The 135,999-nt window shown below is 43.7% G+C and overlaps 6 protein-coding genes and 1 long non-coding RNA gene across 9 annotated transcripts in view; 4 read left to right on the top strand and 3 right to left on the bottom strand.

Moving 5' to 3' along the window:
* Nucleotides 1-21,335: 21,335 nt before the first annotated feature.
* Nucleotides 21,336-22,356, top strand: atp5if1a (ATP synthase inhibitory factor subunit 1a). Its single transcript, XM_056298760.1, has 3 exons — nt 21,336-21,434; nt 21,823-21,935; nt 22,034-22,356. The coding sequence occupies exons 1-3, from the start codon at nt 21,363-21,365 to the stop codon at nt 22,173-22,175; spliced, it is 327 nt and encodes a 108-aa protein (XP_056154735.1). The 5' UTR covers nt 21,336-21,362; the 3' UTR covers nt 22,176-22,356.
* A 396-nt stretch (nt 22,357-22,752) lies between these two features.
* LOC130128196 (heterogeneous nuclear ribonucleoprotein R) lies at nt 22,753-37,964 on the top strand. Of its 3 annotated transcripts, XM_056297818.1 has the most exons (15): nt 22,753-22,926; nt 23,702-23,862; nt 23,983-24,101; nt 24,185-24,292; nt 30,277-30,390; nt 30,573-30,749; nt 31,178-31,313; nt 31,596-31,801; nt 31,910-32,059; nt 32,148-32,269; nt 32,375-32,913; nt 34,454-34,514; nt 36,017-36,085; nt 36,510-36,593; nt 37,229-37,964. In XM_056297818.1, the coding sequence occupies exons 2-12, from the start codon at nt 23,706-23,708 to the stop codon at nt 34,486-34,488; spliced, it is 1,863 nt and encodes a 620-aa protein (XP_056153793.1). In that variant the 5' UTR covers nt 22,753-22,926; nt 23,702-23,705; the 3' UTR covers nt 34,489-34,514; nt 36,017-36,085; nt 36,510-36,593; nt 37,229-37,964. The 3 variants fall into 3 exon arrangements, with proteins under 3 accessions (XP_056153793.1, XP_056153794.1, XP_056153792.1); XM_056297819.1 differs by lacking the exons at nt 34,454-34,514; nt 36,017-36,085; nt 36,510-36,593; XM_056297817.1 differs by lacking the exons at nt 34,454-34,514; nt 36,017-36,085; nt 36,510-36,593; nt 37,229-37,964 and having other exon boundaries at nt 32,375-33,800.
* Nucleotides 37,965-38,833: 869 nt separating this feature from the next.
* On the top strand, nt 38,834-42,161 carry dnajc8 (DnaJ (Hsp40) homolog, subfamily C, member 8). The gene is made up of 9 exons (XM_056298528.1): nt 38,834-38,905; nt 39,506-39,607; nt 39,792-39,848; nt 39,994-40,060; nt 40,294-40,388; nt 40,532-40,603; nt 41,010-41,101; nt 41,486-41,561; nt 41,648-42,161. The coding sequence occupies exons 1-9, from the start codon at nt 38,834-38,836 to the stop codon at nt 41,768-41,770; spliced, it is 756 nt and encodes a 251-aa protein (XP_056154503.1). The 3' UTR covers nt 41,771-42,161.
* Nucleotides 42,162-45,158: 2,997 nt separating this feature from the next.
* Nucleotides 45,159-53,495, top strand: LOC130128256 (uncharacterized). The gene is made up of 4 exons (XR_008811903.1): nt 45,159-45,188; nt 51,170-51,244; nt 52,472-52,607; nt 53,468-53,495. It is a non-coding gene; the product is annotated as an uncharacterized LOC130128256 (long non-coding RNA).
* clk2a (CDC-like kinase 2a) lies at nt 45,286-63,303 on the bottom strand. Its single transcript, XM_056297890.1, has 15 exons — nt 63,168-63,303; nt 60,064-60,263; nt 58,949-59,234; nt 57,682-57,772; nt 56,705-56,771; nt 55,715-55,831; nt 55,316-55,482; nt 52,243-52,337; nt 51,630-51,759; nt 49,812-49,894; nt 49,311-49,390; nt 49,127-49,217; nt 46,840-48,883; nt 45,568-45,740; nt 45,286-45,413 (listed from the first exon to the last, which is right to left on the bottom strand). Exons 2-13 carry the CDS (start codon nt 60,261-60,263, stop codon nt 48,695-48,697), a joined length of 1,596 nt encoding a protein of 531 aa, XP_056153865.1. The 5' UTR covers nt 63,168-63,303; the 3' UTR covers nt 45,286-45,413; nt 45,568-45,740; nt 46,840-48,694.
* A 488-nt stretch (nt 63,304-63,791) lies between these two features.
* Nucleotides 63,792-96,825, bottom strand: setdb1a (SET domain bifurcated histone lysine methyltransferase 1a). The gene is made up of 17 exons (XM_056298014.1): nt 96,660-96,825; nt 95,906-96,487; nt 95,388-95,564; nt 93,221-93,428; nt 92,907-92,980; nt 92,097-92,287; nt 91,864-91,960; nt 91,460-91,577; nt 90,642-90,837; nt 90,046-90,404; nt 89,443-89,559; nt 78,343-78,512; nt 76,860-76,988; nt 76,393-76,452; nt 73,902-74,080; nt 73,695-73,783; nt 63,792-63,994 (listed from the first exon to the last, which is right to left on the bottom strand). The coding sequence occupies exons 1-17, from the start codon at nt 96,823-96,825 to the stop codon at nt 63,835-63,837; spliced, it is 3,072 nt and encodes a 1,023-aa protein (XP_056153989.1). The 3' UTR covers nt 63,792-63,834.
* A 12,620-nt stretch (nt 96,826-109,445) lies between these two features.
* LOC130128396 (histone-lysine N-methyltransferase SETDB1-A-like) overlaps nt 109,446-135,999 on the bottom strand; it is a 34,941-nt gene continuing 8,387 nt past the window's right edge. Inside the window, exons 3-19 of the mRNA XM_056298013.1 lie at nt 135,649-135,803; nt 134,527-135,078; nt 133,998-134,174; nt 132,221-132,428; nt 131,925-131,998; nt 131,469-131,659; nt 131,204-131,333; nt 130,838-130,949; nt 130,334-130,529; nt 129,747-130,105; nt 129,149-129,265; nt 128,091-128,260; nt 125,889-126,017; nt 125,468-125,536; nt 111,165-111,343; nt 110,958-111,046; nt 109,446-110,250 (exon numbers count right to left, since the gene is read on the bottom strand). Of these exons, the coding sequence (XP_056153988.1) occupies nt 110,148-110,250; nt 110,958-111,046; nt 111,165-111,343; nt 125,468-125,536; nt 125,889-126,017; nt 128,091-128,260; nt 129,149-129,265; nt 129,747-130,105; nt 130,334-130,529; nt 130,838-130,949; nt 131,204-131,333; nt 131,469-131,659; nt 131,925-131,998; nt 132,221-132,428; nt 133,998-134,174; nt 134,527-135,078; nt 135,649-135,803 (3,010 nt within the window). The 3' untranslated portion in view covers nt 109,446-110,147. The remainder of the gene's footprint in view (nt 110,251-110,957; nt 111,047-111,164; nt 111,344-125,467; nt 125,537-125,888; nt 126,018-128,090; nt 128,261-129,148; nt 129,266-129,746; nt 130,106-130,333; nt 130,530-130,837; nt 130,950-131,203; nt 131,334-131,468; nt 131,660-131,924; nt 131,999-132,220; nt 132,429-133,997; nt 134,175-134,526; nt 135,079-135,648; nt 135,804-135,999) is intronic.

Genomic DNA, 135,999 nt, shown 5'->3' with positions numbered 1-135,999 from the left:
TGAACTGCAGCAGATCGTCTTGACCATGTCTACATGCCTAAATGCATTGAGTTGCTGCCATGTGATTGGCTGATTAGAAATTTGCATTAATGAGCAGTTGGACAGGTGTGCCTAATAAAGTGGCCGGTGAGTGTATGTGGTGATTGTCAGTGTTTGGGATTTTAGCAAAAACGTTTGCAAAAAAATTGGTCATCATCCCAGGTGGGTGCATAAATGGAGGCCAAAATTACTGGTGTGTTCTGTAACATGCCCAAAATTATGATATAAGAACCTTAGTATCTAGTTGAATATTTGTCGGTTCGAACATGACATTCTTACGAATGATCATTTATTTATTTATTTTTGATTTTGAGATACTTTATTGATCCCCATGGGGAAATTACGCTCTGCATTTAACCCATCCTAGCTGTGTAGCAAGGAGCAGTGGGCAGCCGCTGTGCAGCACCCGGGTACCAACTCCAGTTTATCTTGCCATGCCTCGGTCAAGGGCACAGACAGGAGTATTAACCCTAACATGCATGTCTTTTTTTTTATGGTGGGGGAAACCAGAGCACCCGGAGAAAACCCACTGCAGACATAGGGAGAACATGCAAACTCCACACAGAGGACAACTTGGGATGACCCTCAAAGGTGGACAACACCGGGTTCGAACCCAGGACCTTCTTGCTGTGCTAACCACTCCGCCAGCGCTAACCACTCCGCCACCGTGCCGGCCAACAATGACAGCCCCTCTAGCTTTATCAGGAAATTTCAAGTGGAATAAGCAGCTCATCCATGCCCTCTTAATACGAAGGTTGTCAGATGTTTTGAGATGCGTTTCCTGCAGCAATACCCTTTAAGATGTTGCAGCCGTGTCAAGACCTTACCAATTTTAATGGCTTTGCTCATTCCATTACTTTTCCAGGAAATCAGACGCACTCCTCTACCTGTTGACGTCACGACATTAACCATCTAGGAAGTCCCATGATGTTGAGTTGACCTGAAACAGCATAGCACCTTGTGCACTGAGGAGGGGGAAAGGGGGTAGAGAAAGAAGACAAAGGAAAGAAGCCAAGGGAGAGAAATTTTAAAAAAAAACGATCCCAATTGTGACCAAACCTAGAGTCACACCCAAAATACAAACAATGACTGAGCACTATAGCTCAAAGTTTTACAGCTAAACTTGTCTTCCAGGGTCTCGATCAACCCCGTCAATGAACAATGAACAAGGGAACAAAGGGTCATGAGATTTAACTAGATCAAACCATATGGATAGACTGAAAGAGACGAGAACAAAAAAGAAAGCGAAAAAAATACTTAAAAAGAAATGCACCCACAAGCCAATGTCCCTGTAGAGAAAAGAGTGCAAACAAGATGTTACAGATGTTTAAAACATGAACAGCCAATAGTGAGGTAGAACAGTCAAATAAAATAAACCAAATGAATATGAAAGCCCAAACATAAGTGGGTAAACGTGTGGTGAGAAAAAAACTGATGATAATAATAATAATTACATTAATGATAATAATGATGATGATGATAATAATAATTAAATAAAATAATGACCCCCAAATGTAAATGTAGCCTAGAGACTTTCAGAGGTTGTCTATTGAGGTAGAGGAACAAAACGAAGATATTAAATACAAACTCAACTTTTGCAGTAGCATCAAATTAGGATGTCCTCTGACTGTGTAATTAGCCAGTAAAAAAAAAAGAAAGAAGTGTATCTAGAAAGAAAACTGTCCGTTCAGCACTACAGAATAATATGTGGCAAGCAAAATCGAGAATGGCACAGTGTCTCTGTAGACTTAAGTGATAGGGTACAAAGAGAAAATGGATGCTGTATTCGTTGTTTTTTTCATAACACCTGTCACATTAAGGCCTCTAGCACCATTTTGCACACTAAATATAGAAGTAATTTGCGGGTAAAAAAAACGGTCTTTTAAGATGATGAAAATACAGTGTCTGTCTGTTCTATTTTCAGGCTTTGCAACAAGCCAATCAAACCATTTCAGAGTGAAGGCAGTCCCTTAGGCCCATTGTAAATATATGAAACTGAGTACTGAGAAACAAACAAAAGTAAGAAAGGCTAGACTATCTTTGCAACCTCCTTAGTAATATATACCCTTAACAACATACGTTTACTTATAGCTACTTGATATAAAGTAACTTCACTCTTATTTGCCTCCTTTCTAATATCACACTTCCTCTTCTCATTGAATTTTAATTAAACCTATGTATTGCAATTCAGCACAGCAAGGCACGAGAGAGAAAAGATTTGCATTATCTGTCTGTGGAGCACTTCTCATTTTCTGAGGTCATTTGGAGAGCAAACCAGCTTGCAGAGGGGCTAAGCTCTAGGGCCACATATTCACTGATCAAACTGAGAGGAATAATGTGATGGGTTTCGATCAAAATGATATGACTTGAGCTGATGACCTTGAGTAAGACCAGGGCTGTAACCAATATTAGGGACCAGCACACTATATGTGCAGTTTCTGATATGGCTCACAGACTGGTTTCCCAGAAATGATTGTGGGACAGTTTGTGTTTAACCAACAAAAGTAGCATATGCAAATCAAATAAAGAAATTTTTGATTTTGATATACTATATAAATCCCCATGAGGAAATTCCTCTCTACACTTAACCCATCCTAGCTGTGTAGCCAGGAGCAGTGGGCAGCCACCATGCAGTGCCCGGGGACCATCTCCAGTTTGTCTTACCATGCCTTGGTCAGAGGCACAGACAGGAGTACTAACCCTAACATGCATGTCTTTTTTGGGGGGAACCGGAGCACCCGGAGAAAAGCCCCGCAGACATGGGGAGAGCATACAAACTCCAAACAGAGAATGACCTGGGATGACCCCCAAGGTTGGACAACGCTGGGTTCGAACCCAGGACCTTCTTGCTAAGAAGTGACAGCGCTCACCACTGGGCCACCGTGCCGCCCAAATCAAGAAAAATCTTAGAAGAAGAAGAAGAAAAAAATCTAGCTATCTAGAAAACATTAACGTTAGGACCAGTTGTAAAGCATTTGAACATTTGATGATCAAAAACAGTTTATGAGCAGTGTGTCAGATTTCATTCCACGATCTTCAGATAGTTCCAAACTCAATGATCTATAGATAAGGACATATACATGTGTATAGTGCTTATATATATGCAATACACACATTCATGTATTCATGCACGTGCACACACACATTTACACTCACACATGCACATTTATAAGCACTGCTGGCTTTTGGCTTACCTATCTACTCCAATAGTTATTAACAGGTCAATGATAGGAGGAAGGGGTATGTTTTGATTTGTTGCTCGTTGATTAATGATAATATTCTATGGTATCTGTAAGCTACAGTACTGCCTCTCTCTTTCTTACATCTCAGCTGCGTTAGCCATATTTGCCAGTAGCAACAATATCAAATCAAAATCACAATAACAAGACATGAGGTTGGTATAAGAGTGTGTTCGTATTCATGTAAGCAGTGTGATAAAGATGAAATACAAAGCCCTGATGCTAACAGTCTAAACCCCTTGAATAACTCCACCCCCCCAACCACGACACCTTTACCCCCTCCAGATTCTCATCTCAGCACCCTCCACGTGAAAACCCGTCTCAATTAGCACCTCGCTGGCAATGACGACGAGGCTCTGACTTTCGCTTAATTGAACGCTGTTACCATAGAAACAACAGATGATAATCGTCGAGGTGGGCGAGGGAGAGAAGATCTTCAGACTCCTAGAGGGACCGGCCTTTGTAGATAGAGAGGGGATACTGGTGCTTTCTTCAGGCAATCATTGTTCTCGCCAGTGATTGTCAGCAGCAATAATGTGATGAAATTGTCGAGTGAGAAGTAGCAGCGATGTCAACTACATAAGGCTAAATTGCGTTTTGCTCCATGTGGGTACCCACACATTGGAGTTAGTCACTTTAGTGGGCTTGAGAAAAAGAGAGCACAAGAGGAGAGCTCAATTTTGATTAACCCTGACTGACCGCTGGGTTATAATCAGGGATGTAATGAAGGGTAGACTCAGCAGGGGACTCAGGTTACTCACACTGCATGCAACGCAGTTAATTCCTCAATTTAAACAAATATGAGTTCAGACAACATAAATGTATTGTTTTATTGATATATTAATTGATATAACTTTTAGTCACAGACATCGAATGGGGATCTTTTCAAGCAAATCAGACACAAACTAAGCAGCAGTCAGTTGATTAGAAGGACCATCTTTCAACGAGAGGAGAATTCCACTGCAGGAATCAATATCACAAAACATAAAATATAAAACATGCTAAAAAAAATACGATTGGTTTCAATTTACAAGGGTGGTTATCCATGTAATGACATTAACTGATTGGGGTTTGTAGCCTAGTCCATTTTTTTATCCATCACTAGGTTGTTAGCTACAGCCCTGCATCCTATGGTTAAGGTCATCAGGATGATGGATTGGCTCACATCCTTCGACAAAGAGCTCTCACAGAGCAGCGAGTGCGATGTTATACAGCAGTGAGAGGGCAAAGGGGACAGCAGAGAGGGGAAACTGAGGGAGGATCTGAAAATGACTAAAGAAGTTGTTTTTGTTTCTATTCATGCATCTATGGGTTATGCAATGTTATTTTGACAACATATAAGTGCGCTATACTGGTAGAGGTTTGGTTGAAAGGTTAGTGGGGACCCTTTTTTTAACGACTCAAATTGGACAGGCGTATGGCATGCACGTATGTGTGCTAATCCTTACAGGTGCAAATCTTTGTTGTAAACATATACATTATATTTTCACACTTTTATAACAAATGAGTAATTACAACATCCACAATGATGGCTCTTCTTTTATTGGAGATGCATTTTCACGGTATTCACAGTGCCAGCACTTTTTTAATTGTCTTTTATTCTAAGTATTTACATAATATTTCCAGTAAAGTCTTTCTTGTCCTTAAGAAATAGAAAAGCAGGCATCCGGGTGGCGTGGTGGTTTATTCTGCTACCTACCAACATGGGGATCGGCAGTTCGAATCCCTGTGTTACCACCGGCTTGGTCAGGCGTCCCTACAGACACAATTGGCCGTGTCTGCAGGTGGGAAGCCAGATGTGGGTATGTGTCCTGGTGGCACTAGCCCCTCCTCTGGTCGGTCGGGACGCCTGTTCGGGGGGGGGGGGGGAACTGGGGGGAATAGCGTGATCCTCCCATGCGCTACGACCTCTTGGCAAAACTCACTGTCAGGTGAAAAGAAGCAGCTGGCGACTCCACGTGTATCGGAGGAGGCATGTGGTGGTCTGCAGCCCTCCCCGGATCGATGGATAGGGTGGAGCAGCAACTGGGATGGCTCGGAAGAGTCGGGTAGTTGACCGGATACAATTGGGGAGAAAATCCACACAAAAAAAAAGAAAAGAAAAGCATTGATATCTGTTTTCTAAGATTCAGCTCAGCAAACGGGCTTTGACTTGTAAGCTTGTCATGACTTGTCATTTGACTTGTAATAATTTTCAGTTATTTTCTGTAGGAAGTAATCTTTACAAGTCTTAACTCACCACTGGGGTGGATGGGTTCTTTACCTGTCAATAGAAATATTATGTTTTAATGGTTATCATAAATCCCCTTTTTTTTGGCTGTGAATGGCCGTGCCATCTGCTGAGAGGAAGCCCTTCCTAACGGTGTTTCCAGTGATAAAATTTCCATTCTGTTGAATATCAAGACATACTTAGAGCAATCACAGACCACTTATTGAAACAGCACAGGGGGAGAGGTGGAACGAGGAGGTGTGTGGTCAACAATAGGGGGGAAAGGAGCATTGGCACACACCTACACCACAACAATTTGTCCATCTCTCGCTCGCCACCCCCCCCCTTAAGTTGTATTGAAAAAAAGAAAATATACAGTGGCTTAAGAAAGTATTCAGATCCCTTCATTTTTTGCACATTTTATTGTGTTGTAGGTGTAATTTTAAATGGATAAAATTGCCATTTTTGCCCATCAATCTACACTCAAGAACCGATAATGACAAAGTGAAAACATGTTTTTAGAAATTTTTGCAAATTTATTAAAAATCAAAATCTGAAATCTCTCATTTGCACAAGTATTCAGTCTTTTGCTGTGGTCAGGTGCATCCTGTTTGCTTTAATTGTCATTGAGATGTGTCTAGAACTTGACTGGAGTCCACCTGTGGCAATTTGAATTAATTTGACATAGTTTAGAAAGGCACACTATTACTATTTTACTATTTTTATTTTACCATTTTTATTTTATATTACTATGCTGAATATGGAGCTGCCAGGGAAGAGGAAAAGAGGAAGGCCAAAGAGGAGGTGAGGAGGTTTATGGATGTGGTCAGAGAGGACGTGCAGGTGGCTGGTGTGACAGAGGAAGATGTAGAGGACAGGAAGAAATGGAAACAGATGATCCGCTGTGGCGAACCCTAACGGGAGCAGCCAAAATTAGTAGTAGTAGTAGTAGTTTAGAAAGGCAAATACCAAGAAAAGGAAAACGAACTCGATCGAAACGAAAGTGGAAATAATTCAGAGAGAGGGGAAATGCTCTTATCATTTTTTCACTTACCCGGTGAGGCGGGGAGTTTCTGGCGTCAAACGGCCGGAGGCAGGTGGGGAGTTTGAGATGTAAGAAATGTTTCTTTAAAGTTTTTATACCTTGTCGTGGCAATTATTGAATTCCACTCTGACAAAAATGAGGAATGAGACAAAAATCTCTTATAGTATTGTCACACGATTTTAATATATGTTCATGAACAGACGCATCCAAGCCCAGGTGCCTGAATGCACCCCGATCAATACAGTACAGTCTCTCTTACAGTGCAGTTGTCTGTTCTTCCCCTCCTTATCTCATGTCTTCCAGCTCTCATCCACCAAGGCCATTTCTCCAATTACTGTGTACAGGCTTGCTACACTCAGTGAATCTCGCATACATTCCTCTGCTATCAACCAACAGTTAACAATAGGCCTTTATTTGTGCACCCGGAGAAGACACTTTATAAGACCACCTTTGTTCTCTTACACATGGATTTCAAGCATCTATCTAAGCAATGTAAGGTCATGGTGAAAGATTAAAAGTAAGCAAACATCAAATATGAATTGCCCTCACATACAATGCATCCGGAAAGTATTCACACCCCTTCACTTTCCCCACGTTTTGTTATGTTACAGCCTTATTCCAAAATGGATTAAATTCCCTTTTTTTCTCATCAATCTACACACAATACCCCATAATGACAAAGTGAAAAAGGTTTTGTAGAAATTTTTGCAAATTTATTAAAAATAAAAAACTAAAATATTGCATGTACATAAATATTCACACCCTTTACTCAGTACTTGGTTGAGGCACCCTTGGCAGCAATTACAGCCTCAAGTCTTCTTGGGTATGAAGCTACAAGCTTGGCACACCTATATTTGGGGTATTTCTCCCATTCTTCTATGCAGATCCTCTTGAGCTCTGTAAGGTTAGATGGGGGAGCGTCGCTGCACAGCTATTTTCAGGTCTTTCCAGAGATGTTCAATGGGGTTCAAGTCTGGGCTCTGGCTGGGCCACTCAAGGACATTCACAGACTTGTCCCGAAGCCACTCCTTCGTTGTCTTGGCTGTGTGCTTAGGGTCATTGTTGTGTTGCAAGGTAAACCTTCGCCCCAGTCTGAGGTGCTGAGCACTCTGGAGCAGGTTTTCATCAAGGATCTCTCTGTACTTTGCTCCATTCATCTTTCCCTCAATCCTGACTAGTCTCCCAGTTCCTGCCGCTGAAGAACATCCCCACAGCATGATGCTGCCACCACCATGCTTCACTATAGGGATGGTATTACCAAGGTGATGAGAGGTGCCTGGTTTCCTCCAGACGTGACGTTTGGCATTCAGGCCAAAGAGTTCAATCTTGGTTTCATCAGACCAGAGAATCTTGTTTCTCATGGTCTGAGAGTCCTTTAGGTGCTTTCTGGCAAACTCCAAGCGGGCTGTCATGTGCCTTTTACTGAGCAGAGGCTTCCGTCTGGCCACTATACCCTAAAGGCCTGATTGGTGGAGTGCTGCAGAGATGGTTGTCCTTCTGGAAGGTTCTCCCATCTCCACAGAGGAATGCTGGAGCTCTGTCAGAGTGACCATCGGGTTCTTGGTCACCTCCCTGACCAAGGCCCTTCTCCCCCGATTGCTCAGTTTGGCTGGGGGGCCAGCTCTAGGAAGAGTACTGGTGGATCCAAACTTCTTCCATTTACGAATGATGGAGACTACTGTGCTCTTCGGGACCTTCAAAGCTGTAGACATTTTTTGTACCCTTCCCTAGATCTGTGCCTCGATACAATCCTGTCTCGGAGGTCCACAGACAATTCCTTTGACTTCATGGCTTGGTTTCTGCTCTGACATGCACTGTCAACAGTGGGACCTTATATAGACAGGTGTGTGCCTTTCCAAATCATGTCCAATCAATTGAATTTACTAGAGGTGGACTCCAATCCAGATGTAGAAACATCTCAAGGATGGTCAGTGGAAACAGGATGAACCTGAGCTCAATTTTGAGTGCCATAGCAAAAGGTGTGAATACTTATGTACATGCAATATTTCAGTTTTTTATTTTTAATAAATTTGCAACAATTTCTACAAAACCTTTTCACTTTGTCATTATGGGGTATTGTGTGTAGATTGATGGGAAAAAAAGGAATTTAATCCATTTTGGAATAAGGCTATAACATAAAAAATGTGGGGAAAGTGAAGGGGTGTGAATACTTTGCGGATGCACTGTACCTATACACACATTCTCTCTCTCTCTCTCTCTCTCTCTCTCTCTCTCTCTCTCTCTCTCACGCTCTCTCTCTCTCAATTTTTTTCAATTCAATTCACTTGTGCTTTATTGGCATGACTGCATTAATTACAATGTTGCCAAAGCAAAACAGGTCAATACAGTACTAAAAAAAAAAAAACACAAAAAAAAAAAAGGAATACATAGATCTGGCAGAAACATAAAACAGCACTTGAACAGCAACTGACAGTAATTGACAGTGTTTTGGTCACTCACTGACCTTTAGGCTATGGTATTCTGACACATATTGTGCCGCAAGGTGTGCACTTTGGCCCTCTCCAAAAATAAGTGGCCATTGTTCTATCACATCCAGGCATAGAAAATTTGGAATCTGATTTTCAAATGTCTCCTGGTATTTTTCTCTTATGTTCTGGAATTTCTCACAATTTAGGAGGAAGTGCATCTCTGTCTCGACCTCACCTGCTGTACAGTGACCACATATTCTTTGCTTTTTTGGTAGCCAAGATTTTTTTGTATCTGCCCTTTTCAATGGCTAGTGTAACCCAGGGTTGAGATTATATAATAAATAGCCATAGAGTAATAAATAAATAAAAATTGATACATACATAAATAATTGATAGTAATAAATATTGTACCTAAAAATAACTGAAATCCATACCATTTGGTTTATATTAATTTCATGTGAGGTTGAAAATGTTTTGACAATTCCTTTAATCCAACCCTCACTGCCCCTCTAGATATGAACTGTACGTATAACTGTTCCGACTTACATACAAATTCGACATAAGAACAGACTTGAAAACAGAACTCGTTCTTAACCCAGGGACTGCTTGTATTGTACTGATTGTAAAGCTCTTCGGAATTACTTTGTGAATTTGAGATGCACAAACTTGACTACAGCTGTGTTTATGCGTGAGAAACAAATGCTAGCAGTCTCTTGAGAATGATTTTCCTGGAGGGTATGACCACTCACCTCTCCTCCAGACCATGTGTCAGCCCCAAGGGTTGTCTGGATTCAGGGAGACTAATAAGCAGCCTTGGTACTGATGGGATGTGAAGGGTCTTTATTTTGAATTGAACTGAACAGAACTTTATGTGCACCGAATTTGCTGAAAATGAGAGGGTAGGAAAATTGAGGTAGATTAAAGAAAAAAAAGCCAGTAAATCAATGGTGCGGCGATACAATCAGCCACCAACTCTGGTAGAGTTTATGAAATAAAAAATTGAGTACATACTTAGAAAAGGATATGTATATTACTTTGGTAATTTCTTGTTTGCAATGGTGATGGACAGGTTGACGGATGAGATCAGGCAGTAGTCTCCATGGACTATGATGTTTGCGGATGACACTGTGATCTGTATTGAGAATAGGGTGCAGGTTGAGCAGAGCCTGGAGAGGTGGAGGTATGCACTTGAGAGAATCAGGAAATCAAGAACACTTTATTTGTCATTTCACTTCATGCACTTGAAACTAAATGCTGTTTCCCCCAGCCCACAGCAGTACAACACAAAGACAAAAACACATCCAAAGAGGAAGAGAAGAGGAATGAAAGTGAGTAGGAGTAAGACGGAATACATATGCATGAATGAGAGGGAGGACAGCAAAATGGTGAGGATGCAAGGAGTAGAGGTGACAAAGGCGTATGAGTTTAAATACTTGGGGTCAACTGTTGAAAGTAACGGGAAGGGCGGAAGAGAGGTGAAAAAGAGAGTTCAGGCAGGATGGAGTGGGTGGAGAAGAGTGTCAGGAGTGATTTGTGACAGCCTTAGAGATAGAGTGAGGAGCTCAGACATCCAGGGGAGCTTGGATTAGAGCCGCTGCTCTACCAAGGAGCTTTTTAACTACCTCAGGAGCTTCTCAAAGTGTTCTTTCCACCGCTTGACAAAATCCCCAGTCCGGATCAACAGTTCCCCTGCCCGGCTAAACACAACCTGAGTCAAGCCCTGCTTCCCCTTCCTGAGTCTTTGGATGGTTTGCCAGAACTTCCTTGAGGCCAACCGAAAGTCCTCCTCCATAGCCTTGCCAAACTCCTCCCACACCCAAGATTTTGCTCCCATGACCGCCTAAGCGGCAGCCCTTCTAGCCTCCCAGTTCCTGTCTGCTGCTTCAGGAGACCCCTGGGCCAACCAAGTCCGAAAGGCCTCCTTCTTCAGCCTGACGGCTCCCCTCACCGCCGGTGTCCACCAGCAAGTTCCTAGGTTGCCACCTCAACAGGCACTGATGACCTTATGACCACAGCTCCTGCCTGCTACATCTACAGTAGAGGCTTTGAACATGGCCCACTCAGACTCCATGTCCCCAGCCCCCCTCGGGATACACAAGAACTTCCGGAGGTGGGAGTTGAAGACCTCACGGACAGAAGCCTCCATCAGACATTCCCAGTTCACCCTCACTAAATGTTTGGGTTTGCCAGGTCTGTCCGGCAGTCTTCCCTGCCATCTGATCCAACTCACCACCAGGTGGTGATCAGTTGACAGCTCTGCTCCTCTCTTCACCCGAATGTCCAAAACATACGGTCGCAGATCTGATGATACGACCACAAAGTCTATCATCGATCTTTGGCCTAAGGTGTTCTGGTACCAAGTACACTTATGAACTACCTTATGTTCGAACATGGTGTTTGTTATTGCCAATCCATGACTCTCACACAAGTCCAATAACAAGGCACTGCTCGGGTTCAGATCGGGGAGGCCGTTCCTCCCAATCACGACCCTCCAGGTTTCTCCATCGTTGCCCACGTGAGCGTTGAAGTCCCCCAGCAGAACTATAGAGTCCTGAGGCGGAGCCCTATCCAGGACACCACCCAGAGACTCCAAGAAGGCCAGATACTCCGAACTGCTATTCAGTGCATAAGCACATGCAACAGTCAGAGCCTTTCCCCCAGCAACTCGCAGTCATATAGAGGCCAACCCTCTCATTCCCCGGGGAGAACTCCCAACACGGCGCCACTCAACCGGGGACTTGTGAGTATCCCCCCACCTGCCCGGCGCCTGTCACCTTGGCCAACTCTGGAAAAGTAATGAGTCCAGCCCTTCTCAAGGTGTTTGGTACCAGAGCCCATGCTATGTGTGGAGGTGAGCCCAACTACTATATCTAGTTGGTACCGCTCCACCTCCCGCACCAGCTCAGGCTCCTTCCCTGCCAGAGAGGTGACATTCCACGTCCATGGTTTATAGTCCATTGAGTGGTTTGGTTGTCACTGGTCACACAAGCCGTTGTTCGTTTTACGACAGGAAAATATACACTGAAATCCAAAGATAAATAAATGTTTTTTTCAATTTATTGTCTGATTTTTAACATGTTCTTATGGTTTCATGGACAAATACAAAGGAAGAACATTGGTGTATGAGTTATATTTGCATACCGCAAAATATGAATTGATATTATTAATGAATTTTACCTTTATTTACATTCAGTTCCTGTCTCCCAACTCACTGCCAGCCAGGCAGCATCTCTCTTGTAGGGCAGTTTGTAGTTTTCACGGGAAATGTTGTACAATACCGAATGGTTAGACAGCAACAATAAAAGTCCTGGCTCACTAAGAAAACCACAGCCAAGTGGAGTCAACCACACACATCTTTGCTATTGGTTAAGGCTGCGGATTCGCTGGTTAAAGTTCACCAAAGGTGAACTCCGCGCTAAATGAAGACCCAATTTTCTTTCACCACCGGAAGCAAATGTTTTTTGCTTTTTGAAAGAAAGAAACTCGACCAATTTGATGTAGTGTCACTGCATACAAAGTTCGTTTTCAGTCACTTTGCTTTCAAATGACTGAATTCACTGTCAACCATTGCCAAGCTGCCTGTGAATTTAGTCAATAAAATTTAGCACTATTTCTTGACTGATGGTCCTCCCTTGTACAAACCATAAGGAATCTCAGCATCATAACAAATCCTGGCTATCACCATGGCAACAACATACAAACAGCTCATCAGGACCATTAGCAAAGATGAGTTACTGCCACAGCAGACAAACTCTAAGTACTAAACAAGCGGAATGTGGCTTTATATTTCAATATGTTATCCTCAAATGCCGTGGTGTTACTATTGCTATTACTGCTGCAATGTGTGCTCGGGGTTACAGCCCTTTTAGTACAGTACATCCACATACCTCTCTCCAGAAACAGGAATGTGTGTGGTGGAAGAGCGATTGCATACATGTTACCTGCAGTCAAGTGAGCAAGGTCAATGATGGGCAAATCATGAGGTTGATTGTAAGCAAAGCAGCATGAACATATGAAGGATAGTACCACCAAGGCTTATGAATGGCCACACACAAACAAGGTGCATAAAAGAGCCTTAACATTCAATTCCATACAAACGCAAGATTGTAGGAAATGTCGAAGAACATTATGACAGCGTTGTGACAAAAGTTTGCTCAAGCAGAGGTTATGAAAGTAACTTGCTCACACGGGGGACATCGTGGCACATTCTGTAAGCTCTGTGTGACCTTACTTTGTCTTTGCCCCGGTTGGTGCTGTTGCCAGGATACCATTTCCTATGGCAACACTTGAGCTGGCGAGGTGAGCAGCACTGAAAACATGCAGGCGACTGGCTGCTCCATATCCTGTGCACCGGAAGTCCATATATAACTATGCACTTACGCACATGAATACACACACACACACACACATTCAAAGAGCCTCAAAGTACATGAATGTAGAATAACAGTTTTGCCCCATAATAATAGAATTAATTTCTGCTTGGTATAGTACAAGCATAATTTACTATTTCCTTTGATGTATTGGTTTATTGGAATCTGTCGATATAAATTTATATATAAATAGATTTATCAATAGCAAAAAGCAAAATCCTTGGTTTGTTTGTGTACAGCTGAGAGACATAAGTGGGATGGAGAGTGCATCAGTATCAACTATCTCAAAACCAGTGGTTCTCTTCCGTAACCAACATTCAATTGCTTCTGTATTGAAATATTTTTCATGTCTTTTTCCATGCTCCTCATTAAACGCAAGTCCATATAGAGCAGTGCTTGCTTTTGTCCATTCCACAGAGGGTAAGAGTGTTTTCTATCATATTAGGTGTGACATGATGGATGGCCTATGTCTGTATGAGAACATACTGCCACCATTTGTTCCAAGTGTGTTATTGCTTTAATCTTGCTGCGCTCTTATTGTATGCATGTGGAGAAAGGACCCAAGCCAGTCCAAAAAGTGCCACTAGAAACTGATTTCACAGCTTCTATATGTTCAAGTGTTGGCTTGCAAAGCTTGCAAAAGGTTTTAGGTTATAGCAGAGCAAGATCCATCATAGCAAATTGCCCATGCTACTATTACGACTACTACTACTACTGATAGTGACACTGAAAAAGTAGTCTGGGGCCGGCAACACAGAAAGCCCTGTCATCAAAGGTCGGTTCTTTAAATGATGAGAACGATACCAACCTCGGGACTGAGTTGAAAAACCGAGTGGAAATGTACATGTGTCAAAAATCAGCTATGTATGGTTGGGGCAGGGCCATTTAGAACTGTGAAGGTCAGTGGCAAGATTGTATTCTATAATTTATTCTAGACTTGATGGAGAGCCAAAAGAGGTTGGAGAAATGCACTGTCAAGGATTGGCATGTGTTAGGACCCAGATAGCTGAGTTTTAAACCTATTGCAGCTCGCTGATGAGGGGAGACAGCAGATCATAGAAGAGTTCATTGCAATAGTCCAATATGGAAGTACCAAAAGCATTTATGAGACAAGTGGTGTCCGAGAGAGAAATTGGCTTCTGAATACAGTCAGTGTTTCATAGCTGAAATTTATTTTATTTTTTTATTACATCATTGATATGGAGTTAAAGTTACAAGGAAGAATTAAAGTACATCCAAGGGTCATGAAAATCTGCGGAGGCATGGACAGGGAAACTGTTAATTTACACTGTGTAGTCAAACCAACTGAAGTTGAGATTTAAAGGTATGCATTTATGAGATATATTTTCTCATAAACTTTGGCGCTCTCCTTGGACTCACTTTGCCATATTTCTAAAGTACAGGGATAGCATGAACGGCCTTACATACTTACAGCTGTCATGTGTTTTCTTTCTGTATTTTAGCAGGCCAAGGCTCTTTGAATAGATCATGGGCCAACAAGCTTTCAAGAGTATTCGCTATTCAGTTGCTTGTGTATTGTTTTCTTTTTACAAGAGAGCCCAGAACATCACATCCATTGTTGTACTTCCGGCAAAGGCTGAAAGGCCGCATCATCACAGCGGAAACAAGCCTCTGCATTCTCATTGACACTCAACACGGCTAGGTTCAGGTTGATGAAAAGGGAGCATCAGGGACAGAGAGCTTATTCAACAACACATTGAGGTAGATGTTGTCTGCAAGGCAAAGGGTGTTCATCTCTGGCTGTCTGTTGTGGTTCCTCCTTGCTCAACGCCCACCAGCTGTGTTAATGGGAACGTCTTTCCTTTGTAATGCAGAGTGTGTCCCTTACAGCACTTGAGAGATGAGTGTTATGTCTCACTCAGAAATTCCTTCATATGCGCTTCAGACTGGTATAAGTAACAAAGAGAGGGAATAGTGTGATCCTCCCACATGCTACATGCCCCTGGCGAAACTCCTCACTGTCAGGTGAAAAGAAGTGCCTGGTGACTCCATGTATTGGAGTAGGCATGTTGTAGTCTGGAGCCCTCCCCGACTCGACAGAGGAAGTAGAGTAGCAAACAGGACAGCTCGAAAAAGTGGTGTAATTGGCCGGATACAACTGGGGAGAAAAAGAGGGGGAAAAGTCCACAAAAAAAAAAAAGTAGACTCTGTAATGGTGTGACACAGCGGCCTCTTTTCCTCAAGGAAAAGAAGCCGCACACACCTTTTCTCCATTGCCTTCTCGTGCCCCCCCCCCCCCCCCCCGTCCGCTCAGCCACCCCTGGTCTGGGGCAGGCTGGGGACTGAGTGCTCGACCTGCCCCCTCCCTCAACTCCCTCCCCAAGTGCACCGGACACTGCTGCAGGCTGCCCACATTCAGGTCATTGGTCAGGACTCACCTCTTCAGACTTCATCTGTGATTTATGTGATTTATGATGTGATGTTTGTTTTTCTTTCCTTTTTGTATCTGTCCAAGTTGGAGAGTACTGCTGGCGTTGTGTGTGGCTGCCTCTTCTCCCTCTTGTAGCCCCCCTTCCCATCCACCCCTGTATGTCTGTGTTATGTTTATCTGTCGTCTTGTTTCACCCCATTTATTGTAAAGTGACTTTGAGTATTAGAAAAGCGCTATATAAGATTGATTTATTATTATTATTATTATTATTAAATCCACAAAGACACAATGTAACTCCTTCTGACCTTCTCTATTCTTTTCCATCAACATTCTTAAACCAAACATCGCATCTGTAGTGCTTTCCTGGCATGAAACCATACTGCATCTCACTAATTGTCACCTCGCCTCTTAACCTAGCTTCCATTACTCTTTCCCATATCTTCATGCTGTGGCTGATCAACCTTATACGTAGTTACTACAGATCTGCACATCACCCTTATTCTTGAAAATCGGTACCAGTATACTCCTCAGGCTTCCTCTCTTTCCAAGATTGTGTTAAACAATCAAGTTAAAAACTCCACTGCCAACTCTCCTAAACATCTCCATGCCTCCACATGTATGTCATCTGGACCAACCAGCTTTCCACTCTTCATCCTCTTCATAGCTGCCTTCACTTCATCCTTGCTAATCCACTGCATTTCCTGATTCACTATCCCCACATCTTCCAACCTTCTCTCTCTTGCATTTTCTTCATTCATCAGCCCCTCAAAAAACTCCTTCCACCTTCTCAACACACTTTCCTCTCTTGTCAGCACATTTCCATCTCTATCCTTCATCATCCTAACCTGCTGCACATCCTTTTCAGCTCGGCCCCTCTGTCTAGCCAATCGGTACACGTCTTTTTCTCCTAACTTAATGTTCAACCTCTCATGCAACTCGTCATATGCCTTTTCCTTTGCCCTCGCCACCTCTCTCCACTTTACGCTGCATCTCCTTGTCCTTCTGTCAACTTTCTTCATCTCTCTGACTACCCCACTTCTTCTTTGCCAATCTCTTTCACTCTATACTTTTCTGTACATCCTCATTCCACCACCAAGTCTCTGTCTTCCTTCCTCTGTCCAGATGACACACCAAGTACCTTCCTAGCTGTCTCCTTCACTATTCTTGCAGTAGTTGCCCAAGTCAATTTTTATAGCCCAACATCACAAATTACAAATTTCCCTTAAGGGGTTTTAGAGATACACAACATCCTGTCCTTAGACCCTCATACTGGATAAGGAACAACTCCCTAAAAAAGAAAAAAAAAATTTAACAGAGAAAAAATAGAAAGCAACCTCAGGGAGAGCAATAGAGCCCAGCCATCTGACAATACTTCACTACCACCCAATGCCTGTCTTGACTCCTCCCTGAACCCCACATAACAGTCTTCCTTCTTCTACTTCTACCATTTGAGCCTTGGCTCTGCCTTCATTCACTCTTTTCCTCTTGTTGATCTCCAAAGTCACCCTACAGACCACCATCCGATGCTGCCTAGCTACATACTCCCCTGTCACCACCTTGCAGTCTCCAATCTTTTTGAGATCGCACCTCTTGCATAAGATATAGTCTACCTGTGTGTACCTTCCTCCACTCTTACATACATCTTCTTGAAATATGTGTTCACCGCAACCATTTCCATCCTTTCTGCAAATCCACCACCATCTGTGCTTCTATGTTGCTCTCCTCCTTGACACCATACCTACTCATCACCTGTTTCCTTCACCGACGTGCCCATTGAAGTCCACTCCAGTCACCACTCTCTCCTCCTTGGGTACACTCCCCACCACTTTATCCAACTCACTCCAGAATTATTCTTTCTCTTTCATCTCACACCCAAGTGTATGCGCTGATAATAAAGAAGGTTTGGTATGAGGAACATGAATGCATGTTTCACGTGCCTCTTTCAATCACAGAGAACCAGCATTTCCGACACTGATGTGTGTGTGTGTGTGTGTGTGTGTGTGTGTGTGTGTGTGTGTGTGTGTGTGTGTGTGTGTGTGTGTGTGTGTGTGTGTGTGCGTGTGTGTGTGTGTGTGTGTGTGTGCGTGTGCGTGCATGTGAATTAATTAATTGTGGCTGTTGCAGCTATAAAAGCGCTATAAAAATGCAACTTGATTGATTGATTGATTGTTTGATTGATTGATAACATTTGTCCTCACACCTTTGATTCCCAGCTTCATACTCATCACTCTGTCTGACATTCTCTTTACCTCCAACACACTCTTGACATACACACTTCCTTCAGAATTACCCCTGCCCCATTTCTCCTTCCATTCACACCATGGTAGAATAGTTTGAACCCATCTCTGATGCTCCTGGCCTTATTCCCCTTCCACCTGGTCTCTTGCCAGTATATCTACCTTCTGTCTCTCCATCATATCAGCTAGCTCTCTCCCTTTATCACTCATAGTGCCAACATTTAAAGTTCCTTCCCATTTATCCGGGCTTGGGACCGGCACTAAGAATGCACTGGCTTGTGCATCCACAGTGGCTGGGTTGGAAAGATTCTGGAGATAGTGGACCTCTGAGTTGTATGAAATGCAGAGGGCAAAAATCTTGTAAAATATTTTTAAAGCTAATATCTTGGAAAGATTCTGAAGATAGTAGTTTACAAGAATTTTGCCCTCTGCATGTCATACAACTCAGAGGTCCACTAATAATGACAATTCATCTCAAACCGACTTGGTTTCTTTGTGGCCAGAACACCAGTAAGTATCACCAAATGACCCACGTTCTGTTTTATGTAGTATTTTACTGTGGCAGCCAGGAGAATTTTTAATCCTGCAAATGTATCATCTACCACCAGAACCATAACCTACCCAGGAGACCCACTTTATGGATGAAACAGAATAAACCTCTTCCATAAATTGATGCCTTTGTTTTGTAGAATTAGATACATATGTCTTATTTGGCTAAGTTTGATTGGGCTAGTATTACAAGCTAGATAGCAAAAGCAACTAGCTGGCTCTATTCCCAGTAAGTTTCTTATAATGGAGCTTGTGTTCATAAGTGTTAACTTGTAAAATGACTGTGTGAAATAACTTTTATATCCCGACTATATGTAGTAATTTTGTGGAAACTACTGAGATCTTTCATCCTGTATTCTGGATAAAGAATCATCTAGAATTACAAATATAGTACTTGAAGGTCACATTACAAGACCTTTAGTGTTGACGTTTGACCCCTGATGAAACAGTCACCAGTACTGTTGTGTCGGCATCTTCTTTACTGCTGAACAACGTTTCAATTGAACCTGAGTTCAAGTCATTGATATAATGGCTGATAAAGATCAACAAGCTTGGTCTGCAGAATCTGCTTGTTAGTCACGACAGCTTTACTTCTTCAAACTCCCAGCTATACCTGCTATGATCTTCCACATTTGGCTTCTACGGTTAAGATATAAAAGGTTACGTGCTGTATACTTTTTTTCCCAGAAAAGTCCTACTCAGCAATAACCATTCCAGTGAGCAGCTGCAAAAATGTAAATTATTTGAATATTTTCTGATTGGCAATAGTCTTACATGCACTAGCAAGAGAAGGTATTGGAACGGAAATTTATTTGCATTTAAACCTTCCATGATTGTAGCTTTAAATCACGTCAAGGCTAGTTTACAATAAATAACTTGCTCCCCGTGCTGAATTAAGTCAAGTGAAATACATACACTACTACTGTATTGTAGCTTTAAGCAGCAAATATTGAAGCCATTCTGTCATATAATTGATATGATATACTATAATATACCATGATGTTTGCAGATGACATTGTGATCTGTAGCGAGAGTAGGTTGCAGGTGGAGGAGAGCCTGGAGAGGTGGAGGTATGCACTGGAGAGAAGAGAAATGAAAGTCAGTAGGAGCAAGATGGAATACCTATGTGTGAATGAGAGGGAGGATAGTGGAATGGTGAGGATGCAAAGAGTAGAGGTGACGAAGGCGTATGAGTTTAAATACTTGGGGTCAACTGTACAAAGTAGCGGGGAGTGCAGGAGAGAGGTGAAGAAGAGAGCGCAGGCGGGGTGGAGAAGAGTATCAGGAGTGAATTGTGACAGAAGGGTACCAGCAAGAGTTAAAGGGGAGGTTTACAAAATGGTTGTGAGACCAGCTATGTTAGTATATGGTTTGGAGACGGTGGCACTGACAAAAAGACAGGAGGTGGAGCTGGAGGTGTCAGAGTTGAAGATGCTAAGATTTTCATCAGGAGTGACGAAGAAGGACAGGATTAGGAACGAGTATATTAGAGAGACAACTCAGGTTAGACGGTTTGGAGACAAAGCAAGAGAGGCAAGATTGAGATGGTTTGGACATGTGTGGAGGAGAAATGCTGGGTATATTGGGAGAAGGATACTGAATATGGAGCTGCCAGGGAAGAGGAAAAGAGGAAGGCCAAAGAGGACGTTTATGGATGTGGTGAATGAGAACATGCAGGTGGCTGGTGTGACAGAGGAAGATGCAGAGGACAGGAAGAGATGGAAACTGATGATCCACTGTGGCGACCCCTAACGGGAACAGCCGAAAGTAGTAGTAGTAGTCTGTCATTTAACTGATACCTTGAATAAAGGCTTGCAGTGGTCGTCTATTTAAAAAGAGCGAATTCTCTGTGGGATGGAGAACTTTAATGAATATGACAGTCTTTAAAAAAAGGTATTGAAAAAGGGCTGTCACCGTAACCTTTTGTCAGTTAGCGTACCAAGATGAATTTGATGGAGTACCGAGAGTCTCAACAGCTGCATACAGAAACCATTCTACACGTGAGCTATTTGTGGGGATGCAGAAGCCTATCTTGTTAATGTCAAACACAACCTAGGAGATCAGGGCAAAGGCTGAGGTCTTACAAATCTTTAAAATTAAGAGATCCCTAAACAGCTTTTGTGTCAACATGTGAGGCTGCTAAATAGCAAAGAACAGATAACAATGCAAACTTTTACTGCTTTCCTATTTTTAAGGAATATATACATAACATACATACATACATACATACATACATACATACATACATACATACATACATATATATATATATATATATGTCAATATTTTTCTGTATTTTTACATAGTATTCGTAAATTAGTATAATAGTATCGTGTAATAGTAATAGTAAAATATATCAGTATAGTATATTAATATCAGCATATTACTGTAACGTTTAACAATACAATTACAATAGTATTGTGGCAGGATGAGGAAAAACACAGGAGACGAAGGCGAGTTTGAACTTTATTCCTCAGCTCCAAAACCAAACTGAAACAGGAACAACCTTGCACCAGAGAGCCCGGGAACGTAAACCACGCCCCCAGCTCACAGCCCTGATGGGTGAGAGGCATAGCCCCTAGTGTCCGCCACAGTATTTGTATATTATTGTATTTATTGTTATGACTATAATTTACATGGTCATGCAGTTTATTAGAATGTTTTGTTCCCCTTGGAAAAATTGTTCTAGTGTAGTTCTGTTCTGTTCTAGTCTATTCTATTCTATTCTGCGCCACAAGGTGGCAGCATAAACTCGCTCACAGTTGTGTTTTTCTCCACGCCCCTTGCTATCTGCATACTCAAATTTCCGCATTTTTGGGTGCAATAGCGTACTGTTGTTGTTGCAGCTTGACCATGGCGAGGTTCATCGCCAGAGTTAACTTTAGGGGCTACATTGCTTCCCAGATTAGAATGGCATCCGACCAGGTAAACTTGTGTCAAGCTGTGAGAAATTACGCTTTGAATGCAACTTTTGATTGCTAGCATTGCTAAATGTAGGTAAACTAGCGAGCTCAATGAGGGCAGGTCGACGTGTTGGACTTGCAATCAACAGTATTGAAGAAATGTGCTGACAGCTTTTGGTAAAGCTACATATTCACCGATAACGGCCTTTGTGTCACTGTTAATAAACATGTACTCATGTATAGTTGTACCGAAATAGCGCTGATGCCTTCCCAGTATCAGTAATTTCAAACTACAATGCTCCCACATGTAAAGATCTTTTCTGTGATCGTCCCTATAGCCACCGGCCAGTATTAATAATGCAATTTGGTTCAATGTCAGTGGCCAATCTGTATTACATTATGTATTACAGCTTGGTGAGCTGGGCAAAGGTGCGGGGAAAGGAGGAGGTGGAGGTGGTTCCGTGAGAGAGGCGGGTGGGGCTTTTGGGAAGCGAGAAGCAGCCGAAGAGGAACGATATTTTCGGTGAGATGCATCGTTTTTCAAATCATCCCTTGTCCTTAAATCACAGACGTCTCCCGTTTTTCTCACTTAATCCCCACTCTTTCTTTCGACATGTGCAGGCAGAAGGAGAAGGAGCAGCTGGCAGCGTTGAGGAAGCATCACGAAGAAGAGATTGATCACCACAAGAAAGAGATAGAGCGCCTTCAGAAGGAGATCGACCGCCATAAGGGCAAAATCAGAAAGTTAAAACATGACGACTGAGTCCTGGATCTGATTTACTCATTCCTCTTCATCACACTCCGACATTCAAACAGTCATATCGCCAAGCCAGTGACTGTTAGATTGTGTTTGATAGTCAAAGCAGCTTCTGTATGATATTGTATATGATACAATTCATGTTAAAATATAAATTAAAGGTAAAATAAAGCATAATTTCAATTTACAGTGTCTTTTTGTAAAAAAAAAATCTTTCATAAGCGTCTATGACCTCTCAGTACAATAGGTCTATATGCGTCTTTGATTGTCTTTTCGAGTTGTGTAAAATCAGATGTGCTGACGTGCCACCTGAACTTACGTTGGTGTGGTTGGCTTTTTTTTTTTAAGTAGAGCGCTCGATTTATAACGTTGTTACAGCGACCATTTTGGCTCTGTTACCGAGGTCCGTTGAAAGAAAAAACAGACCTTAACATCGTGGCACACAATTATTGAAAGTTGGTGTTGATTTTTTTATTAATATTATTTATTTATTTATTTTTCTTTAAACACGTCAGGGCAGACCGCTGTCCGTCCTTTGTCCCGCCGTAACGGACGAACCTCTCGCTTGTTCTCCCTCGGAATCTCGCGATGATTTGCTGAGCGGCGAGGTTATTTAAGCGACGTCGGGGCCGTCTGGAAGTACGTCTCTTGTGCTAGACCCAAACGTTTTATTGCCAGTAGCTGTTTTCCGTACGTCCTAAACGTTGACTGTCGCATAGTATAACTCGCTCAACACCCATCTTCCCGCAACAGATAGGTAAGTTGCCGCTAACTATTTATTTGAACCTCTTGCGTGTTTGGCCCGACAAGGCCTCCGCAAAAGCCGCACCGACGAGCGCTGTGGCTAACTTTAGCTGACGAGCTAACAGTACTCTGATCTTGCTCACGTCGAGAAACGATCCGTTAGACCACGACATAGCGGATTCGTAACGCTGCCCCAGTGACCATCTGGCTTTTTTTTTTAAATTACTTTAACGCATTCAGACTGCCAGCCCTTGAGAAATGCAACATAATATTGAGAGTAAGTTGGTTTGCCAGCGAAGACCATGCGAAGGGGGCGGGACGGTGGCACCTTTCTGTTTTCTACGAGAAAGGAATTGTAAGCCAAGGTCTCTTGACGTTGCCGTGTAATACTTCGCCAGTAATAACTGATATACGTGTATGGGAGATCAGATGGACGTTATTTAATCAGCCTGATCTCTTCCATAAATTAACCTGATTTACTTTGTTGTATCGGTTGTCCCCTGTTTATATTCTCCAAATGGTCTTGCACCAAGTCACAAAACTTCTGAGCATCACGCTGAACAGAAAACGTCTACAATCTTGATACCAAAGTCACAATACCCAGCTATTGGTGATAGACGTGTTATGGTGCGTCTGTTCGCGGCAACGTTGAGTAGTAAACGTGACAGTCTACAAATTGTGGCTACAGAGTTGCTTTTCACAATTTCAAGACATTTTAAAGCAAGATTGGTTGAACGTTATTTTGATCATTTTTTCTCTTTGTTTTCTGTTTTTCCTTTATTCTCCAGGAGAATGGCTGCTGCTGAGGTGAACGGTAGTTCTGCCCCAGCAAAGGAGGAAGAAGAACCTATGGATGTGTCAACAACACACACAGAGAACTACCAGACACTTATCGATGCAGGGCTGCCTCAGAAAGTGGCTGAAAGCCTGGATAACATTTTCCAGACAGGTGGGCTGTGGGTCTCGTGATATAGGTCACTTAGACATTTTAAATTTACCCGGTGTGTTGAAGTATTTTATATATTTAGTTGCACATTTATTTGAAAGTGGCTGTGACTCATAACTGCAGGCTTGGTGGCATATGACGACCTGGATGAGAGGGCCATTGATGCACTGCGGGAGTTCAATGAGGAGGGAGCACTGAATGTCCTGCTGCAGTTCAAAGAGAGTGACCTGTCCCATGTCCAAGTAAGCACATGATTTGAATACCAAAGCATCTGTTCCTCCTTCCTGACATTCCCACATGAAATCCTAATGCATTTTGCCCTCAGAATAAAAGTGCTTTCCTTTGTGGAGTCATGAAGACATACAGGCAGCGGGAAAAGCAAGGAAACAAAGTACAGGAATCTTCAAAGGGCCCAGATGAGACCAAGATAAAGGTAAGGCTAGAGCTTTTGGGTCAAGGCCCTCCCTGAAGGAGACAGGTGCATCAGCTTTGAAACTGTACATGCAGTGCCTTGCAAAAGTATTCAACCCTCTTGAGAGTCATCACTAATTTCTGGATTATAAAATATACTCAACACTATAAAATATACTCACAATAATATTGTTCCTGAACAATATTTTTTTTGTGAACCCATAAGCTCTTACATCATGTTCCCAAAGCCAAAATAAGTTATGTTTTGCTGACTTTTGTAAATGCATTAAAAGCTAAGATATAGTGCTTGCATAAGTATTCAACCCCCACATATCAATACTTTGTGGACTACCCTTTTGCTGCAATAACAGCCATGATTCTCTTGGGGTAAGTATGTACAAGCGTTGCACATTCTTCTGGAGTAATGTTTGCCCATTCTTCTTTGGCAGAATTTGTAAAGGTCTTGGAGGTTGGTGGGATGGCACCTCAGGACTGCGATTTTCAATGGGGTTGAAGTCCAGACTTTGACTTGGTCACTCTTAAAACGTTCACCTTTTTGTTGCTGAGCCATGCTATTGTTGCTTTTGCCTTGCGCTTAGGATCATTGTCCTGCTGGAAGGTGAACCTTCTCCCAAGCTTTAGTTTTATGGCAGACTGCAACAGGTTTTCTTCCAATATTTCCCTGTATTTAGCTGTATCCATTCTTCCCTCAATTTGAACAAGATTCCCAGTGCCTACAAATGAAAAGCAACCCCCTAGAGTTATGCTGCTGCCGCTGCCGCCATGCTTCACTGTAGGGGGGAGTGTTTTTTACGGCATGAGCAGTGTTAGGTTTGCGCCACACATAACACTGAGTTTTGGCCAAAAAGCTCAACTTTCATCTCATCTGACCACAAAACCTTTACCCACATCCTAACTGGTCTCGCTCATGCTTGGTAGCCAACTCCAAGCGTGCTTTTATATGCATAGTTTTGAGCAACGGCTTCTTTCTTGCCACCCTCCCATACAGGCCAGATTTAGAGAGCCCGTGCTATGGTTGACTCATGCACATTTACTCCAGTTTCAGCCACTGACCTCTGGAGCTCCTTCAAAGATTGCAGATCATCTGTGGCTTTCCTCACAAGCCCATGTCTTGCTTGGACACTTAGCTTTGAGGGACAGGAATCAGGAACAATTTGTCATTTCTATCATGTACTTACATGCACAAAAGAAACGAAATTTTGTTTCACCCAGCCCACAGCAGTGCAACACAAAAGATAAAAACATCTATCCAAAATTTCCCAAAAACGACACCACCAAAAACATACAAAAACGGAGAACAAAAAAAAACACAGTCCATTCAGTGCAACACAGTCCAAAAATTCCACTGTCCAGAGAGTGAAAGCCAGCCAGGATGACTGTTGGAACTGCCGGTCTGCATAGGCTAGCAGTTAGCTTAGCCTGCTCCGCTTCCACGTCCTGTCAGACCGTGCTCGGGCACAGCTCCAGTCAGGGCCATGGTCCTTGGGCCCACCGGATGCAGCAAACCAGGCTCCCTCAGCTGATCCAACGCTAGCTCTCCCAGCCAGACACCTTCAATACACCTCCCCCGCACTCCACACGATGACAGATGCAGACAAAACACTGCACAGTCGACGCTAGGCAAGGCTGCCGCGAGACCGCCTCGGTGTTTCCTCTCGGGCACAGCTCCGAGCAGGGCCGTGGTCGCTGGGCCCACGGGATGCAGCAGACCAAGCTCTCTCAGCCGATCCAACACCAGTTCTCCCAGCCATCAAGTGGAAGAAAAAAATCGGAGCGCAAAATAAAAACTTTGCACAATGACACAAACTTAGACGTAGACATGGACAAAGACACTGCATAGTCGGTAATGGGTGAAGCCGCTGTAAATGTGAGTTCACGGTGCCATCTTCAACAAAATGAGCCTGTCCTACAAAGCATCTAAGTAAGGGGTGGCCAGTCTTATCCAGAAAGAGCCAGTGTGGGTGAAGGTTTTTGTTCCACCCAAGCAGTTACACACCTGATCCCACTAATCGACCAGTAGAGACTTTGCTGAGGAACTTGATAAGGAGACACAGGTGTGCAATTGCTTGGTTGGAACAAAAACCTGTACCCACACCGGCCCTTTCTGGATATGATTACCCAACCCTGGTCTAGGTGGTGTGATACAGCTTCCACTTTCTGACAATGCATCCAAAAGTGTCTGAGACATCCAAACACATATTGTTTTGTATCCCTTTCCCGCCTTATGCATTTTAATCACTTTGTCTGTTACTTCAGTATTATGCTCCTTTGTCTTCATTTTCTGATGGCGTTCACGCCCAGCTAATGAACTTTACACAGAGTGCTTTTTATACCCATAAAAGAGACCATTACTTTAATATATTACAGGTGCACACTAATTATGTCCAATTGTGTTAACCTGGGTTTGTTTTGGAATAATTTGTCATTTGCATAAACTTGGAACTTTCAGAGCAGGTTGAATATTTATGCAAGCACTATATTTTAGTTTTTAATTTATTAATAAAAAGTCAGTGAAACATAACTTATTTGGCTGTGGGAACATGGTGTTAAGAGGTTATGGGTTCACAAAAATAATATTGTTCAGGAACAGATATTTGAGTATCTTTTATAGGGGTTGACTGATATGTTTTTGTTTTTCCAAGGCCGATACCGATGTCGATTATCAGTACGTGATGACGGCTGGTGACCGATAATTGGGGCCGATATTCAGTTGCAGAAAATGTAAAAAAAAAAAAATTGTGCCAAAATTTACAACAATACAACCCCTGACACAAGGCTGCCTTTAAATGAACATATGTTTAATAGAAAATATTTGAAAAAGATAAAAATGAAGTGCATGATGTTCAAGGCACTATCTGACAACAATCTAATGTAACAATCAGTGGAATTCTTCAGAACAAATTTAAAGAAAAGATGAAATTGCATGCAACTAAATCGAAGACCAAAAAAAATCAACTTTAAACTATTAAGACTTCTAGTTTATAAAAATAAACAATTAAACCAGCAGCACGCTCCCTCTCTATTCTGCCCCACACTGTGTGGCGATTATGAGCTCTCCAGTAGCTAGCATAAAAACACATGGAATTTGGCTAATGGTGCATGTGTTAAACGATGCTGTAAGACATGCTAAACAAAAACACGTGGAATTCGGCTAATGATTCATGTGTTAACGATGCAGTGATTAGCCGAATTCCATGTGTTTTTGTGTGTGTTCTAGTTTAGAAATTACCGTGCAGTAAGTAAGACGTGTTATTGCACAGTAATTTCTAAACTAGAAGACATATTTCATGCACATCACCGAACTTATAAAGTATAACCATTGCTTACTTGATACATTCACAAGAACGGTGGCATAGCAAGAATAATTACCTTTATAAAGGAAAATTGAAGCCAAAGAGATGGACATGTTTTCTTTTGGTTCAATGTACTGAATGAGGAAAAGTCAGCGCATGCTCCCCTCTGTGGCAATCCTAGGCATTACCAATCAAGTGATGAACCGTTCACCCAAAACAAGTTGATCTCAGATACAGTGCATCCGGAAAGTATTCACACCCCTTCACTTTCCCCACATTTTGTTATGTTACAGCCTTATTCCAAAATGGATTAAATTCTTTTTTTCCTCATCAATCTACATACAATGCCCCATAATGACAAAGCGAAAAAGGTTTTGTAGAAATTTTTGCAAATTTATTAAAAATAAAAAACTGAAATATTGCATGTACATAAGTATTCACACCCTTTACTCAGTACTTGGTTGAGGCACCCTTGGCAGCGATTACAGCCTCAAGTCTTCTTGGGTATGAAGCTACAAGCTTGGCACACCTATATTTGGGGTATTTCTCCCATTCTTCTCTGCAGATCCTCTTGAGCTCTGTAAGGTTAGATGGGGAGCGTCACTGCACAGCTATTTTCAGGTCTTTCCAGAGATGTTCAATGGGGTTCAAGTCTGGACTCTGGCTGGGCCACTCAAGGACATTCACAGACTTGTCCCAAAGCCACTCCTTCGTTGTCTTGGCTGTGTGCTTAGGGTCGTTGTCGTGTTGAAAGGTAAACCTTCACCCCAGTCTGAGGTCCTGAGCGCTCTGGGGCAGGTTTTCATCAAAGATCTCTCTGTACTTTGCTCCATTCATCTTTCCCTCGATCCTGACTAGTCTCCCAGTTCCTGCCGCTGAAAAACATCCCCACAGCATGATGCTGCCACCACCATGCTTCACTGTAGGGATGGTATTAGCAAGGTGATGAGAGGTGCCTGTTTTCCTCCAGACGTGACGTTTGGCATTCAGGCCAAAGAGTTTAATCTTGGTTTCATTAGGCCAGAGAATCTTGTTTCTCATGGTCTGAGAGTCCTTTAGGTGCTTTCTGGCAAACTCCAAGCGGGCTGTCATGTGCCTTTTACTGAGCAGAGGCTTCTGTCTGGCCACTCTACCATAAAGGCCTGATTGGTGGAGTGCTGCAGAGAGGGTTGTCCTTCTAGATGGTTCTCCCATCTCCACAGAGGAACGCTGGAGCTCTGTAAGAGTGACCATCGGGTTCTTGGTCACCTCCCTGACCAAGGCCGTTCTCCCCCGATTGCTCAGTTTGGCTGGGGGGCCAGCTCTAGGAAGAGTCCTGGTGGATCCAAACTTCTTCCATTTATGAATGATGGAGACCACTGTGTTCTTCGGGAACTTCAAAGCTGTAGAATTTTTTTTGTACCCTTCTCCATATCTGTGCCTCGATACAATCCTGTCTTGGAGGTCCACAGACAATTCCTTTGACTTCATGGCTTGGTTTCTGCTCTGACATGCAATGTCAACAGTGGGACCTTATATAGACAGGTGTGTGCCTTTCCAAATCATGTCCAATCAATTGAATTTACTAGAGGTGGACTCCAATCAAGATGTAGAAACATCTCAAAGATGAACAGTGGAAACAGGATGAACCTGAGCTCAATTTTGAGTGTCATAGCAAAGGGTGTGAATACCTATGTACATGCAATATTTCAGTTTTTTATTTTTAATAAATTTGCAAAAATTTCTACAAAACCTTTTTCACTTTGTCATTATGGGGTATTGTGTGTAGACTGATGAGAAAAAAAGGAATTTAATCCATTTTGGAATAAGGCTGTAACATAAAATGTGGGGAAAGTGAAGGGGTGTGAATACTTTGCGGATGCACTGTAAATTTAAAGTACTGTCATATATGACAACAAAATATGTTGTACATGAGACCGTGTTTAATGACCACTGCTCTTATAGCAACGTGTTACCACCCAACCTCTCGGACTAACAATGTTGTATATGACAAGAAAATATGTTGTACATGATACCACGTTTAATGACTGCCGCTCTTATAGCGTGTTCATGCACAACACTGACAATAACACCCTGTATGTAGCTAAAATATTACATACCAGCTTTTTTCTTTTAGACTAGTTACAGTTGAAGGTTAAGCACAGCAGTGGAAAGTATTCTTGGTTTGAATTGACAACCTGCTGTCGATTCATGTCAGACCGACGTTATGCTCTATAGTGTGTGTGTGTGAGAGGGGGAGAGAGACGGGGAAATTAATGTTAGTAACAAAACTCACTTCATAACGTTATGGCATGCTTTTCTTACCAACCGAGTGGGTTTTATGGCATCTGGCATGCTCCTCTTACCTTAGAAAAGTGGTCTGACTCCTCGATGCATCTCTTCTGTGTTAGTGTTGTTGGAGTGAGTGTCGTGCTGTGCTTCAGGAGAGTGAAGGCTGCGTCGCAAGCATGCATGTTGCGCAGCAGACTTTTTTTAATCGGCTGGCCAATAAAAAATATGTCTAACGATAATATGAAAAATGACAAATATCTAAGCCAATAATCGGTCGATCCCTAATCTTTTATAATCCAAAAATTAGTGATGACTGTCAAGGGGGTTGAATACTTTTGCAAAGCGCTGTACCAACATTCAGCTGTTAATATGTTGCCGAACTTCTTTGCACCATGGCAGTGTTTTTATTGTTGTTTTTCAGGCTCTGTTGGATCGAACAGGGTACACTTTAGATGTCACCACAGGTCAGAGGAAATATGGAGGGCCCCCGCCTGAGGAGGTGTTTACAGGATCACAGCCTGGGATCGGAACTGAGGTGAATAATAATTCTGGAAATGTTGCAGGGTGCTACACTTTACTAAGCGCCTCCTTATTTAAGTCAGGTGGTATCAAACTTCTGCCCTGGCCATGTATTAAAAAAAAACATCTTCAGAGCCAGTTGTATTGTATGGTTTAGATTTCTTATTCCTTCTTTGCTGTTGCATCCCTGCTTTTCAGGTGTTTGTGGGAAAAATCCCCAGGGATCTGTACGAAGACGAGCTGGTGCCCCTGTTTGAGAAGGCAGGTCCTATTTGGGACCTTAGGCTAATGATGGATCCCCTTTCTGGCCAGAACCGAGGTTATGCTTTCATCACCTACTGCAACAAGGAGGATGCACAAGAGGCTGTGAAACTCGTAAGTTAGTGTAGATATTGGAAACCCATACTTTTTTCTTTTTTTTCTTCTTTTTTTTTCTTTTTTTTTTTGCATATCAATGGTTGGCATCTGTATTGAATGTTAAGTTTAAATGTTCAAAAGAACATCTCAAATCAAACATGATCCAATGAAACATTCTTTTATTATAAATAGAATACTAATGAAAACTGTTGAGTCTCTAAGAAATTATTGAAACCTAAAGTTGTCATACTGGTTTTGTCCTGTCTCAAATCATTTTTACATGAAAATTATGTTGTGACTTTCAATGGAGCTGAGATGTTTTCAGTGTTCAGATGCTTTTTGAATGACTCAGCTGTGATGTGTTTCTCATGACCCCTTTTCATTCATAAATGACATCGCTAGAGAATTGTTGATCTCATTTTTGTTTTATGTTTTTTTATTCACAGTGTGATAACTATGAAATACGGTCTGGGAAGTACTTGGGGGTTTGCATATCTGTTGCAAACAATCGCCTGTTTGTTGGATCAATCCCAAAGAACAAGACCAGAGAGAGTATATTGGAGGACTTTGGCAAAGTTACAGGTTAGTCTTAGTTTAAATCACTGCTTGCATTTCTTGCTCTAATTCTTTTTATACTTAGATTCTCTTTGTTACACAGGGTTATTCAATACCCCTCCTGGCATGAAAAATACAACAGTGGGTTTTTCTAAGAGTGCACATTTAAACAAACCTTTAGACTTGGAGGATAACAATAAAATAAATAAATAACAATGATTTTTTTTTTTTAAGAAAAATAGTAAGAAATTTAAGTTTGAGTTTATGCTGGTTAACAGTAGTAATTTTTTTTATTCTGCCACCTTCCAGAGGGTCTGCAGGAAGTGATCCTCTATCACCAGCCAGATGACAAGAAAAAGAACCGTGGCTTCTGTTTCCTGGAATATGAGGATCACAAGTCTGCAGCACAGGCCCGCCGCCGTCTCATGAGCGGCAAGGTGAAAGTGTGGGGGAACCCAGTCACTGTGGAATGGGCTGACCCTGTTGCCGAGCCAGACCCAGAGGTCATGGCCAAGGTGAGAGAGTCTGATGTCTCGCTGTCTCTCACTCTCTTTTGATCAAGACAGCCACTTTCCTATATAAATTAAACGGTTTTATATATGTATATAATTATTTTTACATAGGTAAAGGTACTCTTTGTGAGGAAGCTAGCCACACCAGTAACAGAAGAGCTCTTGGAAAAGACATTCTCTCAGTTTGGAAAGCTAGAGCGAGTGAAGAAGCTGAAAGACTATGCCTTTGTCCATTTTGAGGAAAGGGATGCAGCTGTAAAGGTCAGTTGTCCACACGTTTGAAAATATGTCTACCTTTTCAAATGTACAGGATTCATTGAGACGAACTTGTCCTTTTTGCTGTTGATAGGCGATGGAGGAAATGAATGGAAAGGAACTAGGCGGAGAGGAAATTGAAATTGTCCTGGCAAAGCCCCCGGACAAGAAGAGGAAAGAGCGCCAGGCAGCTCGTCAGACAACCAGGAACACAGGGTGAGGCAGGACTAGGGAGAGACCTCATTGGTCTGCTGTTGGATTTCAGTTAACCTGCATAAGGAATTTGCTAAAAAGTGGTTAACATTATTCTCTTCTTGGCAGGTATGATGACTATTACTACTACCCACCTCCACGTATGCCCCCACCGGGCAGGGGCAGGGGCCGCGGTGGTAGAGGGGGTTATGCTTATCCACCTGACTACTATGGATATGAAGACTACTATGATGACTACTATGGCTACGACTATCATGACTATCGTGGTGGCTATGAAGATCCCTACTACGGCTATGAAGATATCTACAGCATGAGGGGCCGTGGTGCCCGGCCCAGTAGGGGGGGGCCTCCTCCACCAAGGGCCCGTGGTGCACCACCGACACGTGGCCGCGGGGGCTATGCCCAAAGAGGGCCCCCCATCGGTGGGCCAAGGGGCGGCAGAGGAGGCCGGGGTGCCCCTTTCCAGCCACCGAGGGGGCGGGGTCCCCGAGGGGCCAGGGGAAATCGTGGGGGCAACGTTGGCGGGAAGAGGAAGGCAGACGTGTTTAACCAGCCTGATTCCAAGCGCCGGCAGACCAACAACCAGCAGAACTGGGGGTCCCAGCCCATCGCCCAGCAGCCCCTGCAGCAAGGGGCCGACTATTCCGGTAACTATGGTTACAGTAATGACACCCTGGAGTTTTCACAGGATTCTTATGGGCAGCAGTGGAAGTAGATGCACCAAAAGGTATTTGGCAAAGTAAGCGACAACAAAAAAGAGAAAAAGAACAATAAAAGGAAAAAAAAGATTGGCCCCAATTTTTGATTGACTTTTTATTCTTCATCCCTCGTGTAAAAAATGTATAATTCACAGAAATAAATGGACAGACCCCAGAATTGGCTCAAGTTGATTGGCTGCAAAGCGTTTGGCTGAAGAAGTGAGCGTAACTGTTTGGCTGAATCAGGTCTTACCCCCATGGTTACATTGGGACATGTCTTAGAACAACCAAACCACTTTTACTGTTACTTTTTGTTTCTGATTCTTTTAAAAGCCAACAATGAACATTAAAAAAAAAAAAGAAAAAGAAAAAAGGACATTCATTTTGAAAGTCTGAAAGGACATTAAATCATGACATTGCCTTGCAGGAAGTCTGTGTCCATGCCCCTCCCGCTTCCCTCCCTACTTGTACTCCCTCTATTTGTGGTTTCTTATAGTGGCTTAGGGACTTGCTTGTAAAAAATGCATATGGTTAGAGCTTCATATTCACTTTTTTTGCATTGGTGGAGAAAAGAATCCACGGGAAGAAAGGAAGGAAAAAACGTTTTGTAACATTAAGTGTATGCCTAGCATTTCTAGAATTAGAGAAATTGTGTTTTTTTTTAAAGTGATATAACTTCCTATGTTTTCTTTGACCTTGCCCGATAAAATTTGGCTTGGCTTACCTTAAGAGCCATAGCAGTTTGTTCTCTGATGTTCTTTGTATTTATAACTTTTACGTTTGTTCCGTTTCAATAAAACTCAGTTGAGCATCAGTCAATTGTCAGATACCTCAAATTCAATGGTGTCATGCTATACTTGATTTGATTTTTACCTCAATTTTCACATTTGAATGAATATTATCTTTGACAAGTCAAATTGTTTTTGCCTGAAAGGATAAGCAAAGACTCACCAAAATTGTGTAATCCGTACAACTGGATGGCAGAACTCTGATGGTGTTTGGGTGATAGAATGATTAAAAAGAGGATTTTAACCCTTTATTTTCCAGTGCATGCGATATTAGCCTACAATTACTCCTTGCATTCTCATATTTCATGTAGTGAACATTACAGGAAAACCAAGACCTCATGTCACGTCATGTCTAAAATACTGTTGGATTCTGATAAAGAGCAACTATGACTGCTGAATGGATCTGTACCGATGGCCTAAATCACCACCACTCAAACGGCAGAAGAGCCATTGAACATTTCTAATTCCTAAATCTGAGTAACAGCTCATCTCCTGTTTCTTTCCTCTTGTGAAGACAAGGATTTGACCATCCAAAGGGTTAAAATTCTTTTACGTTCGCGTCTGTGCTTTTGCTGTAGTGATTGCTCATTCCTCTGATTTTTTTTTCTCCATAGCAACATGCTTTCAGCCTCTGCCTTTTGGTACCATGATATCACTGTCCTTTGTTTGATGTCTCTGTCCTCTTATTCCAACCTGCCTAGGTGGAGAAGCATTGAGAGCGGCACCGCTAGAGTGAGGAACTCACCTGAACAGTACTCAAGGGTGAGCTAGCCTTGCACAGAGTACTGTCCCCCTCACCTGCAGCTAATTTTAATTAGTGGAGAAAATCTAGTGATCAGCCTATTGTTTTATTTTTTTTTTAAACTAAATTGCTGTACCGTTAAGTTTTTATGCAGTGGGCACTCTTCTTAGGTTGTACAGAATGCCGATCATTTCAGTTCTCATGGAAGCATCAGACAGATTTAAAGGCTTTATTTTTAAGTGAGAGGAGGCAAGAGAAACAATCACAATGGCCATTATTTCTGTGTATGTGTTGTCAAGCTAACCCTCCATTAGCTGCCATAATACTGAACAGTCTTCTGTGTCTGTGAAATGCTACCGAAATTGTGCAGAAAAGTGTCGGCCAGTGATGTCACTGACGGGGCAATCCATGACTGAACAATTCTGGTGTGCTGATAGCCTGCATTGTATAACAAAATGGGAATAACATGGTAACATACAACTGTTTAAGAAAATGTGTACATCAATGCTACATACAACTATATAAGAATGCCAATAACAATGCTACATACAGCTGTATAATGTAGCGTTATTTGCATTTTTTTGATGCAGCTGTATGTAACATTGATACTTGCATTTTCTTAAACAACGCAGCCTATCGGAAATTGTCCACCAGTGATGTCACTGGCGGATTCTTATCTGTACAGTGTTTCAGAGATATCAGAAGAGATACACAGAAGACTGCTCAGTGTGTGTGTGTGTGTGTGTGTGTATGTGTGTGTGTGTGTGTGTTGAAAATCATGTTTGTTTTGATTTAAGTGATAGATGGTAATTTCCTTCATAGGTCATTTGACCAGTCCTGCGCATTACTAATCAGCTGGTGTGTTTTATATTAGGTTGCCAAAAGGTTGGCAGTAAAGTACGTGGTAAGAGCAGCAAACAGCTGTCACTGCTGTAAGCCCACTGTGCCATAATCATCTCAGCCATCTCCAGGTCACACTCCACGATAAGGGGATAGATAAAAAAAACAATTTCCCTTTCTGTACCAATAGAGGTCACAATTTCATACATGCAGGACTAAGAGGCTTTTGTTCTCTTAACTGACATTTTCTGTTAAAACCTAGAGTTTGAGAGTGATTGGCTCAATGATAGCTTAAGGCTAGATACAGTTTACTTATATATGTATATATATAGAGAGAGAGAGAGAGCGAGAGATCGCCTGCAGCAGGATTGCTATATTAAATCTACAATCATATTTTATTGTGGGGAAAAAAAGGATGCGCATTGAAACTGTTTTTACTTGTTAAGACCACAAGATGTCAGTAGGTGGCCTACAGTCGTAATATTTGGTTTATTGAGGTAAGACTCCATTCAAAGGACTGCCGTCTTGCGTGTCTGTGCTGGAATCTGATTCTGTTAGATTCAACAGAATAGATTAAGCTTTTTATTTGGAAAAAAAAGTATTTAAAATGACATCGAAAATGTGGTCATTGAACAGCTTCTCAATTAGAATTATTTCTTTACCTGTTGCCTCTTGTTACCAGGCAGTAGGGGGGTGCCCTCAGTCCATCTGAATGAGTCAAAGATTACAACAGAATGGAAAACGTGCATTGGTAAGATCTTGAATTACTCAGCTAATGCTTAGGAAACACGTCTTCATTGATTATGTCAGTGTAGATGCGGTATCACAATCTTTATGACATCTTCACTTCTCACTGGATATATTTCTGTAAGTCGGTTTTTCAGGCAACATGATCCAGAAAGGTCCGGTGTGGGTGCAGGTCTTTGTTCCAACCAAGCAGTTACACACCTGAGTCTACAAATCAAGGTCCTTAGCAAAGACTATTGGTTGACTAATAGAATCAGGTGTGAAACTGCTTGGTTGGAACAAATACCCGCACCCACGCTGGACCTTTCTGACTCGTGTTGCCCATCCCTGAGGTCAGTAAATCAAAAAAGAAGCTTAGAAGAAGCCAGATTTAAGGGAAATTTCCGAGATTGGTTAACATGTCCCTTCTCTGTGTGGCCTCTCTCTAGTTCTCTGAGTAAGGGGAGTGTTTTCCACTAGGCGCCAACCTGGGTCACCACGGGGGTTGACATTCCTCAGGATGAACTGTTAAAGTATGTAAAAGCTCCAAATCAGAAGGAAAGCACAGGACTATACAGTCCAGAGTTCTCGTCCTCATCTTTTAAGCTCTCATTTGTGTACTTGTGACTGCTGATTTACTTCTTAACTGTGCAAAGCAGAGTGAAAAGGTGAGAAATATTTGACTTAGTGCAAGGGGATAATGTAAAATTAGTTGTGAGAGATACCATCTATTGTAATGTTCCTTTTGGTTTAATTTATCAGTTTTGGTTTTTTACATTTATATCTTTAGGGAATTTCACTTTTCTTTTACCTCACTGACCTTAACGTTGGTCACCTGTATGCATGCATACATACATACGTACATGCACTCTATGGTGCATATGAATGTTTGGTGTGCTGAGCTCAGCAAAGGAGAAAATAAAGGTGTAATTTGAATTTTCAAGTAAGGGTTAAAGGGAAGACCATTGTCAAAACAACTCTTCAGATGTGAAAGTTTACATTTCTCACCAAGTACTCGAGGACAGTCACTGTGACATGGTTTGTTCTACAAATCTAAACTTGATTAATTTTCCAGAAATTTGCAGCTTTTAGAATTCATTTTTTTACTCATTCTGAGTGTACTTACTGTAATCATATTACAGGTATATTTTTTTTCTCTCCATTACAGAAGTGAAAGGGTGAGATGTAGTCTTGCCAGTTCAGCTGCAGAAAGCCTTCGCTCAGAGAGAGAGCCTCTCAGGCCGGCTGATGGAGGTGATGCAGAGGCTGCAGTCTGTAAAAGAGGCCCAGACTTCCACACAGACGGGGTTCACCAAGTGTGAAGGCCGGTATGGCTCTGCAACTTCCCTGACAGCCCTCATGCTTGACAAGCTGTGACAGGGCAATCTTTAGGATGACAAGCACTGAAGAACGATTACTGTCACCAAACACACCAGTACAACTTGATGCTGTTTGCTGTTCCGATAAAGACATTTTTCCAAGTGAAACCATGTGTGTACATGATTTTTAAACGGATAAATATTTGAGTCAGTTTGTTTTAAATTTAGTTCCTCAAAGTATTATTTGGTAAGTCTAAAAATTGAATACTATGTAAATAATGTTTGGGATTATCATAAAAGGTTGGCTGACCTATTGGGCTCGTTTCTTAATGACAGCCAAGCATGTTCAATTTCAGGCTTCATGGAAGGTGCAAATCTAACACATTTGGAGCAAATGGTGTTGGTTTTGAGCATCATGTAGAAGTCATTCAAAATTAAGGTATCTGAAATCACAATTGGTAGTAATTTTTACCAAGTGGGTTCTCACTGTGAATAAGACACTGGAGAGGAGTTGGAAATGGGGATGTGTGCATGGGTTCTGTACATCATCACAGAAACTTGGAGACGGTGGTTTCGTTGCTTTGAATTTAGGAGGACTGCATTTTAAATAAAACGTTAGTACATTTAAACCGATCATTTTTGTAGCTTGCAACATGAACTTTTATGACATTTATTTTGTAAGCTGTTTAATGGAGCGTCTGAAGACTCAAAGGCACCGTACAAAAATAATGAAAGCCAAACGTTTGCAACAGACCACGGGAGGAGCTGACGGTAGTTGGATGTGTTGAGTGAATTTGATAAAACGCACTGCAACTGCATGCAGCCAGATCCTATTGAGGATGTACGGGGCTGCACCCATTCATATAGACCAGGGATAGGCAACATGGTCCAGAAAGGTCCCGTGTGGGTGCAGGTCTTTGTTCCAACCAAGCAGTTACACACCTGATTCTATTAGTCAACCAATAGTCTTTGCTAAGAACCTTGATTTGTAGACTCAGGTGTGTAACTGCTTGGTTGGAACAAAGACCTGCACCCACACCGGACCTTTCTGGACCATATTGCCTATCCCCGAGCTAGACTGTTACGGGCTAATTTTAATAAATTACAACCCCCTATAAAAATTAAGAAATGGTGATCGGTCAGAAAAACGACACATTAATTGGGTCTGTTCCTACGAGGGAAGATTGCGTCAAAACAGTTTCATATCGCGATAAAACGACCCACAAAAGTAAATATGTCTGCCCAGCACTGTCAACAGTCATCGTGTGCCTGAACAGGTAACTAGTTTTCCCCCTTTAAGCTTTTGTTAAACGAAACCATTTTAAACTGTCTTAAAGTTAGATGACGTGACCGGCGTCGTATCAAATTGTTCATAAAGCGGCGAGGCTCTGGTTCCGGAAACCCAGGCAAGGACGTGACGACACAGGATGCGTCAGACGTAAACCTCAGCCAAGATGGCGGCCGTCGGGGGAGAAGCTTCTTCTCACAGCGGTTCAGATGAATTATTTCAAAGCTTCTACACGGAGGTTAGGATTACACTTCAAGATATTTTACACGCAAGCGCGATTATTTGCCGTATATCGACCGGGCTTCATCGAGTGGTGGCGCCTATAGTGTTTCATGAGGCCTTGGCTGAAATGAGCATAAACAAACGTCAAATGGCTAATCCCATTTAACTGTGGTTTTGGTGGTGTTTTCTGGCCAGTGTTGGTTAAATTAGTCCTCTCTGGGCATTGTTATTAAAGTGAAGCCAGTGCACCTGTATGAAGTACGTCGGTTTACCTCAAACTAATTTGGCTCGTACCGTTTTATCCCCTGCTATTTTGCCGCTAGTTCCATGTGAGGTTGGTATGCAGCGTGTTGTTTGTTGACTCACCAGACATTGTTATATTTATCAACAACCGGCCAGCAAGGTAAACCTCCCAGTAATTATAAGGCGATCTCGATGAAGCAAGCAATGGGGGGCTGTTCTAGCCCGCATCCAAAAATCACTCAGTCCACTAATGGCCTCATATATAAATTGACTTAAGAAAATAAATTCTAAACTGCAGTCTTAACTGTACTGAGCCGTTTGATTTACCAGGCTTTTGAAGGTTATTCTTACCTGGCTGTTTTGTGGCAAACAGGTGAAGCAAATTGAGAAGCGGGACTCTGTATTGACCTCAAAGCAGCAGATCGACAGGCTGCTTCGGCCTGGGGCATCCTATTTCAATCTGAACCCCTTCGAGGTAACACAGACGACACTAGTCTCAAGTCTACACTACCTATACAAGATATGTGTTGTTCCTCACAAGTGTTGATACAGCTGTCAAGTTTCAAAATATTACGAACATTTTTGTTGCCGTATCGCTTGTGTTACTCATGTCAGATAATCTTTCACCAAATTGATTCCATGAATTATTCTGCCTTTAGGTGTTGCAGATTGATCCAGAGGCAACAGACGATGAATTGAAAAAAAGATTTCGGGCAGTAAGCACAACTTGTTAAATCTCACTCCATGTATGGAAGAAAATAACCTTGTCACTAGTAATGTTTCAGTGAATGCATGTCTTCATTTTGCAGATATGGATGTCATGTTTTTTTATTTCTTAATACCTGGTCTTTCTTTGGTCAGCTGTCCATCTTGGTCCATCCAGACAAAAACCAAGATGACCCAGAGAGAGCTCAGCAAGCATTTGAAGGTAGAATAGCTTGTATCCAAGTCAAGATTTCCTTGACGGGATCTAAATACATCACCTTACACAGTTGTATGTTAATATACAAACTTCAAATAGAGGTATTACTATACCCAGATAATTTGTTTTGGTTTAAATAACAATCAAGCATGTATGTAGCCACTACTCTTGCAGCTGCAATTGGAAGATAAATTAGTTTTTTTTCACACCATCTGAACATTACATGTATTGTCCTCTAGCTGTAGACAAGGCATACAAGCTCCTACTGGATGCGGAACAGAAAAAAAGGGCCTTAGATGTGATCCATGCTGGGAAGGAATATGTTGAGCATATGGTGAGTGGAAACTTAAGATATGTGCCGTATGTACATCTCAGGCATTTAGTCAATGTTCCTCTGCTATTGTGTTCATTTGTTTTTTGGGTTTTTTTTGGTTTTTTTTTTAAACAAATACCTTTTGTTGCTCTTGGCACTAATAGATGAAAGAGAAAAGAAAACAGCTTAAGAAGGAAGGGAAGCCATTGTATGTGGAGGAGGAGGATCCTGAGGCGGTAAGATTTGGGGTCTTTTTTCAAATCTCAAAATTAATCATCATTATTCAAGCATTTTTTCAAAAGCAAGATCTAAAGATACTTTGTCTGTACCATTAATAATTTGAGTAATTGATTTAAAAAGAAATGCCAAATTAACTTTTCATATTTCACAGAAAATTATAAAAATAAGAGACAATTTCAACACAGATTGCTTCAAAATCAAAGCTCTTTGGTGTTAAGCATAACCTTTTGAGTGTAACATTTTCTTCCTGAATGACGCCCCTTGCTCCTGTGTACTAGATATGCACCCTGCATCTGACAATATCCACATTTTCAGGTTATGAACGTGAAACATATACTATCAATGGCACAGTCAAATGTGTTCAAAAAGCCATATGTACTCTGCTGTACTTTTGTTTTGCAGTTCAGACAAGCAGTGTACAAGCAGACTATGAAGCTTTTTGCAGAGCTTGAAATTAAGAGGAAGGAAAGGGAAGCAAAGGACATGCATGAAAGGTAAACTCCATTAAATGATTCATCACACTGCATTTCCCCTTCATCTCCCATTTTCTATTCACTGGTTGAGATATTGACGTTAAACAGGATTTAACTGGTGAAATCTCTGAGATCATAGCTGTTGCATGGGAATACTTGATGAGTCTATTTTCATGGAAGGAGCAGGTTTCCTGCATCTTTATTGAATTCATTGCAAGACTGTTGCTTAGCAGGGAATAAAGGACACAAGTACTTCAAACACGTAATTTATCATGTATTTTGTGTAGCTTAATTGTAAGTGTAATGACCAACAAACACATGAGGCAAGCACAACATAGAAATGCTGCAAAGTTAAGTGGGTAATTGCTCTGAAAGAAGAGAATTATTTTTCACCTTTATTTACAGGAAAAGGGCAAGAGAAGAAGAAATTGAAACGGCAGAGAAAGCAAAGCGGGAAAGAGAATGGCAGAAAAACTTTGAGGTTTGTTCCATCATGATTCTTCTGATCCATGTAAAAAAAAAAGTCAGTTTTTGCAGTTCATTTAAACCCCCCCACCCCACCCCCAGGAAACTAGAGATGGGCGTGTGGATAGTTGGAGGAATTTCCAGGCTAAAGGCAAGACCAAAAAGGAGAAGAAAAACCGGTCCTTCCTGAAGCCCCCTAAAGTCAAGATGGAACAAAGAGAGTAGTGCTCTTGTGTTATACAAAATCCCACCTCGCCATTTTCAAACCACCTCTACAGAGGCATCTCCACCCATCACCCTGGTCTGGAGTCAGCTCTTTAGTGTCTACACAACCATCAGACCATTTGTCACAGGACAGTACCACCCATCCTCCCCTGGGAAATGATTTATGTTCATTTTTCTATTGTACATATGTGTGTGATCTGGAACCTTTTTAATGAGATCAGTATTGATGCCTCAAAGAAAATGTTTCTTCCATTTCCTGTACCTGGCAGTAGTTTGTCATGTTAGTTTTACTTTTCTTTTTTTTTTTAAATTAATAAATCTTGTTCCTAACAAGTCTACTTTGCTGTGGCCTACTGGGAGTGAGTCTTGCATTTGAATTAAAAGTTGTGGATAGTTGGGTTTTTTTTGTTTTGTTGGTGTACTATCTTCCTCAGTTGTCCCACAGCAGATGAGCTGCAGCATGGGTGTAGGTATCACAATCAGTGCCACAATGTGCCCATTGTGTGTATGTGTGTGTGTGTGTGTGTGTGTGTATATATATATATATATATACACACACACCTCAGATGTTCCTGGACTGGAATCTGCTGGAGCCACTCTCCCAGTTTGGGGGTCACAACCCCTAGTGCTCCTATTACCACTCGGACTACTGTGGATTTTACCTTCCACATCCGATCTAGTTCTTCCTTCAGCCCTTGGTATTTCTCTAGTATCTCATGCTCTTTCTTCCTGATGTTGCCATTGCTACATTGATCCCTACTGCTGTCTAATGTTCCATTTATATATATAGTATATATAGATAGATAGACATAGATATATATATATATATAGAGAGAGAGAGGTAGATGGATATATATAGATAAAATCCAGTGAGTCAAGTAAATTCTTTATGAGACAGTACAAGCCTGTTTCATGCCATAAGCAATCATCAGCTGTAAATAGCTGTTGACAGCCGATGATTGCTTATGGCATGAAACAGGTCTGCACTGACCACCAAAGAATCCACTTGAATCACCGCACCACCTTGCTCATTTGCTGAGGACCCCACCACCACCGAGTGCCCCATCCAACAAAGCTTTATATATATATAACTTTGTTAAATGAAACACTCAACGGTAGGGAAAGTGCTCAACAAACAAGTAGCAAAACAATTCAGTGAGTCAAGCAAATTCCCTATGAGACGGCACAAGCCTGTCTCACACCACAAGCAACCATCAGCTGTCAATAAAGCTACTCGGGAAAGAACATACCAGTTACTGCCTTGTCATGCACATCAATGGGGAAGGGAGAGGTGCGACATGCAAAAATTCAAAAACGCGTGATCGCTAACACTCCCATGGGTGGGGGGTATTTGTCTATTAGCATGATTTATCATGATTTATTTATAATTACAAAATAGGTGCTTATATCTATGTCGGCAACTGCTGGTCAATTCATTCCTGTTATTCAATGTGGACATTTCTGTTTGCAAATGATAAAATAGAAAATAACGTCACAAAATCATCAGCTGTCATTGCTTATGGCATGAAACAGGCTTGTACTGTCTCAAAGAATTTACTTGACTCACTGGATTGTTTTGCTCATTTGTTGAGCACTTTCCCTACCGTTGACTGTTTCATTGAACAGTTATATATATATATATATATATATATATATATATCAATACAGATGCAGGAGCAAAAGGTTTAATACATAATAGCAGTATGTATTAAACCTTTTTTTCCTGCATCTGTATTGATATTCCGCTCTTCATTAGTTGAGCACTTCTAACAACACCACTGACGGTTTCGGAAAAATATGTATGTATATATATATATACATACATACACACACACACACGCACAAACACACAAAGATATTTTTTTTAAGTGCTATAAGCTAAAAGTCTTAAGCTTTTTATTTTTTCTCCAATAAATAAACCCAGCTCAAAATGTTCAGTTTCCCATTTTATTTTTGCCCTTGGGTCTCAAACAGGTTTTCAAAGGAACAGTATTGAACTGGGGTACACACCCATGAGTGAAATTTGGGTATAACTTCCACCATTTTGGGACAACTACTTTCAATTGATCATTCTAGATTCCTTAAACATTCAATAACAATACAGCATTGCTCATTTGGCAGAAATAAATTGTGCAAAGTTTAGTGTACAAATGACAAAACTAACAGTTCTGTGAAAGCTACAGTACACTGATATCAGATGTTACTCAAATATAAAATGCAGTTAAATAAGGATTTACGTATGAACTTAAGCACTAGAAGACATTGAGCAAATAAGTCAAATACGCCTTTTCACCTCTCGTATCACAAACGTGAAATTCAGCACAGATCCCCTTTCCACCTTGAGTCCTTACTCTTGCAAGTCCAATAACTTGCAAATGTAACCTTGTTTGAGGAAATTCTTCAGTAGCAGCAAGTCTGTTACTTTCCTTATGTGTTGGATGTTACATTACTTTGCACTCGTCTCCTCCACCTCCAGTAGGGGCGGCAATGACTGGAGATCCCCGAGTGCCTCCCATCAGCCCATCGAGACTGAGGCCCTGGAAGGCCCCGAAAAAGGAATCATCCTTGGCAGCTGACTTCCTGGCAGGTGTAGTGTGCTGCATAGGAGGGAAAGGAATATCTGATGAAACACCCAAATTTTAAAAAAAAATGTTTTGGATATTAACATAAATGGGATTGTTAACCTTTGTCAATCATACTTTGATATATATATATATATATATATCTCAAATTTACCCGCGGAAGGCAGTGCTGGCTCCTAAAGTGGGTTCTTCTGACCGACCTGTCAGCGTTTTTCTTGGCCAACATGGCTTGCTGTCGTTTCCTGTGGCAAACATCACATGGAGAATCATGAGGTACTGTAGACACTGAAGTCTACGTGGCACATGGTCAAGCGGCTTATTCATTTGAAGTCAACGCTTATCCTGAGTAACTTAAGTTACAAGGACAAAGATTATCAACCAAGCCACCACCCATCTGGATGAGAGTCAGTTGCATAGACAATGATTCAATTTTTTTTCCAGGGTTAAATTTGAGTCCATAACTTTTGCACCTGCTCATGCAAAAACGATGAATAGCTCATTTACAACCTAAAAACAACAAACTGGGCTGGGTAGTTTAAGTTCTTAGTTAGAAGAAAAAAAAACTTCTGCCTTCTATGTTTAAAACATATAAAACAAACGACTTTTTTTCAGAACAGAACATTGTGTTTTGAAAAAACACTTTTAAATATATAAAATCTGTCTTTGTAAACCATGCTTGCTACCTTTCTCTCTGCAGTTCGGCCTGGTACACTCGCAACCAGGAGTCCGGCACTTTCTGGCTGCTGCAGGGAAGAGACTTCCTTCGTCCGATACTCTTCCTCCGGGTAAAGCTGTTTCTGCGGGTGGACTGGCTCTTCTTGGCACTTCTCTTGGCGGTGGGGTTTGTTCCAGACACGCAGCTGGTGAACTGTTTGAGGGGCGCACCCAGGCACTTCACCGAATCCATTTTCAGAGTTGTTTGGGCGTGTGTGTGTGTGCGTGTGATTGTCCTTCCCAGATTTTGTGGCTGTGATGAAATCACTTTATCCTACAGGGCCCCTTTTCAATTCATAGGACTACTAATACTTTATGTTCTTCCCTTGGTGAGTTGTGTTTTAGATCTGCAGAGAGAAGTAATCGTGCAAACTTCAGGTCATAGTTTCATAATATTAATTGTAGAATCAGCACTGTAAACACACAATAACTTGCTTTTTGCTGTTTAAAAATGCACAAGTTAACACCAAATGAGTGTCATAAAGAAACCACAATACACACCTGCTGATGATAGCTCCTGCACTCGTGTTCAGCTGCTTGAACGATTCCTCCAAGTTGTGAAGTGCAGCATCCAGTCACAGCATTGTGTCAAGTACATCAGTTAGTGCAGTTCCGTTTACTCCTCCTCTGTCTGTCTCTTCTTATGGGGACTGACTGTTGACCTCTCCGGTGCTCTAAAACAGATTAGCTGAAGACGTAAGTATCGTTAATCTTATTATAGAGTTAGTTACAAACAAGCAAGCACAGGACATCAGTTTCTTACAAGTTGGCTATGATCACTCATATTCATCCCGTCAGTCGTTGGTTAGACTTGAAGGGACGGGTTGTACACTTTTCAATAATCACTCATCTACTCATAATCTTATGGTAAAAACTGACAGTTGATGAGGGAACTTGGCCATATGTTGGAGAGGTAGAGAAACAGGTGGGGGTAGACAGACAGATGGACAGACAGACCTCGGTCACTCTTTTCCTTCCAATGGCATGAGAGGATTTCTCCAACCCCCAAAAAAGCCAGGAAGGCTGCTCAATTGACTGGACAGGTTAAGTACTTGTGTCACAGTTGAATCACTCATTCATTCATTCATTCATTATCAGGTGAGAATTGAATCCAGGTCTGCGGGAGAGAAGAGGCATTCGTCTCTGTCTATAACACCAAGTTATTTGGCATTGATTTGGTCAAAATTACACATTGAATCGATTTAGTGCGATTGTTTAATAGCTCAAGATTGCAATAATGACATTTAAGATTACTAAATAACAATGTATTGATTCCAAATACTCATTAAAAACACTTGTGAATTTTATACTGTGAATTCTAATAATACAACGGTATTTTGAAATGAGCCATTCATAAACTCACATGAGAAACAATGGGTCATTTACAACTGACCCTAAAAGGTCAACATTTCTGAATTGACATTACCAAGGCAGAACAGAACTCAACTTCGTGCAGGCCACAGTAGCAACATCATGCCTGCCTCTCAAAGAGGTTTGAATCAGTTCATCTGGATACATTCGTTGTCAACAAATGTATCCAGATGAACTGATTCAAATTTCTTTGATTTCCTTACCTAAATTATTGAGCATGCATCAAGACAGCATGCCTGCCTGCTTGATAATCAAACATCTCTTTTTAGCTCATATGCCAGTTTTGAGAAGCAGATAGGTTGGGAAAGAAAGGACGGAATGAGACACCAGACACATGAAAGCAAGAGACAAGTGACGAATTGCCAACAGATGGAGGGACTCCTGTGACAGTGTACTACATACCTGCTGCGACTGATCCGATTGGTCTTTACTGCTGGTCCCAGCAGGGCTGCAGGTTGGCTTCTCTATTTCCACCTCAAGTCAACAGTCAAGCGAAGGGGTTCACAGGGTGTAAAGCAGAGGAGCTGAATGTCCAAACTGTGCCTCTAATTACTAGCTTAGAAACAGAAAGAACGCTGAGCTTGTCTGACTGCTAAGAGGCAAGGCAAGGGCTTCGAGAGTAAATCAAAAGTGGGCTATCCATAATATTTCTCCTGTTTCCGTATCATCTCATTTTGGCAATGTGGTATTATTCAGTAAGGTAAGAGATGGCACTTGAGATACACTGGTACAAAACACCTCCCTTTAACTCTGCCAGGGGCCAAAACTGACACAGAGCACCATAGGCTTTTGGCGAGGGACTTAACTTTAATTCTACACAATCGTACATATATACAGGTTTATACGCTTTAATTTTCATACAAAAAGAAGTCAAACAGGTGACAAGTGGGGGATGGGGTGGGGTCATGACCTGCTGCAACTCAAATAAATACTGTAAACAGATGTAATGTGTGGCTCGTTTGCTACCAGCAAATGTGCTTAACTTCATTAGAGAGACCAAAAGTCTGATCAAGCCACATCATGGAAAAAGGGCAGTTTGTGTGGCATCTGTCTTTGGAAGAAGTGAAAATGTATGTGACTAACTACCAGGAAGAAATAATAAGAGAAAACCTGATGGAGAAAATCAATAACATGGAAGTGTCAATCCTGTGCCCCAAACCCCATCCATTCAAACATACACCCAAAAAGCATTGCATAATGTAACAGAAACAGATATATTTATAGGCCATGGAGGCATGTATGTCTGGAGTGTCCATAACCATTCTCCCATTGCCCAACACCAGGCAAAATGGCTGGGGTGCATGGGCAAAAGCCTCCACATAAGAGATACCCCTTTGTACACAGAAAGAAATAGAACATGTATGAATAATAATTTGCCATGAAGGTGCACGTGTCACAAAACATGAACTAAAATGTGACACTTGTCGCTGTTGCAGGTTTCTTCGAAACCACCAATGGTAGCGAAACAAGTTTGCTCTCCAATGTAATCGCAGCAACAGATTTAAGTTTTACCCCTCATTGCCACTGCTTTATGTAAACAAGGTAATGTGAGAAACTAGATCATAATGATTTGATGGCCAGCGTAACAGAATGTCACACATCTTTGCTGATGACATGAATGACTCCAAAATGGGTTGAGAGATATGATTATGCTGACTTGTGTCCCGTATACAGCTCTCTCTCTCATCTCTCCTTAAACCGGGCAAAGTCGGAAGACATATTTTTCCTCAAAACAGTTTTTCTGATTCTGACTAGAGTAGTGCTCATTTGCTGAGAGCATCAGTTATTTCCTTTACATACTGATGGAAGGTAAGAAGGAAGGGAGGGATAAAGGAAGGAAAAGAGGAAACAGTGGGAGGAAGACTGCAACTGCATAGAGGGCTACAGTTTGGATATTTAAAAAAAAAAATCTTCTTTTAGGCATGTGTTTGTTGGGGACTGAGAGAGAAGAAACAGGAAATTCATTTTGACTGCTGGTCTTTTCTAGACTTTCAGCCATTCTTGGTTTTCTTTTGGTCCCTCTGCTGCTCCAAAGACTAGAGGTGGATGTCAGTTGGGCAGGGAGGCGGAGGGACCAAGGAGAAAGATGTCCATTCTTTAATGAGGAGTGAGTGACATATTAACATCCCAGACCATTTAGCCACTGGGAAGTCCCTATCAGTTCCGAAGTCCTTTAAGTCACCGCATCTCTCTGCTTCACATGTACAGAAAAAAACCCAATCTCCTCTGTCATTCAGAGTCTATGGGGGTTTGTGGGTCACCGGCTGATGTCCCGATTGCCCTCCCAACTCTTGCCGGCCACGTTTTCAGCAATCCCTCCATTCTCAAAGAAAGGATGTTTGAGCGAGTCGGCCAGCACCAGCCTCTTGGAGGGCTCATACTCCAACATGCTTTCTATCAGGTCAAACAACTGGTGGTGCTCCTCGGCCTCTGACAGCAAGTACCGCTGAGAGGAAGAGAGTTAAAAAAGAGGGGGAGAGGGGCAGTAGAAGAGATGGAGATGGTGAGACAAAGAAAGACCATTTGGATTACGAAAAAAAGATAATATAAAAGAGAAACAAAACAGGTGTTGCAGCTCAGAACAAAAGATCTTCACTCTTTAAAAATAAGGAACTGGTTTTGGACAGCTTTTTGAACACTGCTAATTGTGACACCGTGTATTGTATCATAACCCATCCACTGCGCTTACCCGCAAGGGTTTGCAGTTCTCTCTGACGTATTTCCCGGCAGATGAGCTCTCATCCCAGTCCAGACGGCCACGGTAGAAGTACTTCTGCTTCCTGAGGGGACAGAGAGAGATAGGTGTGAGAAGGTGTTTCCATGAACACACATCCACTCACAAGAAATGAGAAACTGTGTGCGCTTCTTCTGACCGTGTCTTGCGAATCATCCTGGAGGGCACTGGTCCCAGGATTCTCTCCATCATAGCCAGATGCTCCCTGTTGTCATGAGTCTGGAGGAGAAAAGAATTAAACGTGACTTGGACAAAACTTATTTTGAGAGATGATATCCAGCATGACCGTGGTCAGGGTTTAGAGATAAATGCTCCGCTGCCACATATGGTGACAGAACATGCAGCCAGAGCTTCCATGGCACAGCTCAAACCACAACTACAGTTTATCCTGTTGAGATTAACAGATGGGTTTGCCTCATACCCACACAATGCTAGGCATGCATGTTTGTGTGTGTGTGTACAGGATTTTCTTGGAGTAGCTCTGTGTTGGAAAATTACATGTGTAAATCTTTCACTATCGGGCCAGACCAGACACTTCATCAGACAACCCATTCTCAAACCCTCCTCCTGTCGTAATAAGCCCTGAATGAGGCCATAGTGCTTTCTGCAACCAGCTGACAGCAGCAGGGTACATTTGTACCTGGAACAAGGTGAAGCCCAGGTAGTACTCAAACAGGATACAGCCGATGCTCCACACATCACAAGGCTGACTCCATCCAAGCTCTGAAGGTCAAAAACACACAATGAACAATATGAACAATGAACAATATGTCTCTAATATTAGGAAACGCTCAAGTGAATCATTGGACTTAGTCATCATCATGAGAGATGAAATTAACAACAATCCTGGTCCTATCAACAGAGCAAAGGTTACACTGATCCATGGAAAACTTAAAATGGTGCTGTACTTGATTACCATGGACTTGCAAACATAATCATCCCAACCATCTCAAACTCATTCCCTGATAAACAATGCTGGAACTTTTCTTGAACAATCTTTGAGTCATGGACAACTTTCATCTAGGCTGACAGACAGCAGAGATCCACCAAACAGGAGGAACCGCAAGCCTTGATTTGTCCCATTAAGCAGGGTGAAATGCTGAACGCTGTGGGTGTGGACGGCAATTTACAACTCAAGAGTTTTTAGGCATAAGAGACTGTGCTATCAGTCAGAAGCTCACATCTTAATTCAAATAAAAACATAATTCTTTTTTGTGTCTTATACAAACACCCAAGGGTCACAGCCACAAAACTTATTGAATCCCATTAAATCTGATCGTATCCTCACAACTTTAACACGTAAAGCCCACATAGCTGCACATGATCCTAAGCACCCACTTCTTTAGCATTTAACTCTACTCCCCTCTGGCACTCGTGCAGATGGTCCCGCTTTGGTAAAAGCTGTGTCCATACACTCAACAAGCACTCCCCCTCAGAATAACTAACCAACACAGCCTTAACATCTCTGTAATGTCAATATGTCTTTGTCATGTGTATACTGTGTTATGTATGATTTATTGAGTCATGCCCGTTTGTTCGTATGTATTACTGTGGTACATCCTAATGTCTGACTTACTGGGTTTTATATGTCTGTCAATTTGTATGTATTGTTGTGGTACTTGCACAGTACATGGCTGCAAACAAAACACAACACATCATAAACATATCTACACTGCTGTGAAGCACACCTAACTCGCAAGACAACTAAGAAATCTTGTGTTTTAAAGAGTAAGCAGGTACCAATTATTAGGCTGTCTATGTATACTCATTTTTGAAAAAGTGAAAAGAGAGGTGTAGCTGAAGAGGACAGTGATAGCGGTGTGGGTTAGACTCAAGATGTCATTTAATAAACATAGGGCAATCTTTGTTTGCCATAAAATTTTTATTGAATGAATACTTTGTGATTAACCTGACCCACTGGAGCTCAGACATACTAACTTTCTTACTAAAGTTGAAGAACAGTGCCTTTACTCACTATGCTTCCTTGCTGACCCTTAGATCAACTTCATCAAAATGGATTTCTACACTGTGGGATCAGACTGACACTTCTTGACACTATTTTGGTTAGGCAAGGTAAGGCAAGGCAAATTTATTTGTATAGCACCTTTCAGCAACAAGGCAATTCAAAGTGCTTTACAGAAAACAGAAAAGGCATCAAGAGAAAATGTAAAAGACACATAAGGCTATAAAAAGACATCTAAAAACAAGAAGAGAGTAATAAGAGTTACAGTGCAGTGTAAAATGATAACCAAAAGCTTCAAATTTGATTTGATAAAAGGCAGCGGCAAACAGGAAAGTCTTGTATCTTGTATCTTGTATCTGTAGGGTACAATGTGTCCTGGACCTAGTCAAGGTGCTGTCTTTTTCCTTACACGGCTCTGAGGTTAAATCACCACCCTACAATGTCCATTTTTCTGCTAATACCCATAACAAAATTGATGTCTATTGCCCCACTCACCTAGTATAACCTCGGGTGCACGGTAGTGCCGTGTGGACACAATGGTGCTGTGGTGTTCATGGTCAAAGGTAGCGCTGCCAAAATCAACCACTCGTACAGCCGTGCTCTTCACAGTCCTTTCATCTCGTTTCTGTTAAGAGAAATGCACACAAGTGGCTTTTAAAAAAAAAGGGGGGTAGGCATTTCCTGAGCTATTCCCACAAAATATGATGTAAATGAGGGCACAAACTAGTAGGGTTTTCATGGAAAATCTGTCTAGCTTTAATAAAGTGTTGTTTGTGACAACATTTTTCCAGCCACTCTCAATTGCAAGTTTGACGTGTTTATTCATTAGTTGTTCAGGCAGAAAAGAAAAATCATTCTGAATGAAACTGAATATTAAAAACTAGTTCTGCAAATCTATTATCCCTGAGGGCTCACTTGTCCTTTTCGCCGATGGTTCCTTCCTTCTGTAGGATGGGAAATTAACATCAGCTAAAATGCTGATGTTTGGCTGGCAAGTGGGTCTCATTTACAACTCATTTCAGCTGAACCTACTATGATAGGTTAGTGACAGAGCACAAATAAATTATTTAGGTTGTTATTTTTCCACCATTGTGTCATTCACTCTCACCTTTTCTACATTGTACGTCATCGTGAAGTCTGAGTTGACAAACAGGATGTTTTCAGGCTTCAAGTCTGTGTGTGTCAGCTTGTTGTCATGGAGAACTACACAGAGAAAAAAAAAAGATGCTACAACAAGTGGTTTGACAAAAATTTCATGTCTAACAATCAATGACCAAGGCTAGTTTTAAAATCAAGCTTCTCAATGTGATCATCTCAAATCACCTTATGCCTTGCAGGACATTTAAATTTGGAACTGACTGACCAAAAGTCAATGATTCCAGATGGACACAACATCCCAGTAATGTCCTCATGTGGCTGCATACAGTCTACCACAAACAAAGGAGGCTTTCAATCCAACCGCTTCACGTGAAGGTGAGTTATTTAGAGTGGTGAGATGAAAAGGAATGGATGAAGGAGGGTGTGTTTGTTGGTAGTTGGACTAGTACAGATGATTTAGGACCACATTCTTGGGCTCATAACCAAGACCATTTTTGCAAGAGCAAAGAAGTAAACACGGTAGAATGGACATGGGCCCAACAAACAATGTTTTATCTGAAGATTTTAATATATAATCCTGAGCATTTGGTTTTGTTAATTTTTACACTCAAAATGTTTAGTGTAGTGTACGTTTTTTATGTTCTTCTATATGTTCTGTTCTGTTATATTAATTGATTTAAATCACTCTTTGTATTGTCTAGTGTCGTTAAATGCCCTCATTATTATTAACAATAAAACGACCACGATTTCACACCAGCTACTAGACCACTAACTAGAACTAGCCGTAGGTCGCATATTACCCCCTATTCTTGCATCCCTCAACTGGCTTCCCGTAAAATTCTGATAATCTATAAGATCTTACTGATTACATTTAAAGCACTGCATGATCTTGCCCCCAGTTACATTTCTGATCTTCTCATTCCTCATTCCACTTCCCGACCAATCTGATCCTCAAACCTCGGTCTTTTATCCATCCCTTGCTCCAACTGCAAAACAAATGGTGACCGTGCCTTTACAGTTTCAGCCCCACGCCTCTGGAATAATCTTCCCCAAACCATTAGATTCGCTGAATCTTTAAACAGTTTTAAGCGGCTTCTAAAAACTCATAATTTCAGGCAAGCCTTTTTATAGATTCCCACCCCTGACTTCTGTTTTGTTTTGTTTATAGCTTGGTCTGTTATTCCCTATGCCATGTCTTTATATTAATTCAATTTATTTTATGTATTTATTCGTAGGTTGGACGATTTGGAGACAAAGCAAGAGAGGCAAGATTGAGATGGCTTGGACATGTGTGGGGGAGAGATGCTGGGTATATTGGGAGAAGGATGCTGAATATGGAGCTGCCAGGGAAGAGGAAAAGAAGAAGGCCAAAGAGGAGGTTTATGGATGTGGTGAGGGAGGACATGCAGGTGGCTAGTGTGACAGAGGAAGATGCAGAGGACAGGAAGAGATGGAAACAGATGATCCGCTGTAGCGACCCCTAACGGGAATAGCCGAAAGTAGTAGTAGTAATATTTTGTGTATAACGTGTAAAGCACTTTGTAACTGTATGTTTTTAAAAGTGCTATATAAATAAAATTTTGCTTGCTTTCTTGTAAAATGCTCGTTAAAATGACCATGGGCGGTCAAAATGACCGCTGGTTTTTAAACTCTATATTCTGTCAAGATAAATACCAAGTTGAGATATTAATGCACTGCATATGTCTGTTAGGAAACGACTGATACCAAAGTTAACATTTTAATAATACTATTTTTAAACAATTTAAACTTCAAAGACATGGTTGAACTTGAATACCAAAATTGAAAAAGTGAAAATATTACCTGAAAAACAAAATGGAAAACACATATTGCTAATTTAACAAACTTAACAAGGCCTATAACACGAGAAATGTAAAAAAAAGAACTGAAAATATCCATTGAAACAGTTCCAAACAACGACCGGAACTTACGACCATGGGCGGACGGTTTTTAAACTCTATATTCTCTCAAGATAAATACCCAATTGGGATATTAATGCATTACATATGTTCGTATGTCTGTTAAGAAACTAACTTGACATCAAAATTAACATCTTAACAACTTCAATACTATTTTTCAAACAACTTAAAATCGCCGCTGTCCAACACCTGGAAATACTGCAATGCTCGGTGGTAGTCATGGTGCGTCTGAAACGACGGCTGTACCCAGACATGTTGGAAATAATCAAAAATCAAGTTTAGCCTATTACTCTGTACTGGAGAACACTAATGTGTTTCTAGGATGGAGCAATGAACTTAGCGAAGGAAATGATGCAACCAACACACGTCATAGTGACATGACGTGCACGATGACGCGCAATTTACGCGCCGTCATTTTGACCGTTCATGGTCATTTAGGTAGATCTTATCATAACTTTTTTTGTGCATTAAAACTCATTTTAATGCAAATAAATGCAATTTTAAGAACATTCAGGGAGCAGCAAGTCTGTAGCTTTTCTATTTTTTCCCCCACAAAGATATTAAACTTTGAAAATCCAAAACTGCCAAATTGACGGCCTTGGTCACTCTAGTGTTAAATTATAATTCATCACTGATGGTGGTCATTTGAACAGAGTAGCAACTGATGATGAAGAGTAAACCAATATGACTGGCTGTAGTGAATATCCTTTGGAAAAAAAGGTTTTTTTTGGATTGGAAGACTTGAGCTCATTGCCCCATTTGTCTCAAAAAATGCAGAAATGTAAGCCAAGCCATACACAATTTATTTTCAAATGCAGATTCAAAACTGTGAATACAAAGTAAAATACTGTTTGGAGAACAATTCATTTTAATTTAGGAATATGTTTGTGGAATGAATTTGACAGGGGATGTGTCTATGTCAAGGAAAAGACATTTATGGCTTACCGTACCTGTTTGCAAGACATGATTGATGTGTAAATAAGTTCTCTACATGCATTGAATGGTCCCATAGTTTAGTGCTTCAGTGGTTAAAATTAGCTTATCTAATTCTCATGTACTAAAAATGGAGCAAAGTTTATAAAAAAAGAGACTAGCGATAAGTAGAAAAATAAATGATACGGTCTGAATAATTCACCCTATACTTACACTTGACAGCGAGGCAGATCTGGTAGGCCATGTGCCTAACCTGGCTGATAGAGTAAGGGAGATAGTTGTTCTCCTTTAGGAAGTCAAAGGTGCTGAGGGCTAAAAGCTCAAAGGAGATACACATGTGGCCATGGTAGTCGAACCAGTCATACATCTGAACACACAGGCTGGAGAGAAAAGAGAATGGCACACAGTCAATAGTGAATACACACACTGACTAAACAGCCTAACAAAACCTAAAACAATCTCAAAGACTTGCTTGCCATTTAGGCCAGCATGGAAAGATTGTGGATTGTTCTTGCCAAACAAATTTAATGAGCAAATGTACTGTGGTATACTTTTCTGACAAATGGCAGGTGTAACTGCAAGTAGCACAGTTCAGTCTCAGGCAGAACTCACTATTTGTTCTCAGGGTCTTTCTCATTGATCTTTTCCAGCACATTGATCTCCAGGCGAGCCGCCTCCTTATACTTCTCCACGTTCTTGATGATCTTCAGAGCCACATGAGTTCCCCCCCTGTCCAAGACAAAATGGTGTGAACCAAAATATATGTAAGTAAACACCAGCCTAGATTATACTCATAAATACACCATACACAAAGTAATAAACACAGCCCCACCCAGAGAGGGACTGGAATGCTGGCTGAGATCCAGTCATTGACTACAAAGGTGTTTTAGCCTGAATTCACTAAACTAGAATACTGACAATTGGACTTGGACTAATAAAGCCTTTCTGAACCATGAGTTACAAAAAATAAAATAAAAAATTGAGAACTATGGTAGAGTTGCTATCTATTGGGTCTAAAAGGCAAACAAGCATCTGATTCAGACCCCTTAGTATCTCACTGAAACGAGTTGCTATGGAAGCTGTATTAACCATGACACTTAAATCAGTAATTCAATAAGGACAAATGAGAGGAATTGTCACTCCAACTGCAAGCAATCACTCCACGGTTCAATCTAGTTTTCCAGTTCCAACAGCGCTTTAACATATAGGCATAGAAGTTGCATTGTGGTATCACTTGTTAAAGGCCCAGACCACAAAAAAAAACTTGCTTGTTGTCTTTTTCTGGCACAGCCATAGAACCATGTTTCTTCCATATTTAATTTGAGAGATATACAGTTTTCACAGAGGCCTTAAGGGCATATAAGGCTAAAGTACAGCGAGGCTAATGTGTCCACAACAAAAAGCAGTATGTAATCAACAACAACAACAACACAGGGTGTGCTAAAGCTCAGGTTTAACCACTATCAGCTATGGTGCACATTAATTTATCAAACTGCAGCAGGATGAACAGATACTCCCTCATTGTGGTCTTAGTAAAGGCAGCCCAGCAAAAATATCAGAGAGGCTGACAGCTGTCATCTTTCAGTCTCAGTTGATACACACCTGCGATGGTCAACGCACTGCATCACCCTCCCGAAGGTGCCTTCACCCAGAGTGCTGACAATCTCATCTGCAAGACAAGACAAGAGAGCAAAAGGAGAGAAAGAGAGCAGGAGAAAAGGGAACAGAAGAATTAGACATGTGGACCAAAGCCAGGATAAATAATGCAAAGTGTTGACAGGCGTATTATTGCTAGCGCCCATCCCCCTCTTCAATTGGTTGCCTTTTCGACCTGGCAGGCTTTTGACACTTTCACGATAAACTATGATAAATAAATTAATATCACTATGATACATGTGAACAAAAAAAAAAAAGAGGGTAAATTTAGAGTGCCCCCTCATGATGACCAACTGCAGCCATCAAAAATAATAACAGATCCAGTCAAGGTGTGACTGTGGTTTGTCCAATATGACAAAACACTCATAAGTAAAACTGGATGGAATCTAGAATATGATTTGGTTTACCACTAAATCGTTTAGGATCCAAAGAATGATGAGAGTTTTAATAGACCCAGTGGCTCTATGGGTGCTGATAGTCTCGAGGGTAAACACTAAATAGGTTAGGTCCAGGTGAAAGGTTTACAGGGAAAAAAAACAAACATGGAAAACCACTAAATTCCTTATTTTGCAAAATGGCTAACTTGACTGGTTACAGATTTAAACCTGTAACTTAAGTAAAAAACTAAAGCGCAACAGAGACAATAAAAAACTGAACATAAAATGCTACGTTTAGGAAAGTCAAGTAACCTGTGAAACATAGAAAATGTTCCACAGCTAAAAATCCTAAAAAAAAAACAAGCAGAAGGTATCTAAGGTCCCTCTCAAAATCTTCAACAATCTTGCAGTCCACCCCGCTTTTTCAGCTAGAGCGAACAGCATTCTAGCAAGGCATGATCATCAGGCACTCCCATGTCATGTAAATGTTCTATGTTTTAATACTCATATGGAGAAGGGTTACGATAGAGTAGTGGCAGTGAGTACATCTCTCTTGCAGGACGTCCCCACTCCGACAGATCAGGTGCCCTTCCTCGTCGTCTCTCACACTCAGTGCCCGCGTCCGGCTGTTGCTCCGCTGTATTCAGCCCCCAAACCGCCATCAGCAGGTCACGACACGACCGGAGGGGACGGGGGGATTTCAGGGGCAGCCGTAGCCACGGCGTCAGGAGGCACAGGTAGAGGAGGAGTGAGGAGGAGGGTGGAGTTGGTTGTAGTTGATGTAGTAGTGGTTGTAGGTAGGTTTGGTGGTCATGGGGCGATTCACGCATGACACCACGTGAAGGAAATATATAACGATAGGGATATAGTGCAAGGGAACAAGTCAAAGATCACATGTAGGTCTTCTGCTCCACTCCCCCCTCTACCTTTTAACCACAGCTGCTTACAAACAAGGAAGCAACCGGCACATCCATTCATCAACGCAAAAACCAATTATGACAGAAGTATAACTTATTCAAAATAATCAGGACTATTATCCAAGCTGGCAAATTAGAATGAGGACCATAGGAAGTCAAGCAGGAAACAGATAAGCCCACAGATAAGACATAAAGAACATCAAATTCAATCCCCTGCTTATGTTAAAAGTTATGTCTGCTTCATATATGTGCGGGTAAAGCATAACCCACACAAAACTACATACTATATTTATCACATTTTTACTGTTAATGTTTTTCTAAAAAATATTTTGAACGTCAAGTAATATTGCACTTTGATGGAACATTTTCACTTGTTTGCAAGCCCATCTCTGTCAGATTTTGGGAACACTCAACCCCCAAAATTGACTGATCCAGGGGCCTACCAAAATCACCTGTATTTAGGTGTTTTAACAGCTGTCAACAGTCATAAAGACATACAGAAGAAAATAATGTATGGAAAAATAGGGCCAAAGCCACAAAACGCCATCATTTACCCAGGTCTACAGTGTCTTCTTTCTATACAAGTTGCATATGTGATTTTGGATTTGTATAAGGATGTGCATTGCCAGAGCACACCATTCATAATCTCTCATAGAAGCAGCTGCAAGAACAATAAAATATTCCACCAAAGTTAAAACAAGGTCCCTTCAGACAAAAAAGGAGTGTCAAATAAAATCCTTCTGACAGAAAACAAAATAAAACATAAAGATTGTACTACTTACCAAGTCCAGGAGCTGTGAAGAAAAATGTGTTATGCAGAGAAAAAGAAAGACCTAAATGAAAGAGGTGGGGGAGGGGGGGGGTTAAAACACAAGCTCGGGTCAGGCTGTACTCACCGAGGAGGATGGGCTATAGGACCTGGTTCTACGCCGCCTTCGTTTGTGCTTACGCCTGCTGCCTTTCCGCCGGTATGACTCATCCCGCTCTCGTTCCCTTTCGCGGCCCCGCCGGTAGTCATACATGCTCGGTGAAAAGTCACGTTGATAGCAAGTCTCTGCTGCTCCAGCTGGCTCCCTCTCTCTGTCGCGGTCTCTCTCCCGGCTGTGATCCAGACGTCTGTATCCCTCGCAGTATCTTCGGTCAAAGGGCCGGCGCTCTGCTGAGCGATTGTCATAGCTGCGACTAGGAGAGAGGCATACTTTTTCTCAGACCAAAACAGCCAATTACATGTCTAGACAACACTAAAACAACTTATTTTCACTAAATACTGATGTGCTTGGACACATCCACATCAAACATCAACCCTGGCTTATCTTGACAATTTAGTGCAATCTATATATATGAAAAGAAGTGAATTTCAGCTAAGTGCTGCTTCTGTGGTGAGAGCTGAGTTATAACAACCATGGATTGTCATAGGCTTGGCTATGTGATCTGATAGGAGTCACAACCCCCGGGCTATGACCTTCCACCTTCTACTATGAATCTACATAAATCTATGTATACTGTTGAGGAAAGGAGTATTTGAGAAAGAGAGATGTATTTTGAGTGAGTGAGCGAGCGAGACAGAGGAAGAGAGAGAGAGAGAGATAGCAGATACAGCTATCGAAGGAGACAGATCAAAGGTACATTTTTTTTGTATTTTTTAGTAGTTCTAATTTGATAGTGGTTTTTACAGTTTTTGTTTGACTTTATATAGTTTTATATAGTTAGAATTAGATTAGTGCTCTTGCTTCCACCCATGGTTGCTGTTGACTGGAGCATTGTCCAGAGTAGACTGAGATATTCCCAAAGGTAAAACAAAACTGCGGGCCATGGTTTGATACCTGTAGCCCAACCCAACATTTTCCTCAGATTCTGGCATTTTTTAAATCTCAGAATCTCTATATAAACTGGGGTGTCTTGTTAACCTTCAAGTGTGATCCAAGTACAAAAAAGAACCCAAAGACCAAATTTCCAACACCAAGAGCCACAGAAAGTACATCTCACCTACGCAAACCACCAGACAACATACCTCCTTGAGCGTGCATAACTCCCTTCCTGTCTCTGTCCCCGTCCCCTCCTGTCTCGGTCTCTTTCTCTGTCGGTGCTGGAGGAGAAAGAGGGTGATCTCCGGTGCCGCTGTCTGCGCCCCCTGTCCCGGTCCCGGTACCGATCTTGGTAGCTACTTCGGCTGTCTCTGTCCGAGGACGAGTACCGTCTTGTGTGAGGCATCTGGGACATTCAGAGAGATGTAAAAAAAAAAAGTATTGTCACTGCAATGGCACAACACAGAAGAGCTAACGCGTCAGGCCAGGACTCCACAGTCTACACCCATCTACCAGTCAGTGGCCACTTTCAAGGATAAGGATGTGCACATCCTTGATAGGGAGGAGCACTGGTTTGAACAGGGAGTCAAAGAGGCTATCTATGTGAAGAGGGAATGACCATCCCTGAACCAACGGGGGGGGGGGGCTAAGAGAACATCAGTCGCCATCTTACAATGCTGTGATTGCAAACATTCCCAAATCCTCTGTGAATAGTACACATGGCCATTGAAACTCTAGTTAATGGTCACGCCTATTTGCATATGAAACTGATCATTGCTTTCGGTCCATATGCAACTGTCTTGTTTATAAGGTTGGTAATACCTGTAGTCAGTTGACACTGAAGAGGTAACATAGTGATGAAATGTTTCTCTCTCAATAATTTATAATCACAATTTACAATTTCATTTAACAGATGATTTTATCCAAAGTGACATACATCCATCCCATCCATACATTATCCAAACCGCTTATCCTGTTGTCAGGATCGCGGGAACGCTGGAGCCTATCCCAGCAGTCACTGGACAGGAGGCAGAGAGACACCCTGGACAGGCCGACACATGAGAGTTAATGCAACACAAGCAAGGATCTAGTCAGGATGTGACAATGCAAGTGTAAAAAAAAACTAGGTTCAAGACCGATAGGACAGGTGTCAACAGGCAGTGCACAAAGGCAATGCATAGGGTGCATAGAAGTGATTTTTTTTTTTAATACCATCAGGTATAGAGGTGTTTGAGAAAGCTGGGTCTTTAGTTTCTTCTTAAAGATGGAGAGGGTCTCAGCGGATCGAATGGCGTTTGGTAACTCATTCCACCACCAGGCAACTACAGAAGAGAAGAGTCTGGCTAGTGACTTAGGGCCCTGTTGTGGTGGAAACGCCAGGCGCCTCGAATGAGGGAGTTCAGGTAGGCGGGAGCCATTTTTGTTGCTGTTTTGTAAGCGAGCATTACGGTTTTGAATTTGATGCGGGCAGCAACTGGGAGCCAGTGGAAGGATATGAACAGCAGAGTGACATGTGCTGTCTTGGGTTGGTTGAAGACCAGACATGCCGCTGCGTTCTCAATCATTTGCAGAAGTTTGAAAGTGCATGCAGGGAGACCTGCCAGTAAGGAGTTGCAGTAGTCAATGCATGATATAACAAGAGTCTGTACCAGCAGTTGTGCTGCATGCTCAGACAGGTAGGGTCTAATTTTCCTGATGTTGTACAGGGCAAATCTGCACGACCGAGCAATCAAGGCCATGTAAACTTTAAAGGTTAGTTGGTAATCAATCATAACACCCAGGTTTCAGGCAGATTTTGTGGGCATGAGTTGGGTTGATCCTAGCTGGATATTTATCTGTTGTTGTAAGGACGGACTGGCTGGGATGACAATGAGCTCAGTCTTAGATAGGTTAAACTAAAGGTGGCGTTCTTTCATTCATGCAGAGATACCAGCAAGGCATGACGATATCTATGCCAAGACTGTGAGTGTGAGGTCATCTGGCGGGAATGATAGGAAGAGCTGGGTATCATCAGCATAACAATGGTATGAGAAACCATGGGAGTGGATGATTGCACCAAGTCAAGAGGTGTATATTGAGAAGAGGAGGAGACCAAGCACTGACCCTTCAGGTAACCCTGTGAATAAGCCATGCGGTTTGGACACTTCTCCCCTCCAATAAACGTTGTTCCCAGATGAACTGATTCAACCTTGTTATTTTCTTACCTGGATTGTTGAGCATGCATAATGACATATATCACCATTATGTTGCAGTTCTTAATTCACACACTGCCATTGAAATCGTTGTTTTCTGTCATTATGCCACTGTATCGTTTATAAGGGTGGAGATACCTGCAGTCAGTTTGGACTGAAGAGATCAATTAAATGAGTGATGAAACGTTTGTCAATAAACGTTGTGTGCAGATGAACTGATTCAACTTATTTTGATATTGTCACTGCAGCAACGGATTAATACAAATTTAAGATTCTTAAAGTTGGAGATGGGGTCATTTTAGCTTAAAAAAGAAAGACTAAAAATATCACATTGCGCGATAATGGATGGATGGATGGATGCGAGAAACGTGGTTCATCTCGAGGGAAATTTAAAAAACAACCAACTGCAAAACAGTCCATAGCTCAACATTGTAAGTTTTACACAGGAGGATCAAGAGTATCCATAATCTAAACCAGACTAACTAACTAACTCACTCACTCACTAACGTGAAATAGTTTTGTGGCTGCAGCAGACACGTCTGTTAGATGGGCGTTGAAACCTAAGTTGTTCTGATGAAGAAAATACAAAAACAAAACACTAAGGCCAAGAGAATACCACCGTTGACAGTTTAAACACCTTTACGATTACGTACTAAGTTGCCTGCGTAAAACCGAAGAATGACAGCACCTCTTAATGTTGACTTAATGTTGACAATTGTATCGACGGGCTAACACGGTTAAATCAACGTTAACTAGGCTGGAACAATTAGCGTCATAACGCTAAGGTCAGCTAACGCCGCCGGATAGACTAGCTCAGCCATTGGGTTGGCGCTAACTGGATATGTCGTTACATTCCAAGTGCTGAACATAATTTGGTCGATTTCGAACTACTCGTTTGAACGGCAACGAACCACATCCAAAAGCTGCACACGGCTCCGACAAGCATAAGTTTGACGGCATTAGACGGAGCTGAACGTTACCCACCGTAACCAAACTGACCGCCATTTTAGCCTGCGCTTTGCTACACAACTAGCATTAAAGAAACGCTAACCTGCCGTGCTACCGGTTCGGAGATTCGGCAGTTATACAGCACAAAACCAATCTGAAATCCAATATACCGTTTTAGCAGCGAGGCCCGTGCGTTTATCCCACAAGAAATCCGTGGTGGCGCTTCAGTTTCCTCTCTTAATCGTTTCTTCTCACTTGCCAAAATACCTTTTCTAACGTCCGTAGCCTAGCAGGCGGCTAACGGCGAGCGAAGCTAGTTCTGACTAGTACGGACGCACCCCCTCCCTGTCCGGGAAAAATGTAATGTGCGCCCAGTACGTAAACAACCACCAAGTTAAGTCTGCCGCCCAGCTAACGGTAAGCCAAGTCCAGTTTTAGCTTGGGGTTTTTTTTTGTTGTTTTTTTTTTGTTGTTTTTTTGTGCCATAAAATCACAAATTTAGTCCCGGAGAATTTTACAATCACATTGCATTCTCAGACATGCACAAAATGCAATACACACGCCCATGCACAGCATGTACCCTTAGACCCACATCAGATTTTAGAAAAACTCAACAGAGAAAAGAAATCCGTTGCACAAAGTCAGCGACGATAGTTTATTTCGTCGTAAACACATTAAAACCCCAAATCGAAATCTTCTTCTGTGGGTCATAATTGCAGGCTCCTTTTTTGAAGTCCAAAGGATCAACAAGACAGCATTGCATATATTGTAAATATTTATTTGCATAAAAAATCTTTTTTTTTTTTTTGCTTAAACGCAATTACAAATGAACATTGTTCAAAAATATACGTTTTGAACTTCCTTCACGGTTTGTACTGTCTTTTTTTTTCTTTTTTTTTTGGAGCTGCTGTGACATAATTGTTGAGCTGCTGAAATGCTTCCGACACCACCTATGGATCTGTAGTCGATGGTGAGCTCTGTGCCGGCTTTGAGTCGCCTGGAAAACAAGACAAAACCGCTCATTTGTACATACTTGGAGGGATTGCTCGCAAAAAAAATGAGCATAAGAACACATTCATTAAAAAAAAGTATTTGGTACAAACGCATCTTATAATTTAATTGATGGGCGATATGAAAAATATTACAATCATTTTCAAACGTTATTTTCATACCTGCTCACTTATGCAAATAAATAAATAAATAATTTTTTTGAAGAACCCAACTGAGGTTACTCACATTGAATTGTTTGGTTAAGTTATTTGTTACGTATTTGAAACCAAAACTATTTTAAAATAATATTCCCTCAAATATTTATTATGTGACAAGTTTTAGGTAATAGTAATCATTAATTTCGACAACAAAATTTGTATCATATCCAAATTTCATCCCTATGCAATTCCCAATGAAAGACGATAAAGATAGTGAACTATCCACCGATGACGCAATAGCCACTACACTCCATACCGCCCTCACCCACCTGGAGAAAAGGAACTCCTATGTGAGAATGCTGTTTGTAGACTACGACTCAGCATTCAACACCATAGTCCTCTCCAGACTCTACACCAAGCTCAGGCAGGGACTTAGGACTCAAGCCTGTGCTGCTGGATCCTGAACTTCCTGTCAAGCCGACGCCAGGTGGTGAGGATGGGCTCCAACACCTCTGCCCCTCAACACAGGAGCCCCCCAGGGCTGCGTCCCGAGTCCCCTCCTCTACTCCCTGTACACCCATGACTGTGTGGCCACAAATAGCTCCAACTTGGTGATAAAATTTGCTGACAACACAACGGTGATGGGCCTGATCACCGACGATGACAAGACGGCATACAGAACAGAGGTCAACAATCTAACAAAGTGGTGCCAGGAGAATAACCTCTCTCTCATCATCGACAAGACCAGGGAGCTGATTGTGGACTACAGGAAGAAAAGGGGGGAGCTGGACCCCATCACCATCAATGGGATTGCTGTAGAGAGGGTCAAGAGCATCAAGTTCCTCTGTGTCCACATTACCGAGGACCTCACCTGGGATGACCACACCAGCCATGTGGTGTAAAAGGCACAGCAACGCCTCTTTCACCTCAGGTGACTGAAGAAGTTAGGCATGGGGCCCAGGATTCTACAGGCCTTCTACAGAGGCACAACTGAGAGCATCCTGACTGGATGCATCACCACCTGACATGGTAACTGTACTGCCCACAACCGCATAACACTAGAGGGTTGTGCGGACGGCCCAGGACATCAGTGGATGCGAGTTTCCCTCCATCCAGGACATATACAATGGATGTTGTGTCAGACCCCTGCCACCCCAACTATGGACTGTTCCAGTTGCTACCGTCAGGCAAGCGGTACCGCAGCCTCAAAGCCCAGACCAGTAGGCTCCAAAACAGCTTTTTCCACCAAGCAACCAGGCTTTTGGGAAAAGAACATTAAAGACACTAAGCCTGGTGCCAGACTGACTGGTACTGACCTATGGTCTTCAGCGGATCATCAGTTTGCTTGCTTGCTTGCTGGTTGTCCATCATCTCTGATGATGATCATCTTCTCCTATTTGTGAGTCCTTTGGTGGCTGAATAGTCTGATCCTGGATGCACAGTTGCGGTTGCAGACAGGGCATGTAAAAGTGATGCTGGGAGGGGGGGCAGGGGTAGCTTTGCGAGCATGCCTCTTCGCATGCTTTGCTACATGGTATTGTGTTCGCTGGTTTTCCAGATACTTCACTCCCTGTGAGACATGAGAACACCAGATGGTGCGGCAGCAGGCAAGTTCCTCCAAAGGAGAAGGGTTGATCTGGCATTTTTTCAGTGTGGTCTTCATTTGGTCTTTGAACTGCTTCTTCTGCCCACCAGCAGTGCGTTGACCAAGGTGTAGTTGGCCGTAGAGGACTTTACGAGAGAGTCATTGGCTGGATATGCAAATGACATGCCCAAGGCACCTGAGCCAATGGTGGTTTAGGGTAGACGCCACGCTACAACTGCCTGCCTGTCAGTCAGTCAGTCAAGTTGCATTTTATGCCTGTTCCAACACCTTTGTGTGTGGCACTCTGTCCTCCCACTTAATGCTGAGGATCCTTTGCAGACATCTCACATGGAAAGCCTCCAGGCTTCTGAGATGGTGGCTGTATCAGTGATACTCAAAGTGTGGTCCGCGGACCGATTGCAAAAAAATCGTGTTTCTCAAGTCACCTTCATCTGCGTTCCAATGCAAAGTTACGAGTACAGCTGTTTTCTAAATGTTTTCTAAATTAAAAGTGAATCAGAATGTAGCCTAAATAAGCCTAAGAATTTTGTTCAATTTGTCTAATGCAAACCTGCGTTTTGAGTCATGTCTCTTCAGTTAGCCTGTGTTACCTAGGTTACCTAGTTAGCTTCCATTCCAATAACAGGATTTTCATATCAAAGACCTCCTAACTATTGTGAAAATTAAGTAGAATCTAACAAAGAGTGAAGTGAACCGTTCAAAATACAAACATCATGGATCGGTGGCTGAAGAGAAAATCCGGAGAAACGACGAACAATGTAAGCAACAAGGTGCAAAGACTTCCTTCTCACATTGAGCGCGTCAGTGTTAGCATCAAGTCCCATAGTGCTAACAGTTTGCAGCATGAGCTAGCTAGCACAACACTCTGAAAAAGCCACTGCAAAAGTGAAACGTAAATACAGAAGCGATTACATTCAATTTGGATTTTTCTGGACTGGAGATGCTGAGGATCCAAAACCTCATTGTGTTGTGTGCTATGACATATTAGCTAATGAAGCAATGAAACCTGCCAAACTCAAGCGTCACTTCGAGTCAAAACACAAGGAATACACCTCGAAACCTGTGCAATGTTTTGAGAGAAAACGTGAAGAGCTTGAGCGACACACGAGAAAGGAAGCCACAGTTTTTATGCCGCAGGGGAAAACGCGAAAGCTACCGAAGCCTTATACAAGGTCTCCCTTCTCATTGCGAAAGCTGGCAAACCTCACTCAATCGGCGAGACCTTGGTTAAGCCAGCTGCAAAGGTTATGGCCAACATAATGCTAGGGGAGAAAGCGAGTGAGGAACTTTACAAAGTACCTCTGCCCAATGATACAGTCAAGCGGCGAATAACATCAATGGCTGCAAATGTCCAAGATCAGCTGGTGACACGTCTGCGTCAGTCTTTTTTTCTCTCTCCAACTGGACGAGTCCACGGACAACGGTAACGAGGCTATTCTCCTCTGCTTTGTGCGGTACATACATGCGGGTGCTGTTCACGATGATTTTCTTTTCTGTCAATCCCTACCAACCAACACCACAGGAGAGGCGATATTTGAGTCCCTTAATAACTTCATTGTGCAGAATAACATTGATTGGAAGAGGTGTGCTGGCGTGTGCACTGACGGTGCCACGGCGATGACAGCCAAACGCAAGGGCCTGGTTACGCGTGTACGCGCTGTCGCTCCCTCTGCCGCATCGACGCACTGCTGTATCCACAGAGAGCAATTGGCAGTAAAAAAAAAAAGCCACCTTGTCTTAAACAGGTTTTGGACGAGGTCATAAAAATTGTCAACTTAATTAAAAGCAAGGCACTGAACTCACGACTTTTTAAAGTTCTGTGTGAAGAAATGGGGAGTGAGCACACAAGACTTCTTTTCCACACAGAAGTTCGCTGGCTATCGCGTGGTGAAGTTCTCACCCACCTCTTTGAACTGCGCGATGAAGTCAAGCTGCTTTTGCATCAAACTGATGAACTTTATGGCAGAATGCATGACTTTCAATGGCTCGCAAAACTAGCCTTTCTTGCTGATGTGTTCAGCACGCTTAATAACCTGAATTTAGCACTGCAAGGAAAAGCGGTCACGGTTTTTACAGTGCAGGACAAAGTTAAAGCCACTCGCATCAAAATGGATCTGTGGTGCGCGCGTCTTGATCGCCAGGAGTTTGACTGTTTCCCAACTCTAGCCGATTTTGTCCTCGAAGCTGAAGAGGTTCTGGATAGCAACACACTTGCAGCCTTCAAGGAACATTTGCAAGGCATTCGCACGCAATTGGGAAGATACTTTCCAGAATTGGATGTGGACCTTGAATGGATCAGAAATCCATTTGGAGACCAACCTCACATTGAGCGCGTCAGCTCCAAACTATCAGCACGGAAGGTGGATAGTCTTGTGGACATTGCATCAGATGGAACACTGAGAATGGCGTTCAGAGAAAAATGCTTGAGAGACTTCTGGGTTCTCGTCCAACCTGAACATCCTGAGCTGGCTGAGTCTGCTTTGCAAGTGTTAATGCCGTTTTTAACCACCTACAACTGTGAAGTTGGGTTCTCCACACTGGTTGGTTTGAAAACCAAGCAGAGGAACAAGATCGATGTAGCCCCCTGTATGAGACTGAAACTCTCTAGTGTGGAGCCAGACATTGAGTCAGTGATGCAACAGCAAAAGCAACAGCATTCCTCCCATTAGTTGTTGACTGCTGCTACCTGTAAAGCTGTTATGCTTATTTGAAATGTGTAATTTCATAGCTTCACAAGAGCCAGTACAAAGATTTGATTCCTATTAAAACGAATTTTTGTTAAATTAACATGAATAGTTCACTCTTTTAATGATGAATTCACATTGAGTTCACCCTGACAGTGGTATTTCAAATAAATTCCCATGTTTTATTCATCACATCACAACCAAAGGCAATAGCTCTGAACAAAATTAATATGAAACAGTAATTACACATACATCTCACAAAAATCAAGGTCAAGGTATATGGTAGAAGCCTAGCCTAATTTTGCTAGTAGCCTATTTATTACATATTTTGTATTGTAATATTCTGCAGACATAATTTGTAATATAAAACATAATATGCTATTGTAAGCCTAATATAGACTGTTTTAAAAGGTTTTTTTTGGGCGGGGGAGGGAGGGGGGGTGTTGGCCAGCTGGTTAGGTGGTCCACGGAAAAAATTTTTATGATCAAGTGGTCCTTGGTGTGAAAAAGTTTGAGAACCCCTGCTGTAGATGGTCCATGCCTCACATCCATAGAATAGTGTGGAAATGCACACTGCTCTGTAAACAAGCACTTTGGTATGGAGACTGAGGTTGCTGTTCTGGAAAACCTTTCTCCTTAGATGATCAAAAGATGTTGAGGCTTGTTTGAGGCGGTGCTGGATGTCATCATCCATTGTGCAGGTGTCAGACAGCATGCTTCCCAGATATTTGAAGGCAGGAACAGTGGCCATTTGTTGCCCTTCTGCTGTGAAGGTTGTTGGGTGGCTTGGGAGGCCGGCACTCATCAGACAGATTACCTGTCTTTTGGGTGTTGATGATCAGTCCCATTCTCCTGTATGCAGTTACAACTGCCGACAGAGTGTTTTGTAGGGTTTCTGGTGCGTGGGCTACCAGGTCACAATCATTGGCTCAATGATGTTCTCAGAGGTCAACTTGGTGATTGCCTGAAACCTCCTGATGTTGAATTGGTTACTATCAAGCCTGAAGTCAATGGTGACTCCAGCCTGCTTCTCCATCCTCCTTCGTAACAGTGTTGTAACAGAGACTAAGAAGATATTGAACAGGACTGGGGCTAGCACACAGCCTTGTCTGACTCTAGTGTGCACACCAAAGGGTTCAGAACTGTGGTTCCCCGCTACCACTCGGGCCATCATTCCTGAGTGAAACTGTCCAAGGATGGTGAGAAACTTGAGTGGAAATCCAAATTTCTTCAGGACTTGCCACAGCAGGGCCCGGTTAACTGTATCAAACGCCTTTGAAAGAGGTCTATGAATGCTATGTGTAAATCCTTGTGCTGTTCCCAGCATTTCTCCTGGAACTGGTGTGTGACAAAGATCATGTCAACGACTCCTCTATCCTTTCAGAAGCCGCATTGTGACTCTGGTATGACCCGTTGGACTATTGCAGTGTTAAGTCTGTGGAGCATGATCTTGGCTAGGACCTTTCCGGCAATGACCAGTAGTGAAACACCCCTACTGTTGGAGCAGATGCATTTGTCTCCTTTGTTTTTATAAATGGTCACTATGCAGGCATCTTTCCACTGTTTGGGGACACACTCGCGACTCCACACTTCAAGGATGTAGAGATACAGCGTCCTCGTACAGAGGTAGCCTCCGTCCTTGAGGATTTCAGCTGGCATGTTATCAAGTACAGGGGCTTTGTTGTTTTTCAGGGTCTTGGCTGCATGTAGGATTTCTTTAGAAGTTGGTGGGAGGTCTAGGTCTTGCAAGGTAGGCTGTTCAGGCAGCTCTGCCAGTACAGTTGAGTCCACTAGGGTGGACTGGTTGAGCAGGGTGTTAAAATACTCAGCCCACCGCTTCACTAACAGGGCCTGGTCCTTGATAAGAGCTACTCCATCAGCAGACCTAATGGGTGCCAGGGAGCAGTTTCTCGGGCCATAGGTGGTCTTAACTGCGTCATACAAACCATGCATGTTGTTCCGTCTGCATGAGCCTGGATTTCTTTGGCTTTCAAAATCCACCACTCATTTAAAGATTCCCCAGAGCTGCTTGGGGCTCAGAGCGGAGGTCTTGCCATTTTTTCTTGAGAGGTTGGGATAGTGGGTTGCTGAGGGCGGCTCTGTGTGCCTTATGCATGTGGTCCAGGAGGGTGGAGATCATTGCGGCATTGTCATCAAACCAGTCCTGATGTTTCTTGGTTTTGAAGCCAATGGATTGGGCTGCATTGTCAAAGAGAGTGTTGCTCAGAGGTCCACTTCTCATCCATCCCAGACTCTGAGTTGATCAGCTGTTCAACATCAACTAATTTTTGGGCTAGAGAATGACGGAAGGTGTTTCGGGTGTCACTGTTGGAGAGTGGTGCAGTGGAGTGGTTTCTTCTTTGGCCCAGATTGGCGTCTCAAGGTTCGGACATGCACTCTGACTTTTGTCAGGATCATAAGGTGGTCTCTCCCACAGTCTGCTCCTCGCATAGCTCTCATAAGGAGCACGTCTTTAAGATCAGCTCGCCTCATTATATTATAATCAAGCAGGTGCCAGTGTTTGGATCTGGGATGCATCCAGGATGCCTTGTATTTATTCTTTTGTTGGAAAACAGTGTTTGTGATGGTGAGGTCATGTTCCAAGCACAGACTAAGAAGTCTTACATCATTGGGATTGACTTTTCCAATGCCATTGGTGCCAATCACTCCATTCCAGTTTTGCATGTTCTTCCCAACTCGTGCATTAAAATCACCAAGCAAAATTACTTTTTCGCTCCTTGAGATGTTGATGAGTATAACATCGAGTGCCTGGTAGAAGCAATCTTTCTCTTCATCATGGGATGGTAAAGTTGGAGCATAGGCACTTATCAAGATGATGTATCAGCATTTTGTGAGGGATATGCGGAGAGTCATCAGCTGTTCACTAATGCCCACTGGTGTTTCTTTGAGTTTGAGTATGAGACTGTTCCTGATTGTAAAATCAACTCCATGAATGTGTTGACCGCCTAGGGGGTATCCTTTCCAATAGAATGTATAGCCCTCTTGTACTTCATTGAGCAAGCCCTCTTCAAGGAGGTCTCACTGAGTGCCACAACATCCACATAATAGTGCTTCAGCTTGCTGGAAATAAGTGCTGTTCTGCGTTGAGGTCTGTCTGTACCATGGCTAACGTCCAAGAGTGTCCTTATGTTCCATGCTGCAGTTCTTAGTGGTACATTGTGTGTTTTTTGACCGCATAGTGGAATGGCCCGGTACTGACCTATGATCTTCCAGCCCAGTATCACGAGATTTCATGTCATAGTCACGAATTTTAATCTATGAAATCGCGCTGGGGGACACGATGTCACTGAAATTTTCTTGTCCGGCACCACGAAGTTGTATCCAATGCATTTCTATGGGCCAAGTTTTTCTTGCGCGAGTCACATTATCAAGATGCTGGCTCTGGCTGGTCTGGCCTCTCGGGAGATTGCCGGTCACTTATATATATTTGAAAACAGAAAAACTACCCTAACCCTAACTGTTATTTATCCACATGTCAGACAGCAGAAACGACACGACTGCTCAGTAACCGTCTACATCAGCGCTCTTTATTTTCCTCACTGCTTTTTTACATGTCATTTTTTTACTTCTCCCTTCTACTGGCCCCCCAGTGGGTGGCAGACTAACTACAAGATACAACACTAACACTAACCCTAACCCTAACCACCATAGTTTTTGTGTTTTCAAATATTGGAAAACAATTTTTCAAGCTTTTGGATGAGTGCTTTACCCCAGACCATCTATTGAGAAAAACATTCAACAGAAACACAGTCAAAATGAGCTACAGCTGCATGCCAAATGTCCAGCAGGTTATTTCCTCCCACAGCACAAGCATCATGGCCAAGGCACAGACCCCCTCACCGCAACCAAGCACCTCCAACTGCAAATGTCATGTTAAGGCATCGTGTCCTCTTGAAGGAAAATGCCAGATAGGAGGAGTCATCTACCAGGCATCGCTGACAAGAGAAGACAACTGCAATGTGGACACTTAGGTGGGATTAACAGAGGGCCCTTTTAAATTAGGTTTAACGCCCATATGAGTAGCTTCAGAAATTAACATGCAAAAAATGCAACAGTCTTAAGCCGCCACATTTTGTCATTGATGGACAAGAATATCAGGTATTCTGTCTCATGGAAAATCCTTGCAAAGAGCAATGCATATTCAGTTAGAGGTAAAAGATGTAACCTGTGCTTGGCAGAAAAGTATTTTATTATTTGCAGACCTGATATGTCCACCTTGAATAATAGAAATGAATTGGCCACCAGTTGTAGACACCGAAAAAAATATCTCCTTTGTAACTATAAGTAAAATGTCTTTATTATCCCCCCCCATTAGATGATACACATATGACATTTATTAGTTTTTTTTATATATTTTTTAATATTTTAACTCCCTGTCCTTCCAACTGTGCCCCAACACCACCCCACTATATAATTCACATAAATTACCTTGTTATAATTTTAATGTATGCCACCTCAACAGTGCCCTGGTCCCTAAATGCTTTTCAAAACAAGCCCCAGTCCCTTAACCCATTGGTTGTGATGTTTTCTACCCCTCCATTGGTTGCTGTGCATTGTAAGCACCTACCCCATTGGTTGTTATAGTTTGAATGTTTCCTCATCTGATTGGTTGCTGTCCAACCGAAATTAGGGGCGTAACGTTGGGCAAACTAAGCTGTATGATTCTTTGTTTAACCACATTAGCAGCTGAGTGCGCGACGCACAAAACAGGCCTGTACTGCTATGCATTAAAACGTTTTTTTCCTGTATCTGTGTTGATATTCTGCTCCTCATTAGTTGAGTACTTATAACACCATTGACAGTTTCGGAAAAAAATGCTACATATATATATATATAAGCAAAAGCTTATACAAACTTAAAATTCCAAGCTTTTGGAAATTTCATGAGTTGCGAATGGTTAAGAACTTCAGACATGCAACAAATTAACAATAGTAATAACATATGACTAGAAGGTCCTCTTGTTGATATCCTGGGACCTCCTGGGAAAAAGTGATTGAGAAGGATGAATAAGAACATGCTCTGTCCCTCGACAATGATTGTCAAGGTGACTTTTAAACCCCATCTGGTCAAATGTTGCAGCTAAGTGACCTGTTCAGTAGTGTATTTACACTAATGGAAAAAAAAGCAAAGCATGGCAAGGCTAGCAAAGAGCATGCATATTAAGTTTACATTACATGGATTAATAATGGTGTCAAAAAATGTAAAAAATTTTGTTCATGGACCAAAAGGGATACTTACTTTTCAGTGAAAAAGGCCAACCGGGGAAACCTGAGGTCATGTGTATCCACGAAGACATACTGCTCAAACAGGTTTGGGCTACGATCGTGCTGTAAGGTAGAAAAGTACCATTCACCTCAATCAGACATTGGACACAGTTGAATTTTTCTACCTGCGTAGGTGAAAAATTACTTTCCACAGTACAGTATTTAGTAATCAAGGACTAACACTGAGGTAGCGTGCCACATTCCCTTCCATCTCAGCATCAATGATGTAGCAGAGATCCTCCCCATCAAAGAAACCCCTGGTAGTAGCCTTGGTGGCAATGTTGAAAGACTCCTTTGGTCTCTTTTCCTTTGCAGCAGGACCAGATTTTCTTCCTTTGCAGGCTGCAGTCTCTGCAGGATCTATGATGAACATCAGCACATACATACATACATACATACATGGGTCACCATGTCTTGAATATTTCCAATTTTAGAAGTTCAACTCTGTCCATCTGCAGGACTTCTACAAATGTGTCCCAGCAGACAGGTATCCAAAGATAAGGAAACATGCCCAGGTGATGCTCTCCCTTTTTGGTAGCACCTACATCTGTGAACAGACTTTCAGTCTCATGAACCTAAACAAGACTAGGCTCGGAAGTTCACTTACTGACGCTCACTTGCAGAGTATCCTCACCAAGTCAGTGAGTCAGCTGCAGCCTAACATTGACCCACATGTAAATGGCAAGGACCAGCTGCATGTATCTCACTAGTGGAGCTCTCTAATATTGCAATTGCTCATGCACTGGATGACTGAAAGGAAAAGAAAAAGGACATGTAGGTCAGGTGACTCTGCCATACTAAATTGTCTCTAGGCGTGAATGCGTGTGTTGGCCCTGTGATGGCCTGGCGGCCTGTCCAAGGTGTCTCCCCGCCTGCCGCCCAATGACTGCTGGGATAGGCTCCAGCATCCCCGTGACCCTGAGAGCAGGATAAGCAGTTTGGATAATGGAATGGAATGGATGACTTAAGTTAAGATATTTTAAGGACTGTGTTCATCATTTATGAATAATTTTCAGGCAAAAATTAAAATTTCTGGGGCATCTGGGTAGCGTAACGGTCTATTCCATTGCCTACCAACACGGGGATCCCAGTTTGAATCCACGTGTTGCCTCTGGCTTGGTCGGGTGTCCCTGCAGACACAATTGGCCGTGTTTGTGGGTGGGAAGCCGGATGTGGGTATGTGTCCTGGTCACTGCACTCACGCCTCCTCTGGTCGGTCGGGGCGCCTGTTCAAGGGGAAGTGGTAACTGGGGGGAAATAGCGTGATTCTCCCATGTGCTATGTCCCCCTGGCGAGACTCTTCACTGTCAGGTGAAAAGAAGCAGCTGGCGATGCCACATGTATTGGAGGAGACATGTGGTAGTCTGCAGCTCTCCCCGGATTGGCAGAGGATGTACAGCAGCGACTGGGAAAGCTTGGAAGAGTGGGGTATTGGCCGGATACAATTGGGGAGAAAAAGGGGGGGGGGGATCCAAAACAAACAAAAAAAAGAAAAGAAAATGTATGACATAACAGAAGGGAAAACCTGCTCATTCTATAGACTAACATATTGCTCAAACATAAGTTTAATGTTAAGCCTTATTTCTATCAATTTTTTACATTGTCTTAGTTTCCATACTATCACAAAAACATTAAAAACCAAATCCAAATTATATGAATGGCATTCCTATCTTGGATGATGATAGCAATCAATATTTAATATTTTGATCAATCAAATAAAATTGGGGGAAATTAATATTACCCAGCTATTAGAACATGAAAAAAAGGATTGACGAGTTGGGTCCGCGGTGGTGTAGCGGTCTAAGCATCGGCTTTGTGTCGATGCAGTTGCCCACTGGGGACCACGGTTCGCGCCCCGGTCTCGTCAGATCCGACTATGGCTGGACTCGACGAAGCAGCAATAATTGGCAATGCTGTCTTCGGGAGGGGGGCGGAGTCGGCTTGTGTTTGTCACATGAATGCGTCTCTGGGTGTGTCGGAAAAAGCAGTGGTTCGGCCTGGATTCGCCTTGTCACGGAAGTGGCAAGGCGTCTCCTTCGAGACTGCCGGCTGGAGAGATGCAGTTGGTAAATGCATGCAGGAAGAGGGTGGGTGTTTGAACTAAAATAGGGATCGACTGGCCACTACATTGGGAAAAAAGGGAAAAATCAGAAATAAATTTTAAAAAAAAAAGGATCAACGAGTGCTCAGTTAAGTGGGTCCAAGTCCTTTGCCTTTAGTACCACATGTATGCTCCCGCTGAGCTGGGATCAAATCCTGCCACAGCTTTCAATCCTATGTCTATCCTACTCTGTCTTCCTCTCTAGTTTCTAACAATCCAAATATGTTTAAAATATACTTAAAAATAGATGAGAAGACAGCCCACTCTCCTGTTAAGAAAAAAAAATAGTTCATAAATTACAAACAGGCTTCAATATGGTTGTACGGACTGCATTTCCTTTTTTAACAAATTAACTTTATAAACTAGGTCCCTGATGATCAGGTCTGTATGGGGATATACCCCAAATTTCTGTCTCATCCTCCCGCAGTATTATGACCCCTGCATCTGTGAAGCAACTTCTGTCAGAGCTCAGAGCTTTGCACCTAAGGATATTGGAACTAGAGTTACTGTCAGATGGTTCTATGAATGTCCTGCTCCTTATTCTCGTTGCTGTTATTCCTCTCACTGTTACCTTCACGGCCATTGCCAGCGTTATTATCCTCTTCCTCCATGGACTCTTCCAGGTTTTCAGCTGATGGAGTGATAAAGCAGTAGGAGAAAGAATAAAAAAATAAAATAAAGAGTCTTTGTGTCCCACATATCTCAATGGATGACAGGGAACATTTATCATCTTTGGCATTTTCTAGAAAATGCACTGGACAGAAACAAGCACTGGACAGAAACAAGCAATAGCCCTAACATCCTCCCAGTCATCTGTTTGACAAACTTTGACATCATCTCCCGCTGAAAAATTCAGTCTATACACCACGTATTACTGATTCAGTCCGCAGCATTCTTAACATGGTGCTGCTTCTCATTCTATACAATCTGCCCAACAAAGATAACTGGGCATTTGTGCCCATTTGCCATTTAAGAGTAAAATGATCCAAATTAGTCTTCCTCTAGGAAAAGGAGATGTAATTTGTCTGTATACATTACCTGTTTCGCTGTCTGAACAATAGGCCTTAGGCTCATAATCCTCTTTATGAATCTCCACTCTCTCTATAAGGTTGAGTTTGGCAAAGTGTGTGGCTGAATGAGTGTTCTTCTCACCACATATAACTCTACCTGTAGAGAGACAGTCAAAAATAGAAGATGTTCGAGAATTGTGTCAAGCTAGTGGAATACAGCGATCAGCCAAAACATTAAAACCACATGAGGCTACTGCCATCATAGAATACCGTTGCCATGAAGGAATGCAGCTACTTGGTCTGCGACAATGTTTAGGTAGGTGGTACATGTCAAAGTAACATCAACATGAATGCCAGGACTCAAGGTTTCCCAGCAGAACATTGCCTAGAGCATTACACTGCCTCCACCGGTTTGCCTTCTTCCCATAGTGCATCCTGGTGCCATCTCTTCCCCAGGTAAACGACGCACACACGCCCTGCCATCCACATAATGTAAAAGAAAACGTGATTCATCAGACCAGGCCACCTTCTTCCATTGCTCCATGGTCCAGTTCTGACACATGTCCATTCTAGGCACTTTCAGCAGTGGGACAGGGGTCATCTTGGGCATCCTGACCAGTCTGCGGCTACACAGCCCCATATGCAGTGCAATGCACTGTGTGTTCTGACACCTGTCTTTCATAGCCAGCATTAACTTTGTCAGCACTTTGAGCTACAGAAGCTATTCAGTGGGATCGAAACAAACGGTCCAGCCTTTGCTCCTCACACGCATCAGTGAGCCTTGGGCGCCCATGACCCTGTCGCTAGACCACCGGTTGCCTTCTTTGGACCACTTTTGGTAGGTACTGACCAGCTGCTGTTTTGGAGATGCTCTGACCTAATCATCTATCCATCACAATTTGGGCCTTGTCAAAGTTGCTTAGATTTCATTATACATGCTCAATAATCCAGGTAAGAAAATCAAAGAAAGTTGAATCAGTCCATCTGGATACAATGTTTATTGACAGATACATTTCATCACTCATCTAAGTGACCTCTTCAGTCTAAACTAACTGCAGGTATCCCCACCCTTATAAACAATACAGTGCATAACGACCTAAACCAACGATCAGTTTCATATGCGAACATGGGCATGACCATTAAGTAGAGTTTCAATGGCCATGTGTACTATTCACAGAGGATTTGGGAATGTTTGGAATCACAGCATTGTAAGATGGCGACAGATGTACTCTTAGCCCCCCCTGCATGCAACTGTATTGTTTATAATGGTGGGGATAGTTTAGACTGAAGAGGTCACTTAGATGAGTGATGAAACCTATCTACCAATAAAGGTTGTATCCAGATGAACTGATTCCAAGTTCTTTGAGTTGCTCAATTCTAAAACCCACTTTAAATTGAAGCTTAAGTGTCATGCTGGAAAATGGGATCAAAATTTTGTAGTCTTCTTTGCCTCCGGATGAAAATTAGAGCACCGCAATATATCAGTCATGTACCCTTGGGGTGTGTCTTACCACTGTAGGCGCAAACGAAGGTGCCCTTGGCCACATCGTCTAGACATCGAATACCCCAGTCTCTGCCAGGGGCCATAAAGACTTGCAGCCGCAACTGAATGCCATGCTGTACCACCCGGTTGGAGCACATGCGAGGATTACAGCTACACCGAGCACTGCACTCATACAACCTGGAAAGGGATGATGGGAGGACAACATGACAGATCATCAGGTGATTTGTTGCCAAACTGGAGGCTGCACTCAGAACGCAGTAATTCAGACCAGTTTATTTAATTTTTTTAAGATTATGTAACTCGTGAGAAGTGAGAAGATTCAGCCTGCTGCATTCTACACTAGCTGAGTACACAAACAAAAATGTAGACGATGAAAATAGCATATCCTGAGCAGAGTTAGATTTTTTTGAAAAAAGTTTCAGGTTTTTCTCCTCTCAGTTTTGTAGGAGACAACAGCAGTGCACTTAAAGCAACACAAGTGCACTGCTTATTTAATTGAGTAAATTAGATGATTCAAATGTCAAGAGACCAAGAAAAGGCTTGACACAGAGGAGATGCTTGGCCTCAAATAATAATACAATTTATTTGTGGGCACCTTTCAGAGCACTCAAGGACACCTTACAGAACACCGTTTAAAAAAAAAAAAAAAACAAGCAGCACTGTATCAGACAGCATAAAATCAAAACAAAGCAGGGTAGACAATAAAAAGTTAATACAACAGATAAGTATAAAATCATCATCTGCACAAAACTCAACGAAGCGTGGATCAGACTGAATATGCCAGTTTGAAAAGGTGCATTTTGAGATGGGATATGAAGGTTGACAGAGAGTCAATGATGAAAATGTCTTGTGGGAGAGAGTTCCATAGGTGGGGGGCAGAATGAGTGAAGTCTCTAGACCCCATGGTAGTCAAGCGGGCCAATGGTGTAGTGAGTTGGAGAGCAGAAGAGGATCTGAGAGTGCAGGAGGGCGTGTGGATATGAAGGAGCTAGATTACTAAGGACCTTAAAGGTGAGAAGCAGGATCTTTAAGTCAATACGGTATTTAAGAGGGAGCCAATGGAGTTGCTGAAAAACAGGAGTGATATGATCTATGGAAGGAGTTTTGGTAATGATACAGGCAGCTGAATTCTGGACCAATTGAAATTTATGAAGACACTTGAGGGGAAGACAAAAGAGGATAGAATCGCAGTAGTCAATAAGGGATGTAACCAGGGTGTGAAGGAGTATGGCGGTGCTGTTAGGTGTAAGTGACGGGCGAAGACGATTAATATCGCATAGGTGGAAGAATGCAGACCGATGTTACTTTTCCTGTCTCCGTCTTCTGACTACCTTCGCCGGAAGATACAGGGGAACCGAATTTATTTCGGATCCAGGGCCGAAGTTCGCTGGCGCTGTCTGTCACTGCCTGGTGCTAGCTAGCTAAACTCCGGAGTACAACCCAACACAGTTCAATAGTTCACTTCGTCTGAAAATGGCGAGGACACCGTCTTCTCTCTTTGGAAACACATTTAATCCTTCTTCAATGCTGCACAAAACGTTGACACAGGTCCAATATATCACAGTTTTTAGTAATAATATTTCCTTTCACTTGCGCGGAGCTCCCAATACCGTTCGCGCCACACAACAACAACAACTTCCTCATTCCCCCCTCCCTACCAACCAATCAGAGTCCGACCCCAGATCTTGCTCTTAAAGCGGTAAACCCTTATTTACCAACACTACCTGTTGTGGTCCAGACGCAAGGCGCGTCTCCGCCTGAGTCTACCGGCAGGGTTCAATCAGCGCGCTCGTTGAGAGTGCAGCTACGCACCAGAGGCTCATCGGTGATCAGCGCACCTGAAGCCAATCTGCAGTCCGCTATAAGAGAGGACGCTGACGTGCAGTCGTTGCCAGATTGTGCCATCTAGTACGAACCCCCGGTGCCGGTGCTTCTTGCCGGTGCTTCTCGGGCTCCGTCTTCCTTGTGTTCCTCGGATCCCTCCCTTGTGCTCCCACGCTGCCTCCCGCCGAACCCCTACTCCTGGACTTGCGCATCACCAGCACGCACACGCACAAACACCCTCCAGTCATTTACATTCCTGCACACACGCACCACACTCGCCCTGCACACAGACACATAGTCTTTTACACACCCCACATCCAGGACTCTAGTTGCACCATACCCATCCTGCATTTCCCTTCCCTGAATAGAAATAAACATGCCTACGGGCTTGACCCTGCCGGACCCCTGCACTGGTTCCTTTCCAACCCTCAACAGTACAATCTGGCCACGATGGAACCGGGTCCAGCAGGAACTCCGGCAGCTACTCCCAGCGGATCTGGCGATCCTCCGCTCATCGTAGGACTCAATGCAGCAGTCCAACAACAGGACACACGGATGACGGCGCTGGAGAACTGTCTCACCGCCGCCTTCGCTCAGGTCCTTGCTCGGCTGGATCGCCTGGGCGTGACGGTAAGCCCACCGCAACCCGCGCCTCAAGTGGACCAACCTGCCCCAGGACCAGAGCCCAAGCTAACCCCCCCGAAGTCCTATGAGGGTGAGTTTGAGCTCTGCCGTGGTTTCTTAGTCCAGTGCGAGCTGGTATTCCGCCACCAGCCCAGCCGTTACACTTCAGACGGCGCTAAGGTCGCCTTTATCATGTCCCTGCTTACGGGTAAGGCTCTCAGATGGGCCACGGCTGCCCTGGACCAGAAACCCGCCATGTCCTCTGATTATGCAGCCTTTTCCGGGGAATTCACGAGTGTGTTCGATCACCCCATTGGTGGCTGTGACGCCACCGCCCGTCTCCACACCATCAAACAGCTCTCGTTCTGTGGCCGAATACACCGTCGATTTCCGAGTCCTGGCCGCAGAATGCCGTTGGAATGACGAGGCCCTGCTGAGTGCATACAGGCGGGGCTTAAGCAAGCAGGTCAAGGATGGACTTTTTAGAGACTGGCCGGCGACCTGCAATGAGTTAATCGGCCTGGCTCTAAAGATGGACCAACGCCTCCAGGCAAGGCGAGACGAACGCGCTCGAGCTCAGCGCCAGTCCCTCACCCCTCCCTGGGGTACCTCCCTGTCACCTCGCCCCCTCCGGGACCCCCAGCCAGCACCAGCAGCTCTGCCCACTCCCTCGCCACGACCACCTGAGCCAAGGGGGGGGGGGCCATGGAGGTGGCTCGGTCACGCCTCACCAGGGCTGAGCGCGAACAGCACATGCAAGGCCGGCTCTGTTTGTACTGTGGGCAGGCTGGACACTTCATTCGGTACTGTACCACACGCCAAAAAGGCCGAGCTTACTAGGGGAGGGGCTACTAGTAAGCTGCATGACTCTGCCCCAGAACAAGCCTTCCCCATCTCCTTTATTCCCTGCGTCTCTCGCCTGGGGTCAGCAGTCTCTGCCTATCGGCGCCTTTATCGACTCTGGAGCCGACGGGAGTTTCATTGACGGGGCCCTAGCTTGGCAGGCTGGCATCAGTCTCACCCCGCTGGAGACCCCTATTGAGACCCGCTCGCTGGATGGACGCGCTCTCTGTCGCATCACCCACACCACTGAGCCTCTCAAGCTAACAGTCTCGGGCAACCATGTCGAGACAATCCGCCTCCTTGTGTTCACTGCTCCCTCCTCACCACTGGTTCTCGGGAGGCCTTGGTTGCAGAGGCATGACCCCAACATCGCCTGGTCCTCCGCTCGGATCATCGGGTGGAGTGTTGCGTGCCATGCGAACTGTCTCCGCTCTGCCTCCTATCCTCCTGGGGCTTCTAAGGCTGAGCCTCCTCCTCCAGACCTCTCCGACATGCCCGAGGTTTATCATGACCTTGCGGCTGCCTTCAGCAAGACCGAGGCACTCTCTCTCCCTCCACACCGCCCCTACGACTGCGCTATTGAGCTCCTCCCTGGTGCCCGCACTCCACCCGGGAGGCTGTATAACATCACCCTTCCGGAGAAGAAGGCCATGCAGGAGTACATCACCGACTCACTCGCCTCCGGGATCATTCGCCCCTCCGACTCCCCAATGGCGGCCGGATTCTTCTTTGTTGGTAAGAAGGATGGCACGCTCCGCCCCTGTATTGATTACCGACTACTTAATGACATCACGGTTAAGAACCGCTATCCATTACCCCTCATGAGCTCCACGTTTGAACCCTTCTCTGCTGCCACCATTTTTTCCAAGCTTGATTTACGCTGTGCTTACCATCTTGTCCGCATCAGAGAAGGAGACGAGTGGAAGACTGCTTTCAATACGCTGCTGGGACATTTCGAGTATTTAGTTATGCCTTTCGGCCTCACAAACGCCCCTGCAGTTTTCCAGACCCTTGTTAATGATGTGCTCCGTGACATGATCAATGTTTTCGTTGTGGTTTATTTGGACAACATTCTAGTTTTTTCCCGCTCTCTCAGCGAACACATCCAACACGTTCACCTGGTGTTGCAGCGCCTTCTGGAGAACCGCCTGTTTGTCAAGGCGGAGAAGTGCGCTTTTCACACCCCCTCAATGGAGTTCCTTGGCCACATTGTGGAGGCGGGGCGCATTCGGACCGACCCTAAGAAGGTCGAGGCAGTGTTGGAGTGGCCCTACCCCAGAACCGGTCAGAGCTGCAACGCTTCCTGGGTTTTGCGGGCTTCTACAGGAAGTTCATCAAGGACTACCGCCGCATCGCCGCGCCCCTCTCAGCCCTCACCTCCACCCTCCGCCAATTTGACTGGACCCCGGAGGATCAGACCGCCTTTACACACCTCAAGAGGAGGTTCTCCGAGGCCCCGGTACTCGCCCACCCGGATCCTACCCGCCAGTTCGTGGTGGAGGTGGACGCCTCTTGGGGGCGGTCCTCTCGCAACGCTCAGCAGAGGATCACCGTCTGCACCCCTGCGCCTTTTTCTCCCGGCGCCTCACACCAGCTGAGCGCAACTATGACGTCGGCGACCGGGAGCTGCTGGCCATCCACGCCGCCCTGGCAGAATGGAGACACTGGCTCGAGGGGGCGGAGCATCCCTTCCTGGTGTGGTTGGACCACTGGAACCTGGTGTACATCCGGTAAGCTAAACGGGTGAGTGACCGCCAGGCCCGCTGGGCGCAATTCTTCAGCCGATTCAATTTTATGCTGTCCTATCGTCCAGGGTCACAGAATTCCAGAGCAGATGCGCTCTCTCGGCTCCATCCGGGGGCATCTACGAAGGATGGCACCCAGGAGGGTGCCCTGGACACCGTCTTGCCTCCGACCCGTGTTGTGGGCGTCGTCACCTGGGCCATCGACTCTCTGGTCAGGACCGCCCAGCGAACTCACCCCAGCCCTGGTAATGTTCCCCCTAACCGTCTGTTTGTGCCTGCCCCTGTCCGCTCCAGGGTTCTCGAGTGGGGACACTCCACCCTGGCGCTTCCAGGACACTGTCCTTCCTCCGGCGGCGCTTCTGGTGGCCTACCATGGAGGCTGACGTTCGGGAGTTTGTGGCGGCGTGTATCACCTACATCCGGAGTAAGACCTCCCATCGCCCCCCTGCTGGTCTCCTGCGTCCTCTCCCGGTCCCCAGTTGCCCCTGGTCACACATCTCCCTGGACTTCGTGACTGGACTCCCGGTGTCTCAGGGTAACACAGTCGTACTTACCATTGTCGACCGTTTTTCCAAGCAGGCCCATTTCGTGGTGCTCCCCAAGCTCCCGTCCTCCGCTGAGACCGCCGAACTGCTGGTTGTCCACGTGGTCCGTCTCCATGGCATTCCCCTGGACATTGTTTCTGACCGGGGTCCCCAGTTCTCTTCCCAGGTGTGGCAGGCCTTCTGTAGGGGGATTGGGGCCATGGTCAGTCTCTCTTCTGGTTACCACCCTCAAACAAACGGACAGGCGGACCGCACCAACCAGAGCCGGGAGTCTGCCCTGAGGTGTGTGACCACCAGCAGCCCCTCGACCTGGAGCAAGCACCTGGCCTGGGTTGAGTATGCTCACAACACCATGACTAGCTCTGCCACTGGAATGTCTCCTTTTGAATGTTCACTGGGCTACCAGCCCCCCATGTTTCCCCAGCAAGAGACTGAGGTGGCGGTCCCATCAGCCAGGGATCATCTCCGCTGATGCCGCCGCATGTGGAGGTCTGCTCATGCCGCCCTGCTGCGAGCCAACGACCGCTCCCAACACTCCTCTAACCGGCATTACGTCCCAGCCCCGGTCTACCAGCCTGGTCAGCGTGTCTGGTTCCTGGCCAAGGACCTCCCCATCCCGACGACCTCTCGCAAGCTCGCCGCTCGCTACGTGGGACCCTACACTGTGGAGAGGATCGTCAACCCCACTGCGGTGCGTTTGTCTCTCCCTCCTTCTCTTCATGCACATCCCGTGTTTCATGTTTCCAAGCTGAAGCCTATGTCTGTCAGTGCCCTCTCCCCACCTGTCACAGCCCCGCCTCCTCCCCGTGTACTCCAGGACAGCGACCCGGTCTGGCCGGTCTGGAAGCTGTTGCGTGTCCACCGCCGTGGGAGGGGCTTCCAGTACCTGGTGGACTGGGAGGGCTACGGTCCGGAAGACCAGAGCTGGGTGCCCCGGTCTTACATCACCGACCCCGCCCTCCTGTCGGACTTCTACTTGGAACACCCTGACGCCCCTGGACGGTCGCCCGGTGGCTCCCATAGGAGGGGGGGGGTACTGTTGTGGTCCAGACACAAGGCGCGTCTCCGCCTGAGTCTACCGGCAGGGTTCAATCAGCGCGCTCGTTGAGAGTGCAGCTACGCACCAGAGGCTCATCGGTGATCAGCGCACCTGAAGCCAATCTGCAGCCCGCTATAAGAGAGGACGCTGACGTGCAGTCATTGCCAAATTGTGCCATCTAGTACGAACCCCCGGTGCCGGTGCTCTCACGCTGCCTCCCGCCGAACCCCTACTCCTGGACTTGCGCATCACGTGCACGCACACGCACAAACACCCTCCAGTCATTTACATTCCTGCACACACGCACCACACTAGTTGCACCATACCTATCCTGCATTTCCCTTCCCTGAATAGAAATAAATGTGCCTACGGGCTTGACCCCGCCGGACCCCTGCACTGGTTCCTTTCCGACCCTCAACAACTACCCCCACTATGGATGGCATTACACATAATTCCACTCCAACACAGATACAGTTATCTATCATACATTTCTTAGACAGATCACAGAGCCATATAGATACACTTCATTTGTCCTTGTTTCCCCTTTTTGTCTCTTCCAAGGCACCATGCAGAGAGGTAGACGGAGTAACAGTCCATTTGAACAGTCCATTAGGCCATAGGAATCGTTCTGCATCCCTGTGCATCTCCCTTTGGGTGTAAGTCTGTTAGTGGTGGTGGGTAGTGCATTTGCTTCCTCTGTACCGATTCTTTGGGTACTCTGTAAGGGAGGCATGTTAGTCAACCAACGAAACAGATCACACCTAATGTGATCACAAACAGGTCATTGCATACTATATAACTCAACTATCCTGGCATTCAACAGAAACCCCAAAAAATAAGACACCTCTCAATTCTAACCGGAATTATAAGTGCAAATATCTGACCAACATTTCTGTTTCACCTTACAACATTTTTCACCAGGTATTAATACTTCAACTGTTTACGTTTCCTCCTAAATAGAACATCAATAATAACTGAACAGTGCAAACATGCACAACAAAATGATGACAAGTAATTGCAAGCATTTTTTTTCCTTGTGTGCGTGCAAGCAACACTGATTTTTTTTTCTGTTTCTTTCTTCTTTTTTTTTTTCAACAATTCAGTTCAATGAGCCACCCACTCTCCATATTTGTTAGGAGCCCTCCTACTCCTGTTAGGCCTCATAGGTGTTTGTCTCAACCCACAATCTGAAACAGTCCCTACTTGACTCCGCGGCAATGCACTACCCCCACTGGCATGAACTTCCCCACTGCTTGGGGGGAGCACATCCATGTGGAGAGAAGCTGGTGAAGGAGGGGCCGGACTGGAAAGATCATCAACGACCAGCTCGGTTAGTTGCTGGCTGTCAGGCTCTCCACCCGCTGCGTCAGAGTCGACGATGTCAGTGTCCATGTCGGGAGGTGGGACCTCAACTGGGTTCCAGACTTGTGCGTGTTTGAAGGCCCAGCTGTTATCCATCGGAGTACGGGACCTGAAGGGTTTCAACTCGTCGTGATGTACCACCATTGCCTTTGTCCTGGGCCCTTTCTGAATGCGATACACCAGGTCATCCAGTTGTCCCACAATGAAGTATGGCCCATCATATGAAGGCAGGAACTTCCTCCCTTTGTTTTGAACTCTTTGCTTCCCTTTAACCAGATACCAGACAGCATCACCTATGCTGTATGCGGTGCGGCAGATAGCCTTGTCGTACTGTTTCTTCGCCCGTGTGACAGCTTGACCGAGGGCCTCCCTAGCGATCTGATGAGAGAGTTGTAGTCGCTGGCGAAACTGAGTGACATACTGCGGAGCGTCCTCTGCACTGTCTGAGTCTGGAGGCAGGCCGGCGACGAGGTCAATGGGTTCCGTCACTTCCTTTCCACACAGCATCATGTTAGGAGTGAACCCAGTCGAGGGTGTTGTGTCGCTCTGTAGGCCATGACCGCATAGGGAAGCATGAGGTCCCAGTCCCAATGGCAACGCTCTGCTGTGGTGGCCAAGATCTTTTGAAGCGTGGCATTTAACCGTTCAACCTGGCCATCAGACTGTGGCCTGAAGGGTGTGGTACGGGTCTTCTCGATACCAAGAGTCTCACACATCTTCTGAAAAACCTCAGATTCAAAATTTGTGCCTTGGTCGCTGTGGAGGGTGTATGGCGCTCCATACCGACACACCCACTCAGAGGTAAACACCACAGCCACTATCACAGCCTGCTGATATGGCAAGGGATATACCTCCACCCACTTACTAAAGTAGTCTTGCACTACTAAAACGTATCGGTTGTGGCGTTCAGTCTCATTTAGTGGGCCCATGATGTCTAGGGCAACCCGCTCCATAGGCGTCCCCACCCTCACAGTTCCCATTGGGCCTTGAAGTGTTTTGGCTGGCCTGGCCTTTGCAGCACAATTTATACAGGTACGACACCAGAGAGTAACATCTTCTCTCATCTGGTACCAGTAGTACCGGTTCTGGATGCGGGTCAGGGTGCGGTCAACCCCAAAATGGCCTCCAATGGGTCCATCGTGCATCTGCTTCAGCACGTCTGACTGAAATGCACGGGACAGCACAATCTGCGGGTAGAACAGGCCATCATCGTTGAAGTAGAAGCATCTCACCAGGATGCCATCCCTTAAGTATAGTCGTTTCCACTGGCTCCAGTAGGTCTTCGTGGCTGGGGGCTCTTGTCCGGGATAAATTCGGTTCCCCTGTATCTTCCGGCAAAGGTAGTCAGAAGACGGAGACAGGAAACATAACACTAGGGGCTCGTCCGGGATCCGCCACAGACCCTTTGGTTAACACTGTCGCTTGCGGAGTGTGAGACACGGGTTCGTGTCCCGGCAGTGACGACGGTTCCCGGACTGTCCCCCGAATTCGCTACATTGGTGTCAGAAGTGGGATGGTGAGACCGTGAGGTCATCGGAAGTGCGTGCGCCCAGAGGTGTGAGGGAGCTGATATGCTGAAGCGCAGGGACGCGCTTCCCGAAGGAGGGGGGTAGTGTAACGTGCATGGATAAGTAGACACGTTGGCCCTTGATTAACGGGTCGGACCCTTTAGTCGACTGGTTAACGTTGTCGCTTGCGGTGTGGGAGCCACGGGTTCGCGTCCCGGCTGTGGCAGATCCCGGATGAGCCCCCAGTGTTACTTTTCCTGTCTCCGTCTTCTGACTACCTTCGCCGGAAGATACAGGGGAACCCGATTTATTTCGGATCCAGGGCCGAAGTTCGCTGGCGCTGTCCGTCACTGCCTGGTGCTAGCTAGCTAAACTCCGGAGTACAACCCAACACAGTTCAATAGTTCACTTCATCTGAAAATGGCGAGGACACCGTCTTCTCTCTTTGGAAACACATTTAATCCTTCTTCACAGCTGCACAAAACATTGACATAGGTCCAATATATCACAGTTCTTAGTAATAATATTTCCTTTCACTTGCGTGGAGCTCCCAATACCGTTCGCGCCACACAACAACAACTTCCTCATTCCCCCCTCCCTACCAACCAATCAGAGTCCGACCCCAGATCTTGCTCTTAAAGCGGTAAACCCTTATTTACCAACACCAAGTAACAAATAGTCATTTTAGATAAAAATCACATTCTTTCCTATTATTAAAGCCACTTTGCTTGACATTGCATTCTTACAATAAATTTGTTCTCTGCATTTAACCCATCCTATTGTACAGGAACAGTTGGTAGCTGCAGTGCCTGGGGACCAATTCAAGTTCTTCTTTCCATTGCTTTGGTCAGGGGCACAGGCAGGAGTATTAACCCTAAAATGCATGTCTTTCTGATGGTGGGAGGAAACCGGAGCACCCGGAGGAAACTCACACAGACAACAGGGAGAACGTGCAAACTCCACACAGAAAGGACCTGGGATGGCCTGGGGTTCGAACCCAGGACCTTCTTGCTGTGAGCCAACAGTGCTAACCACTGGGCCAACGTGCCACCCATTATAGCCATGTTTCTTTCCTTTCCCTTTTTCTCCCCAATTGTATCCGGCCAATTACTCTACTCTTCTGAGCTGTTCTGGTCACTGCTCCAACCCCTCTGCCAATCCGGGGAGGGCTGCAGACCACCACGCCTCCTCCGAAACATGTGGATTCGCCAGCCACCTCTTTTCACCTGACATTGAGGAGTTTCGCCAGGGGGATGTAGCACATGGGAGGACCACGCTATTCCCCCGTTCCTCCTTCCTCCTGAACAGCTGCCCCAACCGACCAGAGGAGGCGCTAGTGCAGCGACCAGACCACACCCATATCCGGCTTCCCACCCTCAGACATGGCATATTGTGTCTGTAGAGATGCCCGACCAAGCCGGAGGTAACACGGGGATTATATCCAGCGATCCTTGTGTTGGTAGGCAATGGAATACACCTCTATGATACCCAGACACCCCCATTATAGCCATATTTCTGAATACAACTTGTTGCTTTATGGTGTTCATCTTCAACTAAACAGAAGTGTTATAAATATTTAACAGACAAGACATGAAATAAAGGAAATGAAAGGCTCACCCAGTAATAATACGACCATTCAGTCTCTTGTGATTGTAGCCCGCGCTGGCGTCCACTGGTCCCCCAGGGCTCAGGGAAGTAGCCTGAATAGTCAGTTGACGACATGAGCAGGCCACACTTTGTGAAAGATGTACAGAAATAGGTCATGTTAAGACTTTAGCTTCTGTTAATACATTGCATCAGATATACCAGGTATTTTAATGCCATTTTAAGGTCTGATTCCGAAGATTCCATTGTCAGGGCATGTCCACAATTGACCAACAACTTACTGATGTGTGTGTGTTGCGGCTGAATTTATTTAAATTGATTCTGCATCATTTATGCCACTCGTCCTCAACATCCTTTCATATGACTTCTACTGTACATGCATCATAGTTTGGTCTCATCCAGACTACAGAATTTTAATCACAATGCAACATCTGGTTTTCACTGGATCTAATGGCAATGTCGGAAAAAGCCTTCCTCTATGCATCCAAATATGTCTTGTAACAAAATCAGGCGTGTCTGGATGATAGTCAGACTGAAACGACAAATGTAGTTGACCAATGAATAGTGACCTCTGTTTGGTTCAAGATAAAACTGTTCTCAGATAATCATGTGCACCTGTCTCTGCAGCCATCAGTGCAGTCACACCCTGGCATGAAGTCAAGGCTGTTGTTGGTAGAGATGTCGCCTTTAATCACAAGTTCACTGCTGTAGGCCACCTCAGGGGGCCGGATGTTGTTGTGTTCATTGATGCAAGACACCTGCTGGTTCTCCAGGCCCTGAGCCAGGTCTGGAATGTAGATCTTAGGCGGGAGGGTCTCAAGAAAGGTACTGACAGACACATGGGGGTCCAGGCAGAACATCTCCAGAAAGAGGAAATCGCAGTGCGTCCGGTAAAGGTAGTCTTGCACTGCTGCAATGCTGGAGAGGCTCAGGCCGCATGGACTGCGGTAGTACACATGGGACAACAACTTGGACTGATGATGCAGGGAGTAGGCATATGAGAAAGGAAGATGAGGGGGAGGAAATCCACAATCATTTAAAGGACAAGAGAGAATATCAGACCACATTTTTCCTTATTCAGTGTGAATCTATAATTTGCTAAGACAGCCACATCAGTTTGCTAAAAAAAAAAAGAAGAAAAAAAAAAGCTATCAACCAAAGTGGGGCATTAATTAGGCCTAATGTGTCAAAAAAAAGCACTGCCTATTTACCTTATTTTTATCACATTTAGGGGCTATCATACGCCGAAACCCAAAGAGTTGAGGAATGACCATTGGGTTGCGTCCACGACAATGTTTCACATCCCAGTAAGGCCTGATCTGGTCCAGGCATGCAGGACAGCATTCATGTGGGGTATAGGTGACCACAGCAGTAGTCGGGATGATGACTTCCTGTTCCGTGGCATTCCTGATACAAAAAGAATGTTACCATTCAAGGTCAGCTAGAGAAGGATACATAGGCAAAAAGCTATGGAGCACCTTGGGCCTACATAATAGATGTAGTATTGGCACAACCAGATAACATAGTATGTGAAAGAACACATTGATTTTCTAATACTGCAATATTAGCAGTCTGAAAGAGTCACAAAAAAACTACCACAAAGCGCCTTCATCAAAACAAAAGAAACTACTACATTCAGCTCCATGTTCTGTTATGCCATTACAGGACTACGACTACTACTACTACTATTGCTACTACTTTCGGCTGCTCCCATTAGGGGTCACCACAGCAGATCATCCGTTTCCATTTCTTCCCGTCCTCTGCATCTTCCTCTGTCACACCAGCCACCTCCATGTCCTCTCTCACCACATCCATAAACCTCCTTTTTGGCCTTCCTCTTTTCCTCTTGCCTGGCAGCTCCATATTCAGCATCCTTCTTCCAATATACCCAGCATCTCTCCTCCACACATGTCCAAGACATCTCAATCTTGCCTCTCTTGCTTTGTCTCCAAACCATCCAACCTGAGCTGTCCCTCTAATATACTCATTCCTAATCCTGTCCATCTTCGTCAATCCCAATGAAACTAACCTGGAGACAACTGCCTGTCCAGTTTTTCTGGTTGAAGGTGAAGTGTGTTTTGCTGGCACATGAGTTGACGTGGAGCCATCCTGAGATTTATTGGTGTGGGTGGTCAGTAGAGTTGACCCTAAAAGAATGGGGGGGAGAAACAGTGATTCAGAACTGAAACCACACCAATCTGATTAAAGTCTCACGCATATTTCTTTTTAGCGTAGCACAAACAAGAAATGGTTTTCCAAATTTTTGTACGTTTTTTAATGACACCAAATCTGATTCAGACCCATCATTTAATGTGACCTACCATGTCAGAAGTTACAAAATACAAAACAAAACACAATGTAAAAACAAGAGTAACTGTTGTCAGTGTTGTGTTGAAATAACGGTTGTGGAGTTCAAGACCGGATTGTCTTTACCTTCATCTTTTTGAACCAGCTTCATATGTTCTTTCATATTGACCAAGTGTTGCAGTCGTATGGAGCCTCGGTAGATCCACTCCTCATGTTGGTCATCCTGAATAGGACCCATAATTTTTTACCTTACACCAATAAATCAAAAAACAATATCCAAGAAAAAAAGGTATCAAAAAGCTACAAGTGAAATTGGATTACTGCAAACATAATGCAGGCTATTTGGGGATACTACACACCTGAAAAATAACATGAACCAAGTTGCAGTCTATCTGTTTCACATCACATTTCTTCTGGACTCCTTCAAACTCTGCGCTGATTTCATCTCCGATCCTGTACTCGACCAAGGGCGGGTACGGCCAGACAGTCAGATAGTCCTGAATGAAATGACTGTGGGTGCAGTCTGGAATATCATCCCAAACATTCTTCACTGCCACAGAATGAGAGACAACGGAGAAGGTTTGGCTCATTTATTGGCTGACATGCCCTACTTAGCTCGCTAGCAAAAACTGTACCAAGGCTGCCTCTGCAGTTTTTCTTATCCTGCCCTGCTTGTATGTATGTAGATTTTTGTGATAAATTGCTATGGGATTATTTTCTGTTGTTAGGAGGGGTGCTCCTCTTCAGTGCTGAAGACCCATAAAGAAGAACAAGGGTAAAAATATGTTAAATAAAAATATGTAAAATAAATATAACACACGTGGATTTTGACACTGGTTTCATGGCTCTCATAATGTACTTAACATAGAATAACACAACAACCTTCTGATTGTTATACAAAAGATTATATACACAAGGATTGACTATATACAGGCAAAATACAGGCGAAATAAGAGACAATAAAGTGCAATGGTGCAGAGAATATAACAGAGATGCTGAAATAAATGCTAGCATCTCTGATATATTCTCTTCACCATTGCACATTTTTTCAGTTTTCTGTGGTTAGGAAGGGTTGTCTCTTCAATCTCCAATCTCTTCAGTGCCGAAGACCCATGGGGAAGAACAAGATAAAAATATGTTACAAATGAACATTTGATTTTCAGTCTTACATGGTCTGCAAACCAGGTGAAGAGAAGGCAAGCCAAGATAGCACGGGGTGTGGTCATCAAGGAAGACCAGGAACCTGAAACATTAAAACACACGCACACACACACACATACACAAACACTTTTTTTTCCTTTTTTTTAAGCGTGCTATACTTTTATAAAAATGATCCAAAATAATGGATTTCACCGGGGAAGATTTAATGCAATAATTTTGTAAAAAGTTCATTGTTTAAAGACAACATAATTTAAGCTCTAAAAATGTTCATAGATGGGGCTGGAGTCACAAGCTCTAGAGGTATGCGCTCTCACACCCCTACCTCATGCGGTTCCTTCTGCTGGGAAGCTCTCCAAGCACACCAGAGTAGAAAGAGGTAGACTGGTTGGTCTGTTTGTACTTGGCCACCACACGAGCACCAACATACAGCCGTTCCAGGGACGGGATACGATCAAACGCCATGTGATGTCCAGAGACCAGGCTGGTCCCATCCTCTCTGAAATCAACCTTGTACTTCAACTCACCATCTTCTGCAAAGCATGCAAGGCCAAGAATGAAAACCAGACTGGGAGGGTAGAGCCATGCACCATCATGGACGGCAGCAAGCGCTCAAAAGCACTGGCCTCATTTTGTTTGAAACGGGTCGCCACAGTCTAACACCGGTGTCAAACTTAATTCGCGAAAGGGAGGATGCACTACTAACTTGACAAAACACCTTCACCAGCATAGTATACAAATCAACGTGTACTGTGTTTGACGTGTTGCACCAGTCTCCCTCTCCCTCACACACCTCGTCCTCCTCAGTCAACCCTCAGCCAGCACTTAGTCACAATCAGCTTAGTGAAAATGAAATACCATTTGTCTTATTCTTAACAGCGACACAGCAAACCAGCTATACTTGATCGAATTAATAAAAACAGCGTCAAATTTGTGCCAATACTGTAATGTATCTTTTTCCTAAATGAATGTTCGCACAGATGTTCCTACTTCTTTCTTGTCAACACCCACATGGGCTGCAGCTCACTAAACTGTAAATTAATTATTTTTTAGACTGTTGACATGTTGTCATTTCAGCGGGTTTCAGTGTTAGTTACAATACAGTGAATGAAAAAAGAATAAAAGGATTATTATTGAATCATATCATTTAATAAGCAACCAAACTAAACTATGAAATTAATTTACAGGTTCCATAAACTATATGAAGTCAATTGTGAATATGAATATCACTGAATATGACTTGTGTAAAGGTTTTTAAAACTAAGTTTTTTTTCTGTGAAATAAGCATGTGACCTGTTTTGACCCTGCCCCTCAAACAATCAGAATTAAGAATCGTTAAATCCGGAATCAGTAAGCAGAATCGGAATCAGAATAGTTAAAATCAGAATGAGGGGTGTCCGGGTAGCGTAGCAGTCTATTCCGTTGCCTACCAACACGGGGATTGGGGGTTCGAATCCCCATGTTACCTCCAGTTTGGTCGGGTATCCCTACAGACACAATTGGCCGTGTCTGCGGGTGGGAAGCCGGATGTGGGTATATGTCCTGGTCGCTGCACTGGCACCTCCTATGGTCAGTCGGGGCGCCTGTTCAGGGGGGAGGGGGAACTTGGGGGAATAGCATGATCCTCCCACACGCTACATCCCCCTGGTGAAACTCCTCACTGTCAGGTGAAAAGAAGCGGCTGGCAACTCCACGTGTATCAGAGGAGACATGTGGTAGTCTGCAGCCCTTCCCAGATCGGCAGAGGGGGTGGGGCAGAGACCGGGACAGCTTGGAAGAGTGGGGTAATTGGCTGGATACAGCTGTGAAACCTAGAATGGGATTCTACACACTGATTTTATGTGATGAGAGAATTTATCCAGATGCTAACTGCCAACATCCCAATGCTTTCCATGTTCCCACCCCAGCTGTATTCTTCACTGGCATAAATGGAGAACTCAGGATGAGGTCGCACTGGTTAACGGCAGCTTTGCTCTAGCTGACACACAGTTAGTGTAGTTGCTTGAACAGATATTTAAGAGTGGCAAAACAATTATAAGAGCGTTGAAATCCACTTGTGTAACAAAGTTTATAACTATTTTCATTGAAAATAGAACTTATACTAGAGCTTCTCAAGGAATATCCTATAATTTACTGATATGGGTGTCCTTTCAGGGGTAGACTTACAGTTTGTGTATTATTAATTGTCACACTCTTGAAACTCATGTTTGAATTAGACTGAAAAAAAATTAATGTAACCATTCTGTATTCAAGCTGATGGGTACCACTAACAGTAGCCTTGTTTGCTACACATCATACCAATATCAGCTCATTAAGGAAAGTAAAACATGTTAACATTTTTAGCCGGGAGGATAATGTGTGAAAGTCTCCTCTAGAAATTTGTGCCCATCAAAACAATAAAATTTTCTAAATTACAAGGTATTCTTTAAACGCAGTATGTTACATCCTTCCTACAAAAAGAAATGTGTCATCAACTGCTTTTTATTCCTTACCCTTCGTTGGGATCGCCACTATTTCTCCTTTTTGCCACTTGTTGGACATCCTCTTGGCCAGGACTGCCATGTTAACTGTGACCACCTCCTCTGACAGGCCAGGAGGGGGTCCTGTGGCTTGTTTGGTGGGGGCTTGGCAAACGGATGACACTACAGCCCCGAAACCCAATGCTGCTACTGAGAGGACAGCAAAATACAGTTATAATGCTGATGAACAAGAGGTATTGCAAATTGAAAACTGCTTATGAAATCAAAGCCACGCATTTTTTTTCTTTTGTATTTGAGAAGAGGATGTCTAGTTTCTTATTCCTGGATATATATTAGTTTTTCAACAACTTTCAATGTGTTCACATATCCTGAAAATTGCTAAATACAGGAGAACTTCCAATTTTGGCAAGACAACACCGTCAAGTGCTGCCTAATTGTTCTATAGCAGCAGAAATGTGTCCACATGGAATATTATAGGGGTGGAGCTGTAGAAAAATGTAGGCATTAATTGAAAAAGACAAGAGAATTACCTTTATTTGTCCTTTGCGTAGCGTCAAATGTTTCTTTCACTGGTAATTCAGTTTGGATGTTTATCTTTGACTGGGTGGCTATAGAATCAGTGTTTACATTTTGTTGAGATTTGATTGTGTTATCTGCAACACTCACGTTGGTGTAAGTACTTGCTTTAGTAGCGTTTTTTTTGGGGTGACCCTTTTTGACTTCTGCAGTTTTTTTAAATGTTTCTTTTGTTTTTTTTAATTTGGTCTCAAAGTCTGAGTAATCGGAATCATCAGAGTCATCTTTTGGTTCCCAGAAATTATCAGAATCACAGCTGCTCAAGTCTTCTTCTTCACTACTGTACTGTCCAGGCGTCAGCGAACAAAGAGCATTCCGAATCTCATCCTCAGAAAGTCTGGTCAACTCCACCACCGCACGCCTCTTTATAGCAGAACTAGAAGCCTCATCCCTCAGCAGTGTTTCACCTTTATCTGAGTCCTGAGTGTTAATGATCTGAGTGTACGCTGGGCGGAGGGTAGGGCTGTCAGGGATCATAGAGCTGGGCGCGTCAGTCTCGGAGGCAATATCCTCACATGGGGATTGAGGCACATCATCTACAAAGGAAACACAGGCCAAACTGCATCTTACAATCAGCCAAAATACAATTGTAACATTCACAGTGTTATCATTTATCTTAATCGGTAAAAAAAAAAAGGGGGGTCACGCACAATGATGATCTACCCATTATGTTTGTTCCTCAACACATCTTAACGATCAGCTACTTACCACAGTCCATGACCGCGCTGTCATTATCATCATCAGTATTAACAGCAGCAGGGTTTGGACCGCCCGCTGGTTCATCATCAGAATCCTCATCTTTGTACTCCCACCCGAGCAGACTGTACAGCTTCTTTGTGACAGCTTCACATTCTGCTACTGACCTGCAAGACATCGCCAATCGAGTCAGCAAGCATATTAATATAGGAGAAAACATGGAGGAAAAATGCTGAAGTCCAACAAGCTAGATCACGTTTAAAGCTACAACACTGAAGATTCCCGTTTCTTTTTAACTAGCTGACACCTAATGTGATACTGACAATTGAATTTGTGTTTGACCACTCCATCTCAGAGAGCAATTCAAAATGAAACAGTCACCAGTGCTGATGGTGACTGTTTCACCAACTTTCTCAACACCAAACAAAAAAAACATGGTTGAACTTTAGTTTTTGATGTCTTCTGTGAGCTTGGTCTACCACAACCGCTTGTAAGTCATGACAACTTTGATTCTTATTCAAACTCGCTACTGTCAGCCTTACTCTACTCTACTTGACTGCTATTGTGAGAAGGTGAAATGCTATGTGCTGTGTAATTTTTCCCAGGAAAGTCCTATCTGACAGTAACGATTACAATAACTGACAACAAAACCATCCATGATTTAAATATTTACATACTAGCTATTGTCTTAAATATGCCAGTGAAAGAAAGTATTTAAAATGAAATTTTGTTTCCATGTAAATCTTCAGGATTGTAGCTTTAATTAAAAAAGCCAACACTGAAATGGTTATTTTAATCTAAACGTCGTAAAACATGTAGGGCAAATTGCATGTAGCTCTCTTTCCCCTCTTCCTTTCTATGGAAACCGAAGCACTGTCAGTGTGCAAAGTCATCTAACAACCAATGTCCAGACTGTTTCTTTTGACAGAAAACTGAGTGTTCAATTTTGTGTACCTAACAAGTACAGTCATATTTGTTTGATTAGACTACTTTGAAACAAAAGGCACTTGACCCCTTCCATGAGATATTTGAAACAAAGCCTGGGTAGGATGCTTACTCGCAGAGTTTCAGCAAGGCAGCCACCCGTTTTTCCCTCTTCTCCAGCAGCGACTGCAGTTGGCTTCTCTTCAGATCAGCCAGGTCCACCAGCTTGCTCTTCTCCACCCACTCACTGATCCACATCTGGAGCTCATTCTGAGTAATTTCCATCTCATCCCCATCATTGCTGTCCATAACTGCTGGAACACATTGGGTTCATTCATATACATACAGTACTACAATATATAAATCACCATGAATATAAGCTCTTGCACTATTACCCTTGCCTGATATTAGACAGAATTGTCAACTTGTTACATTCCATTTCCATCTTCAGTCTGACATTGCCTCCACTCTAACCGATTTCCGTTGGGGATGGGGATTCTATTTTCCTTAACCAATCACTAGAGACCAACATATCCACCTGAATCTAATGTCTTTTTAAGTCAACACTGATGCGTAGCCATGCCAACATACTGGTTTTGCTGGGGTGTTAATAGTGGAGCAGAGTGAAGTAAAAACAATCTATGATCTCGAGCAACATTCAGAAGACATGCCATGTAACTCTTGACAATGGCGTTAGTCCCGCTCGTGGCGCTGATTGGCTAATTGTTAGTCCCCCCCCCCCCCCCCGCAGCGCTCACTGGATAATCGCTTTTCCAACCGAGAAACTGCTATTTCATGACATGATGCCAGACCAGAAGAATCACTCTACTCGGTGGAATGGGTGGACTCAAAGGTCTGGACCCAGGCAACTGTTACCCTCTAACCCTCTACTGACTCCTGCTCTACTTGCATAATGTAAATAACATATCAAATATACTAGTATTAATCGTAGCCATTAGTGGCACAATGCCTCCTTGTACCTCTGCTCTTCACTTACATGATCAGATTTTGAGCTATGCGCATTGAGCAATGACAAAGTTGAACAATAACAATCATAGTAATACCAAGTTTTGCCTAAGATGGATACTGCTAGGAGTAGATGAACATGGCCCTATGAAATTTAGACCTTTTGGGCACCTAGGTGTAGGTAAGCATCGAGTGAAAGCTTTTCATAAGGAGCCAGTACATTTGCCACAACATATAATTGGAATGTGAGGAGCAATCGGAAGAGATGAAATTGTCCTTAATGGCACTGCTACATGTTTTGGAAATTTACCTGTGAACACTCAAGACTCAGAAATAAATACACAAAACAATGACGGTTGATGACAAAAGACAATTAGTATTGTACAATATGGAGACAAGACAATTAGTATTGTACAATACGAAGAATACAACCATCATGAGCCCCTCCCTCATATTCTAAAATACACAAAAGAGATCTCTTCCTTATATACCTTTTTTTCTAGACAAAGAAACGATTATTCATTGGTCAGCTTTGGCCAACCAATGAATATACATTTCCTATGTGTTATACCACAGGTTGGTTGAGCGTCTAGTTATCATGTTGGGGGGCACAAGGCCACAAAGGCATTAAAGACATAGCCATATAGGGATTACAAAGAGCCTCGAAGAGCTCTCTATATGATTTATCTCATGGCAGCCTGTTCATGACAGCCTACAACATAACAGGATATTGTAAACGTTAACCAGAACATAGGCAGAGAAGAAACAGCTTAGAAATAGCACCCTCATCTTGGACATTCCTTACTCCCCCCCTGGAGGATTCAGTCTGATACCACATAACACGACCTCCTTTAAAGCAGGTTTGACCAACAGGCTTAAAGAATCAAATACACAATGAATAAACGATAACTACTGATGCTTCATGCCACAATTTTCCTTCACATTACCCCATTTAATACCCCATTTAATACGGGATTCCTGCCACATTTCAGACACGTATATGTAGGCACTGCACCAAATGTCTACATCAAGACAAAGGCTGCATGTTAGTGAACTTGCATCATCACACCTAGCTTACCGATGTGTTTTTTGCGCCGCTTCAAAAGTAGTATTAGTTCATTAGCCTAAATGGCTAACCGCATTTGTGGGCGAGTTATTGTTACCGTTCGATGCCTGTAGCAAGCAGCGAGGCTAAGCTTCCCTGACTAAACGGGAAAATCTAGAGCATCAGCAAGCAAAAGTAAAAACCGCTGCTTTGATGGCTCAACATGAGTAAATCAAGACACCTTGGCCATGCAACTTGATTGATTGATATTACACAGTGTTTTCCGCCGCTAACAGACAACTCGGCAGCTTCCTTCCGTTTAACAAGCAGCGGGCAAAGAATGGCTTCTTCGGGGTTTTTTTTTTTTTTTTTTTAGCGGATTACAAACCAACTTTCAGTTCCATGCCGCCAACTACTGTACTGGAGTCTGTAACAGCATGACTTCTTAGAGAAGTTATATTCTGGATAGTAAACCTGTTTCGTTTAAGTATATAAAATAAAGCCCTGTGACAAAGTGTGTGAGAACACACCGTTTGTCCCATCATCAATCGTGAATCACTTCCAGGTGTTGGCTTTCCCTGCCACAGTGGTGCAGCCTAAACTAGGGTGCTGCTGATCAACCCCAAGGGAGTATAAAAGCAGCAGCGTTGGCGTTGTTAGTGGGCTGTAAGACGTCAGAGTGTAGATGTGTGCACATGCTGTTAATTTCGGTTGTTGTGAATTCGGTTTTGTTGATTTAAAACTCAAGTTATGAGTTTTGTTAATTTGATGTTAAGCTCAATTATTGGGAGTTGAGTTTTGTTCAGTTAACTGTTAATTTGTTCCTTTGCTTTGTACATATTCTTGTTTCACATGTAGCTACACCCTGTAAGGAAATCATTTTTATAGAAACTGTTTTGAGTCTGGCCACCCAGGCCAGGCTTCCCCACATTTGGTGGCAGTGGGGGGATCCAGGCCAGTAGGAGGCGGTGAAGGAAGTGCCAGCCGGAGAGAGGAGACTTTGGGTGCATGGTGTACTTGACCAGCGTGGGGCAGCGGTCAACTGCCGGATCAGCCAGATTGCGCTGAACTGTCCAGTCTTAGGCGACACCTGGTGCAGAAGCAGTCCGGGGGGGGGGGCAGGATGGAGCAAGAGGGCAGGCCGCAGGAGCGGAGGTGGAATCGGGTCCAGCAGCGGTGTGCCCAGCTTCAGCGGCGGGGGCGGGGGGTGCAGCGGGACCGTCAGGACTGTCCGCGGCTGCTGGAAGGTGCAGCAGCCATCTATAACTCCTCCGCCGAGCTCAGGGCAGGAGACTGACGGCCAGGCTGTTTGGGGGAGGCCTGATGCCCTGTCGTTGAGGGCGTCCAGCGGGGAACATTTCAGTCGGATGAGGTTCCCTGACTGGAGAGGTCCAAGGATTCAGGACTTGACTTCCTATCCCGTGACTCCGAGGTGTAACGATCTTAAGACTGGTTGTGTGAGAACACACCATTTGTCCCATCATCAATCGTGAATCACTTCCAGGTGTTGGCTTTCCCTGCCACAGTGGTGCAGCCTGAACTCGGGTGCTGCTGATCAACTCCAAGGGAGTATAAAAGCAGTAGCTTTGGAGTTGTTAGTGGGCTGTAGGACGTTAGGGTGTGCACATGCTAATTTCAGTTCGGTTTTGTTCATTTAAAGCTCAATTGTTATGAGTTGAGTTTTGGTCATTTGATGTTAAGCTCTTATTGGGAGGGTTTTTTTTTTCTTCAGTTAACTTAATTTCTTCGCTTTGTACACATTATTGTTTCACATGAAGCGAATTCGGGGGGGGGGCAGCCAGGAATCGTCACAGCCGGGACGCGAACCCATGTCTCCCGCACCACGGGGGGCTACGTAGCCGCGCTTCACCATAATCAACTCCCTCACGCCTCTGGGCGTACGCGCTTCCGACGGTCTCACCATCTAACTTCTGACAGCAATGGAGCGAATTCGGGTGGCAGCCCGGGAACCGCCGCAGCCAGGACGCGAACCCGTGTCTCCCGCACCACGGGCGACTACGTTAACCAGTCGACTAAAGGGTCTGACCCGTTACGTGTATTTATCTCTGCACGTTACACTAATCGCCCGTGGTGCGGGAGACTCGGGTTCGCGTCCTGACTGCGGCGGTTCCCGGGCTGCCACCCGAATTCGCTCCATTGCTGTCAGAAGTGGGATGGGGAGATAGTGAAGGACCGTGCGGCCATCGGAAGCGTTTCCCGGAGGGGGGGGCAGTGTAACGACCATCAGAAGAGGGAGCCGCAGCAGGTCATGTGACAAAGGCAAAGACGTATTCCTTCCAACAGGAATGGCCCGTGCAATAGCCATGGCTGCGATTTAGCAAAGAAAAAGGCACCATGTATTGTATGTGTTCTCAGTGTGGGACAGCTTTTGCGGGGAAAACCAAGATGGCCGACCCCTCTACCGGCAGCGATATTATGAACCCTACATAGCCCTCGCCAAAATCCCGTTTCTGGCTTTGTCACGTGTGCGCCACCGTAGCAACGCGAAAATATGTTGTTATGGGTCTAGACTTCCTGCTTAATTTCGTTTTCAGGGCAAACACTTAAATCATAAGACAAACATCCTAGTCATGTCTTTCACTTCATTTACCAGAAAGTTTACATTTTCTACTATTAGCCTAGGCCTATAGTGTATAGTGCACAGTGTTGTATAAAGAAGGCCTGCTGAAAAGCTATAGGCTACTTGGGTAAAAGTAATGAAGTATCAGACATCGAAACTACTCAAGTTTCAATGAGCAATGAGGATCATGAACAGAGGAGAGCACATAAGACTGCCATTTTAATTATTATTTTGCCACTAGGGGGAGAAATTTACTAACTTTGGCGACCAAAATTGAAGGTAGCTAACGTTAGCTTTGCTTCGCACCGAGGTGATAGTTGATTGTTTCCTTAGCAACGCAGCGGAAATCCGGCGTCCGTTCGCGAGATTTGGGACAGGGTACGGGATTTTGGCGAGGGCTATGTAGGGTTCATAATATCGCCTACCGGCACCGTAATGTTCAAGCACGACACCATCTTTAAGCACAACAGCCGGAAGCACAAACTGTGCAGGGGCAGGTGCACGGCTGGAAGTTCAGCGTCTCTGCAAACGGCATTTGAAAGGCAGGCATCTGCACATCGTTCTGCAGAAGAGGCCGAATTGTTAATAAAATTCAATACAGCGTGCTACATCGCCAAAGAAGAGCTACCATTCACAAAATCCAAGGGTCGCATACACTTATTTAAAAAAGAACGAAGTTTAACGTTAACCCCACATCAACGACACGGCATGTGCCCAGTTTATTGGCGTGATAGCTGACACTTGCAAAAAATGAATAAACAGCGGACTCCATGTATCTCTCATTCATGATTGATGGCGACACGGATGTGTCAACCAAGGAATGCGAGATTGTATATGCACGGATCGTGCAGCAGAGGAGGCCAGCGAATGTTTTGATTGGCCATATGGAAGTCCAGCACGCAAATGCTCAAGGTATGTAAGGAATGTGACTCCGGTTTGGCTCATTGTACTCGAACACACACTCTTAAGAAATATACACTAGGAATGACAATCAAGTTGCATGTTATATAGCGCTTTTCTAGCTGCAACAGCCACTCAGAGTGCTTTACAATTAATACACACACCCGTAATGATCTGCCTTTCTCAGAAGCTATGTAGGTGAAACCGTTTATGTGCAATGTAAACAGTATGTAGTGCGAAGAAGTGAAGGAGTGATGATAAATAATGTAAAAAAAACGTTACTTTATAGTAAGGTGGTTATGTATAGTATAAGTACAGCTTGTTCAGATATGTGAGTAACATATTTATTGCACTTTATTACTAAAATATTTATTTGTAGGAGCAGTATTTTACTGTTGGGGGTTATTGCAGTGCCACAGTGAGTTTGATGCCAAGGAGCAAGAAGGCCAAATTACAAGGGTTGGCCCCTAGAGCCTCCTAGTGGCCCTCAGGGGGATGTGCTCTAAACTAAAGGGAAAGGAAGGAGAGGCATACTGTATGAGTTCAGTGTTTGCTTGTTTTGTTGTGGTCCTTGAGCTGTAATGACAGTAATGTTACTGACCACATAGCTTATGTTTAAATTTATAAATGTATTATTTGGTGCCTATGCTTACAAAAAGCACTTTAAAGGTTACATTTTATTTAACTTACTGTTTTTGTGTTTTTTTGCTTTTAAGCACTACCTCATTTTGTGACATTTAAAATAAAGCAGCATATTGTTATTTCTGTAAGTGGTCTATTTATTACCAAAGCATTTATCAATGATACAGTTAAGATGGAACAAGTGCTGCGTTGTGTGTCGATTTAAGTGGTGCTCCTAAATTTTGTGCTGGTGCGCCTAAAATTTTCAGTGGGAAAAGTTAGTCTGGGGCCCTGGTTTAGGAGAGATGGCAGTGGAGCCCCCCCCCCCCTTTGTTTTTTTCTCTCCCTGATTGAATTTTTGGCTAACTACCCCACTCTTCCGAGCCGTCCCGGTCTCTGCTCCACCCCCTCCCTCTGCCGAGCCGGGGAGGGCTGCAGACTACCACATGCCTCCTCCGATACATGTGGAGTCGCCAGCCGCTTCTTTTCACCTGACCTTGAGGGGGTTCACCAAGGGGATATAGCACGTGGCAGGATCACGCTATTCCTTTCCAGTTCCCCCTCACCCCAAACAGGCGCCCCGACCGACCAAAGGAGGCGCTAGTGCAGCGACCAGGACACGGCCACGTCCGGCTTCCTACCCGTAGACAGGGCCACTTGTGTCTGTATGGACGCCCGACCAAGCCGGCGATCCTCTGTAAGCAACGGAATACACCGCCACGCCACCCGGACGCTATCTCTCTCTCTCTCTCTCTCTCTCTCTCTCTCTCTCTCTCTCTCTCTCTCTCTCTCTCTCTCTCTCTCTCTCTCTCTCTCTCTCTCTCTCTCTAAATATATCAATCAATCAAATTGCATTTTATATAGCGCTTTTCTAGCTGCAACAACCACTCAAAGCGCTTTGTGTGTTCACGTGTGTATATATGTATGTATAACCCCTTCCCATTACCTAATTTCTTTTTAGTGACCAGCATATAGCATGATTTTGCTACTAAAATTTTCTACGCTGACTATTGCTTCCTGTATAAGTTTCAACAGACCCCCCCCCCATATCCAGATTGCTCCATCATCTGCATACAATGATGACCTGGAGTTTTTAACTAGATTGTGTTAAACAATCTTGGAAAGTCAGAGGATGCCTGAGGAGTGGAGAAGAGGCATACTTGTACCGATTTTCCTGAATAAGAGCGATGCGCAGAGTTGTAGCAACTGTAGCAAAGCTGATCAGCCACAGCATGAGGACATGGGAAGAGTAGTAGAAGCTAGGTTAAGAGGAGAGGTGACGATTACCCAGCAGCAGTATGGTTTCATGCCATGAAAGGGCACTACAGATGCGATGTTTGCTTTGAGTATGTTGATGGAGAAGTACGGAGAAGGTCAGAAGGAGTTATATTGTGTCTTTGTGGATTTAGAGAAAGCATATGACAGGGTGCCGAGAGAGGAGGTGTGGTATTGTATGAGGAAGCCGGGAGTGGCAGAGAAGTATGTATAGGAGTGTCAAAGGAGGTTGAATCAGATCATCTAGATACGTTTATTGACAGATACGTTTCATCACTCATCTAAGTGACATCTTCAATCTAACATGACTGCAAGTATCCGCACCCCTTATAAACAATACAGTACAATAGTTGCCTAACGACCGAAAGCAACGACCAGCGTGGATATGCAAATATGGGAGTGACCTTTAACTAGAGTTTCAAAGGCCATGTGTACTATCCACAGAGGATTAGGGATTGCTGCAATCACAGCATTGTAAGATGGCGACAGATGTGTAATGACCGAAAACAACGACCAGTGTCATGTGCAAATAAGTAGGAGTGGTGCATCCAAAGGAGTTGGATCAAGTGCAACTGGACTTGGTATATACTTGGTATATATTTTCACGGATATATACCAAGTCCAGCTGCACTTGATTCAACTCCTTTGGATAACCATGACCTGGATGAATGAGAACATTCACAGACTAGGAGTGGTGCAGGATATGTATGAGGGCAGTGTGACAGTGGTGAGGTGTGTGGTTGGAATGACAGATGGGTTCAAGGTGGAGATGGGATTACATTAAGGATCGGCTCTGAGCCTTTTCTTGTTTGCAATGGTGATAGGTTGACGGACAAGATGAGGCAGGAGTCTCCGTGGATGTTTGCGGATGACATTGTGATCTGTAGCGAGAGCAGGGCACAGGTCTTCGCCTGTATGGCTACCTTGCCGTGGTGGACAAGGTTGCATGTACCACTGATCCCAAAAGCTATGCCATCCGAAGCTTGGTTCCTGGTGGGGTCACCCAAGGCGGACTGGCCAAGGGGGAGGTTCCAGACGAAGCGCGATCTACCAAAGACCTCAATGGCGGAACTGGTGGAAGATGTCTCCAGGTCACAACGGCAGTGAAGGTGGATGAAGGCTGCAACAGAGGGTGGTCCCCAATCGTCTTGATTCTCCATGCCATTGAACTGTGGCCACCCCCTGCCAAGGACCATGTAGTGGGTCCAGGCGCATCAGCCACTCCATGTAAAAAGCTTTCATGTGCAGGCATCCTTCCATTATGCGGCTCCAGGATCGGCCTCTACACCCACCTGAGGACCCAGAGGGACCCAGAGGGAGGACGGTCTTACTTGACCCCAAGTGACCACCAATGAGGGCGTAGGTTGAGGAGAGCCTGGAGAGGTGGAGGTATGCATTGGAGAGAATAGGAATGAAAGTCAGTAGGAGCAAGACGGAATATATATGTATGAATGAGAGGGAGGACAGCGGAATGCTGAGGATGCAAGGAGTAGAGGTGACGAAGGCATATGAGTTTAAATACTTGGGGACAATTGCTCAAAGTAACGGGGAGTGCAGAAGAGAGGTGAAGAAGAGAGTTCATGCAGGGTGGAGTGGGTGGAGAAGAGTGTCAGGAGTGATTTGCGACAGAATGGTATCAGCACGAGTTAGAGGGAAAGTTTACAAGATGGTTGTGAGACCAGCTATGTTGTATGGTTTGAAGAAAGTGGCACTGACGAAAAGACAGGAGGTGGAGCTGGAGGTGGCAGAGTTGAAGATGCTAAGATTTTCATTGGGAGTGACGAAGAAGGACAGGATTAGGAACAATTATAATACAGGGACAGCTCAGGAATCAGGAACACACTGTCATTTCACCTCATGTACTTGTGCACATGAAGTGAAATGAAATGCCATTTCCCCCAGCCTACAGCAGTGCAACATGCAGACAAAAACACATTTAAGAACTACAAAAACACACATGTTCAAACTAACACATACATCCAAACCATTCATTCATTCATTATCCAAACTGCTTATCCTGCTTTCAGGGTCGCGGAGATACTGGAGCCTATCCAAGCAGTCATTGGGCGGTAGGTGTGGAGGCACCCTGGACAGGCCACCGGGCCATCACAGGGCCAACACACACACTCAAACCTAGGGACAATTTAGTATGGCTGATTCACCTGACCCGAGGAGGTGAGGCAGCTCCGCGCAAGGCCATGGTCCCTGGGCCCACAGGGCAGCAGAGCAAGCTCTCGCAGCTGATCCAGCGCCAGCTCTCCCAGCCAACAAACGAAGACAAAAATTTAGACACAGACGTGGACAAAGACAGTGCATCGACGGTACTGGGTGAGGCCACTGCAAATGTGAATTCACACCACCATCTTTCCACACCGGTACTGAGTGAGGCTGCTGCGAATGTGAATTTCGCGCCACCATCTTCCTACATCTTAGGTTGGACGGTTTCGAGACAAAGCAAGAGAGGCAAGATTGAGAGGGTTTGAACATGTGCGGAGGGGAGATACTGGGTATATTGGGAGAAGGATGCTGAATATGGAGATGTCAGAGAAGAGGAAAAGAAGGAGGCCAAAGAGGAGGTTTATAGATGTGGTGAGGGAGGACATGCAGGTGGCTGGCGTGGCAGAGGAAGATGCAGAGGACAGGAAGAGATGGAAATGGATGATCCGCTGTGGCTACCCCTAACAGGAGCAGCCCAAAGTAGTAGTCGTAGTAGGTGCACAGTGCCCGCTCTTCCCCGGCCTCTACTCCTCATTCACAAGAAACTATTACTGCAATGGAAAGAACTGGTTAGGTGCACAGGCAGGAGTATTAACCCTAAAAATGCACGTATTTTTAGTGGTGGGAGCACCCAGAGGAAACTCGAGCAGACACAGGGAGAACATGCAAACCCCCAACAGAAAGAACCTGGGACGGCCTGTGGTTCGAATCCAGGACCTTTTTGTTGTGAGGCAACACTACTAATCACTGACCACTTCCGTCCCTCTTCTATGTGATCTGCCATGTGAAGAGGGAACAACCATCCCTGAACCGGGGGGTGGGGGGGTGGTAAAAGTACATCTGTTGCGGTCTTACAATGCTGTGATTGCAAACATTCTAAAATGCTCTGTGAATAGTACACATTAACTCCGGTTAATGTTCACGGCAATTTACATACAAAACAGATCGTTTTCGGTCGTTATGCCACTGTATTGTTCATAACGGTGGGATACCTGTAGTCAGTTGAGACGTTGTGTCCAGATGAACTGATTCAACTTTCACTGATCACCCTTAGTCCCAACTGACTGTAGGTATCCCCACCCTTATAAATACTGTGGTGTAACACTGAAAACGACCGGTTTCATATGCAAATTACCATGAGCATTAGTTAGAGTTTCAATAGCCATGTAATATCCCCCCCCTCCTCCTCGGTTCAAGGATGGTCGTTCCCTCTTCACATAGATGGCCTCTTTGACTCCCCGTTCAAACTTCCTCGTTCCTCCCTATCAAGGATGCATACATCCTCATCCTTGAAATAGTGGCCACTGGCCTGTAGATGGGTGTAGACTGCGGAGTCCTGGCCTGACCCATTAGCTCTTCTGTGTTGTGCCACCCTCTTGGCCAGCATCTGTTTAGTTTCCCCAATGTATAAGTCATGGCAATCCTCCCGGCACTTAAACAGCGTACATTATATTGCTCTGTTTGTGCCAGGGGACCTGATACTTGGGGTGGGCCAATTTGAAAGCAACCGAGACGCGGTGTTTGGAAAATACGTGTCTCAAATGTTCTGACACTCCTGCCACATATGAAATCACCACTGGTTTATGCTTAGGCAGCTGTTGTGCTTCTCTCTTCAATCAGCTGGTGCAGTGTTTGGACGTCTTCCTGGCTTTGACAAACGCCCAGTTAGGATAACCATACTTAACAGAGGCCTGTTTAATGTGGGATTCTCCCTGTTGTCAGCTCAGTGGTACAGCGTCTTGATGACTCCTGGTTTGTGCTCCAGTGGACGATGAGAGTCAAACCTTAAGTACTGATCAGTATGTGTTGGTTTTTGGTAAACATCAACAATTAAATGTCCCCCATCACCAATTGCAATTTCATGGTCTAAGAAGGCTGACCAGTCATATTTTCACATCCTCCCAGGTGAACTTGATGTGCTTGTCCTGAGTTAATGTGGTCAGTGAAACGTGGTATGTCCTGAGATTTAATTTTAACCCAAGTGTCGTTCCACAAATCTGAACCAATGGTTAGGAGGTGTCCCTGGATAGGAGATAATGGCCTTCTTTTCCACCTCCTCCATATGGAGGAAGTTGGTTCAGATTTGTGGACTGATTCAACTTTGAGTTTCTAACCTGGATTATTGAGCGTGCATAAATACACATTGTGTCCAGATGAACTGATTCAACTTTCTTTGACTAGTTTGGATTAGTACAGATGCCCCCCGCAAAAAAAAATGTATTGTTTGCCCAGTACGTAAACAATGACCAAGTTAGTCTGCCGTCCGGCTAGTTTATTTTGCCACAAAATCACAATTTAGTCCCAGAGAATTTTACAATCACATTGCATACTAAATCAAACACAAAATGCAACACACACACATTAATGCAAAACTTCCTTTATCCTTAGACCCTCATCAGATTTAAGTAAAACTCAACAGAAAAAAAAAACCCAAGAATAAACAAACTTAGTGACCAATTTCGTCTTTTAACACTTTAAAACTTGTAAAGCGGGGGTCCGCGGTGGTGTAGCGGTCTAAGCATTGGCTTTGTGTCGATGCAGTTGCCCACTGGGGGCCGGGGTTCACACCCCGGTCTTGTCAGATCCGACTATGGCCGGATTTGATGAAGCAGCAATAATTGGCAACGCTGTCTTGTGTTCATCACATGAATGCGTCTCTGGGTGGGTCGGAAAAAGCAGTGATTCGGCCTGGATTCGCCTTGTCAAGAAAGTGGCGAGGTGTCTCCTTCAAGACTGCCGGCCAGAGAGATGCAGTTGGCGAACACATACAGTACGAGGGTGGGTATTTGAATTAGAATAGGGAGCGATTGGCCACTAAATAGGCAGAAAAAGGGAAAGACAAAAAAAAAAACAACTTGTAAAGTGGAATCTTCTTCAGTGGGTCTCGCTGGCTCTTTAAATTTTCAGTTTTTTGCCTTTTTAAATGCAGTTACAAATGAACATAGTTGAACTTTCTTCATGGTTTGTGCTGTCATTTTGTGGTGCTCCTATGACATTGTTGAGCGGCTGAAATGCTTCCAACACCACCTATGGATCTGTAGTCGATGGTGAACTCTGTGCCCGCTTTGATTCGCCTAAGAAACAAGACAGACAAACACAAAGACAGAATTGAAACCGCTAATTTGTACATACATAGATTTTGACGTGGAGCGACTGCTCACAAAAGAATACCATTAAACCAAAGCTTGTTTTCAAATAATATTCCCTCAAATATTTCAGACCTCATTATGTGAGAAGTTTTAGGCAGTAGTTATTAATTTCAACAACAAAATGTTTATCATATCCAAATTTCATCCCTATACAATTTCAAATGAAAGACAATCAAAATATTGGAACAACTGCCCAGCCCTACTTATAATGTAATATCTAAATAAGAAGAGTATGTGGTATCTTCTATAGAGAGCAAAAGCTTTTGGAAATTTGGAAATTAATGAGTTGTGAAATCGAGTATTGCAATGGTTGAGAACTTCAGACATGTAACAAAAGAACAGTAGCAATAACATATTACTGGAGGGTCCGCTTGTTGATATACTGGGAATGTGACTGAGAAGGGGGAATAAGACACATGCCTTGTCCCTCAACAGTGATTGTCAAGGTGACTTTTAAACCCCATCTGGTCAAGTGTTGCAGCTCAGTGACCTGTTCAGTAGTGTAAATGTCTGTAAAAGCAAAGCATGGCAATGCTAGCAAAGAGCATGCATAATAAGTTTACATTACATGGATTAATAATGGTGTCAAAAAATGTAAAATCTTCTGTTCATGGACCAAATAAGATACTTACTTTTTAGTGAAAAAGGCCAATCGGGGAAACCTGAGGTCATGTGTATCCACGAAGACATACTGCTCAAACAGGTTTGGGTTCCAATCATGCTGTAAGGTAGAACAGTACCATTCCACTCAATCAGACTTTGGACACAGTTTAATTCTTGTACCTGCATAGATGAGAAATTATTTTCCACGGTACAGAACTGAGTAATCAAGGACTAACACTGAGGTAGCGTGCCACATTCCCTTCCATCTCAGCATCGATGATGTAGCAGAGATCCTCCCCATCAAAGAAACCTCTGGTGGTAGCCTTAGTGGCAATGTTGGAACACTCCTTTGGTCTCTTTTCCTTTGCAGCAGGACCAGATTTTATTCCTTTGCGGGTTGGAGTTTCTGCAGGATCTATGATCAACATCAGCACATACATTTGGGTCTCCATGAAATGGTGAAAGCATCACCCCCACCCATGCCCCAGGCACATTAACATGCCACACATTATAGACGTTTGCTATTGATTTGCGACCAGAAAAATGATACATCCCCAACACACAGGGAAATGGACAGGTTCTATAAAGTCACTTTGAAAGGCACTAATTAAGGGGAAGGATTCACCTTAAATGATCTTTTAGTGAGTCTGCTGCAGAGCGCCATTGTTTAAGCTCGTCTCAATAGCCCCATTAATCCTGGCAGTTGACATCTCTAGATTTATAACATCCAATATCCAAAAATGTGAGGACCCAATGTTTGGTGTTGAGGGAGTGAGGAGGCTTCCATCTCAACGCAATCTTTTTAGAACTGTCAGGCCAGCTAGTACAGTGTGTGTTTTAAGCTTGGTGATATCAAACTCTTGACAGATTGGGCACAATCACTGGCATAAGTGGTGCTACAGCATCAGGTATGGGGAAGCTAAATTTGAGAAACATTACAGTAAAAGTTAAAAAAAAAAGAGTCTCATCTCATCTTCAGCCACTTGTCCAGGGTCGGGTCACGGTGGCAGCAAGCTAAGTAGGGCATTCCAAACGTCCCTCTCCCCAGCAATGCCCTCCAGCTCCTCCTGGGAGATCCCAAGACGTTCCCAGGCCAGATTGGACATGTAGTCCCTTCCAGCGAGTTCTGGGTCTACCCAGGGGTTTCCTCCCAGTTAGACGTGCCTGGAAAACCTCCACAGGAAGGCGTCCAGGAGGCATCCTAATCAGATGCCCAAACCACCTCAACTGGCTCCTTTCGATGCGAAGGAGCAGTGGCTCTACCCCGAGCTCCTTCCAGATGTCTGAGCTCCTCACCCTAACTCTAAGGCTGAGCCCAGACACCCTACAGAGGAAACTCATTTCAGCCGCTTGTATCTGCGATCTCACCCTTTCGGTCACTACCCAAAGCTCATGACCATAGGTGAGGGTTGGAACGAAGTTTGACTGGTAAATTGAGAGCTTTGCCTTCTGGCTCAGCTCCCTCTTCACCACAACAGTCCAGTACAACGTCTGCATTACTGCTGGTGCTGCACCAATCTGCCTGTCAATCTCCCGCTCCATTCTACCCTCACCCATTAGCAAGACCCTGAGATACTTGAACTCCTTCACTTGGGGCAACAACTCATCCCCAACCTGGAGGGAGCAACCCACCATTTTCTGGTAGAGAACCATGGCCTCAGACTTGGGAGGTGCTAACTCTCATCCCGGCCATTTCACAATCAGCTGCAAACCGCCTCAGTGTGTGTCGGAGGTCGCATTCTGATGAAGCCAACAAAACCACATCATCCGTGAAGAGCAGAGATGCAATTCTGAGGTTCCCAAAATGGACACACTCCTCACTTTGGCTGCGCCTTAAGATCCTGTCGATGAATATCACAGACAGAATCGGAGAAAAGGGACAACCTTGGCAGAGTCCGACACCCACCAAAAATATGTTTGACTTTGTGCCGAGAATGCGGACACAGCTCTCACTTTGGTTATACAAGGACTGGATGGCTTGTAGCAACTGCCCCGGTACCCCAAACTCCCGCAGTACCCCACACAGAGTGCCCTAGAGTACACAGTCATAAGCCTTCTCCAAGTCCACAAAACACATGTAGACTGGCTGGTCAAATGCCCATGCCTCCCTCAGCACTTTTGTAAGGGTAAAGAGTTGGTCCATTGTTCCACGGCCAGGACGGAATCCGCATTGTTCCTCCTGGATCTGAGGTTCGACAATCGGTCGGAGCCTCCTTTTCAGCACCCTAGAGTAGACTTGCCCAGGGAGGCTGAGCAGTGTGATGCCCCAATAATTGGAGCACACCCTCTGGTCCCCTTAAACCAAATAAGCTTAAATTGGCGGTGGGTGGCAAATTTACTGAGTAAGCCAGTCAGTTTGGTATGGAGATCGTATCGCCATATTATGGCGATCATATGGAGATTAAATCTTATTACTTGCTTTCACAAACCAGAACAAATTACATTACAGTCATTTAGCCGATGCTTTTATCCAAAGCGACTTACAATAAGTGCATTTAACGTAGGAAATCAGGAGAACTACTAGTCATCAGAGGTCGTAAGTGCATCTAAACAAGCATCTAAGAGCAAAACCAGTGCTAAAGTAAAAGTGCAAGAAAGAGATTTCTTTTTTAAATGGGTGAATACAATAAGTGCTAAGAACAAGTAAGAGGGTAGTAATTCTTAAAGAGGTGAGTTTTCAACCTGCGCCAAAAGATGGGCAGTGACTCCGCTGTCCTGACATCAGTGGGGAGTTCATTCCAACACTGTGGGGCCAGGACAGAAAAGAGCCTCGACCGGGTCGATCGACAGAAAGAGCCTCTGAGCGACGGGGCAACCAGGCGTCCCGAGGTAGCAGAGTGAAGTGGTCGGGCGGGGGTGTAGGGCTTGATCATGGCCTGGAGATAGGAAGGAGCTGTTCCTTACACTGCCCTGTAGGCTAGCACCAGAGTCTTAAACTGGATGCGAGCAGCTACTGGGAGCCAGTGTAGGGACCTGAGAAGGGGAGTTGTGTGGGAGAACTTGGGGCAGTTGAACACCAGACAAGCTGCAGCTTTCTGAACAAGCTCCAGAGGTCTAATGGCCGATGCTGAGGCGCCAGCAAGGAGGGAGTTGCCGTAGTCCAGCCGAGAGATGACCAGAGCCCGGATGAGCACCTGTGTCATCTCGTCGGTGAGGAATGGGCAAATCCTCCTGATGTTATAGAGGAGATGAGAACCGATGCAATGTTTTCAGCAAACGACAGTTGGTCGTCCAGGATAACGCCCAGATTCCTCACAGTCCAAGTTGGCGTCACCACAGTGATGTCAATAGTGATGGCCAGGTCTCGGTGCGGGCAACCTTTCCCCGGGAGGAACATCAGCTCTGTCTTGTCCAGATTGAGCTTCAGGTGGTGTGTCGCCATCCACTCCGAGATGTTAGTCAAGCACGCAGCAATGCGTGTCTCTACTTGTGTGTCAGAGGGAGGAAAGGACAAGATCAGCTGGGTGTCATCGGCATAACAATGGTAAGAGAAGTCATGCGAGCGAATAACAGAACCCAGGGATGTCGTGTACAGGAAGAAAAGGAGAGGACCAAGAACCGAACACTGTGGAACACCTGAGTCAGTCTGCGAGGCTCCAACACAGATCCCCTCCATGTCACCTGGTAGGAGCGACCTGTCAGGTAGGTTGCAAACATTGAGAGTGCAGAGCCTGTGACACCCAGCCCCCCGAGGGTAGAGAGGAGGATCTGGTGGTTCACTGTGTCGAATAGAGCTGACACATCCAGGAGTATCAGGACAGAGGAGAGAGAGTTTGCTCTCGCAGAGTGCAGCAATTCTGTCACTGCAAGGAGGGCCATCTCTGTCGAGTGACCCACCCTGAACCCAGACTGGTTGGGGTCCAGGAGGTTGTTCTGGTGGAGGTACAAAGAAAGTTGGTTAAAGATAGCACGTTTGAAAGTTTTGGATAGAAAGGGTAGAAGGGAAACTGGTCTGTAGTTTTTGACGTCAGAGGGGTTAAGTGATGGTTTCTTGAGAAGGGGGATGACTCTAGCAGTCTTGAAGGCAGATGGAAAGCATCCTGCCTGGAGGGAGGTGTTGATGAGGTGGGTTAGATAGGGAAGGAGTTCAGGTGCTATAGACTAAAGAAGAGGGGAGGGGACCGGGTCAAGGGAGCATGTGGTGGGGCAACTGGATGTGATGAGGTTTAGAACCTCGTCGGGGGAGAGGGGAGCAAGGTGGGATAGGGTGGGACGTGGAGAGGTGAGGGAGGGTGCAGAGGGTGGGATAGTGAAAGCAGCACTAACCGGGTGGTGAGAAAAGGAGGATCTGATGTCATTTACCTTCTTGTCAAAGAAGTTAGCGAAGTCATCAGGGAGAAGGGAGGAAGTAGGAGGAGGAGGTGGGGGTTGAAGAAGTGAAGAGAAGGTTTCAAAGAGTTGCTTAGGATTAGAGGCAGAGGATAGGATTTTAGAGCGATAGAAGGCAGCCTTAGCAGCAGAAAGGGAGGAGGAGAAAGTAGAAAGAAAAGATTGGAAGTTGAGAAGGTCCTCTGGGAGTTTGCCTTTTCTCCATTTGCACTCTGCCACTCTCAGGCTCCATCTGTCAGTACGTACAGAGTCGGTCAGCCAAGGGGCAAGTGGAGTTGGGCGTGCAGGCCTGGAGGTGAGGGGACAGAGATTGTCCAGAGAAGAGGAGAGGGTAGAGAGAAGAAGATCAGTCGCAGTGTCAGGGGGTAGGAGAGAGAAAGATTCAGGTGTAGGGAGGATAGGGGTAACAGAGGAAGAAAGATCAGTGGCGGAGAGAGAGTGGAGGTGTCTACGGGTGGAAACCATGTGGGTAGGGGAAGGGGCTGAGGGGGATGAAGAGAGGGAGAGAGAATAGGACATGTAATAGTGGTCAGAGAGCTGGAGGGGAGTAACAGAGAGATTGGAAATAGGACAGTGTCTAGTAAAGATAAGGTCCAGCTGGTTGCCGGCCTTGTGGGTAGGAGGAGAGAGTGAGAGGTGAAGGTCAAAGGAGAAGAGGAAAGAGAGAAGAGGATCTAGCTTGTTAGTGTGGATGTTGAAATCACCGAGAAGGATAAGTGCAGAGTCATCAACAGGGAAGTGCGAGACAAGTGTGTCAAGCTCCTCCAGAAACTCACCAAGGGGGCCTGGTGGGCGGTACACAACCACGATGGTGAGTTTGACTGGATAAGAGACAGTAACAGAAAGAAATTCAAAAGAGGGCGGAGAAAATTGTGGAATGGAAACAAGAGAGTATTTCCATTTCAGGGAGATTAGTAGGCAAGTACCACCACCCCGCCTCCCAGCTCTGGGAGTGTGAGAAAAAGAGTACACATCAGACAGAGCTGCGGGTGTGGTAGTGTTTTCTGGCATGATCCAAGTCTCAGTTAGAGCAAGAAAGTTGAGGGAGAGCAAGGATGCGTAGCCTGAGATAAACTCAGCTTTCGGCATCGCAGACTGGCAATTCCAGATCCCTCCCGTCACCACTTGTCAACGAGAGTGGGATAGATGAGATTGGTAGGGTCACAGTGCCTAGGAGTGACCCAACATCTATGCCAGCCCCAGGAAGAGGAAAGGACAGGAATGCGAAGGAAACACATAAACTATACTAGGTACACAGAATACAGATGACTGCCCGGATCTAAAAAGAGCAGTCCGTGCTTGACCAAGTCTTGGCTTGAAAAAGTCGCGCTTGCCTTTGTTCACTCTAGCCTTCGTTCAACCTAGGCTTGTTTGCCTGACGCTTCCAAGTAGCAGCAGCGATTTAAAGAACACTGATTGCTAATTGTACACCAGGAGCGCAGGCCACACCCTGGCCACTTAACACCCAATTGGCCAAAGATGTACACTGAAAATAGGCTTATTGCCCAGAAACTGGACACTTATGTAAAGCTCTATCAAACCTCACACAATACTATTAAAACTGCAAACAGCAAGTTACCAAGGAATATATTTATAAGCTATAAGGATAACCAAGTCTACATAGCTAGGCAACAAGAAATATTTAAGGGCACACTAGGTGAAAAACAGCTACAGCTAGAATAAGATCCCACTAGGAAACAGCAGCAGATGTATAGAGAAAATGACCAATACTCAAGCAGTTGGAATAAGACTAATAGCAGCTTGTTAAGCAAGAAAGATGATGCTTACTCTATTCTAGATGAATCAGCAATTCAGAATCGCTCCAGAAGTTAAAATCCACACTGAGTGTCATTACCGGGGTAATGCTTCTCATTCGCGCTTATATCCTATTCCTCGGGAACCGCAAGCATTTACAAGGCTTTTATGGACTAAAAAACATCCCAAGGTGCAATTTGTTTTCTCTCTCCAAATACCATACAACAACACGTGCAAAATTCTCACAGCCATAAGCACTGGTTATGATGTCATAGGACCTATGGTTTATAACAGTGCGCAGGAGCTGCACAGTCATTTGATTGAGTCATGATGGACAGAAGAGATCAGACTCAAGAGCCAGACAGAGAAATTAGAAAGGAAAGAGGTACACGACAACATAAGAGCTGGTTTGAACCAAGAGTTCCATCAGCAAGAAGGCAGCCGGCAGGAAGAAAGAGGCCAAGCCAGACAGGTGAGGGACAAAGTGAAACAGTTCTTGTAGTGATACTGAAAGACTTTGTGTTTGCCACTGATGTGTTGAGCAGGTCGAAACACATTTAATCATAGGCGGTGCTATTAAAAGGCTAGGGAAAATTATCACTGAAAAAAAAATTTAACCTTCAACAAAACCATGAATATACCCCAGCGTGGAATACGAAAGGTATTGGTTTGCATTCATTATTACCCGTTATGAATTACGTGTTTTAAGCATTTTGTCTTGAAGAACATCAGTTATTTACTCTCTTTAAAACTCTTCTAAAAAGGGTAAATAACTTTTGTTCTTTTATTCCCTTCACAAAGAATTAAGATGTGTTTTCCCCCCTTCGTTTGGTTGTGATATTAAGGCGAATTGCTTCACTTTTCGAACTAAGTGATGTCATTCATGGGGACTGCCCATTGTTACGACAGCCCATTATTCCGAAATCTCAATAGTCCGAAAAATGTCCCTGTCGACCGAAAGCCCATTTGTCCGACAACCCGTTATCCTGAAATCAAAAGCCCACTACTCCAAAAATACACACTGTCCCTAGTTGTTTTTTTTTTGCCCTTAACATCATAGTGTAATTTTGATGTGCAAACACAAAGATACCATTTACTACTAATTCACGTGAATAGGAGATTTAACACATTAAAAGCACTTGTGAGAATGTCATCTCTACTTCACCAGAAATATCAACTTTCTTGTATTTATCTCTGGCCAGTTCAGATCAATTATTAGCAACTTGCCGGTGTTGTATCGAACTCTGTTTCCCCGTCGAGATCTGGTTCCTGGTAGCAATTAGTTATGATTAGGTTAAGGTTGGATTTGACCACAATTTGTGACAAATAGCCCACAGTGGCAGTTGCGCGGCATCATGGGAAAACAGTTCAAATAATTATGGGTTTGAGACGCTTTTTCCTCCCAGCCAGTTTATAGGCCCACACAAACACCCTTTTCATTTTGAGATGTATGACTATGATCCTCTTAAATAACAAAAAACATATCTGAGAGTAAAGGCAAACTGACCTTGAGATAAATCAATGTTACTCTGTGTAAAGAATGAATGGAATTATTCTGTTGTGCCATCTCAGTTTGATGGGAATCGCATTTCACACCTATGTTATCACACCAGTGATAACATATAGGTCTGATAGGAAATTTGATTGTAATTTTGAGTGAAATGCTCACAGTTGAATAAGGTTCATTGAATTGTATTTTAAGAAGATGAGGACTTTATTATTTTTAAGTGCCAGTCTAGTTGTTGATTTTGGGGGTTTTTTTGTGTGCTAATTTTGCTAAAGCTAATTTTGTTTTATGAAAATCCTAGGAAATTTAGCTTCCTCATACCTGATGCCCTAGCGCTGCCTATGCATTGATATTTACCATCTGCTGTATAGCAAACATGTGTAGCAAAAATGAACAAAATCATTTTTGACATAAGTTAAAATTTAACTGATCTTGTTCTGTATTACAGTGTCCAATGACAGAAGAGGAGGACAGCAGGATGGAGAGACCCCTGATGGTAACAAAGGAAGTGAGGAGATGGAGACAGCAGGAGCCTCAGAGTAAGGAGATACCCCCTACTGCATTGCAGGTGGTAGATCTCTCATTAGCATGCCTGGAAAATACCAAAGAAACGTCTCCAGGAGAGGAAACTCTTCTGTCAGAATGAGATCCTCAAGAGCAAGTGTATCGCTCAAATCTGAAGAGGCACAAACCGCTCTTTATGCCAAGGAGAACATGGAGAGAGAAAAGGAGTTGACTGTATTGAGAGAGGAGAGGAAGAGGATGACAGAGATGGAAGCTCTCTCGCAAGCCATCGTGGACAGGGCTGCATACTTCCAGAGATCTTTCCAGGAAAGATCTATTTATCAAGAGGAAGTCCTCTGTCAGAATGAGATCCGTGAGTGTCTCCTCAAATCTGAAGAGGCCATGGAGTGAGAAAAGGAGTCAATCCTACTGGATAAATACATGCTCCTGCAGCAGGTGGAGCACCTGTAGAGAGGTGCTGCCCTGAAGGCTCAGGCGTTAATTCAAAGTGCTAAAAATGGTTTTTGACAGTAACTTGGACCTGGTGGAATGCCTCTTTCAGGAGCTTTGCCAAGGGGAACTGAGAAAAGAAAAGAGGAGAAGTCTTGTGTCCTCCTGGAGAACGAGGAGCACTCCATGGATAGGAGTGCACGACACCGTCCTGAAGGCGCAGGAGTTACAAACTGCTGCCATGGAGAAAACAGAGCCTCTGGTGGAGCAGGTGGAATGCCTCACTGATGATGACAAGCTTTGGGAGCAAAGCACAGTAAAGATGGCTGCTACCCTCCTCCAGACAGAGAAGGATTTAAAAAGACACCTCCAGTGGTGGCAGGAGAAGGAGCATGTCCTTATTCATCAAGAGGATCGCCTCTGTCAGAATGAGATCCTACAGAGTGAGTGGCTCCTCAAATCTGAAGAGACGCAGGCTGCTCTTTCTGCCAAGGAGGGAGAAAAGGTGTCGATCCTACTAGAAAAAGTCATGCTCTTGCAGCAGATGCAGGCCCTGCAGAGAGACATTGCCCTGAAAGATGAGGCGTTACTTCGAACTGCTAACATGGTGATTGGTAAGAGCTTGGACCTGGTGCAATGCCTCTGAGGAGCTTTGCTGAGGAGACCCAAGAAAAGAAAAGATAGCAGCTGCCCTCTCCAGGCAGAGGAGGCATTAAATAGACAGCTCCAGCAGTGCCACGAGGAGAAGTCTTGTCTCCATCTGGAGAATGAGGAGAGTTCCATGAATAGCAGAGCAGATGACAGAGACAGGTATGATCACTGTGTAGTATCTAGTGGTAGATGCAAGAAACAATGCACATTACAGACAAATATACAACTTTGCCATTGTGTCTCAGTGAAATGGATCAAATACGTTTCCAGTACTGTCAGAAAATCAGTGTACAGCAGTAGGATGTATTATTGTACTTTACAGAGCTTCATCTAAGGGGGTGACATCATCACCTGATGAACAGGAGATGGCCAGGGCAGGGGCACCTTGCCCTGTTAAAAAGGAGAAGGAAAGAATCTAATAGTCCAGACACAATGAAAGAATACTGTTTAAGAAGTTTATGCCCTATTGAAACACCATTGCCTGATGAAGAGGAGACTGAGGCCAAGGGAGGACATAAGGCCAAGTTCAAGAAGGGCCGTCTCCAGCGCTTCTTTGGGCGGCTGAGGAGGATTTTTTGCTGCTGTTGTTCCCCCATTGACAAAGACCTGTCTTGAGGGAACCCTTCTCTCTTCAACCCTGCTACCCAACGGCCAACAATAGCCTTAAAATAAAATGACTTTTCTCGTTCATTTTTTCATTGCGTTGTTGTTATCAGTCATTTATGATCCTTAAAACTGAAGATAAACTGACATTACAGGGAGATTAGCATATCAAGTGTATCTTGTATAACTTCTACAAGTTCTGTGTGTACATTCATATATACTTTGATTAAATATGCAGTATACGTTTAGAATGTTACCGATGGAAATACTCAAAACAATAAATGTAGTCGATGTGAGTATCTTCAGGACTGTAGCCTTGATTTTATTTTATGGTGTTAGTCAGCTATTATGTTCACTACTAAATGCCTTCCAGAGCATTTTAAAACACTGAAATCAAGTAAATAGTGAGATATTATTCACTTGGTGGTCCTGCATTACTAAGGACTCCCTTTTTAAACAGTGTGAGTATTGAGTGATCGTGTCCACTGCAAGGCTCTACAGCGGGGTGAAAGCAGCAAAGCACATCATCAGAATTGAGCTACCAGCTATGCCAGACCTCTACACCCAGAGGTGTAGGAAGAAAGCTAAGCGGATAGTTGGGGATTGCAGCCACCCCAGCCAGAAACTGTTCACTCTGTTGCCGTCTGGAAATCGATACTGGAACATCCAGGCCCGTAACTTCAGGCTTAAGGGCAACTTTTACCCACAAGCCATAACACTCGTGTCCGCAATCACTCACTACTCTTAGTGCTGTGCCAATGTATAGTGAGAATTATTGTAGCCTACATAGTCACATAAGCACTAGAGAAATATCGATTGTGAATTTATTTTAACCTCTTCAGGGACTGACAACGATGTGGCAAATCTTTTTCTTCTGAGGAGAGAGAGGGACCACCTCTCTGCAGCTGGATGGGAGTGAGTTATGACAAATTCTTGTGAAGAATTATCTTATTTTGATGTATATTCATAACATAAGTAAAATTAAACTTTATCTTGACTAAATTGCCATCTATCATTGTTAATAGTATTGATAGATTTGTTTTTCAATGTATTTATTACATTTTTTAGAGCTGTGTTGAAAGAGATGGGCCTTGCTTGTTAAGTTTTTTAAGTTAACTTTTGTTGGTGCCTATAATACAGTTAATACGGTAGCCTGTTTTGTTAGTCATTTCTACTGCAGTCTTTACGGTAACCCTCCTGTTAGGAGAAAGGCGCTGCTAGTGAAAGGCACTTGTTGAAATGTTCAGTAGGCTGTGGCCACTTGCTGTTGAGAGCGCAAATAAAGTTCAGTTAAATAAGTACAGTTGTCTTATTTGAAACTAACATGGGTAGCAGAGGATGGTTGCCTCGAATGACTTCAGACAGCCTCCTGGATTTGATGAAAAGAAGCCGTATGAAAACTGGAAAAATGAAGTGGAAATATGGAGATGGGTGACGAACTTGGACAAGAAAAAGCAAGCGTTGTCTGTGGCTCTATCGTTGACAGGTAGAACGAGGGATACTGCTTTTGGAATAAATGTGGATGATCTAAATAAGGATGATGGAATGACCACTTTGATTGGGGAACTTGACAAGGTTTTTTTGAGAGAAGAGAAGGACCGGGCCTACGAAACCTATTCTGAGTTTGATCGAATATTGAGGGGAAATGGCATCTCGATGGTGGACTTTATTGTTGATTTTGAACAGAAATACAACAGGATCCGTAAATTCGAGATGGTTCTGCCCGACGCTGTTTTGGCGTTTAAACTACTGGATACAGCAGGTCTTGATGTGAAAGACAAGCAACTGGCATTGACTGCATGTAGTAAGCACACTTTTGATGATATGAAGTCAGCACTGAAACGCATATTCGGAGAAAAACGTGAGCAGAAGGCGGGAGCCATTAACGTGAGTCAGGATGCAGCCTATTACACAGATCAAAGAAAACCGCACCCACGAACCCAAAGTGTGCAAGCTAGAGGACCACTCGCAGGCACAAATCCACTTGATAAGTACGGAAGACGAACAAAGTGTGGGATTTGTCAAAGCACATTCCACTGGGTGAAAGATTGCCCACATAAGAAAGAACACGTAAAGATGACAGAAGAAAATAAATGCACAGAAGAACCTGATGAGTGTAATATAACGCTGTTTTCTAAGGAATCGGATACGGAAATATTCATGGTTGAGGCTCTGGGATCAGCTGTCATTGACACGGCATGCACAAGGACTGTCAGTGGTGAAAAATGGCTGAATAACTATGTAGGGGGACTAAATGAGAAAGAAGTACAGAAAATAGTTAACACAGAGAGTAGCAAGCCTTTCAAGTTTGGGGATGGGCGAGTTGTACATTCGACAAAAAAGGTCAAGATACCAGCCAAGATAGGAGAAACAAAATGCTGTATAGACACAGAAGTGGTCCCATCTGACATCCCTTTACTGCTGAGTAAAACGTCGCTAAAGAGAGCAGGAGCTGTGCTGAACTTGGAGAACGATACAGCAATAATGTTTCAGCAACTGATAGCTCTGGAGATGACCTCCTTAGGACACTACTGTCTGAACATAATGGATAATGAGTCCCCATGCGATACATATGAGAATGTGGTCCTGGCTATCACAGAGAATATGACTAAGGAACAAAAACACAAAGCTTTACTGAAACTTCACAAGCAATTCGGACATGCATCAGTTGACAAACTGAAGAAGCTGCTGATAAATGCTGGAAACACTGATGATGAGAGCACTACTATTCTACAGGAGATAGTAGGAAAATGTGAGATTTGTCTTAAGTACAGCAAGCCTAAGCCCAAGCCTGCTGTTGGTCTGCCCATGGCCTCCCGATACAATGAGACTGTGGCAGTAGATTTACATGAGCTAGAACCGAATGTGTGGTACCTGCACATTATCGATCACTTCACACGCTTCAGTGCGGGTGGCATTGTGACCTCAAAGAAACCAAGTGTGATAGTGAAATGCTTTGGACATTCCTGGATCAGTGTCCATGGTCCACTGGAGCGTCTCTTCAGCGACAATGGCGGCGAGTTCAACAATGAGGAAATAAGAGACATGGCAGAGAACTTCAACATCGAGATAAAGACGACTGCTGGCTATAGTCCATGGAGCAATGGCTTGCTGGAACGCCATAACCAAAAGCTCACAGAGATAATACTGAAGGTAAAACTTGACAACGGAGTTGACTGGAAAACTGCACTGAATTGGGCACTCATGGCAAAAAACACAATGCAGAATGTACATGGCTTCAGCCCACATCAGCTGGTGTTTGGACAGAATCCGAACCTTCCCTCTGTGTTAGTGGATCAGCCACCTGCTTTGGAGGGAACTACTATGAGTGCATGGGTGGGACAGCACATAACAGCATTACATGCAGTAAGGAAAGCTTTCACAGAGGCAGAGTGTTAAGAGAGAATCAGAAGAGCTCTACGAAAGCAACTTCGTCCAACAGATGAGAAGTATGAAACTGGGGACAAGCTGTTCTACAAAAGGACAGACTGTGTTGAGTGGAAAGGTCCTGGAGTCGTGATAGGACAAGATGGGGTGGTGATCTTTGTACGCCATGGTGGGACCTATGTCAGGGTTCATCATTCTAGGTTGCAGAAGGTTGAGAAGAGTGAAGTAGGTGCTAGTGAGGGTCTAGAGCACTCTGGGGAGAATGTTACTGAGGGCAATATGAATGTACCTGTTACTGATAGTGATGTGGATGTTGATAACAATGACAGTGGGAACATACCTGGTACTGATTGTGACATAAATGTTGATATGAACAATGACGGTGAGGCTGGGGGTGTTACAGACAATGATACAGATGTCACTGAGGGTAACAATCATAAGGATAATCAACAGACAGGCATAAGGGTAGGAGCCTCCCTAGGGCTGAAAACAGGTCAAACAATCAGCTTTGTGGATAATGTAACAGATGCGTCTCACAGAGCTAAAGTGATGGGACGAGCAGGAAAGGCTACAGGAAATAACAGAAACTGGATGAGTGAGTCCTGCCCGAGCAGCCAAGAAGTGGGAGAACTTAATATAAGGTTTGGATTTAGATATTTTAAGGACTGAATTCATTATTTATACATCTTTCAGGCAAAAATGAAAATTTATGACATAACAGAAGGGAAAAACCTAATTCTATAGACTAACATATTGCTCAAATAGAAGCTTAATGTTAAGCCTTATTGTTATCAATTTTTTACTTTGTCTTAATTTCCATATTATCTCAAACATTTAAAACCAAATCCAAATGTTATATTAAGGGCATTCATATCTTGGATGATGATAGCTACCAATGTTTAATATTTTGATCAATCAAATAAAATTGGAGGAAATGTATATTACGTGCCCACATGTACGCTCCCACTGGGCTGGGAACAAATCCTGCCACAGCTTTCAATCCTATATCTATCCTACTCTGTCTTCCTCTCAAGCTTCTCATGGCCAAAATAAAGGTTGAAAAAAGACGAGCATACGATCCACTCCTTTAAAAAAACAGTTCATACGTTACAAACTAGCTTCAATATGGTTGTAAGCACTGTATATCCTTTTTTGACAAATTAATGATCAGGTCTGTATGGGTATCCCCCCCAAATTTCTCTCTCATCCTCCTGCAGTATCATGACCCCTGCATCTGTGAAGCAACTTCTGTTATTGGAATCAGAGTTGCTGTCAGATGGGTCAGTGAATTTCCCACATCAATGATGTCCCACTCCTCTTTATTCTCATCTTTGTTATTCCTCTCACTGTTACCTTCATGGCCACTGCCAGCATTAATGTTCTCTACTTCCAGGGACTCTTCCAGGTTCTCAGCTGATAGCGCTGTGAAGGATTAGGAGAAAGAGTAAAAAAAAGACAGTCTTTGTTTCCCACACCTCAATGGATGACAAGGAACGTTTATCATCTTAAGTATTTTCTAGAAAATCTAAGCACTGGACAGAAACAAGAGTTGGACCTTACATCCTCCCAGTCTTCTGTTTAACTGGAACTTTTACATAGCTCCTGCTGAAAAATTCAGTACACTATGTATAGCTGATCCAGTTTGCAGCGCTAACATGGTGCTGCTTTTCATTCTACACAATCTGCCCTATAAAGCTGTGTATTTGCCATTTACAAGTAAAATAATTCAAATTATTCTTCCTCTAGGAGAAGGGAATGTATTTGTAAACATTACCTGTTTCGCTGTCTGAACAATAGGCCTCAGGTTCATAATCCTCTTTGTGAATGTCCACTCTCTCTATAAGATTGAGTTTGGCAAAGTGTGAAGCTGCATGAGTGTTCTTCTCACCATGTATAACTCTGCCTGTAAATACAGTCAAAAAGAGAAGACATTCGAGAATTGTGTCAAGCTAGTGCAATAGGATAGACTGGTCAGCCAAAACATTAAAAACATTTGTATGCGGGTGGCATGGCGGTTTATTCCGTTGCCTACCAACATGGGGATCGCCTGTTCGAATCCCCGTGTTACCTCCGGTTTGGTCGGGCATCCCTACAGACACAAATGGCAGTGTTTGCAGGTGAGAAGCCGGATGTGGGTATGTGTCCTGATCGTTGCAGTAGCACCTCCTCTGGTCGGTCGGGGCGCCTGTTCGGGAGGGAGGGGGAACTGGGGGGAATAGCGTGATCCTCCCATATGCTATGTCCCCCTGGCGAAACTCCTCACTGTCAGGTGAAAAGAAGCACCTGGCGACTCCACATATATCAGAGGAAGCATTTGGTAGTCTGCAGCCCTCCCTGGCTCAGCAGAGGGTGGGAGCAGCAACCGGGATGGCTCGGAAGAGCGGGGTAACTGGCCAAGTACAATTGGGGAGGGAAAAAAAACACCATATATATATATATATATATATATATATATATATATATATATATATATATATAGCAAGTGCATGGAAAGAGTTTAAGCATCTAAAAAAAAAGAAAAAAGAAACACCTGCTTAATATTGTGTTGGTCCCCCTCATGCTGCCAAAACAGCTCCTTCTCATCGAGGCATAGACTCCAAAAGACCTCTGAAGGTGTCTTTGGTATCCGACACCAAGATGATAGCAGCAGATCCTTTAAGTCCTGTAAGTTGCAAGGTGGGGCCTCCATGGATCGGACTTCGTTTTTCTAGCACATCCTAAAGATCCTTGATCAGATTGAGATCTGGGGAATTTGGAGGTCAAGGCAACACCTTGAACTAATTTGTCATGTTCCTCAAACCATTCCTGAACAACTTTTGCAGTGTGGCAGGGTGCATTATCTTGCTGAAAAGAGGTCACTGCCATCATGGAATACCATTGTCACGAAGGGGCGTGCTTGGCCTGCAGCATTGTTTAGGAAGGTGTATGTGTCAAAGTAATAGCCACATAAATGCCAGGACCCAAGGTTTCCCAGCAGAACATTGCTCAGAACATCACACTCCTTCCACCAGCTTGCCTTCTTCCCATAGTGCATCCTGGTGCCATCTCCTTCCCAGGTAAATGATGCACATGCGCCCGACCATCCACATGATGCAAAAGAAAACACTATTCATCCGACCAGGCCACCTTCTTCCATTGCTCCATGATCCAGTTGTGACAGTCATGTGTCCATTGTAGCCGCTTTCGGCAGCGGACAGCAGTCATCATGGGCACTCTGACCAGTCTGTGGCTACGCAACCCCATACACAGCAAGCTACGATGCATTGTGTGTTCTGACACCTGTCTTTCATAGCCAGCATGAACTTTTTTCAGCAATTTGAGCTACAGTAGCTCTTCTTAGCCTTTGTGCCCCACGTGCTTCATTGAACCTTGGGCACCCATGACCCTGTTGCCGGTTGACCTCCCTCAGACCACTTTTAATAGGTACTGACCCCTGCATACCGGGAACACCCCACAACACCTGTCTTTTTGCAGATGCGCTATCCATCACAATTTGGCCCTCGTCAAAGTCACTCAAAGCCTTACGCTTACCCATTTTTCCTGCTTCCAACACATCAACTTCCAAGAAATGACTGTTCACTTGCTGCCTAATATATCCCACCCCTTGACAGGTGCCATTATAATGAGATAACAAATGTTAATCACTTTACCTGTCAGTGGTTCTAATGTTTTGGCTGAATGGTTTATTTGCTCCTAGCACACTAGCAATCTGCTTAAGTCTATCTACATTTGTAATGACATTTGGAGGAATCTTTTTTTTTTTCCAGTGTAACCCAAGTTAAGGTAATCTGCAGTGCAGTCTTGAGAGGGCTCTTTGCCACAAGTAATCACAAGTTCCAATTCTAAAACCCACTTTAAATTGAAGCTTAAGTATCATGCTGGAAAATGGGATCAAAATTTTGTAGTCTTCTTTGCCTCCAGATGAAGATTAGAGCACTGCAATATATCAGTCATGTACCTTTGGGGCATGTCTTACCACTGTAGGTGCAAACGAAGGTGCCCTTGGCCACATCGTCTAGACATCGAATACCCCAGTCTCTGCCAGGAGCCATAAAGACTTGCAGCCGCAACTGAATGCCATGCTGTACCACCCGGTTGGAGCACATGCGAGGATTACAGCTACACTGAGCATTGCACTCATACAACCTGAAAAGGGATGATGGGAGGACAACATGACAGATCATCAGGTGACTTGTTGCCAAACTGCAGGCTGCACTACAAACAATGCAGTAATTCAGACCAGTTTAATTTTTTTTTAAGATTATGTAACTCATGGCAGAGTGAGAAGATTCAGCCTGCTGCATTCTACACTAGCTGAGCACACAAACAAAAATGTAGACGATGAAAATATCCTCAGCATATCCTGAGCAGAGTTCGACTTTTTTGAACCAAGTAATGGATTTTTCCCCTCTCATTTTTGTAGGAGACAACAGCAGTGCACTTAAAGCAACACAAGTGCACTGCTTACTTAATTCAGTAAATTAGATGATTCAAATGTCAAGAGACCAAGAAAAGGCTTGACACAGAGGAGATGCTTAGCCTCAAGTAGTTGTTTTAGATAAAATCACATTCTTTCCTATTATTAAAGCCACTTTACTTGACATTGTGTTCTTACAATGAATTTGTCCTCTGCATTTAACCCATGCTATTGTATAGCAGCAGTGGACAGCTGCAGCACCCGGGGACCAACTCCAGTTCTTCTTTCCATTGCCTTGGTCAGGGGCACAGGTAGGAGTATTAACCCTAAAATGCATGTCTTTATGATGGTGGGAGGAAACCAGAGCACCCGGAGGAAACTCACGCAAACACGAGGAGAACGTGCAAACTCCACACAGAAAGGACCTGGGACAGCCTGGGGTTCGAACCCAGGACCTTCTTGCTGTGAGGTAACAGCACTAACAACTGGGCCAATGTGCCCCCCCATTATAACTATATTTCTGAATACAACTTGTTTTTTTATAGTGTTCATCTTCAACTAAACAGAAATATTATGAATATTTAACATACATGAAATAAAAGTAATGAAAGGCTCACCCAGTAATAATACGATCATTCAGTCTCTTGTGATTGTAGCTTGCATTGGTATGCACTGGTCCCCCATGGCTCAGGGAAGTAGCCTGAATAGTCAGTTGACGACATGAGCAGGCCACACTTTGTTGAAGATGGATAGAAATAGGTCATGTTAATACTTTAGCGCCTGTTAAAACATTGCATCAGATATGCTAGTTATTTTAATGCCATTTTAAAGTCTGATTCCTAAGATTTAATTAGATCATATCAGGGCATGTCCACAATTGACCAACAAATTACTGATGTGTCTGTTGTGGCTGGATTTATTTGAACTGAGTCTGCATCATTTATGCCCTTCATCCTCAACATAATTTTATGACTTCTACAGTACATGCATCATAGTTGGTTGCATCCAGACTACAGAATTTTAATAACAATGCAACATCTGGTCTTTGCTGGATCTGAAGGCAATGTTGGAAAAATCATTTCCCTATGCATCCAAACATGTTTTGTAACAAAATCAGGCATGTCTTGATGATACACTGAAACAACAAATGAAGTTGACCAACAAATAGTGACCTCTGTTTGGTTCAGAACAAAACTGTTCTCAAATCATGTGCACCTGTCTCTGCAGCCATCAGTACAGTCACAGCCTGGCATGAAGTCAAGGCTGTTGTTGATAGAGATGTCGCCTCTAACCACAAGGTCACTGCTGTAGGCCACCTTAGGGGGCCGGATGTTGTTGTGTTCATTGATGCAAGACACCTGCTGGTTCTCCTTGCCCTCAGCCAGGTCTGGAATGTAGATCTTAGGCGGAAGGGTCTCAAAAGTGGTACTGGTAAATACATGGGGGTCTAGGCAGAACATCTCCTGGGAGAGGAAGTCGCAGTGTGTCTGGTATAGATAGTCTTGCACTGCTGCAATGCTGGAGAGGTTCAGGCCGCATGGACTGCAGTAGTACAAATGGGATGACACTTTGGACTGATGAAGCAGGGAGAGTAGGCATATGAAAGAGGAAGATTGGAGGGAGGGGAAACCACAGTCACTTAAAGGACAAGAGAATTTCAGAGCACATTTTTTCCTTATTCAGTGTAAATCTATAATTTAGAGAAAAGACAGTCACTTCAGTTTGCTCCAAAAAAAAAAAAACCAACCAAAGTACAGCATTACTTAGGCCTAATGTGTCAAATGAAAACACAGACAATTTACCTTGCTTTTATTATGTTTAGGGGCTAACATGCGCCGAAACCCATACAGCTGAGGAATGAGTAGTGGGTTGCGCCCACGATGCTGTTTCATGTCCCAGTAAGGCCTGATGCGGTCCAGGCATGCAGTACAACATTCATGTGGGGTATAGGTGACCACATCAGGAGTTGGGATGGTGACCTTCCATTCACTGGCATTCCTGACACAAAAAGAATGTTTGATATATAGAATTTAAAATTCAAGGTCATGAATAGATAAGGATAACGGGAAAAAGCTCTGCTTTTTGCCTATAGAGCAACTAGCATCTATGATAGATGTAGTATTGGCATAGCAAGATAATATAGTATGTGACAGAATAAATTAATTTTCTAATACTGCAATATCAGCACTCTGAAAGAGTCACAAAAAACTACCAAGAAAACATTCCATTAATACAAAAGAAACTTCTAAATTCAGCTCCATGTTCTACTATGGGAAACTGTCTACAAAATGGTTAATTTCACTAACGTGGAGTCAACTGCCTGTTCAGTTTTGCTGGTTGAAGCGTTTTTTGCTAAAGCATGAGTTGACGTGGCGCCATCTTGAGATTTACTGGTGTGGGTGGTCAGTAGAGTTGACTCTGACAGAATGGGAGAAAAACAACAGCAATTCAGAACTGATACATACAACGATATGATTAAAGTCTCACGCATATTTCTTTTTAGCGTGACATAAACAAGAAATGGTTTTCCAGTTTTTTCAAGTTTTTGAATGACACCAAATCTGATTCAGACCCATCACTTAATGTGACCTACCATGTCAGAAGTTACAAAAAACAAAACAAAACACAATGTAAAAACAAGAGTAACTGTTGTCAGTGTTGTGTTGACATACCTGGTGTGGGGTTCAAGACTGGATAGTCTTTACCTTCGTCTTTTTGAACCAGCTTCATATGTTCTTTCATATTGACCAAGTGTTGCAGTCGTATGGAGCCTCGGTAGATCCACTCCTCATGTTGGTCATCCTGAATAGGACCCATAATTTTTTACCTTACACCAATAAATCAAAAAACAATATGAAAGAAAAAAGGTATCAAAAAGCTACAAGTGAAATTGGATTACTGCAAACATAATGCAGGCTATTTGGAGATACTACACACCTGAAAAACAACATGAACCAAGTTGCAGTCAATCTGTTTCACATCACATTTCTTCTGGACTCCTTCAAACTCTGCGCTGATTTCATCTCCAACCCTGTACTCGACCAAGGGCGGGTACGGCCAGACAGTCAGATAGTCCTGAATGAAATGACTGTGGTTGCAGTCTGGAATATCATCCCAAACATTCTTCACTGCCACAGAATGAGAGACAACGGAGGAGGTTTGGCTCATTTATTGGCTGACATGCCCTACTTAGCTCGCTAGCAAAAACTGTACCAAGGCTGCCTCTGCAGTTTTTCCTATTCCTGCCCTGCTTGAATGTAAGTATGTAAATTTGTGTGATACATTGTTATGGGATTATTATGTAGAGGAGTGTTCTTCTTCAGTGCTGAAGACCCATGAGGAAGAACAAGATTGAAAATATGCTACAAATGAACATTTGATTTTCAGTCTTACATGGTCTGCAAACCAGGTGAAGAGAAGGCAAGCCAAGATAGCACGGGGTGTGGTCATCGAGGAAGACCAGGAACCTGAAACATAAAAACGTATAAATAGATGTTTAAAAAGCTACTTAAGACTGTAAAAGTACTGTTACAGGAACAATCCATCAAATGGTTTTCATCGGGGAAGATTTGACGCAATAATTTTGTAAAAAGTTCACTGTGTAAAGAAAACATAATTTAAGCTCTAAAAATGTTCATAGATGGGGCTGGAGTCACAAGCTCTAGAGGTATGCACTCTCACAACCCTACCTCATGCGGTTCCTTCTGCTGGGAAGCTCTCCAAGCACACCAGAGTAGAAAGAGGTAGACTGGTTGGTCTGTTTGCACTTGGCCACCACACGAGCACCAACATACAGCCGTTCCAGGGACGGGATACGATCAAACGCCATGTGATGTCCAGAGACCAGGCTGGTCCCATCCTCTCTGAAATCAACCTTGTACTTCAACTCACCATCTTCTGCAAAGAATGCAAGGCCAAGAATGAAGCCAGACTAGGAGGGTAGAGCCATGCACCATCATGGACGGCAGCAAGCACTCAAAAGCACTGGCTTCATTTTGTTTGAAACGGGCCGCCACAGTGCAACACTGGTATCAAACTTACTTCGTGCAAGGGAAGATGCACTACTAACTTGACAAAACACCTTCACCAGCATAGTATACAAATCAATGTGTACTGTGTTTGACGTGTTGCACCAGTCTCCCTCCACCTCACATGCCTCGTCCTCCTCAGTCAACCCTCAGCCAACAGCCAGCACTTCGCCGCAGTTGGGTTAGCGAAAATTAAATAACATCTGTCTTACTCTTAACAGCGAGACAGCAAACTAGCTATACTTGATCGACTTGCTAAAAACTGCCCAAATTGTTCAAATACTGTTATCTATTTTTTGCAAATGAATGTTCACAATGTTCCTACTTCTTTCTTGTCAACACCCACATGGGCTGCAACTCCCTAAAATGTAAATTAATCGGGTTTTTTTTAGACTGTTGCCGTGTTCTCATTTCGGCGGGTTCCGGTGTTAGTTACAATACAGTGAATGAAAAAAGAATGAAAGGATTATTATTGAATCATATCATTTAATAAGCAACCAAACTAAACTGTATGAAGTTAATTTACAGGTTCCATAAACTATATGAAGTCAATTCTGAATATGACTTGTGTAAAGATTTTTAAAAATGTTTTTCTTTTCTATGAAGTGACCTGTTTTGACCCTGCTCCTCAAAGAATCGGATTTGAGAATTGTTAAATTCGGAATTGATAAGCAGAATCGTTGAAATCCAAATGATACCAAACCCTACCTATGAATGGGATTCTACACACTGAGTTTATGTAATGAGAGAATTTATCCAGATGTTAACTGCCAACATCCCAATGCTTTCCCTGTTCCTGCCCCAGCTGTACTCCTCACTGGCCTAAATGGAGAACTCAGGATGAGGTCGCACTGGTTAACGGCAGCTTCTCTCTAGTTGAGACAAGGTTAGTGTGGTTGCTGAAACAGGTATTTAAGAGTGGCAAACAGATTTTCAAGAACAGATTTTCAAAAAAAAAATTTCAATAGCGTTGAAATCCACTTGTGTAACAAAGTTTGTAACTATTTTCACTGAAACTAGAACTGATACTAGAACTTCTCAAGGAATATTTTATAATTTACTGATCTGAGTGTCCTTTCAGTGGTAGACTTACAGTTTGTATATTATTAACTGTCGCACTCTTAAAACTCAGTGTCTGAATTAGACTGAAAAAAAAATTAAATTAATTAATGTAACCATTCTGTATTCAAGCCAATGTGTACCACTAACAGTAGCCTTGTTTGCTACACATGATAAGCAATATCAGCTCATTAAGGAAAGCAAAACATGTTAACGTTTTTAGTGTAGCTTGAAGGATAATTTATGAAAGTCTCCCCTTTAGAAATTAATGCCCATCAAAACAATAAAAATTTCAAAATTACAATGTTTTCTTTAAACACAGTATGTTATGTCCCTCCCACTAAAAGAAATGTGTCATCAACTGCTTTTTGTTCCTTACCCTTTGTTGGGATCGCCACTATTTCTCCCTTTTGCCACTTGTTGGACATCCTCTTGGCCAGGACTGCCATGTTAACTGTGACCACCTCCTCTGACAGGCCGGGAGGGGGTCCTGTGGCTTGTTTGGTGGGGGCTTGGCAAACAGATGACACTACACCCCCGAAACCCATTGCTGTTACTGAGAAGACAGCAAAAAACAGTTATGATAATGCTGACAAACAAGAGGTATTGCAAAATTAAAATTGCTTGTGAAATGAAAGCCATGAATGGTTTTTTTTGTGTTTGAGAAGAGGATGCCTAGTTTCTTATTCCTGGGTATATATTAGTTTTTCAACAACTTTCAAAGTGTTCACATATCCTGAAAATTGCTCAACACAGGAGAAAATCCAATTTTGGCAAGAAAACGCCAACAAGCGCTGCCCGTTTGTTCTATAATAGCAGAAATGTGTGCACATGGAGTATTGTGGGGTTCGGGGTGGGGGTTGGGGAGTAGCTGTAGAAAAATGTAGGGATTAAATGAAAAAGATTACCTTTATTTGTCCTTTGCGTAGCATCACAAGTTTCTTTCACTGGTAATTCAGTTTTGATTTCTTTCTTTAACTGGGTGGCTATAGCATCAGTATTTACATTTTGTTGAGATTTGATTGTGTTATCTGCAACACTCACTTTCGGTTTTTTTAATTTGTTCTCAAAGTTTGAGTAATCTGAAACATTAGATTTATTTTTTGGTTCCCAGAAATTATCAGAATCACAGCTGCTCAAGTCGTCGTCTTCTTCTTCTTCTTCTTCTTCTTCTTCTTCTTCTTCTTCTTCTTCTTCGCTGCTGTACTGTCCAGGCGTCAGTGAACGAAGAGCATTCCGAATCTCATCCTCAGAAAGTCTGGTCAACTTAACCACCGCACGCCTCTTTATAGCAGGAGAACTAGAAGCCTCATCCCTCGGCAGTGTTTCACCTTTATCTGAATCCTGAGTGTTAATGATCTGGGTGCACATTGGGCGGAGGGTAGGGCTGTCAGGGATCAGAGAGCTGGGCGCATCAGTCTCGGAGGAAATATCCTCACATGGGGATTGAGGCATATCATCTACAAAGGAAACATAGGCCAAACTGCATCTTACAATCAGCCAAAATACAAATGTGACATTCACAATGTTATCATTTATCTTTTTTTTTTATAAATTTATTTCTGATTTTTCCCCTTTTTTCTCCCAATTTAGTGGCCAATCGATCCCTATTTTAATTCAAACACCCACCCTCATACTGCCTGCGTTCGCCAACTGCATCTCTCCGGCCGGCAGTCTCGAAGGAGACCGCCTCCCCACTTTTGTGACAAGGCGACTCCAAGCCGAACCACTGTTCCTCCGACACACACAGAGACGCATTCACGTGACGAACACAAGCCGACTCCGCCCCCCTCCCGAAGACAGCGTTGCCAATGATCGCTGCTTCATGGAGTCCGGCCATAGTCGGATCTGACGAGACCGGGGCGCGAACCCCAGTCCCCAGTGGGCAACTGCATCGACGCAAAGCCGATGCTTAGACCGCTACACCACCGCGGACCCCCATGTTATCATTTATCTTAATTGGTTGAAAGGGGTCACGCACAATGATCTATCCATATGTTTGTCCCACATCTTAATGATCAGCTACTTACCACAGTCCATGACCGCGCTGTCATTATCATCATCAGTATTAACAGCAGCAGGGTTTGGACTGCCTGCTTTTTCATCATCAGAATCCTCATCTTTGTACTCCCACCCGAGCAGACTGTACAGCTTCTTTGTGACAGCTTCACATTCTGCTACTGACCTGCAAGACATCGCCAATTGAATCATCAAGCATATTAATATAGGAGCAAATATGGAGGGGAAAATGCTGCACTCCAACAAGATAGATCACGTTTAAAGCTACAACACTGAAGATTCCGGTTTCTTTTTAACTGGCTGACACCTAATGTGATACTGATAATTGTATTCGTGTTTGACCACTCCATCTCAGAGAGCCA

Source organism: Lampris incognitus, chromosome 18 (assembly GCF_029633865.1).
Source record: "Lampris incognitus isolate fLamInc1 chromosome 18, fLamInc1.hap2, whole genome shotgun sequence".
Lineage (NCBI taxonomy): Eukaryota > Metazoa > Chordata > Actinopteri > Lampriformes > Lampridae > Lampris > Lampris incognitus.
The sequence above is the reverse complement of the archived record's forward strand: the minus strand, read 5'-3'. Positions and strand labels throughout refer to the sequence as shown.

What these genes read in the sequence shown, in the direction of transcription:
- atp5if1a (XM_056298760.1), top strand. Translation starts at nt 21,363, where the DNA reads ATGGCGAGGTTCATCGCCAGAGTTAACTTTAGGGGCTACATTGCTTCC. An exon ending in TTAGAATGGCATCCGACCAG is followed by an intron (nt 21,435 to 21,822) that starts GTAAACTTGTGT and finishes TATGTATTACAG; the next exon opens with CTTGGTGAGCTGGGCAAAGG. An exon ending in GAAGAGGAACGATATTTTCG is followed by an intron (nt 21,936 to 22,033) that starts GTGAGATGCATC and finishes CGACATGTGCAG; the next exon opens with GCAGAAGGAGAAGGAGCAGC.
- LOC130128196 (XM_056297817.1), top strand. Translation starts at nt 23,706, where the DNA reads ATGGCTGCTGCTGAGGTGAACGGTAGTTCTGCCCCAGCAAAGGAGGAA. An exon ending in GTGACCTGTCCCATGTCCAA is followed by an intron (nt 24,102 to 24,184) that starts GTAAGCACATGA and finishes TTTTGCCCTCAG; the next exon opens with AATAAAAGTGCTTTCCTTTG. An exon ending in CAGACAACCAGGAACACAGG is followed by an intron (nt 32,270 to 32,374) that starts GTGAGGCAGGAC and finishes TCTTCTTGGCAG; the next exon opens with GTATGATGACTATTACTACT.
- dnajc8 (XM_056298528.1), top strand. Translation starts at nt 38,834, where the DNA reads ATGGCGGCCGTCGGGGGAGAAGCTTCTTCTCACAGCGGTTCAGATGAA. An exon ending in TCAATCTGAACCCCTTCGAG is followed by an intron (nt 39,608 to 39,791) that starts GTAACACAGACG and finishes TTCTGCCTTTAG; the next exon opens with GTGTTGCAGATTGATCCAGA. An exon ending in AGCTCAGCAAGCATTTGAAG is followed by an intron (nt 40,061 to 40,293) that starts GTAGAATAGCTT and finishes ATTGTCCTCTAG; the next exon opens with CTGTAGACAAGGCATACAAG.
- clk2a (XM_056297890.1), bottom strand. Translation starts at nt 60,263, where the DNA reads ATGCCTCACACAAGACGGTACTCGTCCTCGGACAGAGACAGCCGAAGT. An exon ending in AAAGACCCTGAGAACAAATA is followed by an intron (nt 55,483 to 55,714) that starts GTGAGTTCTGCC and finishes TTTTCTCTCCAG; the next exon opens with CCTGTGTGTTCAGATGTATG. An exon ending in TGGGCTTCACCTTGTTCCAG is followed by an intron (nt 49,391 to 49,811) that starts GTACAAATGTAC and finishes TTTCTCCTCCAG; the next exon opens with ACTCATGACAACAGGGAGCA.
- setdb1a (XM_056298014.1), bottom strand. Translation starts at nt 96,825, where the DNA reads ATGTCTTGCAGGTCAGTAGCAGAATGTGAAGCTGTCACAAAGAAGCTG. An exon ending in AGCAGAAGGAACCGCATGAG is followed by an intron (nt 92,981 to 93,220) that starts GTAGGGGTGTGA and finishes TTAATGTTTCAG; the next exon opens with GTTCCTGGTCTTCCTTGATG. An exon ending in CTAAATGTGATAAAAATAAG is followed by an intron (nt 90,405 to 90,641) that starts GTAAATAGGCAG and finishes CTGCATCATCAG; the next exon opens with TCCAAGTTGTTGTCCCATGT.